At 43.0% G+C, this 125,000-nt stretch overlaps 8 protein-coding genes across 10 annotated transcripts in view; 7 read left to right on the top strand and 1 right to left on the bottom strand.

The window, feature by feature from the left end:
- Positions 1-8,304, top strand: part of capn9 (calpain 9) — a 20,151-nt gene extending 11,847 nt beyond the window's left edge. Inside the window, exons 16-20 of the mRNA XM_069168000.1 lie at positions 964-1,032; positions 1,123-1,201; positions 2,861-2,977; positions 3,080-3,138; positions 7,992-8,304. Coding sequence (XP_069024101.1) covers positions 964-1,032; positions 1,123-1,201; positions 2,861-2,977; positions 3,080-3,138; positions 7,992-8,018 — 351 coding nt within the window. The 3' untranslated portion in view covers positions 8,019-8,304. The remainder of the gene's footprint in view (positions 1-963; positions 1,033-1,122; positions 1,202-2,860; positions 2,978-3,079; positions 3,139-7,991) is intronic.
- A 1,262-nt stretch (positions 8,305-9,566) lies between these two features.
- Positions 9,567-20,411, top strand: ltv1 (LTV1 ribosome biogenesis factor). Its single transcript, XM_069167750.1, has 11 exons — positions 9,567-9,735; positions 11,748-11,879; positions 12,291-12,509; positions 12,704-12,791; positions 13,235-13,367; positions 14,061-14,292; positions 15,175-15,302; positions 15,417-15,556; positions 16,520-16,572; positions 17,783-17,983; positions 20,007-20,411. Exons 1-11 carry the CDS (start codon positions 9,733-9,735, stop codon positions 20,115-20,117), a joined length of 1,440 nt encoding a protein of 479 aa, XP_069023851.1. The 5' UTR covers positions 9,567-9,732; the 3' UTR covers positions 20,118-20,411.
- A 1,919-nt stretch (positions 20,412-22,330) lies between these two features.
- ifngr1 (interferon gamma receptor 1) lies at positions 22,331-36,926 on the bottom strand. The gene is made up of 7 exons (XM_069167752.1): positions 36,701-36,926; positions 26,991-27,108; positions 26,627-26,805; positions 25,888-26,063; positions 25,003-25,171; positions 23,448-23,575; positions 22,331-23,361 (listed from the first exon to the last, which is right to left on the bottom strand). The coding sequence occupies exons 1-7, from the start codon at positions 36,744-36,746 to the stop codon at positions 23,050-23,052; spliced, it is 1,128 nt and encodes a 375-aa protein (XP_069023853.1). The 5' UTR covers positions 36,747-36,926; the 3' UTR covers positions 22,331-23,049.
- Positions 36,927-51,128: 14,202 nt separating this feature from the next.
- akt3b (v-akt murine thymoma viral oncogene homolog 3b) lies at positions 51,129-74,593 on the top strand. Its single transcript, XM_069166660.1, has 14 exons — positions 51,129-51,529; positions 55,782-56,276; positions 60,578-60,703; positions 60,798-60,909; positions 61,794-61,938; positions 62,160-62,291; positions 62,479-62,544; positions 62,754-62,822; positions 65,579-65,701; positions 65,852-65,980; positions 67,797-68,011; positions 68,808-68,895; positions 72,279-72,381; positions 73,477-74,593. The coding sequence occupies exons 2-14, from the start codon at positions 56,231-56,233 to the stop codon at positions 73,560-73,562; spliced, it is 1,440 nt and encodes a 479-aa protein (XP_069022761.1). The 5' UTR covers positions 51,129-51,529; positions 55,782-56,230; the 3' UTR covers positions 73,563-74,593.
- A 5,252-nt stretch (positions 74,594-79,845) lies between these two features.
- pus10 (pseudouridine synthase 10) lies at positions 79,846-90,614 on the top strand. Of its 3 annotated transcripts, none has more exons than XM_069167434.1 (18): positions 79,846-79,959; positions 81,811-81,944; positions 82,119-82,358; positions 82,499-82,585; positions 83,171-83,205; positions 83,296-83,410; positions 83,592-83,653; positions 84,245-84,290; positions 84,895-84,959; positions 85,039-85,124; positions 85,211-85,336; positions 86,201-86,257; positions 86,338-86,414; positions 86,633-86,688; positions 86,809-86,926; positions 88,743-88,885; positions 90,066-90,165; positions 90,236-90,614. In XM_069167434.1, the coding sequence occupies exons 2-18, from the start codon at positions 81,819-81,821 to the stop codon at positions 90,284-90,286; spliced, it is 1,590 nt and encodes a 529-aa protein (XP_069023535.1). In that variant the 5' UTR covers positions 79,846-79,959; positions 81,811-81,818; the 3' UTR covers positions 90,287-90,614. The 3 variants fall into 3 exon arrangements, with proteins under 3 accessions (XP_069023535.1, XP_069023532.1, XP_069023536.1); XM_069167431.1 differs by having other exon boundaries at positions 88,743-88,881; XM_069167435.1 differs by lacking the exon at positions 82,499-82,585 and having other exon boundaries at positions 88,743-88,881.
- Positions 90,615-92,357: 1,743 nt separating this feature from the next.
- On the top strand, positions 92,358-100,401 carry cct4 (chaperonin containing TCP1, subunit 4 (delta)). Its single transcript, XM_069167196.1, has 13 exons — positions 92,358-92,654; positions 93,881-93,933; positions 94,020-94,109; positions 94,196-94,304; positions 94,914-95,178; positions 95,358-95,490; positions 96,890-97,029; positions 98,117-98,213; positions 98,380-98,490; positions 98,591-98,721; positions 99,293-99,527; positions 99,701-99,814; positions 100,241-100,401. The coding sequence occupies exons 1-13, from the start codon at positions 92,537-92,539 to the stop codon at positions 100,253-100,255; spliced, it is 1,611 nt and encodes a 536-aa protein (XP_069023297.1). The 5' UTR covers positions 92,358-92,536; the 3' UTR covers positions 100,256-100,401.
- A 4,731-nt stretch (positions 100,402-105,132) lies between these two features.
- Positions 105,133-114,256, top strand: fam161a (FAM161 centrosomal protein A). The gene is made up of 7 exons (XM_069168012.1): positions 105,133-105,384; positions 106,550-106,797; positions 107,453-108,685; positions 108,859-109,026; positions 110,009-110,108; positions 111,981-112,114; positions 112,336-114,256. The coding sequence occupies exons 1-7, from the start codon at positions 105,229-105,231 to the stop codon at positions 112,604-112,606; spliced, it is 2,310 nt and encodes a 769-aa protein (XP_069024113.1). The 5' UTR covers positions 105,133-105,228; the 3' UTR covers positions 112,607-114,256.
- Positions 114,257-117,786: 3,530 nt separating this feature from the next.
- xpo1a (exportin 1 (CRM1 homolog, yeast) a) overlaps positions 117,787-125,000 on the top strand; it is a 26,349-nt gene continuing 19,135 nt past the window's right edge. Inside the window, exons 1-7 of the mRNA XM_069167522.1 lie at positions 117,787-118,383; positions 118,809-118,941; positions 119,162-119,263; positions 120,357-120,429; positions 120,515-120,576; positions 120,677-120,721; positions 120,815-120,996. Coding sequence (XP_069023623.1) covers positions 118,816-118,941; positions 119,162-119,263; positions 120,357-120,429; positions 120,515-120,576; positions 120,677-120,721; positions 120,815-120,996 — 590 coding nt within the window. The 5' untranslated portion in view covers positions 117,787-118,383; positions 118,809-118,815. The remainder of the gene's footprint in view (positions 118,384-118,808; positions 118,942-119,161; positions 119,264-120,356; positions 120,430-120,514; positions 120,577-120,676; positions 120,722-120,814; positions 120,997-125,000) is intronic.

Consider the following 125,000-nt stretch of genomic DNA (forward strand, 5'->3'; position numbering starts at 1 on the left):
GCACTTTTCTAGAAGTTGATCTTTTAACTCTTTTCTAGAAGTTGATCTTTCAACTCTTTTCTAGAAGTTGACCTTTTAACTCTTTTCTAGAAGTTGATCTTTTATCACTTTTCTAGAAGTTGATCTTTCAACTCTTCTAGAAGTTGATCTTTTAACTCTTTTTAGGAGCTGAACTTGAACTCTTTGGGAGTTAAAACTCAACTCCCATGAAGAGTACATTTTACTTTAACCTTGAGTTGTTTGAATGTGAAACTCTTTCATAATGTTAACAGTCAACATTTAAAAGCTTGAATTATTTGACATTCGTGGAGGTAAAATTTCATCACACTAAAAAGGTTTTAGGTCAGACTGACAACAAGATAACAACATATTCATCACAAATTTATACTTAATAATACGGTCTGTAACTGCAGACCATTTGAACTGAATGTTTTTGCTACATCACAGGTTTTTCTAACCTTTTCTAACCATTGACTCCCCTTGTAGAGGAGAGACGTCGTTCCTCTTGTACCGAGCATGTCAGCATTATACATGAAAAAGGGCTTAACCATCGGGGTGAGTTTCAGACCCCCACAGCTGTCATGTTCCCATCCAGCATGCTCTTCAACTTTAAATATGAAGTGTACTCGGGGCGTGTTGGTCATTAGATGACTGCATTATTTTACTGTTACATTTTACTGTTACATTATTAAAATAGTGTTAGGCGTCTTGGCAGGTGCACAACTTGCACATCCTCTGAATCTCACACACAAACATGCACAAGCTTAACAGTAAAGGGATCATAATCTGAAAGACGGTTATTGTGGACATCGATCTTCTCAATGTGTGCAGGAGCTAAACAACCGTCATCAGCCGAGGACCTCGTGCAAATAACAGACGACACTCATGTTGTTTTTGTGTTTCCATTTCACTGAGTATTGGTTTATTGTGAAAGAGAGTTTTTTCTTTGACGTAGTGAACCAGGTGGACAACACGGGAAAGCTGGAGTTCCAAGAGTTTAAGGTCTTCTGGGAAAAGATGAAGAAATGGATTGTGAGTGTGTGTTTATGTGGTGAAATGTGAATGGAGTCTGGTGGTGGACGTTCGGGCTTCCTTGTTAAAGACCAGTTTCTGTTGCTACAGATGCTCTTCCTCTCCTTCGACACCGACCGCTCGGGGAAGATGTCGTCCTACGAGCTTCGTATTGCTCTCAAAGCTGCAGGTGAGACTCGACTGAAAGCTGCTCAACCTTCAGCCACAACTACAAACACACTATTTCTATTTTCATACTTTAATTTTGTTTGTAAGTTTCATTGATGACGTCATGGAGGATGTGAGGTGAACCTGAGAGATGGTGTCGAGAGTTGTCCGATCACATTAGATCGAAAAACGTAAAACAATACTGATTCGCTGCCAGTAAAAGAGGGAGGGTCTGAAAATCTGAAACAACCAATAGAAGAGCGGTCTCAGGTCACATGGTCAACAATAGTTGAAGGACTTCATTCACCCCGTAACAGGAAGTAGATTATTTACACAGAAATGAATAAATACAAGTTGTAAACAGTTTTTATTGAATGCTCACAGACTGACAGACTAACAGCTGCATTTTACCAGCAAACTATTATTATAGCATGAATTTATGTTTAACATGTTAAAGTAGTTGTTTTCTCTCATTGTTGGAGGGGGCGGAGCCCCAACGCCTCGTATTACAAACCACCACCGGCCTAAAATATAAGACAATTTTTTTGCCATGTGTGTGTGTGTGTGTGTGTGTGTGTGTGTGTGTGTGTGTGTGTGTGTGTGTGTGTGTAAATGAATTGCATCAGGAGCTTTGAGTTAGCATAATTTACTTTCCGATAATTAATTTTAATGGCCTATAAGCTTGTGAATAAATGACTCCGTGTCACATAGTATTGACCAGGTGAGGAGTTAAATCAACCAGCTGAGTAGTTAAATCAACCAGCTGAGTAGTTAAATCAGATGAGTAGTTAAATCAACCAGCTGAGGAGTTAAATCAACCAGATGAGGAGTTAGATCAACCAGATGAGTCGGTGAGAAAGGTTTTTGTATTTTTCCCCTTTTTGTGAAATTGAATTGCAGTTGATGTGTAGTTAACCTGAATGTCTGAGATTGACCGCTGCAGCATGAAGTGTGCCGACGGCCTGATTCACATCCAATTCAACACACCAGCTTCATATTTTGTTTTTAACTACTGTACATCAGAAGATCTTATTTCAGTTATTTACGTATGTGGGATGAAATACGTAGATCAGCCATGTCCAAAGTCTGGTCCGGGGGCCAATCACGGCCCGAGATCAGGTTTTATACGGCCCGCAGCTTCCGTCTTCAAACGTATAATTTATGACCCGCCAGCACTGTCAATCAAAAGATGACTTCCTGAATGAATTGGTGTTAAAGACCAGAGCAGGTTTCACAGACACATAATGAGTCCTGTTTAAAATGAACCTGAGGGGAAGATATATTTTGTAGGTTTTACAGACAGCTTGTTCTTCATGTGATCCGACTCTCGAGATGTCAAAGAATGGCAGAATTGTTTTTCTGAGATTTGTTCATTTGAAGAAATGACAATTGACAAATGTTTATAGAGCAGAGCATTTGTCTGTAACGTTTATGGTTCATAAAGAATCAGGACCATCGGCCCTCTTTGAAAACAGTTTGGACACCTCTGACGTCAAACATCCACCGAACTCGTCGGTCAGCTGTGATGCTCTTCGACCTGATTCAAGCAAACGGGACTTCACCACAAAATGGACCTCAAACATGCAGGAAGCCCAACGCGCTGCACCGGATGGCCTGAACACGTGGATCTGTGCGCTGTGCCGGTGATTCTGAGAGCTAACGGCCTCTTTGCTCCGTGCAGGTATGCAGCTCAACAACAGGCTTCTGCAGCTGATGGGCTTGAGGTTTGCTGACGACAACTACGACATCGACTTTGACGATTACCTCACCTGCATCGTCCGTCTGGAGAACATGTTCAGTACGTAACAAATCCTGCAACTATATTCATGCCTCTGCAGTTAAAGCTAACTTCAGCAAAGTTTTCTGCCACTTTGACCTGACTGAAGTGTCTCTTATGCAGGAGCCTTCCAGGCAATGGACAAGTCCAAGAGAGGACAAGTAAACATGAACATCATGCAGGTAAAACCACATCAATCTGAGTCCGTTAATCTAAAGGAGATAACTCAACCGTTAGTTTTACCCACCTGCTGCACAGGATGGAGGATTATTGTCTGTCAGACAGTTTTTTGCTCGTACACAGCAGATTTCTGGAGTGGAATATCCTGGAGTTAAACAAAGAGTTGGATGTTGGGAGTTTATTTTCTAAATTAGACTCCAGCTTGTGTTCAGAGACACATTGGTAATATTTTGTTCATTCGCTGAGTGTTGAGGATGATTCAACACAACTCTGTGTTTACTGCACAGCTTTGGTACTGTATTAGCATTTCCCAACATGCCTTACTTATTTCTTCATATTTTATTTAGAATAAAGCAACCAAATTAAATGTAAGTGATGGGCAGAAATTATATTTAGTTTTGTTAAAACATTCTGTTTATTAATATTTCAATGAAGACATAATGATAAATAACATGGGGCTATCATTCAAAACCATAAGTGTACAAAGGAGGAACGTAACATGTAGACCAATCAGTCACTTTAATACATCAGTTAGTTTGCAACTTGTTAGATAAAGTTTTCATGCAGCATTAATTGTTGCATAATTATTAAGTATAAATTTGTGTTGAATATGTTGTTATCTTGTTGTCAGTCTGACCTAAAACCTTTTTAGTGTGATGAAATTGTACCTCTATGAATGTCAAATAATTCAAGCTTTTAAGTGTTGACTGTTAACATTATGAAAGAGTTTCACATTCAAACAACTCAAGGTTAAAGTAAATTTACTCTTCGTGGGAGTCGAGTTTTAACTCCCAAAGAGTTAAAAGATCAACTTCTAGAAAAGAGTTGAAAGATCAACTTCAAGAAAAGCGTTAAAAGATCAACTTCAAGAAAAGCGTTAAAAGATCAACTTCTAGAAAAGAGTTAAAAGATCAACTTCTAGAAAAGAGTTGAAAGATCAACTTCTAGAAGAGTTAAAAGATCAACTTCAAGAAAAGAGTTAAAATATCAACTTCTAGAAAAGAGTTAAAAGATCAGCTTCTAGAAAAGAGTTAAAAGATCAACTTCTAGAAAAGAGTTGAAAGATCAACTTCTAGAAAATAGTTAAAAGATCAACTTCAAGAAAAGCGTTAAAAGATCAACTTCTAGAAAAGAGTTACAAGATCAACTTCTAGAAAAGCGTTAAAAGATCAACTTCAAGAAAAGTGTTAAAAGATCAACTTCAAGAAAAGCGTTAAAAGATCAACTTCAAGAAAAGCGTTAAAAGATCAACTTCTAGAAAAGAGTTAAAAGATCAACTTCAAGAAAAGAGTTGAAAGATCAACTTCAAGAAAAGAGTTGAAAGATCAACTTCAAGAAAAGAGCCAAAAGATCAACTTCTAGAAAAGAGCTAAAAGATCAACTTCTAGAAAAGAGTTGAAAGATCAACTTCTAGAAGAGTTAAAAGAGCAACTTCAAGAAAAGAGTTAAAAGATCAGCTTCTAGAAAAGAGTTAAAAGATCAACTTCTAGAAAAGAGTTAAAAGATCTACTTCTAGAAAAGAGTTAAAAGATCAACTTCTAGAAAAGAGTTGAAAGATCAACTTGTAGAAAAGAGTTGAAAGATCAACTTCAAGAAAAGAGTTAAAAGATCAACTTCAAGAAAAGCGTTAAAAGATCAGCTTCTAGAAAAGAGTTGAAAGATCAACTTCTAGAAGAGTTAAAAGATCAACTTCAAGAAAAGAGTTAAAAGATCAACTTCTAGAAAAGAGTTAAAAGACCAGCTTCTAGAACAGAGTTGAAAGATCAACTTCTAGAAAAGAGTTGATAGATCAACTTCTAGAAAATAGTTAAAAGATCAACTTCAAGAAAAGCGTTAAAAGATCAACTTCTAGAAAAGAGTTACAAGATCAACTTCTAGAAAAGCGTTAAAAGATCAACTTCTAGAAAAGCGTTAGAAGATCAGCTTCTAGAAAAGAGTTAAAAGATCAGCTTCTAGAAAAGAGTTAAAAGATCAGCTTCTAGAATAGTTAAAAGATCAACTTCTAGAAAAGAGTTAAAAGATCAACTTCAAGAAAAGCGTTAAAAGATCAACTTCAAGAAAAGCTTTAAAAGATCAACTTCTAGAAAAGAGTTAAAAGATCAACTTCAAGAAAAGAGTTGAAAGATCAACTTCAAGAAAAGAGCTAAAAGATCATCTTCTAGAAAAGAGCTAAAAGATCAACTTCTAGAAAAGAGTTGAAAGATCAACTTCTAGAAGAGTTAAAAGATCAACTTCAAGAAAAGAGTTGAAAGATCAACTTCTAGAAAAGAGTTGAAAGATCAACTTCTAGAAAAGAGTTGAAAGATCAACTTCTAGAAAAGAGTTGAAAGATCAACTTCTAGAAAAGAGTTGAAAGATCAACTTCTAGAAAAGCGTTGAAAGATCAACTTCTAGAAAAGCGTTAAAAGATCAACTTCTAGAAAAGAGTTAAAAGATCAACTTCAAGAAAAGAGTTAAAAGATCAACTTCTAGAAAAGAGTTGAAAGATCAACTTCTAGAAAAGCGTTACAAGATCAACTTCTAGAAAAGCGTTACAAGATCAACTTCAAGAAAAGCGTTAAAAGATCAACTTCAAGAAAAGCGTTAAAAGATCAGCTTCTAGAAAAGAGTTAAAAGATCAACTTCTAGAAAAGAGTTGAAAGATCAACTTCTAGAAGAGTTAAAAGATCAACTTCAAAAAAAGAGTTAAAAGATCAACTTCTAGAAAAGAGTTACAAGATCAACTTCTAGAAAAGAGTTAAAAGATCAACTTCTAGAAAAGAGTTAAAAGATCAACTTCTAGAAAAGAGTTAAAAGATCAACTTCTAGAAAAGAGTTGAAAGATCAACTTCAAGAAAAGCGTTAAAAGATCAACTTCAAGAAAAGCGTTAAAAGATCAGCTTCTAGAAAAGAGTTGAAAGATCAACTTCTAGAAAAGAGTTGAAAGATCAACTTCTAGAAGAGTTAAAAGATCAACTTCAAGAAAAGAGTTGAAAGATCAACTTCTAGAAAAGAGTTGAAAGATCAACTTCTAGAAAAGCGTTAAAAGATCAACTTCAAGAAAAGCGTTAAAAGATCAACTTCTAGAAAAGAGTTAAAAGATCAACTTCTAGGAAAGAGTTAAAAGATCAACTTCAAGAAAAGAGTTGAAAGATCAACTTCAAGAAAAGCGTTAAAAGATCAACTTCAAGAAAAGAGTTGAAAGATCAACTTCAAGAAAAGCGTTAAAAGATCAACTTCAAGAAAAGAGTTAAAAGATCAACTTCTAGAAAAGAGTTAAAAGATCAACTTCTAGAAAAGAGTTAAAAGATCAACTTCTAGAAAAGAGTTAAAAGATCGACTTCTAGGAAAGTGTTAAAAGATCAACTTCAAGAAAGAGTTAAAAGATCAACTTCTAGAAAAGAGTTAAAAGATCAACTTCTAGAAAAGAGTTACAAGATCAACTTCTAGAAAAGAGCTAAAAGATCAACTTCTAGAAAAGAGCTAAAAGATCAACTTCTAGAAAAGAGTTAAAAGATCAACTTCTAAAAAAGCGTTAAAAGATCAACTTCTAGAAAAGCGTTAAAAGATCAACTTCTAGAAAAGAGTTAACAGATCTACTTCTAGAAAAGAGTTAAAAGATCAACTTCTAGAAAAGAGTTAAAAGATCGACTTCTAGAAAAGCGTTAAAAGATCAACTTCTAGAAAAGAGTTGAAAGATCAACTTCAAGAAAAGCGTTAAAAGATCAACTTCAAGAAAAGCGTTAAAAGATCAGCTTCTAGAAAAGAGTTAAAAGATCAACTTCTAGAAAAGAGTTGAAAGATCAACTTCTAGAAGAGTTAAAAGATCAACTTCAAAAAAAGAGTTAAAAGATCACCTTCTAGAAAAGAGTTGAAAGATCAACTTCAAGAAAAGCGTTAAAAGATCAACTTCAAGAAAAGCGTTAAAAGATCAGCTTCTAGAAAAGAGTTAAAAGATCAACTTCTAGAAAAGAGTTGAAAGATCAACTTCTAGAAGAGTTAAAAGATCAACTTCAAGAAAAGAGTTGAAAGATCAACTTCTAGAAAAGAGTTGAAAGATCAACTTCTAGAAAAGCGTTAAACGATCAACTTCTAGAAAAGAGTTAAAAGATCAACTTCTAGGAAAGAGTTAAAAGATCAACTTCAAGAAAAGAGTTGAAAGATCAACTTCAAGAAAAGCGTTAAAAGATCAACTTCAAGAAAAGAGTTAAAAGATCAACTTCTAGAAAAGAGTTACAAGATCAACTTCTAGAAAAGAGTTAAAAGATCTACTTCTAGAAAAGAGTAAAAAGATCAACTTCTAGAAAAGAGTTAAAAGATCAACTTCTAGAAAAGAGTTAAAAGATCGACTTCTAGGAAAGTGTTAAAAGATCAACTTCAAGAAAGAGTTAAAAGATCAACTTCTAGAAAAGAGTTAAAAGATCAACTTCTAGAAAAGAGTTACAAGATCAACTTCTAGAAAAGAGCTAAAAGATCAACTTCTAGAAAAGAGCTAAAAGATCAACTTCTAGAAAAGAGTTAAAAGATCAACTTCTAAAAAAGCGTTAAAAGATCAACTTCTAGAAAAGCGTTAAAAGATCAACTTCTAGAAAAGAGTTAACAGATCTACTTCTAGAAAAGAGTTAAAAGATCAACTTCTAGAAAAGAGTTAAAAGATCGACTTCTAGAAAAGAGTTAAAAGATCAACTTCAAGAAAAGAGTTCCTTCCACTCTGCTTCAGAGTGAATTTGATGGTCTCACATGTACCAAAGCAAACGGAGTTGATTTGAACTGAGTTTATTACTAAGATGTGAACTTGCTGTGTGATGTTCTGAGATTTAATTCACTTGCAGATCATTTTAAACTGACGGCACTTTGTTTCCTCTTTACCGGTCAGTTCCTGATGTTGTCAATGAACGTCTGAGGAGGAGCGGAAAGCAGCAGAAGAACAAAACACAACAGGAAGTGCTGCAGTGCAGCGTGTTAAATGATGCGTTCCCTTTTCCATGTTTCAGATTCTCAACATCTGTCCACTTTTTATGCAATTATTCAAACAAGTAATGTGAAACGCTGTCTGACCCTTTGAATGTTGGAGGATGGGGGAGGGGATAAATTTAAAATTTTGCTGATTTAGGCCTTTGAACAAACTACTGGTTCTTTGTCTCTGTTTATTATTTCATGACTGGAAATAAACTTTGAATAAAACGTTTCTCTTGGTTCATCCATCCTGCACAAAGGAAGCTGCCTGACTAAACTAGCGACGTGTATAAATGGCTTCAGCTTCAGCAGCTACAACAGTAAAATGCTGCTCGCACATTGTTGCAACAGCATTTTTCTAATTATGTCATAATATACCACTCGTGGCAAAACCAGTACTTTTAACACACAATACAACCAGTATGCACTTCTTTCTTACTCAAGGATGATTTTGAATGGAAGACTGTCATTTTTTTTATGGAGCATTTTTACACTGTTGTAATTATTGCTCATTTTGAAATTGAGGAATAAAACTTTTTTTAAATTGAAATATAGTATGTAGTTAAATAGCGAAAACCATAAAAATGTAGCAGTTAGGGTTTCTTTCTTTTTTTATTACTGCCAATATTGCTTTTAACCAACAAGGAACCTTTCCAAAAGTGTTAAAATTCAAACAAATAGCGGGTTATTTCGGAAGACAAAAACAATGTTAATTCAGGAAGTGTAGGATACACAGTCAATAGTAAAAAAAAAGTGCTCAGATATAATACATGAGTAAAAGTACAACAATGTAAAAATAGTCAAGTTGTCACAACAGTTGTCACTTAAAGACTATTTACAAACACTGAAAATATTGCCAGGTTTTATCCGTGTTTTTAAATTACTACTTTTCCAAACAATTGTAAACTATTGTATTTTGGTTAATATTTAGTTGCTCGAACAAATCTATTTAATTTGTCATAATACTTTTGTTTTAATCTGTTAATTCTGATAACAATACCATTGATAATTGTATACAAATCTATTTATCTGCTGAAAATATATATCAAATTCATAAATGAAAATAAACTTTGCCCAATTTCAGATGTTTCCTTTTTTCTGTTGAAGGAAAACCTTTATGCACAACATAACTATATCGAAAACTGAAAAGAACAAAAACTGTAAAACGATGCGCAGCAAATTTGATAGATTTTGTTTTTGTCCGATTTTTTTGTTGTCTTATTTTTTTGTTTTGTGATCTATTGTTTTTGTGCACTCTCGATTGTAAATGAAGTTGCAGAAAAAAGGCTCTTTTCTTGGACTGTACTAAATCCAGAATGCAGAAGGAAAGTAAAAACAAGTTTCGGATTACATATTGATTCAACACACGTATCTGCGTTAGAAAGTCAAACAACATGTTTTCCACAAATACAAAAGTGTCTTCGGTTTTAAAGCGTATTCTCATAATTTGTAACCCCCCCGTAGTTTTTCTTACATGGTTCCTCCCAGTGACGTCAGCAGCAGCGTCGTAAGCAGCATGGTGGAAGAGAAACCAGCGTGGCTAAACAACGGCGACGCGCTGATTTTCTGCGGTTATACGTGTAACAGCGACCAATACATTCACTTTTAAAGATCTTTAAACTTCATCTGTCGAAGAAAACCGTCTGAGATTCAGTTCCAAAATGGTAGGAGGATATTACTGCACTCAGCTAACCTTGTTAGCCACCAGCGGCTAACGTCGAACAACACTGAACTGGGAGACATTGGTGGAAGTTAATGAACCAAATGTCCATTTTACGATCATTGTTTAATTTAAGTAGCATCGCGTTGTTGTCTTGACTAAAAGTCCACTTCTTTTCTTGTCTGTTGTTGGTGTAGCCTGCTAGCTGAGCTGGTTCTGAAACACTTTGTAGAAAACAAACTTATTCGGTTTGAGTTGAGACTGAGATCTTTCCTCTGGAAGTTGTTTTGTGTTCATCCTGCTCATGCAAAGATAAACTGGAAGTTGTTTTATGTTCATCCTGCTCATGCAAAGATAAACTGGAAGTTGTTTTGTGTTCATCCTGCTCATGCAAAGATAAACTGGAAGTTGTTTTGTGTTCATCCTGCTCATGCAAAGATAAACTGGAAGTTGTTTTGTGTTCATCCTGCTCACGCAAAGATAAACTGGAAGTTGTTTTATGTTCATCCTGCTCATGCAAAGATAAACTGGAAGTTGTTTTATGTTCATCCTGCTCATGCAAAGATAAACTGGAAGTTGTTTTATGTTCATCCTGCTCATGCAAAGATAAACTGGAAGTTGTTTTATGTTCATCCTGCTCATGCAAAGATAAACTGGAAGTTGTTTTGTGTTCATCCTGCTCATGCAAAGATAAACTGGAAGTTGTTTTGTGTTCATCCTGCTCATGCAAAGATAAACTGGAAGTTGTTTTGTGTTCATCCTGCTCACGCAAAGATAAACTGGAAGTTGTTTTATGTTCATCCTGCTCATGCAAAGATAAACTGGAAGTTGTTTTATGTTCATCCTGCTCATGCAAAGATAAACTGGAAGTTGTTTTATGTTCATCCTGCTCATGCAAAGATAAACTGGAAGTTGTTTTATGTTCATCCTGCTCATGCAAAGATAAACTGGAAGTTGTTTTATGTTCATCCTGCTCATGCAAAGATAAACTGGAAGTTGTTTTATGTTCATCCTGCTCATGCAAAGATAAACTGGAAGTTCCGCCTCAGCAGCGCTTTGGTTGGTCGTTGTGCAAAAATGGTATTTCACAGATCAGCATATTCAAACGTCTTCAGCTGATGGTTTTTTGTTTTGTTCATGATTTTTTTTTTTTCCACACCAAAAAAAGTTGGATAAAATGTAAATAAACACAGAATGTGATGATTTGCAAATCAGTTAAAACCATATTTAATAAAAAAAAAATAGACCGACGACAACATATGAAATGTTGAAACTGAGAAATATGGGTGTATTATGAAAATCCATGATGCCGTTTTTATAGGCGACGTGTTCCTGCTGGCTACTAACAAGTTGAGATGCTCCACCAGGTGTTCGTGACTTTAGTCGACCTTGTCACAACTTTTTTTGTTTGAAACATGTTGCTGGCATCAAAGTCTAAATGAGCATTCATTTGTCATGTGTTCATCGATGTCCCTTAAAAAAACAAACAACACGTTATTACTACTCAACGTCCCAAAAAACTTCAACCACCGTTTGGTTTGTGCGACAAAATGAAACTAAGATTTGTTCACATAGCTGAGCTCCACCACACCCGCTTAATAACCTTCTTTTGCGTAAACAAGAACAAACTGATACTCAACACACAAAAAGACAACCAGTAGCTCGGAGACTATTTTTCCTCCGGTTCCGTCTCCGACACGGCGACCTGAACCGAGTGGATCGGCCCGACAGGAAGTCTGTCAGGAAAACATAATAGAATGTGGGGGGTCGTGACCTTTGACCCGGGTTTGCTGACATGGGTCTTTTTACATAATGTTTTAGTGTCCACCAGGAGAAGTGGGAAGAACATTGGTTATGTACGTAACCTTGGATTCTCTGAGTGTCGGTGATGAGCTCATCCTCGCAAATGTTAAATACTGTTGCTTTAACAGACTGATTTTGGGGCGCTTGTTGGTCTTGCAGCTGAATGGGGTCAATATGGAGGTGAAAAATAAAGATCTTCTTTTTCTCTTCCAGCCTCATCGGAAAAAGAAATCGTTCATTGAGAAGAAGAAGGCCGTGACCTTTCACCTGGTCCACAGGAGTCAGAGGGATCCACTGGCTGCAGATGAAAAGGCCCCGCAGCACGTCCTGGTGCCGACCACCAAGGTACACCACGTCTTCTCAGGTTTACCTTCCTGTCTGTTGATGTCTGTTGACCACGGCACTGGTTCACCATCTTGTTTTGCTTTGCAACCAAGAAAAGTTTGAAGAAGTAGTCGAACTTTTCAGCATCCATTAAATAAAAAGAAAAATACAAGTTGGCAAAACAAATCTTTTTTTTTCTCTTTTTTTTAATCTTATCTTATCTTAGCTTTGATTTTGTAGCTACCAAATTTAAAATAGAAATCCTGATGGCACTTAACATCGTGAGTTCCTCACAGAAGAACCGTGTCGCATTATAAAAAGGAACCCAACAATTAGAAATCATCCGTTTACAAACACATTACTGTCGGTTTGTTTGAGCGCTGACGGCGACGCTGACCCGTTGTCGTGACGACGTGATGTCGTGTTTCTCAGGTGGAAGCAGACCAGAGGCTCGAGGAACAGAGGAAATTTGGCGTCTTCTTCGATGACAACTACGACTACCTGCAGCATCTGAAGGAGGCGATCGGCTCAGCTGAGCTGGTGGCAACAGGACACGCCCACCCTGACAGAGGAGCTGCTCACCTGCAGGAGGAGCGGGGAGAGGAGGAGGAGGAGGAGGAGGATGAGGGAGACGTGGGCAGCGACCGTCCTGTGAGTTCCTTACAAAAATTCTGGCATTTCAGATTAAGATGAACGTTTTATAAACTTCAGTTACTGAAAACTTTTTCAGAACTAAAAGAAATGAGTTTATTTCTGTAACCTCCTCCAGGAAGAATAAAACCTCCTCTCCTCTCCTCTCCTCTCCTCTCCTCTCCTCTCCTCTCCTCGCTTCTCCTCTTCCTCAGACAACTACCATCAACTTGCCTTCTTCTGTGTTCGCCTCAGAGTTTGAGGAGGAGGTTGGACTTCTGAACAAAGCTGCTCCTATTTCAGGTAAACAGCTCCTCAGCTAAAATGTCAGAAAGTGGTCAGATGGTCGTATATATACATATAAATGAAGCCCATATGTAAATATACATATTTATATAAATGTATATATATATGTATATATATATATATATATATATATATATATTTCTTTATATATATATATATTTCTTTATATATATATATATATATATATATGTCCTGTGATATAAAGGTTCCTTTTTGTGGAGCAGAGAATGAAGTTCAGCTCTTTTCTTTGATTTGCGGTGTGTTGTGAAGCCAACGATAATAATCTGTCTCATCTAAAAGTGGAGCTGGATGTCCTGATGGTCGTTTTAGTGTTTAGTGACCCTCTGGTCCAGATGTGATCCTCAGGTGACCCTCTGGTCCAGATGTGATCCTCAGGTGACCCTCTGGTCCAGATGTGACCCTCTGGTTGTGTCCTGCAGGACCCCGGCTGGACATGGACCCCGACATCGTGGCTGCTCTCGATGAGGACTTTGACTACGAGGACCCCGACAACGTCCTGGACGACGACTTCATGTCCAAAGCGAACGGCGCCGGAGGTCCCGCGGACGCAGAGTAAGAAGTGAACTCTGTTGGTCTCAGAACTGTTTTTTATGCTCGCATTTAAAAAATAAAAAAAAGACACAAAACTACTTTCGTATTTTGTGAACAGAAAGCAGGTGTTTGCAGCTCAGCCTGATATCATAAATTAATAAGTGCATGATCTCGTTTTCTTAAAATGACACAGTGAAGCCCAAAATTGCTCATTCCCGTGTTAAATGTTCATGTATCGTGGATTCTTATGTGACCAGCAGGTTTCATCGTCTGTAAATCACTTAAACAAGCGACAAAACCCAGACGTTAATAATACATACCAACTATTTCCACGTTGTTTTTTAATACACTTTTTATTAAAATTGAAATGTTTGAAATTCTAAATTCTCAGAACAGCTGATGCGGTAGTTTTCTAGTTTTCATTTATATCTCCAGCTCAATGTCTTCCCGTTTCCCTCAGCGACGCCGTCTCCAGCCGGAAGTCCAGCGTTGGTTAAATTCACGAGACATGAAAGTTTGACATGAAGGATTTTGAAACTTCCCTGTAAAGTGTCACAATGAGTCGTATTTAAACAGCATCTTGATTCCTCCGTGTGACGTTGGTCTGGCAGGTTCAGCCGTCCGGTGAAACACAGCGGAGGGAAATATTCCACTGTTTCCAATCTGCTGTTGTCTCCTTTGTGATTCTAATGTTCTGTTTGTAACCTGCGACAGATGCGACAAAGATGATGATGATGATGATGATGATGAGTGGGAAGACACCGATGAGGAAGGTGACTCAGAGGGTGATTTTCCGGGCAGCGAGGACCTGGAAGCGGACGGCTGCGCTCGACAGTTTCTGTTCATGGACGAGGAGACGAAGAGTCGCTTCACCGAGTACTCGCTGACGTCGTCCGTGATGAGGAGGAACCAGCAGCTCACTCTGCTGGACGACCGCTTCGAGAAGGTGAGCTCACCGGCCGAGTCGTCGGTTTATCGGCTGCACTCCCAGTCTCACCTCCGAGCTTCATCTCTGAAAGTCACGACTGTACAACACAGCAATAAACCACAGACCAGCATTTCCTACCATCACTGGTCCCGTGTACATCAGCCCCTCCAGGAAATATTATCATAATAATTAACAAACTTCACAATATTTGCGGGAGCTCGCAATTTCTTTAAATTCTTTAAATTTGAATTCCCGCAAAAAACTTTCATCAGAATCTGAGCTGAAAGTATTAAAACATAAAGTAAATCTTTTCAAACTAAACTCTCTTTATTACCAACAATAACTCCTCATTTCAACCAGAAAGTCTCTGCTCCTGTTTTCATCTCCAAATAAAACTCTGTTCACGGAGAAACAGGAACAAGAGGAGAAACAGGAAGTGACTGAGTTCGTGGAAACTGTGGCCTTCACAATAAAATGATCTAATGAAATGTTTATTATACACGAAGGATGTGATTAGAGTTTTGATAAATCACGTTTTGATACTACTAATAATGGCGTTAAAACACCCTCCAATTAAATATTGCTGAAGTAACAAATCCAGCAGATTAATAAACCAACTGCAACAACATGATGATGATGGTTGTTTTTTTCCACCAGTCTGATTTCAAGCTGACAAACCTGCTTTAAAACGGGCCGAACATTTCGAGCCCGTTTAGTACATGATGAGGATTTAGTTCATCCAGATCCTCAGTGATGTCACGGCTCTGCTCCGTGATGTCATCCAGAGATCATCACCAACACTCACCGTTTGACTTTTGGCCTTTTAATCTGTCAACGTGTCACTCCTTCATCTTTTGTCCTGAAATGTGATCCGAGTCAGAACCGTGTGTTTGGGTCCAGTTCTATGAACAGTTCGATGACGACGAGATCGGCGCTCTGGACAACGCTGAGCTGGAGGGCTTCATCGAGCCGGACAGCGCTCGGCTGGAGGAAGTCATCAAGGACTACTTCAAACAGAAAGAGAAAGAGTGAGAGGAGCTTCTTCGTTTTATTACAGTTTTATTGTGACATCACACGATGAACGCTTCATTGGATGATTGAAATTTAAATGTTGACCCGGACGTGTGTTGTTTGCGGCTCAGGTACCTGCGGCCGGATGACCTGGGTCCCAGAGAACTTCCTGTGGTGAAGGAGGAGGAGGAGGATGCAGACGAGGAGGAAGAGATGGACACCGTTGTTATTGCGGCTCCAGAAGAGAAGTGGGATTGTGAAACCATCATCAGTGAGTTTCAGAGCCGTCATGCGACTGGACGACTTTTATTTTGAAACTTTTGACTTCTCCTCCACTTCAGTCATCATGAGCAGAAATGTGCTGCAGAAAATCTCTCTTCGATAGCATTTCTTTAAACTATGACACAGATTCACACACACAAAAAAAAAAACGCCCATCAAAAACATCAGCGTTAAACATTTGTGCCGAACAGGTTGCTGTCTTTACACAATGGTTATTTAAACACAACAATGTTTAAATAAACCTTAAAACTAGAAGTTAGTTTTGTTCCCATGCTAAGCTAAGCTATCCTGCAGGTTTCTTTGGTGGAAAAAATGTTTATATATATATATATATATATATATATATATATATATATATATATATATATATTTGAAATATGAAAACAATTCTCCTTTATATAAATAAATCAAAGTAAAAACAGGATTTCATTGCTATAGTCGGTTGAGCTCTTTTTAACTATTTTGTATCCAATTTCAATTAATTATTATTTTCATTATGGATTTAACTGCTGATTATTTGTGTAGGTAGGTAGGTAGGTATACACTAATTGATTAATTGTTCTGTTTGAAAAATTTCAAAATAAACAATTATGAAAATAGCTGCCGACTCACCGTTTCAAAGAAAGCAGTTTTAGTGTAAGTTGTGACTTCAGGTGAGAATAAAATAACATTTATTAACAGCAACAACCAGAATCATTCTTCTGTAAAGTGTTCAAACTGAACATGAGATCAAATCTCAGTATCGACAGATTCAGACAGTAAGAATCAACACGACTGTTAAAAACACACCAAAGAAGCATTTCAGGCCTGAAAACACCCTGCTTTCTGTCTCACTTTGATCATTTGACAATGCAATGCATGAACCACTTCTTTCTGTTTATTTTAATTTGTTGAACAGTATGTTAGAGAGAAACGAGATCTACATTTTGACTGTTTGTTTTTCCTCCTCCAGGTACTTACTCCAACATATATAACAGACCCACAGTCATTGCGGAACCATCAAAGGTATGAACAATTTTGTAGGAAATAATGACAGAAATTAAACACATTTTGAATACGATACAGACAGAAAGCAGGACCGTCCCAGTGCTGGACACACCTGGACACGCCTGGACACGCCTGGACACACCTCCGTTTGGGGGTGAATTACTCTCTTTTTTTAGGAGGGAGGATTTCTTCTCTTCTCGTTACGTTATTGTCACGTTTCCCCTCCAAACCTCAAAGCCTTCGCTCTCAACAACCTCACGCAGCTCCGGCTCAAAACTCCTCGTCTACACTCAGACACACTGTTGGATAAATATTCTTGAGCAGTTTTCCAACCGGACCTCTCCTCGGCACTCGGACCGCCTCCGAGTGCTCGCTAAACTTCTGCTTTTCTCTGTCTGCAATTCTGTTAAACAGAAAAGGAACACCAGAATACAGAAAGGAAAATGTTGAGTGTGCAGAAATGCAGCTTTCAACATTACAGAGGAACCCAACAATTTAACAATTCAACAATTTACACGTAAGCTAGGAGGGAAAAACTCCCTTTTAACAGGAAGAAACCTCAGACAACCAGGCTCAGAGGTGGAGAACATCTGTTAACAGAACCAGGCTCAGAGGTGGAGAACATCTGTTATCAGAACCAGGATCAGAGGTGGAGAACATCTGTTATCAGAACCAGGCTCAGAGGTGGAGAACATCTGTTATCAGAACCAGGATCAGAGGTGGAGAACATCTGTTAACAGAACCAGGATCAGAGGTGGAGAACATCTGTTATCAGAACCAGGATCAGAGGTGGGCGGAGCATCTGCCTCTACCGGTTGGGGTGAGAGGAGAGCAGAGAGAGAAAAGGACAGCATAGAGATAGAAGACATGAACAATTACAGAACTGTACACAACTGTTTTTGGGGGCGTGTCTGTTTGATTGACAGGCCTGTGGTGCAGTCAGGTTACAGCTATCGGTGGGCGGGACGTAGTATCGTCAGGTTTCCAATCAGATCGGTCAGATCCACCGCTGGCTCCTCCCCCAGCTCGTCCAAATATGGTCACTTCCTGCTCCAAACCGCCATAGTTGTGTAAAGGGAAACGTTCAGGCTTATAATCAAGACCGAGTTGATGAGTTTACGAGACCTGCTTTTATACTTTTATGATTTTGTTACCAGCACGTAAAAATCCGTCGCCACAGTAACTGATTAGAAGCTGCAGCTCTTTAATTCCTCTTTAATGTCCTCAGCTGAAGCCGATCCGTGTGTCCAGTAAGACGGGTGTCCCGCTGGACGTCCTGCCGTCCAGGAGTCTGACGGCCAAGCAGGTGGAGCGCATGACGAGGATCAACGACGGCGACCTGCCGCGCGTCTCCACCCAACCACGACCCCGCGAGGAGAGCAAGGAGGAGAGGGCGGCCAGGAAACAGGCCGTCAGGGAGGAGCGCAAGGTGACGAAGCATCACTCACCTCCACTCAACACTTCACCATGAAACATGGAGAACACCTTCATGAGGGAAACATTGGTTTTTCATTTATATTAAGATTATTATTAAAACAAAATTGCAAGTTTTATAATATTAAAATATCAGAGAAAAAGGAAGACGACAAATTCGGGCAAATATGAAACGCTTCGGTTCTGAAACACTCCTGGAGGGAAAGAACAACGGGACAAATATAACGTTGATAGCATCCTCAGAGTTAGCATGTTGCTAACAATATAATCCACAAACAATATCAACGTTATTGACTTTTACTAACAATAATCATCATACATCATACATCCCATCATTAGTTGTTGTTAGCCTTGTTGTTAGCTTTGATGTTAGCCTTGATGTTAGCCTTGATGTTAGCCTTGTTGTTAGCCTTGATGTTAGCCTTGATGTTAGCCTTAATGTTAGCCTTGTTGTTAGCCTTGTTGTTAGCCTTGTTGTTAGCCTTGATGTTAGCCTTGTTGTTAGCCTTGTTGTTAGCCTTGATGTTAGCCTTGATGTTAGCCTTGATGTTAGCCTTGTTGTTAGCCTTGTTGTTAGCTTTGATGTTAGCCTTGATGTTAGCCTTGATGTTAGCCTTGTTGTTAGCCTTGTTGTTAGCCTTGATGTTAGCCTTGTTGTTAGCCTTAATGTTAGCCTTGTTGTTAGCCTTGTTGTTAGCCTTGATGTTAGCCTTGTTGTTAGCCTTGATGTTAGCCTTGTTGTTAGCCTTGTTGTTAGCCTTGATGTTAGCCTTGTTGTTAGCCTTGTTGTTAGCCTTGATGTTAGCCTTGATGTTAGCCTTGATGTTAGCCTTGTTGTTAGCCTTGATGTTAGCCTTGTTGTTAGCCTTGATGTTAGCCTTGTTGTTAGCCTTGTTGTTAGCCTTGATGTTAGCCTTGTTGTTAGCCTTGTTGTTAGCCTTGATGTTAGCCTTGTTGTTAGCCTTGTTGTTAGCCTGGATGTTAGCCTTGTTGTTAGCCTTGATGTTAGCCTTGTTGTTAGCCTTGTTGTTAGCCTTGATGTTAGCCTTGTTGTTAGCCTTGATGTTAGCCTTGTTGTTAGCCTTGTTGTTAGCCTTGATGTTAGCCTTGATGTTAGCCTTGTTGTTAGCCTTGTTGTTAGCCTTGTTGTTAGCCTTGTTGTTAGCCTTGATGTTAGCCTTGTTGTTAGCCTTGATGTTAGCCTTGTTGTTAGCCTTGATGTTAGCCTTGTTGTTAGCCTTGTTGTTAGCCTTGATGTTAGCCTTGTTGTTAGCCTTAATGTTAGCCTTGTTGTTAGCCTTGTTGTTAGCCTTGATGTTAGCCTTGTTGTTAGCCTTGATGTTAGCCTTGTTGTTAGCCTTGTTGTTAGCCTTGATGTTAGCCTTGTTGTTAGCCTTGTTGTTAGCCTTGATGTTAGCCTTGATGTTAGCCTTGATGTTAGCCTTGTTGTTAGCCTTGATGTTAGCCTTGTTGTTAGCCTTGATGTTAGCCTTGTTGTTAGCCTTGTTGTTAGCCTTGATGTTAGCCTTGTTGTTAGCCTTGTTGTTAGCCTTGATGTTAGCCTTGTTGTTAGCCTTGTTGTTAGCCTGGATGTTAGCCTTGTTGTTAGCCTTGATGTTAGCCTTGTTGTTAGCCTTGTTGTTAGCCTTGATGTTAGCCTTGTTGTTAGCCTTGATGTTAGCCTTGTTGTTAGCCTTGTTGTTAGCCTTGATGTTAGCCTTGATGTTAGCCTTGTTGTTAGCCTTGTTGTTAGCCTTGTTGTTAGCCTTGTTGTTAGCCTTGATGTTAGCCTTGTTGTTAGCCTTGTTGTTAGCCTTGATGTTAGCCTTGATGTTAGCGTAGTGAACACAGCCAGGCTAACAGTAACTGTTAGCTCAGGACAGCTGTGATGAAGGATGTGAAGGATTATTGTTAGTGAAAGTCATTAACGATGATATTGAGAGTTTGTGGATTATTCAAAAACTTTAAAAAAGTCTTTATAATACAGCGTTAAATTGTTCTTCTGTGTTTTTGTTCAGGAGAGGAGAGTCGAGAAGAAAGCCAACAAGGTGGCGTTCAAGGAAGAAAAAGTCCGACAGGAGAAGCAAATGTTGAACCTGAGAAGGAACGTTCAAGGCCTGAAGCTTTAGCAGCCGCCTGGCGGGACTCCGCCCACTCAGCTTTTACCTGACGGTGTCATCGGGCTTCAGTGGAGCTGACGAGACCGGGACGGCCCGAGAACCGGACTGAAAGGGGTGCAGAAGAGTTTCCTTTATTTATCAATAAAACAATAAAAATCTGAAAATAAAGTTCACTTAACTGCTTAGATAAAAACATAAATGAATTTTATTTCCAGTAAATCAGTTCAGAACATCATGCTAAAGGAATCTGTTTTACTCAATCTGATCAGATTCTGATTAAAAATCCAGTCTGGCAGTTTTAAACCATTTTTTTTATTTAAAGGACAATTTGTGAAATCCACTTGTTTCCTTGTAGAGAGTCGGATCAGAACATGTTATCAAGTTATACTGAGCATCAAAGTGGTGAAATGTGGACGTGTAGTACCACCAGGGGGCGCTGTGGGTCGGAACCCACGACTCACATTTAACTTACGAAATACGAAGTCAGAACGTCTTTCAATATGATGTCACTCGCTAAATTCACTTCTTCTGATCATACTTCCATAAATATTCATATATTAGGACTCCAACAGAGGAAGGTTTGGAGATGAAGTGCAGTCAAGCTACAGGCGCTGACAAATCCTCAGAACCAGTCAGGTCCAGTCAGATCTAGTCAGGTCCAGTCAGAACCAGTCAGGTCCAGTCAGATCTAGTCAGGTCCAGTCAGAACCAGTCAGATCTACCGTTTCTTCTTCTCTCCTCTTCGCTCATTTAAATTTGGTCGCTTTTGTCTTCGGAAAACAAGATGGTGACGGAATGCCGAATTCAAGGCTTCCAAACGGCAGTTCACAAAAACGAAGAGTCACGGTTGGTTGCAACCAATCAGAACCATCAGTGATGTCATCATCCATCAGTGATGTCATCGTTGATTTGTGAACGTTATGAATCCTCCAGTTCAGATTCTGTCCGTCACCATCTTGCTAGTTCGGAGTGGTTTGGAGCAGGAAGTGACCATATTTGGACGAGCTGGGGGAGGAGCCAGCGGTGGATCTGACCGATCTGATTGGAAACCTGACGATACTACGTCCCGCCCACCGATAGCTGTAACCTGACTGCACCACAGGCCTGTCAATCAAACAGACACGCCCCCAAAAACAGGTCTTCTTGAATCTTCTTTTCTAATGAATGAGGGATTATTTTCAGATGGACCTCCAGAAAACTAATAAGAAGGAGTGACTTTAGCTAACAACACCGAGATAACTGATGGACACATTTTATTCACTTTGGATTTGATGAGAGAAGTTGAATGGGAGTCTATGGAGCCGGAGGCTTTTTGGAGCCGACCTCTAGTGGCACTCGCTGGTATTGCAGCTGAAGACACTTCTGGATCAGAACCATTTTACAGACTCGGAAGCTACGAACTCTTTTATATCCAACCTGCGGTTTCCACTTGGCTTTGACTCCGAATGAGGAAGTAACTCCCTGCCAGTTCCTCTAAAGCTGAATAGTTAACATGGTATATTTTTTTATTAATCAATACAAGAGAAAAGCAGATAAACCACGTTAATCCTTTTCTGTCCTCTTTATGCAAAGCGAGCAGCTCCTGATTTGGTGAAATTTTCTGGCAAATTTCAGACTGTTGTTCAACTGACAGATGTACTTGTTTGGATGTAGAGAAGTTATTCCAGATGTTTTATCACCATCCTTTGGACACTCTCGGGGCAAACTGCACCGTCGCTCTTGTACTTTTATAATCTGTAATCACTAATTAATATCTCACAACAGACACCAGTGTGGGTGAATTCTGTCCCCTTTAGAGGAGCTCGTATGTAGATGTTTTTAATGTTCTCATCTATTTTTAAGAACTTTGTTATCTTTTACTAAAGAAAAGGGGTTTTATAATTGGAAAAAAAAGATTGCTTAAAGTATGCTTTGACGTCCCAGTCAGCCCTCCCGCCACCGTCCTCATGGAGAAGCATCACCAACAGGAAACAGGTGGGTCGTTTGTCTCCTTATTGAACGGTTGGATGCAGTTGGAGGTTTCGTGCTGATCTTATCGAGCTATTCTTGTCTCTGGTGGAGCGACGTGTTGACGTTTCTTTCTCTCAAAACGAAAATCTGGTTGAGCGAAGCAGGAACTCTTTATTTCCAGCGACAAACTGCTGAAGTGGAGTTTGTTAGATTCACGTTATGTTGATGAGACAGATGTTCTCGGTCGGTGTGTGCAGCAAAGTTAAAATTGCCAACGTATAAGAATTTATTTCAGTTATATCAGCAACTATACAAAAGCCCATTTTATATTACAAGATATTAAACTTCCTTCAACAGTATAAAAGGCTGATTTAACATGTCATGATGCGGTCGGGAGAGAAAGCGTCCCACAGACGGAGCGCTGAGCCGGTTCGGCAGGTTTTCAAACGGCAGCAGCAGAATAACCAGGCGGCGGCGGCGGCGGCGGCGTGGTCCACTGGTTCCTGAGGCTTTTGATGCATCATCATCATCATCCTCCTTCTGTCCTTGTGTTTAAAAATCTTGCTGTTTTTTTTCCCATTCTTTTGAGATGCACTGCAGCTGATAAAACGCCATGTCATCTTTAAAAAAAACAACATGATACGCCCACTCACACTTTTTATCTGTTGACGACGTCATCAGTGGAGCCGAGACCGGAAACAGCCTCCAAGACCCGGACTGAAAGGGGTGCAGAAGAGTTTCCTTTATTTATCAATAAAAAAACTAAGAAAAGAAAGTTCATTTGACTGTTTGGATGATTTTAGTTCCAGTAAATCAGCTCAGATCATCATGCTAAAGGAATCTTTTTTACTCAATCTGGAAAAGGAAAAAAAAAAAGAGTCCATGGAGTCAGACGACAGCGTTCAACCAACATGTTTTTAAAATGTCTCCGTGTCGGTGAGCAGTTCTCCTTCGACTGGTTCCTCATCACGTCCAGTTTAAAAGAGCCAAGCTACCTCTCGGAGTAAACTGTGACCAAGTCTCCATCCCCCATGTCCTGAAGCACAACGGCTCGGGGTTCGTAGGCTGGATCTTCTCTCCCCTCCCCCTCCAGCTCCCCGTCCTCCCCCTCACACTCCTCCTCCCCTCCCTCCGACTCCATCCAAACGCACTCCGTCTTCTCTGAGTCCACTCCGTCTCCCCCGGACATCGACTCCTGGTCGCTGCTCCCTGAGGACGATCTGTCGTTCCGGTTCTCGGGGACGAAGACGCGGCTGATGTCGACGGGGTGATACTTGGGGGGCGGGTCCTTGTGCTTAACCACCTGTGATGAGACAGAAATGCATTTTACAAAGGTTTAAAAACATCATCACCAAATGTTGTTTTTCTTCTGTTAGTTTGACAGCTCACCTTCAGGTTGTTGGGTTGCTCCGTCCAGTCCCAGGCTTTCGTCCAACAGATGGCGATGACGGACAGGACCACGACCAGGACCAGGACGGACAGCAGGATGATGGCCAACACGACCTCCTGGACCCCTCCTACAAACACATGGAGGGTTGATGATTACATCATCGTATGTACAGGTTTGACCTCTGACCCTTTAAGGAAGCTACTTTCCCCTTTAACACCTGTAAGAGATATTTTTGTTCGTCATCTCCAGAGACATTTTTACTGGATCAGAACCAACTGGATCTAAAGTTCTACTCGTGTTCCAGGTGTTGTTCTTGTGTTCTACTTGTGTCCCAGATGTTCCGGGTGTTCCAGGTGTTCTACCCGTGTTCCAGGTGTTGTTCTTGTGTTCCAGATGTTGTACTCGTGTTCCAGATGTTGTACTCGTGTTCCAGGCGTTCTACTTGTGTTCCAGATGTTCTACTCGTGTTCCAGGCATTGTACTCGTGTTCCAGGCATTGTACTCGTGTTCCAGGCGTTCTACTCGTGTTCCAGGCGTTGTACTCGTGTTCCAGGCGTTCTACTCGTGTTCCAGGCGTTGTACTCGTGTTCCAGGCGTTCTACTCGTGTTCCAGGCGTTCTACTCGTGTTCCAGATGTTGTACTCGTGTTCCAGGCGTTCTACTCGTGTTCCAGATGTTCTACTCGTGTTCCAGATGTTGTACTTGTGTTCCAGGCGTTCTACTCGTGTTCCAGATGTTCTACTCGTGTTCCAGATGTTCTACTCGTGTTCCAGGCGTTGTACTCGTGTTCCAGATGTTGTACATGTGTTCCAGATGTTGTACATGTGTTCCAGATGTTGTTCTTGTGTTCCAGATATTGTTCTTGTGTTCCAGATGTGGTACTTGTGTTCCAGATGTTCTACTTGTGTTTCAGTTGTTCTACTTGTGTTCCAGTTGTTCTACTTGTGTTCCAGATGTTCTACTTGTGTTCCAGATGTTGTACTTGTGTTCCAGATGTTGTACTTGTGTTCCAGTTGTTCTACTTGTGTTCCAGATGTTCTACTTGTGTTCCAGATGTTGTACTTGTGTTCCAGATGTTCTACTAGTGTTCCAGATGTTGTACTTGTGTACTAACTCTCTACTCTGAGTACATCAGTGTGTTCTCTCTGTCAGTACAGAACCATCAGAACACTACAAGTTCCAGGATGAATCACTCAACGCTCCAAACAAGAAGTGTGAAACTCTGAACACTTTCCACCGTCCAACAGTCACTGTCTTGGCTCTGTAGAGGAAGGGGCGGGGCCACAGACGTAAAGGATTTTCAAATTAAAAGCGTCTGAGTGTTTCTTTTCCACTGCTGCTGCTGGACAGAAGAATCAGTGTGTTTATTGAGTGTTAAACAGAGGACAGAGAAACACACTGATTTCTGGGTAAAATAATTAAAGCTGCAGATATTTTGGAGGCTGATGTGTTCACATGATGAGGTCACTTCCTGTCAGTGTGATGTAACATGTTGGAGGACTGTCTATTCATGTCCTACAGGAAGTCTGTGAAAAGCTCCCGCTGAAGACTCACCGACTGAACCCGAATAAAAGATCCGGTCCGTCTCTCTGAACTCCAACTGCTTCCTTCCTTCCTCGGTGAACAACCATCCTTTCAGCGTGACGCAGACCGTCCGTCCCTTCGGGAACACGTCAAGTTTGCAGGTGCTTTCTTTAAATGTGCAAGATCCTTCAAAGTGTTCCTGAAAAATCACAGAAAAATACTAAATTATTACAACACTGAACACTGCGTTTGATCCCGACAGCTGGGAATCAGTCAATTAATAGTTCATAAACAGCATTTATTTTCAACCATTTTGATAATTATGTTATTAAGTTATTCATCAGGCACAACCACTGGATGGCTTCATACTGCTGTGAACTGAACCTCTTTGTACAGTTAGTCTGACAGGAAATATGATTTAAAGATGACACGTTATATTTTTAGTCACACGGATCAACAGAAAAAATTTGATTAAAAAAAAAAAAAACTCGAGCACAATCAAAATATAATAAATATAGCAGTTAATATAGTTTTCTAGAAGCTCCTTCACCATAAACAGGTCATAATACATCCGATCAACACATCTGTGCACTGAACGAGGACTGTTGTCATTCCCAACCTGCACCGCTGACATGCAAACACACAAACACAAATAGTCACGTGTGTATTGATTCTTCGGTCTTATTATTTTTTTTAATACTTTTTCCAACAAAAATGTCTTTTTTATCTGTATTGTATGCATAGTTTGGAATTTTTTCTTATTGTGTACATTTTTTTTTTTGCTAACTGTTTCTATGCTGCTGTGGCGACAACATTTTATTAGATTTGATTATTATCTTATCTCCTATCTTCAGTCAGTGCTGTCCTTCATGCTTTGATTAGAATCGATTCGGTTCCTTTTCATCGCTCACTTACAGGACGGCTCGTGTCATCTCCAACCAGAGAGACGGTGAATTTGAATCTGTTGTTATCATGAGGTGTTTTGATCAGGAGACCGTTCAGTTCTTTGTAGAATCGGACCGGGTTCCGGAAAGTCACGGCAGTCCTGTTCTTCTCCACGCTGACATCCACACGGGGGAAATCTAAATAACCTGAGAGGAGAAAGATCACTTGAACCTCCAACCGTCTCTGTCTGGGATTTTCACATGAAGGCTTGGAGGGAAGACACATCAGAAAAAAAGGGTCTGCATGGAACTAAAAGTTTCAGCCTGCGTCTCCGGGGTGCCACTGACTGGGTGCACAGCTGAGGAGTGGAGTGGGAGCACCTGCAGCTGGTCGGCATGTTCAAAACTGACTGCTTTCATTTAAAGTTCAATTATTTATCATACGTTTTTGATTTAGTTGATTGATGAACTTTGTAGCCGTTTAATTTGATTCACCTTGAAAAAGTTGTTTGAAAGACCGACTGATAGAAAGCAGTTCATCAGTACTGTAAATACGCAAATGTTTGTTTCAGAAGTTTATCAACCTGATAATCTCTGATAAATTCTGACAATCTCTGATATCTGATAATCTCTGATATATTCTGATAATCTCTGATATCTGATAATCTCTGATAAATTCTGACAATCTCTGATAAATTCTGATAATCTCTGATAAATTCTGATAAACTCTGATACTACTAGAAACATGCAAATATCCACATACTACTTACATGTGGTGTGAACCGTCTTTAAATAGTTGAAGGAGAGGGAGTTGGATGTCACCGCTGCAGACTCATTGCCTCCCTGTACGGCTGTTACAGTGACATACAGGTAGTCCATGTAGTGTTCAGATTTCCAGACAAAGTGGCTGAGGTCATAGTGGTGGTCGGTGGTTTCAGCCTCATCAAGACTTCAAAAGAGAGAAAACAACAGGTTCATGACTCAAAGTAACAATATGCTGAAAATAAAACAACAACAGTTTTCTGCGGCTGACTCGCTGGAGCTCAAATAAATACCTTTCACGACAAAAACTACAGGATAAGATAAACAACCAAACGCATGAATTTATGCTTTAATATCATGCAGCATCCTCACCTAGAAAATGCTATGATGTTTACCCTGAAACGGGTTTCTGGGTGCTGTTTGCTGTAATCCCATCTGACCGTGGTTTGGAGGTTTTGGCAGCTCAGAGTTAGGTTTGTTGGAGGTGGAACTGCAGGTAAGAAAAGGAAGAGAAAGCCCAAAATAAACATGTCAATAAAGATGAATTCACCTCAAAAACAAAGGAGAGAAACGCCTCCAGCCAGACTTCAGCTGGCCAAGTCGCCATATCGAGCTGCACTCGAAAGTGTACTTAATAAACCGACACATCACAAATAACTAATGCAGTCTTAGGCCACAATCTTGCAATAAATCCGACCTTCATGAAGATTATGATGCTCAGTTTCAGACACAATGGAAACTGTATTTTGGCTTCACCTCATTGATACACAACCCTTTTTCCAAAAAAGTCCAGACGCCGTGTAAAATGCAAATAAAAGCAGAGTGCAATGATTTACAAATCACAGAAACGCACATTTCTTACAAAACAGACCAAAGACAACATATCATGTTGAAACGGAGAAATTTTGTTGTTTTATAAAAATATCTGCTTATTTTAAATTTGATGGCAGCAACAAGTCTCAATAAAGTTGGGACAGGATCAACAACAGAAAGCTGTGTGACGCTTAAAAAAAACACCTGGTGGAACATCTGACAACTAATGAGGTTACCATGGCAACAGATCAGTAACATGATTGGGTATAAAAGATGATTTCAGAGAGGCAGAGTCTCAGCAGTGAAGATGGGCAGAGGTTCACCACTCTGTGAAACACTGGGTGGTTCAGAGAATAAAACGTCTCCGTTTCAACATTTAATATGTCGTCTTTGGTCCATTTTCAATTAAACATGGGTTTAAATAATCTGCAAATCATCGCATTCTGTTTTTATTTAAATTTTCACAGCGTCCCAAATTTTTTGAAACGGGGTTGTAAACTGGAAGGATGAAATAACAGATATCCACCAGTATAATTGGAAATCACAGAACAGTTCAAGTCAACACTGTAACAGTCAACACTGTAACATTCAGTCAACACTGTAACATTCAGTCAACACCGTAACATTCAGTCAACACTAACATTCAGTCAACTGTAACATTCAGTCAACACTAACATTCAGTCAACACTAACGTTCAGTCAACAGTAACGTTCAGTCAACACTAACATTCAGTCAACAGTAACGTTCAGTCAACACTAACGTTCAGTCAACACTAACATTCAGTCAACACTAACATTCAGTCAACAGTAACGTTCAGTCAACACTAACGTTCAGTCAACACTAACATTCAGTCAACACTGTAACATTCAGTCAACACTGTAACATTCAGTCAACACTAACATTCAGTCAACACTGTAACATTCAGTCAACACTGTAACATTCAGTCAACACTGTAACATTCAGTCAACACTAACATTCAGTCAACACTAACGTTCAGTCAACACCGTAACATTCAGTCAACACCGTAACATTCAGTCAACACTGTAACATTCAGTCAACACTGTAACATTCAGTCAACACTGTAACATTCAGTCAACTGTAACATTCAGTCAACTGTAACATTCAGTCAACACTAACGTTCAGTCAACACTAACGTTCAGACAACACTGTAACATTCAGTCAACACTAACGTTCAGTCAACACTGTAACATTCAGTCAACACTAACGTTCAGTCAACACTGTAACATTCAGTCAACACTAACGTTCAGTCAACACTGTAACATTCAGTCAACACTGTAACATTCAGTCAACACTAACATTCAGTCAACACTAACGTTCAGTTAACACTGTAACATTCAGTCAACACCGTAACATTCAGTCAACACTGTAACATTCAGTCAACTGTAACATTCAGTCAACACTGTAACATTCAGTCAACACTGTAACATTCAGTCAACACTAACATTCAGTCAACACTGTAACATTCAGTCAACACTGTAACATTCAGTCAACACTAACATTCAGTCAACACTGTAACATTCAGTCAACACTAACGTTCAGTCAACACTGTAACATTCAGTCAACACTAACATTCAGTCAACACTAACATTCAGTCAACACTGTAACATTCAGTCAACACTAACGTTCAGTCAACACTGTAACATTCAGTCAACACTGTAACATTCAGTCAACACTAACATTCAGTCAACACTGTAACATTCAGTCAACACTGTAACATTCAGTCAACACTAACGTTCAGTCAACACTGTAACATTCAGTCAACACTAACGTTCAGTCAACACTGTAACATTCAGTCAACACTGTAACATTCAGTCAACACTAACATTCAGTCAACACTGTAACATTCAGTCAACACTAACATTCAGTCAACACTGTAACATTCAGTCAACACTGTTGTAACATTCAGTCAACACTAACGTTCAGTCAACACTAACGTTCAGTCAACACTGTAACATTCAGTCAACACTAACGTTCAGTCAACACTGTAACATTCAGTCAACACTAACGTTCAGTCAACACTAACGTTCAGTCAACACTGTAACATTCAGTCAACACTAACATTCAGTCAACACTAACGTTCAGTCAACACTGTAACATTCAGTCAACACCGTAACATTCAGTCAACACCGTAACATTCAGTCAACTGTAACATTCAGTCAACTGTAACATTCAGTCAACTGTAACATTCAGTCAACACTGTAACATTCAGTCAACACCGTAACATTCAGTCAACACCGTAACATTCAGTCAACTGTAACATTCAGTCAACACTAACATTCAGTCAACACTAACGTTCAGTCAACACTGTAACATTCAGTCAACACCGTAACATTCAGTCAACACCGTAACATTCAGTCAACTGTAACATTCAGTCAACACTAACATTCAGTCAACACTGTAACATTCAGTCAACACTAACATTCAGTCAACACTGTAACATTCAGTCAACACTGTAACATTCAGTCAACACTGTAACATTCAGTCAACACTAACATTCAGTCAACACTGTAACATTCAGTCAACACTGTAACATTCAGTCAACACTGTAACATTCAGTCAACACTAACGTTCAGTCAACACTGTAACATTCAGTCAACACTGTAACATTCAGTCAACACTAACATTCAGTCAACACTGTAACATTCAGTCAACACTAACATTCAGTCAACACTGTAACATTCAGTCAACACTGTAACATTCAGTCAACACTAACATTCAGTCAACACTAACGTTCAGTCAACACTAACATTCAGTCAACACTGTAACATTCAGTCAACACTGTAACATTCAGTCAACACTAACATTCAGTCAACACTGTAACATTCAGTCAACACTGTAACATTCAGTCAACACTAACATTCAGTCAACACTAATGTTCAGTCAACACTAACATTCAGTCAACACTGTAACATTCAGTCAACACTGTAACATTCAGTCAACACCGTAACGTTCAGTCAACACTAACGTTCAGTCAACACCGTAACATTCAGTCAACACCGTAACGTTCAGTCAACACTAACGTTCAGTCAACACCGTAACATTCAGTCAACACTGTAACATTCAGTCAACACTAACGTTCAGTCAACACTAACGTTCAGTCAACACCGTAACATTCAGTCAACACCGTAACGTTCAGTCAACACTAACGTTCAGTCAACACTGTAACATTCAGTCAACACTGTAACATTCAGTCAACACTAACATTCAGTCAACACTAACGTTCAGTCAACACTGTAACATTCAGTCAACACCGTAACATTCAGTCAACACTGTAACATTCAGTCAACTGTAACATTCAGTCAACTGTAACATTCAGTCAACACTGTAACATTCAGTCAACACTAACATTCAGTCAACACTGTAACATTCAGTCAACACTAACATTCAGTCAACACTGTAACATTCAGTCAACACTGTAACATTCAGTCAACACTGTAACATTCAGTCAACACTGTAACATTCAGTCAACACTGTAACATTCAGTCAACACTAACGTTCAGTCAACACTGTAACATTCAGTCAACACTGTAACATTCAGTCAACACTAACATTCAGTCAACACTGTAACATTCAGTCAACACTAACATTCAGTCAACACTGTAACATTCAGTCAACACTGTAACATTCAGTCAACACTAACATTCAGTCAACACTAATGTTCAGTCAACACTAACATTCAGTCAACACTGTAACATTCAGTCAACACTAACATTCAGTCAACACTGTAACATTCAGTCAACACTGTAACATTCAGTCAACACTAACATTCAGTCAACACTAATGTTCAGTCAACACTAACATTCAGTCAACACTGTAACATTCAGTCAACACTGTAACATTCAGTCAACACCGTAACGTTCAGTCAACACTAACGTTCAGTCAACACCGTAACATTCAGTCAACACCGTAACGTTCAGTCAACACTAACGTTCAGTCAACACCGTAACATTCAGTCAACACCGTAACGTTCAGTCAACACCGTAACATTCAGTCAACACTGTAACATTCAGTCAACACTAACATTCAGTCAACACTAACATTCAGTCAACACTAATGTTCAGTCAACACTAACATTCAGTCAACACTGTAACATTCAGTCAACACTAACGTTCAGTCAACACTAACATTCAGTCAACACTAACGTTCAGTCAACACTAACATTCAGTCAACACCGTAACGTTCAGTCAACACTAACGTTCAGTCAACACCGTAACATTCAGTCAACACCGTAACGTTCAGTCAACACTAACGTTCAGTCAACACCGTAACATTCAGTCAACACTGTAACATTCACTCAACACTAACATTCAATCAACACCGTGACAAATCTCAGAGAAAAGATGCATAAATTCAAAAAGCATCACCTTTGTGAGGATTTATTGTAGAAACTTTTTATTAGGACCTAATAAACGTCCACCTCGTGTGTCCACTGCAGCTTTGAGTCCAAGCTCATGGCCTTTGTCGATGTGCTGCATGAGCGTGTGAAGGGTTTCATTTCAAAGACCACCTTAAATGGACGTCACTCATCCTGTCGGGGAACGAGCTGGCAGGCGAGAGGAGTCTCAGACAAATAGGTTTTATTTACCCCACAAAATACCAACAGAAACAGGACTGATCCCGGAGCAGCAGACTTATTTAAATATAGTGCAAATCAAATTATAATACTTCCTAAATAAACCAACAAAAAGTCTAAACTAGGAAATACATGTGCGCACTACAAATAAAAAGTAATGTACTGTAAGAACTGCTAAATAAATCATAAGCAGGATGAAACAAACCCACACATCATGTAATTTATGTAAATGTGAGTTCATCGTGACCGAGCATAAATTAACTAGATTATCATTATCATTGTGTGGCTCAGTGACACCATCTGCAGGACTATTTCTATATATTTCCCTTTGTTAGGATCAACTGAGCCAATAAGTGTAAATTTTTTTTAAAAATCCCCCCAAAAAATCATCAATAAATCTTGAAAGTTTCAAGTTCTCAGTTAAGTAGATGTACTGATTTTAAATTATGGAAAGAAATCTGCAGGAAACATGTTTCATTTAATCTCTGATGAATTAAAATCCTCGAGTCTCCTGCAGCTGTTCTGTGTCCTGACTAACATACCTTCATACCTGAGGAAGGCATTAATCCTTCATGCCTTTTCCGCCACACCCTGTGTCCTACGTCACCGTGGTGATAAGGAAGCAGACATCAACAGGTGAATAAAGCACCGTCATGGTTGCTCGTCTGCATTCCAGTAGTCATTGTTCTAACACCTTGCTTTTAAATCTTGGAGGCAGAAATCACTGAAACTCAAAGAGCATCTTGGCGTGACGGAAAACAAGAACCCGACGGAAAACAAGAACTCGATGGAAAACAAGAACCCGACGGAAAACAAGAACCCGACGGAAAACCAGAACCCGACGGAAAACAAGAACCCGACGGAAAACCAGAACCCGACGGAAAACCAGAACCCGACGGAAAACAAGAACCCGACGGAAAACCAGAACCCGACGGAAAACCAGAACCCGACGGAAAACAAGAACCCGACGGAAAACCAGAACCCGACGGAAAACAAGAACCCGACGGAAAATAAGAACCCGACGGAAAACCAGAACCCGACGGAAAACAAGAACCCGACGGAAAACCAGAACCCGACGGAAAACAAGAACCCGACGGAAAACCAGAACCCGACGGAAAACAAGAACCCGACGGAAAATAAGAACCCGACGGAAAACCAGTACCCGACGGAAAACAAGAACCCGACGGAAAACAAGAACCCGACGGAAAACCAGAACCCGACGGAAAACCAGAACCCGATGGAAAACAAGAACCCGATGGAAAACCAGAACCCGACGGAAAACAAGAACCCGACGGAAAACCAGTACCCGACGGAAAACAAGAACCCGATGGCGTTCTCTAGCATGAAAACACTTGTTTTTCAAGCATTTTAAACCGCGATTTCGTTTTTAAAAAGCCAACCAGGGTCTCCATGACGGTAGAAACACAGAGAGCATGTTAATCTCACCTGATACTACATACAGACCAAACATAATGCAGCAAATTAAAAACCAGCTGTTTTGTCTGTCTGCTGCAGCCTGACAGAGACCAAGAAAGACCGTGTTGTTGAAAGTACCAACATTTCTAAAACACTTGAGAAATACAAATATTATACAGCAAATGTTTCTGCATTGGGCTCTTCACCAACATGCAGAATCTACTAGATGTTGAGATGTCAAGGAAGCGGCACAGCAACCCTACAAATCAATCAGCTGATTTTGTTTTTGCTTAAGTTACATTAATGAACCCGGAACCTTAAAGAGGAGAGGGACCATCCAGCTTGTTATCAGCTCAGTTCTAAAGCCAGCATCTGTGATGGTACAGGGATGCATTAGTGCACATGGCATGGGTAGCTTGAACATCTGGAAGGAAGCATTAATGCTGAATGATATATTCAGGTTTTGGAGCAACATATGCTGCCATCCAGACAACGTCTCTTTCAGGGAAGGTCTTGTTTATTTCAGGGAAGGTCTGTTTATTGGTTGTGGCCGTATTAACACGGTCTCATACTGCAGCTGTTGTCGGCCCATTTCCACCTGATTTTATATTCCTCTGTTTCATGCTGAACAACTGCTCATGTGACCGTCACATTGGTAAATGGTTTAAATTGAAGGAGACACTTGTACCATTAAATTACTGAATTTATTTATCTCCTTGACAACATGGGCCACTGAATACACAGTTTTCTTGTGCGTGACAGATTTCAGGTTGACGTGGAAATCCTCAGGTTTGGATGTATGGTGAGTTGGAAGATACTTCAATGAATAACAAAACGAGCTGAGCAGCACTTATAAACATACATATCAAGACCTGCTTTTATATGATAGAGACCTTCGTTTTGACAGCTTCATGTAAATCATTTCTAATATTATTTTACAACAGCAGGCAATGCAGAGGGTTAACTTACGTTGACTAACTTGTGTGTTCATTTAATTAAGGAAACTGTAAAGGCTCTAAATTTGATTTCACGCGAGAAATCTAGTGACTTAAATAAAGCAATCAGTTTTCTTTGAAGTTCCCCCTGAGAAAGTAAAATTCAAACTTCACAAGAAAATGACAATTGAAAATAAAATTTGTATTCAAAATAATTTCAGAATTGAATTAAAATTATATTAAAGTTCAAAAAAGTTTTCTCACAAATTCTTTTACTTCAAATACATTGTTATATTTTCAAAAGTTCAAGATCAAATCTTGAACTTTCCATTTTAAATTAGTATTTTTTGTTTACTTTTAATTTTTTTAATTAACAAAACATTTGGCTTCATAACATGTTATCAGATGTTCTTATCTGAGAGGCTGTTTCTGCTGCGACCTTTGATTTATAACGTGGGAGGTTGAAACATTTCAGAATGTGTTCACACTTCACAAAGGAACGAGAATAGAGATCATTCAGGCTAAACAGGGACGGTGACCTGATTAAGTAATAATGTAAACTCACAAACACTCCCTCCAACCAAGAACAAGACAGGACCGTCCAGAAACTCATTATTTTTAAATTCAAACTGGAAATCACCAGCGGTTGTTTTCAAAGGGTTTAGTGTCCACTAGACTTTTGTTCAAATTAACGATTTTCAATATTATCATTTATTCAATCATTTCTTAATGATTAAAGTTTTAATAAGCTAAAAGGTGTTCTCAGTCATCATGTGTTCTTCCTCATGAGCTCGTTCTACATCTGTATTCAGAGAACCAACACATCCAGGAAAGAAAACATCCACCAATCCCAGATAAGTGCGTCAAATGTTTGTCCGCACTGAACAGATAAATGAGGGAGAGTTGGTTTTTTTTGTTCGGGCACATTAACGTTAGAAATGTTTGTCACAGGCTACTAAAGACTGCTTTTTCTTCTGTATCATTTCAAAGACTGCTTGATGATCACGTGAGGTAATGAAGGGTTGTTAAGTCCCTCCAGAAAATTATTTTTTTTTTTAATTCCTGTGATTGCTCCGCAAAAAATGTCATCAGAATCTGAGCTGAAAGTATTAATGACATAAAGTAAATATTTTTAAACAAAACTCTCTTTAATAACAACAATAACTCCTCATTTACAATCAGCACGGTTCTCCTCATCTCACCAAAACTAACTCACCGGAGGAATCCGGAATAAGATGAAAAAGTTTATGTGGCGGAGTTTACTCCTGAAAATGTGTTCTTCACATTAAAATGATGATTAAATGTTTGTGATCAGAGGAAGTGATTCCATATTACTGGATGTTAAATGAGTTTTCTCCACACGTCCAGTTGTCAGAGACGTCTCTTTGTTTGTTTCATCCAGCAGGTCTATGTGTTGAATGAACATGAATTAAACAGCATCTAAAGCTCTTATTGTGACAGCTGATGTAGTCCTTGTTTCTATATTCCAGTCACAGACGGTCTGTTCTGGAAACATACGCAGCTTTTAGGACCTTTTAGGAGCTTTTAGGAGCTTTTAGGAGCTTTTAGGAGCTTTTATCTCCATGGTTCTCTAAGTTCAATAAATACAAAAAAAGATCAAAACTAAAATATCTCTGATGTGCAGCATGATTATTATCACAGGAAGTGATTACACATTTATTACTTTATCAGGTAGGGCTTAAAAAAATTGCATTTTTCTTTTTCAACTTGTAATTTTTAGTAATTCCCGCAATTTCACGCAAAAAAACTCCACAAATTACATCGACATTTTTGAGAAAATCCGCTGCAAAAATCAAACATTTTTGATCACAACAATCACAAAAAAAACCCATATTAAAGGACTTATTCAAAACCCAGGTTTAAATGCCATTAAAAATTTATGAGGAGATTTTGAAACAGACAGTACAACAAGAAAACCCCAAATTACTCTTTTAAATTTGGCTATTGAAAATATTATCATTTTATTATTGCCAGTTTATTATGTTTTGCCCTACAGTTGAACTGTCTTATCAGCTCGTGAGTCAACCTTAAGTCATTTTGAATCACATGTACCAAAGGTGCTTTCCAATAAAGTTTATCTGGCTGAAAGTTCATTGAAACACTGAAAACAGGCAGATAGCCAATCAATGAGTTTTACCTCCCATTCTTCACTCATGTCAGTATTCTAGTTCTTTTTTTTCCGATCCAATCATTTTAATTTATGCTGGATCCCAGACTTGAACAAAATATTTCCTTTTAGGTGATTAAGGTGCCACAAATACTGTAATGAGCAGCAAACGTTCGTCTGAGAGAAATCAACTCACCAAACACAGCAGAAACTCCCCCGATCAGAAGCAGAGTCCTGAGCATTTTGTTCACGTCAAACGGAACCACCGAGTCTTCAGACCCAGCTTCCTTCTTGAAGGAGCCAAAAGCAGCTAAAGGACCAGAACCCGACTCGAACTCAGTCGGAAAGCCGACTTGTGGCCGCAACTCGGCCTCCTCCCGTCAGCGGATGGTCCGGATGGTTCCTTCGGAATCCGAAAGCTGACTCACATCAGTGTGTGTTCGTGTGTGTTTACTTAGAGCCGAGGCAGCGCAATGAATTACCTGGAACACCTTGAAAACGTGCCCGGATGTAGTGACGTCTTCAAGGTGCAGGTGTGGTTTTTTTCTTTTCAAAATAAAAGGATTTAAATATTTTGTTAAATAATGATAGGCTACTTAATATTAGCATTCATAATAATGATATGTAAAAGCGAAATTAGTGGGGTCTTGTGGGTATATATATATGTAAATATATTCAATCTGTTAACAGAACCAGGATCAGAGGTGGGCGGAGCATCTGTTAACAGAACCAGACTCAGAGGAGGGCGGAGCATCTGTTAACAGAACCAGACTCAGAGGAGGGCGGAGCATCTGTTAACAGAACCAGGATCAGAGGTGGGCGGAGAGCATCTGTTAACAGAACCAGGATCAGAGGTGGGCGGAGCATCTGTTAACAGAACCAGGATCAGAGGTGGGCGGCCATCTGCCTGACCGGTTGGGGTGAGAGGAGAGCAGAGAGAGAAAAGGACAGCATAGAGATAGAAGAGAAGAACTGTTGGTGGAGATGACAATCACAGAGCAGAGACATGCAGCTCCATGACGGGACATCTGGAAAAGAAAGAACAGAAACTACACGAGTGAAGGAACTGAATGGAGACAACAGATAATAAGAAGAAACTATGGGAGAGAAGAAGATGGTGAGGTATGAGTCAGTTAAAGAGTAGGAGGAAAGAAAAGAAGATCAGCATGTAACGAGGTCTCCCAGCAGTCTCGGCCTATAACAGCATAACTAAGGGTTGGTTCAGGTCTACCTGAGCCAGCCCTAACTATAGGCTTTATCAAGAAGGAACGTTTTGAGTCTAATCTTAAAGCTAGAGAGGGTTTCTGCCCCTCCAACACAAACTGGGAGCTGGTTCCACAGGGGAGGAGCCTGAAAACTGAAGCTCCGCCTCCCATTCTACTTCTGGAAACTCTAGGAACCACAAGTAGACCAGTGTACTGAGAGAGAAGTGCTCTGCTAGGATTATATGGTTCTATAAGATCTCTAAGATATGATGGAGCCTGGTCATGTAGAGCTTTGTAAGTCATCAAGAGAATTTTAAATTCTATTCTTGATTTCACAGGAAGCCAGTGAAGAGAAGATAAAACTGGAGAAATATGATCTCTCTTGATAAATCCCGTCAGTACTCTTGCTGCAGCATTTTGGATCAGCTGCAAGGTTTTTAATTAGTAATTTGGACATCCTAACAACAAGGAATTACAATAATCTAGTCTAGAAGTAACAAATGCATGAATGAGTTTTTCTGCGTCACGCTGAGGAAGGATTTTCCTGATTTTATTAATATTACGTAGATGAAAGAAGGCAATTCTGGAGATTTGCTTTATATGGTGTCTAAAGGACAAATCCTCATCAAAGATGACTCCAAGGTTCCTCACAGTTTTGCTGGAGGCCAAGACAACATCATCTAGAGTAACTAAGTGATTACAGAAAGAGTTTCTGAGGTGTTTAGGACCAAGTACAAGAACTTCTGTTTTGTCTGAATCTAGAAGCAGGACGTTTTTGGTCATCCAGACCTTTATGTCTTTTAGACAGGCTTCAAGTTTTACTAACTGATTAGTTTCATCTGGTTTTATAGAACGATATAGCTGAGTGTCATCTTCATAACAATGGAAGTTGATGCAGTGCTTCCTGATGACATCTCCTAATGGGAGCATGTACAAAGCAAAAAGTATTGGGCCTAACACTGAGCCTTGTGGAACTCCATAACTAACTCTTGTTTGTCTGGAAGATTCATTGTTGACATGGACAAACTGGAATCTATCTGATAAGTAGGATTTGAACCAGTCTAATGCAGTTCCTTTAATCCTCGTAACGTCTTATAATCTCTGTAATAAGATCGTATGATCAATCGTATCAAAAGCAGCACTGAGGTCCAGAAGAACAAGTCCAGAGACGAGGCCATTATCTGAGGCGAATAAAAGGTCGTTAGTAACTTTCACCAGAGCTGTTTCTGTGCTATGATGAACTCTAAAGACTGAACATCTTCAAACAGATCATTCCTTTGTAAATGATCACAAAGTTGATTTGAAACAACTTTTTCAAGGATTTTAGAAATAAACGTCAGGTTGTAAATTGGTCTGTAGTTTCCTAAAACAGCTGATCAAGAGTCGTCTTTTTAAGTAAAGGTTTAATTACAGCCACTTTAAAAGCCTGCGGTACATAGCCGGTTACAATAGATAGGTTGATCTGATCTAATATGGAAGTATTAATTAAAGGGAAGACGTCCTTAAAAAGTTTAGTTGGGATGAGATCTAACAGACAGCTAGAGGATCCAGATGAAGAAATAATTCTAGTTAACTCAGAGAGCTCAACAGGAGAGAAATGTTCCAAGTTTACATCTGGTCCTACAGTTGCTTTCAGGGCTGCTGTTGCTTAGCAACACATCAGTCAGGAAGGGTCGGCCCGATTCTCTCCCTGATAGTAAGAATTTTATTAGTAAAGAAGTTAATGAAGTCATTACTGCTGAGAGCTGAAGGAATAGAGGACTCAACAGAACTGGGACTCTTTGTCAGCCTGCTGCAGTGATGAAAAGAAACCTGGGGTTGTTCTTGTTGTCCTCTATTAATGATGAATAATATAAAGTTCTGGCCTTACAAAGAGCTTTCTTATATAATATTAGACTATCCTTCCAGGCCAGGTGAAATTCTTCTAAATTAGTGGAACTCCATTTCCTTTCCATCTTTCTAGTCGCTGCCTAGCAGAGCGTAGTTCTGAGTTGTACCATGGAGACAACTTCCTCTGGTTCATGACTCTCTTCTTCAGAGGGGCGACATCATCTAGAGTTGTAGCAGAGATACTGCAGTGTTTTCTACCAGATGATCCACTTGTGTGGGACTAAGATCAACGTAGATGTCTTCCACTGCTTTAACACACGGCATCGAAGAGGATAAACATGTAACTGCTTCCTTAAACTTGGCCACGACATCATCTGACAGACATCTACTGTAGTGGGATTTATTCCCACATGCTGTGTAGTCCATTAATGTAACTTCAGATGTTAATAAGAAGTGGTCCGACAAAACAGGGTTTGGAGGAAATACTATTACATTTTCGGTTTCCATCCCATATGACAGAACCAGATGGAGGGTGTGGTTACCACGGTGACGGGGTTTATTTACATCCTGATAAAAGCCTATAGAATCTAATAATGATCTGAAAGTAGAACTGAGGCTGTCGTTGTCCACGTCAACATGAATGTTAAAGTCTCCCACTATCATCACTTTATCTGAACTCAGCACTAAATCTGATCAAAAGTCAGAGTTCAGTTAGAAACTCTGAATAAGGACCAGGTGGGAGATAAACAACAACAATACAATCCGTTTCTCTGCTTTCCAGTTTGGGTGAGAGACTAAGAGTCAGACTCTCAAATGATTTATAACTAAATTTAGGCTTTGGATTAATTGATCAACTTGAGTGGAAGATTGCTGCCACTCCTCCTGCTCCTCCTCCTTCTCCTCCTCCTCCTCTTCTTCTTCCTCCTCCTCCTCCTCCTCCTCCTGCTGAATCTCTAGGAATATGATAATGAATATGACTGGGAGGAGTTGCTTCATTAATACTAACATATTCTTCCTGTTGCAGCCAGGTCTCTGTGAGACAGAGTAAATCAATCTGATGATCAGTTATCAAGTCATTTACTAACAGAGATTTAGACCAGAGAGATCTCATATTTAATAGTCCGCTTTTAATTGTCAGATTTTTTTTGATCCATTAATTTAATAAATGCTAAATGCTTATGTATTATTATGTGTACACACACATATACATATATATACACATATATATATACAAATATATATATACAGTGAAGGAAATCATTATTTGATCTTTTGCCGATTTTGTAAGTTTGTCCACTGACAAAGAAATGAATGGTCTATAATTGTAATGGAGGTTTATTTTAACAGTGAGACAGAATATCAAAAAAAATATCCAGAAAATTACATCATATAAAAGTTATGAATTGATTTGCATTTGATTGTGTGAAATAAATATTTGATCTCCAAACAAACAGCAAGAATTCTGTCTCCTACAGACGGTTAGATTCGTCCTCTTGCTGTATAAAAGACACCGGTCTCGACTCGTTCATTTATGGAATGAGTCGTTGCAGTGTCGAAGATGAATTCACCTGGAACACTTTGTGAAGTGAAAGACGAGTGAAATCCTTCACATTTATCAAACCTCCTGCTTCTCTGACTTCTGTTTCTACAAAACATGAAACAAAAGAAGTTTTCAAAATGGTTGTTTGGTCCATTTTTCTGTTTGCAGACATTATTTTCCATCTGGATCACCTTCAGCACAATTGTCATGTTTCTTTTTTGTGCCTGAAGAGACAGAAATCCAGTCACAGACACCGTCCTGTGCACAAAGCAGCGCATTCAACAGCCTCAGAGAACAGACCTGGTTTAAAACATACATGTGGAGCCATCAGTATCTTCTAAAGGGAAATATGCTGAGCAAACTGAATTTTTTAAAATATATTTTATATTAAAAAAATATATATATATATATTATATATATATTAAATATTTGTGTATATATATATATATAAATAATATTTTTGATATATATATATATATATATTTATTTATTTATTTTTTTATAAGGAAATGAACGAATCAAACAGCAACATGAGCAGCTGCAGCCTCCACAACACCTGCCGGGTCTCAGCCAGTGATTGTGCCTGTAATGCGGTGCTGTTGGCCAGCAGGCGGCGCTGTTGGTCAAGGACAGCGTGTGGAGCTCCTCTTCCTTCTCTCGTGTTTCACGCTGCGTTCACAACCGGATCCTGTTTCTTTGTTTACTTTTAGTTCGTACTTCAGATGCAGTTTTTGAAACGGAGTGAGCTCCTCGTTAAACTAGGGAACGTTGGGTTTTTTTACTAAATATTGCATTGTTACAGTTTATGCATGGGAAGTCAACATATTCGATATTTAGCTTTTGTAATTTAGGTGTTGGTGTGTTATCTATATTGTTTTTAATTAATCGTATGAGTGCCGTTGGAATGTTTTAATCACCTTAATATAGTTTTCCACGGAGCAATCCAGTTCATATTTGCCATTAAACTCCACTTTAAGTGCTTCACCATTTCCATCCAGGAGGTGAATGATTGACCAGATCTGTACTTTCTGTCAAACCTGGCAACGCTGTGGAGGAGAGCGCTGCCTGTCAACCAAACCAAACCAAACCAAACCAGGAGATGTGGAGCCTCTGAGAGACACAATGAAACCAGGCTGGTGTTTGTAGCTCTGGTAGAGGACGACACAGGTGACACCTCATCACCATAACGACTCCCTGACTGACAGCTCAAGCAGGAAGAGGGGTCATAACAGGTTCTTCACTGTACACAAGGGATTTAATCATTTACAGTTAAACAGCTGATCAGTCAGTATTAGAGCATTAAAATGATTGTTTTAGCTGGTTGTGTTTAATGCTAATTTTTACAGTATTAGTTACCAACACGGTAAAACTTACAATACAATACACTTACAGTAAGGGTGCTTTTAACTATACAAGCTCGATATAAACCCTGAAGCAGACAATCAAGAGTCAGGATACAGGTTAAACAGGAGCACAACGCACCAGGTTTCAGGACTGGAGGTCGTTATACCGCTTGAGCAGACCGAACGATCTGATGAAGATGGTGTGGAGAATCGGGGAAGATATACTGCTGAGAGTTGATTAGTGGAATTGATTGCAGCTGTGCCAGCCGTCCAGAGGCGTGAACCAGGGAGGAGTTCTGCAGAGAGTTCACACCCACGACCCATGATGAACACATACACACCCACAGACAGGACGAACACTAAACAAGGACAATAGAAACAGAGGTCGGCTCCAAAAAGCCTCCGGCTCCATAGACTCCCATTCAACTTCTCTCATCAAATCCAAAGTGAATAAAATGTGTCCATCAGTTATCTCGGTGTTGTTAGCTAAAGTCACTCCTTCTTATTAGTTTTCTGGAGGTCCATCTGAAAATAATCCCTCATTCATTAGAAAAGAAGATTCAAGAAGACCTGTTTTTGGGGGCGTGTCTGTTTGATTGACAGGCCTGTGGTGCAGTCAGGTGGGCGAGACGTAGTATCTTTGGGTTTCCAAGTTTGGCATGTCACCTCCTTACATTAATCTCCACTGAAATATTGAATGAAAGCCAAAATAATAATGATCCTTCAGATGGATTAGGATTTATCCCCGTGATTTAAGTGATGGGAAGGTCAGGTCATTGCTGTTCTAGTGGAAATAAAATATGAAGCTGTGAAAGTGCTGCTGTTGTTTTTTTTATGTGCGTGATCACTGTTATCGACCACAAACACCATACATGATGTGGTTGCGCTTCATCAGTTTGAATATTTCCTTTCCCTTGTACTTCTGCAATTTTCTCCTCTGCTAATAACTTTTATCTTGACCAGGATCTACTGAGGGGAAAATTCCCCAAAAACGTCCTGATTCTAATAATTTTGGTCACTAAAGGTAAAAACGGTCAGTACTGGGAATCTGTCTGGGAACACGACCCCATGCAGGTCCAACCTGGTCCAGATGGGGATGTTTCATTTACAGACTTTGGTGAAAGAGTTATAGGTATTAAACGTGATAAAGGAAGGAGTGCCATGCATTGGGATTAAGTTCTGTTCTCTTACTGCCTCCAGGTGGAGATTTGAGGGAACTGCAGTTTAGTGACATCCTGTGGTTTAAGGAAACTACAGACCAATTTACAACCTGACGTTTATTTCTAAAGTCCTTGAAAAAGTTGTTTCAAATCAACTTTGTGATCATTTACAAAGGAATGATCTGTTTGAAGATGTTCAGTCTTTAGAGTTCATCATAGCACAGAAACAGCTCTGGTGAAAGTTACTAACGACCTTTTATTCGCCTCAGATAATGGCCTCGTCTCTGGACTTGTTCTTCTGGACCTCAGTGCTGCTTTTGATACGATTGATCATAAGATCTTATTACAGAGATTAGAAGATGTTATGAGGATTAAAGGAACTGCATTAGACTGGTTCAAATCCTACTTATCAGATAGATTCCAGTTTGTCCATGTCAACAATGAATCTTCCAGACAAACAAGAGTTAGTTATGGAGTTCCACAAGGCTCAGTGTTAGGCCCAATACTTTTTGCTTTGTACATGCTCCCATTAGGAGATGTCATCAGGAAGCACTGCATCAACTTCCATTGTTATGCAGATGACACTCAGCTATATCGTTCTATAAAACCAGATGAAACTAATCAGTTAGTAAAACTTGAAGCCTGTCTAAAAGACATAAAGGCCTGGATGACCAAAAACGTCCTGCTTCTAAATTCAGACAAAACAGAAGTTCTTGTACTTGGTCCTAAACACCTCAGAAACTCTTTCTGTAATCACTTAGTTACTCTGGATGATGTTGTCTTGGCCTCCAGCAAAACTGTGAGGAACCTTGGAGTCATATTTGATGAGGATTTGTCCTTTAGACACCATATAAAGCAAATCTCCAGAACTGCCTTCTTTCATCTACGTAATATTAATAAAATCAGGAAAATCCTTCCTCAGCGTGACGCAGAAAAACTCATTCATGCATTTGTTACTTCTAGACTAGATTATTGTAATTCCTTGTTGTTAGGATGTCCAAATTACTAATTAAAAACCTTGCAGCTGATCCAAAATGCTGCAGCAAGAGTACTGATGGGATTTAACAAGAGAGATCATATTTCTCCAGTTTTATCTTCTCTTCACTGGCTTCCTGTTAAATCAAGAATAGAATTTAAAATTCTCTTGATGACTTACAAAGCTCTACATGACCAGGCTCCATCATATCTTAGAGATCTTATAGAACCATATAATCCTAGCAGAGCACTCCTCTCTCAGTACGCTGGTCTACTTGTGGTTCCTAGAGTTTCCAGAAGTAGAATGGGAGGCGGAGCTTCAGTGTTCAGGCTCCTCCCCTGTGGAACCAGCTCCCAGTTTGTGTTGGAGGGGCAGAAACCCTCTCTAGCTTTAAGATTTGACTCAAAACGTTCCTTCTTGATAAAGCCTATAGTTAGGGCTGGCTCAGGTAGACCTGAACCAACCCTTAGTTATGCTGTTATAGGCCGAGGCTGCTGGAGGACCTCGTTACATGCTGATCTTCTTTTCTTTCCTCCTACTCTTTAACTGACTCATACCTCACCATCTTCTTCTCTCCCATAGTTTCTTCTTATTATCTGTTGTCTCCATTCAGTTCCTTCACTCGTGTAGTTTCTGTTCTTTCTTTTCCAGATGTCCCGTCATGGAGCTGCATGTCTCTGCTCTGTACTTGTCGTCTCCACCAACAGTTCTTCTCTTCTATCTCTATGCTGTCCTTTTCTCTCTCTGCTCTCCTCTCACCCCAACCGGTCGAGGCAGATGGCCGCCCACCTCTGATCCTGGTTCTGTTAACAGATGTTCTCCACCTCTGATCCTGGTTCTGTTAACAGAAGCCCCGCCCACCTCTGATCCTGGTTCTAACAGATGCTCCGCCCACCTCTGATCCTGGTTCTATTAACAGATGCTCCGCCCACCTCTGATCCTGGTTCTGTTAACAGATGCTCTCCGCCCACCTCTGATCCTGGTTCTGGTTCTGTTAACAGATGCTCCGCCCACCTCTGAGCCTGGTTCTGTTAACAGATGCTCTGCCCACCCTTGATCCTGGTTCTGTTAACAGATGTTCTCCACCTCTGATCCTGGTTCTGTTAACAGAAGCTCCGCCCACCTCTGATCCTGGTTCTGTCGGAGGTTTCTTCCTGTTAAAGGGAGTTTTTCTTCCCTCTGTTGGAGGTTTTTCTCCCTTAAAGAGGAGTTTTTTCCTCCTAGCTTATGTGGGAATTGTTGAATTGTTGAATTGATGAATTGTTGAATTGTTGAATTGTTGAATTGTTGAATTGTTGAATTGTTGAATTGTTGGTTTCTCTGTATAATATTGTAAAGTCTTGCTGTAAGGACTTTAATGTGTTAAGTGCCATGAAATAACCGTGTTGTGACTTGGCGCTATATAAATAAAATTGAATTGAATTGTGGTTCACTTCTGTCTCTGCCTGATTTGTTGATTCCCACATCAATATCTTGCAGTAATGATAAACCCTTGTTTTTGAAAATACCAACATGGCCGACAGGCCGACCATTATTTGTTGGTGCACTGCAGAAAACCAATACTCCGACCTGTAGATGAGAGACGACCCCCAAACATCTGTCCTTCAGTTAACTGGGGTCGGATTTATGGAAGAGACTGAAAACTCTGGTGTCTTGTCTCGTCTTGTCTTGTCTTCTTTTGTCTTGCCTTATCTTCTTTTGTCTTTTCTTCTTTTCTTTTCTTTTGTCTTGTCATGTCTTGTCTTGTCTTGTTTTGTCTTGTCTTCTCTTCTCTTGTCTTCTTTTTTCTTGTCTTCTTTTCTTTTCTTTTCTTTTCTTTTCTTTTCTTTTCTTTTCTTTTCTTTTCTTTTCTTTTCTTTTCTTTTGTCTTGTCTTGTCTTGTCTTGTCTTCCTCCTATCTATTTCTCCTCCTGGTGCTCTGATAACGTTTCAGAGTAAGAACTCCTGAGTGAGTTGTCCCTCTGTCTTTTAGTTGCTTCCAGCTGTTGGTCCAGTTTCATCTTCTGTCAGCTCATTGAAACTTGTGGTTTCTCTTTGCGTAACAGGTGGCTGTGCTTCTCCTTTCTGAACTTCAATCCATCCTGTTCATCCTTCAGCCTCTGGATCTCCTCCTGGTACTCTGATATCACTGCAGAGTGACGCCTCCTTTCTGTCAGTTGCTGCTAAAGGGTCTGACTCTTTGTTCTTTCAGCTTCATCTCTCTGGTTGCCACGGTGTGAAACTCGCATTATAATACTCTCATATTCCGTCAATGCACATGTGGAGGTTGCTTAGTGTGGTTATTGTCAAAGGAGAAATATAGTTGTGTATCATCGGTGTTGAAATGGTAATTGATATTGTGTTTTTTTTATTATATGACCGAGAGGCAGCATGTAGATCGAGAATAGTAACGGTCCAAGAACAGAACCCTGTGGTACTCCGTATAGTAGCGGTGCCGGTGCTGATTTCTACACAGAATAAACCCCCTGACAGATAAGATTTAAACCAATCTAAAACCAAGCCTGAAACAGTCACCCAATGTTTAAGACGTTTAATTAAAATGTTATGATCAACAGTATCAAAAGTATACCAAACTATAAAAGTACTGCAGCTTTCATTGTGGGGCTTAATATTTCTGCAGCGTTGGATTTGGCCCGCCGGCATCTAAAATGGTATTTTCCTACCACTTTGTGCCTCATGCTTATGCAAATATGGAAACATAATTATTCATGAAGTAATTCGCATTTTTGTTGTATATGTTTTGAAGCATATAGTGTTTTGCTGGTTTTGTCCTTATTTACCTTATGTTCCTTTGTTTCAGTACATTAAAACCAACAAAGTAATATCAGAGATATAAAACAATTCAAAGATTAAACAATTAATGGATCTTTACCAAATGTGAATCTATAATGATAGAATTATCATTTTTAAAACTTAAAAAAATAAAATCAATAAATAAACATTAGAATTTGCTCTATTTAATAAAGGAAGTAACAGAGAGACACCTCTGAACAATGGCCTCCCACCATCTCATGACCACAGCTGACCCGGACGGACCTGAGACCTTAGCTAGACTGGGACCAGGATCCTCGAACAAAGCATCCATTCATTGGAAAGCTGGGCGGGCGAGGGTGGGTGGGTGGGGGTGGGGGGTGCCATACATTTTAGTAAGCCGAAATAAGTTAATTACAGAATAATGGCGGAAGTACCGGGTTTTTTTTTGTGGTTTTTTTTGCAAAATCCACATTTTCTTAATCCAAGACATCCACAGATAAAAACACCTAATATCTGCTGTTGATCAGGGGAAGTGAATAATTACTGAACTGAATCTGAACACACACACACACACACACACACACACAGAGAGAGAGAGAGAGAGAGAGAGAGAGAGAGAGAGAGAGAGAGAGAGAGAGAGACAACAAAAGCCAAGGACCAACAAAAGCCCTGAATGCCATGAGGAGACAGATGCTGCATTCATGTGCTCTCCGTAAAGTATCATTTCCCACATGTACATACATACTCAGACATATGGCAGCAAGGCAATACAAAGAGGTTCACATAAGAAAAAAAATGATTTTTACAAAAGGCATAAAAGAAACACCATGTATTATAAAAATATAACAAAAAAGGTCATATAAATATAACATCATACTAATATATTTAAAAAGATAGCAAATAATCAACAAATTAAATAAACAAAAACACAAAAAATTATATAGTCGTAAAGTTAATAAATATATAAAACAATTTCCCCAAATTAATTTAAAAATAACTCAGAGAGGAGGGGGATGTTCGTCTGTTCATTTTTGTATTAAATGTAAACGTTGTGCTTGACCAAACATGAGTGGTAGTTTTAAAGTCCGTTTCTGGACACAGGTGAAGCCCGTGTTAATAATGTGATCCACTTTCCCTCTCTTACCGAGGAACCACCGGCAGCTTTCTGATCATTTACTCAGAGAGCTGTGAAACATGCACCCTCACGTTTTTCATGCATTAGTCCTTTAACTTCCTCCGGTAGTCAGTTAGTTAGTCGGTCATCAGGATTACAGAAAAACTGCCATTACATTTTTATGAGACTTGCCGAATTATTTTTCACATTTCACTTCAGTGTCATTAACGTTGAGAGACTCAATAGATATTTTGGTCTACTGAATGCAATACAACTTAAATTCCAGCAGATGGTAGTAAAGTACAATAATAACAAAACAGAGGCAATTCTAAAAATACAACGACTACATTAATGGGAACCAGTTATCCTGTGGAGGGCACCCGTCCGTCCATCCATCCATCATCCATACCCTGTACGTGTGTGTGTGTGTGTGTGTGTGTGTGTGTGTGTGTGTGTGTGTGTGTGTGTGTGTGTGTGTGTGTGTGTGTTCAAACCTGGAGTCCTGATGGAGAGTCCTGAGACGCTTGTTTCATCGGAGAGAACCACTACTGGTACAAATCTAACATCGCCACAATAGTAATACAAAATAAATTCACAGCAGAGATGTGAGGTTTCACCTGATGTGACTGTTATTGAATAAGTCTCCCAAATACTCCATGACAGGAGGCTACTGGTGGCTTCAGCAGGGCGTCATCATCACTTACTGTGTATGACCGTTAGAAAAGTACCAGTGATGGACCGTCAGCAAACCAGTCATGATAACAACAATTAACATTTCTTAACTAAGACCCTGTTCCTGACGACACTACGTCCCGCCCACCGATAGCTGTAACCTGACTGCACCACAGGCCTGTCAATCAAACAGACACGCCCCCAAAAACAGGTCTTCTTGAATCTTCTTTTCTAATGAATGAGGGATTATTTTCAGATGGACCTCCAGAAAACTAATAAGAAGGAGTGACTTTAGCTAACAACACCGAGATAACTGATGGACACATTTTATTCACTTTGGATTTGATGAGAGAAGTTGAATGGGAGTCTATGGAGCCGGAGGCTTTTTGGAGCCGACCTCTAGTGGCACTCGCTGGTATTGCAGCTGAAGACACTTCTGGATCAGAACCATTTTACAGAGCTGGAAGCTATGAACTCTTTTATATCCAGTCTGTGGTTCCCAGTCTGTGGTTCCCAGTCTGTGGTTCCCACCTGACATTAACGTGTCTCTAGTGACCACTTGTGATCGGATCTTACTTCCATGCTCTGTGTCGATAAATGAACATGTACAACATGGAAATATTCAAGTAAATAAGGACAAAAACATGAACAGAAACGGGAGAAGAGAAGTTTCTGCATTTAACAAAATGCTTTGCAGGCTGAGCCTCATTTTAATGTGCTGCGTTTTAGACATTTTGCACGTATTTCACGTTTGTAAATGTCCGAACAAAGTTCAGTGAGTTTGTCAGCTCATTTGTAATTTACAACCTGAACCGTATGGGTTCTGGATCCGATTATTTTACTGTTCCAGGTGTCTTCACTGCTGTGGATCCGTGAAGGGGGCAGCGGCTCTTTTGATGCCTTTTGTCTGAAAAAGTTAAACCCAGAAAAGGCTCCGGTGAAACAAGCCTATCATAGCGGCCTGTTTTAAATCACAAAACAGCTGTTTCATGGCACGAGTTTCCAGGAAATCCGCTTTCTGTAAAGTTCAGCTGTACTCGGCACAGTCCCACAGCAGATTAGTTTCTGGTACCAAAAAAAAATAAAAGCTAAGATATGAACCCAGATATGAACGTGTCACTGAGAGCTGCCTTTATTTTGCATCCTTGTTCAGAGGCCATCAGCTGAGCCGGCGGTCCTGCAGCGTGGCCCAGGACCCAGCCGATCCTGGATGCGTGCACACCTGTACTTTTAACGGGCCACTTGTGATCCGTTGACGCCAGGAGGGCTCAGGATGCATTGTGATAACGCCGGGTGGAAACGTGGTCGAGGCCAGAGTTGAAATATATCCAGGCATGTGTGGTGGTTGCAGGTTTACATATAACAGAAGAGAGGACTATTAACCTTTTAACGGAGGTCTGAGTGCCCTTCCAACTGTACTTTCTTTTTTGTTATTTATAATTTGAAAAATTATTTTCTGACATTTAAATAGTAAGCACCTAAATAATATATTAACTTGACAAATAATTAGATTCATGGTTGACGTAGTAGTTTTTCTTTAAATGTAGTGTCAGAGTCAGTTGAATCCATCTGTTGAAGACTTTAAAATGTACTTCAAAAACACATCAGAACCACATCGCTCAACTATTTAACAAACGTAGATGAAGTTCAAAGTAGCCTATTTGATACTTGACAGGGTTTATTATCATTTTGATGGGAAATCCCAAACATTTTACAGACACTGGCATTTCCGATAAATATACTCTGACAAGCAAAGATAAATGTCCTGGGTCCATTTTCTCAAATATGAATACTTTTTTGGAAAGACCAGTAAAGAGATTTTGTTTGAATTTTGGCATCTTTCTCAATCTTAATGAATTAAAATAATGTAGGAGTGGACAGCTGGGCAGACAAAATCAACGACTTCAATTGATTGAGAGAAAAAGTGACCAGCAGATTTGACAGATTTCCATGCATTGTTTTCTGGTAGGATGTATTTATAGCTGGGTTGTTCGGTGATGGACTCATAGTGACCTCTTCAATATTTCTGAAAGACCAGGACAAAGTTTCCCGAAATTCCCACAATGTTGCCAGGTGGTTGGGTCATTGAAACGAGCCCAGATTTCCGACAGCCCCTGAAGGCGGCACGAGTCCTCCGTCAGATCTGGCCGACCGTAACGTGCCGACTCCGAGCCGAGCGAGGTTTCCTGGCGGGGCTGCGAAGGAACAGGAGCCGAGCGGGTCGGTCTGTCTGTCGGCACAGCCGCTGTCTGTCTGGTCCACACGAAACACAAACCCTCCTCTTTTCGGTTTGGACACGGCTGGAGCGGGTATGGGTCTATCGCTGTCCTCCCGTTTTCGCCGCTGAGGAACGCCGCTCGTCGGATGCTCCAGCGCCCGTAGAGCAGGGACGGAGGAGGAGGGGGCATCCCTGTCGTTCTTCGACTAACAGGTGAAATAACCGGAATATTAAGCTGTAACGTGTCGGGGATGGAGCTGGTAAATGTTTTTAGCGACTGGGAGGGGAGGGAGGAGGGAGGAAGCGGGGGTGGAGGTCGTCGTTTCGGGGGCAGCGGGTTTGTCTCGAGCCCGGAGCGGGTGGGAGCGGAGGTTAGCATGCTAAGCTAGCAGCCGTTAGCGGAGTGCCGCTGCCTCGTCACTCGGCGGGCAGGGAGGGATGCTGCTCCGGCGGCGGGGGGAGGAGGGCCGGGCCGGCGGCGGCAGGGAGGAGGGCCGGGCCGGCGGCGGCAGGGAGGGATGCTGCTCCGGCAGCGGGAGGAGGAGGAGGGAGGAGGGAGGGCTGGTAACGGTCCCACCGTCGGGCCTCGGCCCGTCGATGTGATGAACGACACATCTAACCTCCTCCACCCCCCCCCCCCCCCCACCCTCCTCTACACCCCCCCCCCCCCCCCCCCCCAACAAACACAGCGTCTCGTCTGCGCACGCGACGAATAAACAAACAACCGACCGCCCGCCAGGTCTGTCCGCAGAGATAACGGACGGCTCGTCGGTTGTCCAGCATACTCTCCGTTAACCGGCTAACCCCCCCCCCTCCCCCCAGCTAACATCCCCGGCTAGCCCGCATCCTCCAACCGAGCCATCACGGGCCAGCCGGGCTGACACAACAGTGTCCCCGACCCGCCGGTTCCCACCGGCCGCCCACCGGCAGCTCCTCGTCGGGCCGACGGTCACCGCCGGGCGGCTCTTCGCGGTTCCTCCATGAAGCCAGCAGCTGGCCGAGCGGATGTTATGTAACAGAACGGCACCGCACGCCCTTCAAACCCAAGCTGCTGTTTCGGTGTTTGTTTGTTTGTGTGCGGTGCCGGACCTGATCCCGGACCACAGATCAGGGTGTTGTTGCTCCGAGGCCCGGGCTCCGAGCCGGCTCCTGAAACACGAAGGCTGCTGCTGTCAGCCTTTGTTTTGTTGTCACGGAGGACTCGGTGGTTCCAGCTCTGGATCTTCTCAGATGGGCCACATGGAGCAACTTAGCCTGTCTGTCTTAATCTGGAAAACCTCAGTCCTGACATGGGATTATTAACCATTGATGTATCAGCTTGTACAGGAAAGGAGGTGCTGACATGCTGCTGGACTTTTATTGTTGAATTCAGTGGCAGAAGAAGTATTCAGAAGTATTCAGAAGTATTCAGAAGTATTCAGACACTGTCCATATTTAAAAGTACCAATGCAGCAAGTTTTATCAGAGTGAAAGTCCTGCAGGGCAAGTTTTAAAATTCAGTAAGCAGTAGCAACAAAAGGTACTTTAAAAAATAAAGTAAAAGTACAGGTTTGGTTCCTCTGGCTGATATATTATTATTATTATTATTAGTAGTAGTAGTAGTAGTAGTAGTAGTATTAACGTTTTAAATGCACCTCAAAAGAGAAGAATGTTTACATATAAAACTGATGGCATAGTTTGTAACCATGAAAAGCAGCGCTGTGAATCTGCACTCGACCTCTTCAAACACCCCGAAATTCACATGAAATTCAATTTCAGAAACCTGAATTTGAATTATGAGAGCTGACTGTGAAACGTACACAGAGTTGAATTTTCTGAGGATGAAATTCAGTCTTAGAGCAAATTAATTACATTTCAATATATATAATATTTCACTTTCATATTGATAAATTCAATTTCAGTTTATTTTCTTTGCAATTAGTGAAGTTATATGCCACAAATTTAAATTAAGTGACTCAAATTCAAATATTGAAGTTGAAAAATTCTAATATAAATGATTGACATGTACTTTTTCCCATAAATATAATCCAAGGTTACATATTTGTGAGGGTTAAAACTATGTGAACCTCTAGGATTAGCATTGCATTTGCAGGTGAAATTAGAGTTAGGTGTTACAGTCAATAGGATGATAAAGAGGTGTGAGTCAGTTCAGTCAGCTGTCCACCATCAGGAGGAAACTGAACTACAGCGTGTGCAAGGCACGCTTGAAAGTCTGCAGTTGGCCAAAGATCTGGTAGACGAGCCAAAGTGTTTTTGGAAAGATGTTTTGTGGACAAAATGCAGTCGAGCATTAGAACCATATCAACAGAAACACGGTGGTGGTAGGTTCATGGTTTGGGACGGTTTTGCTGCATCTGGCCGCTGTAATGTTGGCAGATTTTCCTCAATGAATAAATGATCAAGCATAATATTTTTTGTCTCATTTGTTTATTTTGGGTTCTCTTTATCTCCTTTTATGACTTGAAAAAAATCTGGTGATCATATCTATACAGATATATAGAACATGATCATTTTAAGCACCAGTGTATTCAGCTGAAGTATTGTTAAACCCTCAGACTGGATATAAAAGAGTTCGTAGCTTCAGGTCTGTAAAATGGTTCTGATCCAGAAGTGTCTTCAGCTGCAATACCACCGAGTGCCACTAGAGGTCGGCTCCAAAAAGCCTCCGGCTCCATAGACTCCCATTCAACTTCTCTCATCAAATCCAAAGTGAATAAAATGTGTCCATCAGTTATCTCGGTGTTGTTAGCTAAAGTCACTCCTTCTTATTAGTTTTCTGGAGGTCCATCTGAAAATAATCCCTCATTCATTAGAAAAGAAGATTCAAGAAGACCTGTTTTTGGGGGCGTGTCTGTTTGATTGACAGGCCTGTGGTGCAGTCAGGTTACAGCTATCGGTGGGCGGGACGTAGTATCGTCAGGTTTCCAATCAGATCGGTCAGATCCACCGCTGGCTCCTCCCCCAGCTCGTCCAAATATGGTCACTTCCTGCTCCAAATCTGAACTGGAGGCTTCATAACCTTCACAAACCAACGGGGGACGTCGCTGCTCGTTTGCTTCTTAGTTGAAGCATATTTGCAATCCTACATTTAAACATACACACAACAACATCTACACATCATCATCATCATCATATTACTGTCAAACAGCTAAAAACCTGGGAAGAAGATCAGACTATTAGAAAGCAGAATTATTCAAGTTGAGATGTCTGTAGGAAGGGAACCTACATTTGGGCCTCTGTGCTGTGATATACTGGGTAAAAGTGTTGGTTGTGTGGATTTAGTGTGTCTCGGTGTCTTCTGTCACTTCATCTCATCCTGCACTCACTCCATGATGTTGAGATGTGGGCTCTTCGGGGGCCGCTCCATCTGTTGCAGGACTCCTTGTTGTCCTTGCTTTAGAGAGGTCTGGATGCCTCAGGCTGGATGTTCAGTCTCATGCTGCTGCAGAATGAATGTGGAACAAACAAACAATGATGTTGTATGATGGATAAGAATCCAAACATTTTAGGTCCCTATAACTTTAGCACAGTACTGGACACGTTTATTGCTGTGTTACTGTCTGTGTTAGTCCCACGCATACTACCTCGGTGTGTGTGTGTGTGTGTGTGTATACCATATACCCTGTTTCCAAAAAAGTTGGGACGCTGTATAAAATGTACATAAAAACAGAATGCAATGATTTGCAAATCACATAAACCCATATTTAATTGTAAATACGTTTCCAGAGTGTTGTTAAAAGAAGAGTTGATGCAGCTCAGTGGTGAACATGATCCTGGAACAACTTTATAGAGACGTGCTGCTGACATCAGATTCAAAATGAGAAGATATTTTTAATAAAACAGTAAAATTTCTCAGCTTCAACATTTGATATGTTGTCTTTGGTTTATTTGAAATTAAATATGAGTTTACATGATGTGCAAATCATTGCCTTCTGTTTTTATTTACATTTTACACAGCGTCCCAACTTTTTGGGAAACGGGGTTGTATATATATGTATGTTTGTATATAATGGAAGTTTTGGACGGAAGAAATAGTGAAGAAAGGGAGCAAGAGGAAGATGAATGTGGATCGATGGCGGAAAGGAGGGACAACCAGATGAGGTCCAAAAAAAAGTTTGGGTAAAAGTAGTTAATGAAAAAATGATGAAGAGAGAACGACAGAAAGAAAGAAGGCAGGAAGAGAAGGAATTAGTTAGCTAGTTAGGAAGGGAGGATGAAGGACTGATACAAGGAAGCTCAGACCATGGAGAAGGACACAAGAGGAAGAAAAGGGAGAAGGAAGGAAAAGTGGGGTGGAGAAAGGAGGGAGCGTAGGACGCAAGGAAAAGGTAAAGGACAGAAGGTGGCAGGAAGTGTGCTGGAGCTCTGAACAATGACTGGTTGCCTGCTGACTTCACTGTGCGAAGGAAACTATCCACTGAACTGCTATGTTTTCTTCTCCCCTCTCTCCTATGTTTCCTTCCAGGCTGACTCAACGCTGCAGCGCCTGAACACACCAAGAAGAAGAAGAAGTTTAAGGGAACGGGAGAGTGAGGAACGCTGTGTGAAAGGGAGTGAGAAGGAAAGAGGGAGGGAGAAAGAGAGTGGAGCAAATAAAGTGAAGGAGGTGAGGAGCAGTGGGAGTGGAGAGAGGCAGACAGCAGCGAGAGGAGGTCGGGTCGGGGCGAGAGGAGGAAACAGGAAGTGATAGTGGGACAGAGGAGGACGGAGAGACGCTGGAGAGTCGTTGAGCCCAGCAGGGAGCAGGTGGAGAGCTCTGAGGCCAGGCGGGGGAGGGTGCTGGTAGGTTGGAGGTTCAGCAGTCAGACGGACAGCTGACTGAGCTTCAGACAAACCCGCTGTCCTGCTACCCTCCCGATAACCGTCCCCTCACCTTCATCACACTGGGAGAGCTGGTGACGAGGAGAAGCCACCATGAGCGACCAGAACGTCGTCAAGGAGGGCTGGGTACAGAAAAGAGGTGAGAGGGGTGGTCTTGGTTGTACGATGTATTTTTCTTACTACGAGTTAATCGAATGGCGGTTGCAGCTTTTACGCTTGAAATAAAAATATACAAAAGAACCTGATTATTATAGCACGTCAAACAAGAAACACACAAATTAAACCACACAACTGCTTTCTAAATGTAACCGGAGTCGTCGTTGAGGCTGAATCCAACACGGTACTCACAGGAAGCTTTTCCAACGTTTATTTTTCATCAGTGCTGAACAGTTTCTTTAGGAAGGCGCTACCGAAGTAAACACACTTCCAAAAAACTTCCCCCAGGAAACAGGAAGTAGAAGCATGAGAAAATAAAAGCATCGACACTTATAAGCAGCTCAATAAGATAAAATGAACAAATACAAATGAATCTTGGAAATACAAACTGAAAATATGAATTAACATGTATATCTTACTGTGTTACATAAAGCCGGACCTCAGGGCTCTACGGTGGAAGTACTTCACAGTCCATCGCAATAATTAAGACTTCGTCATCAGAATCTGAGCTGACAGTATTTAAACATAAAGTAAATCTTTTCAAACTAAACTCTCTTTATTACCAACAATAACTCCCCATTTCAACCAGAAAGTCTCTGCTCCTGTTTTCATCTCCAAATAAAACTCTGTTCACGGAGAAACAGGAACAAGAGGAGAAACAGGAAGTGACAGAGTTCGCATAAACTGTGGCTTTCACAATAAAGCTTTCTAATTCGTTCTAATTAAATGTTTATTATCACAGGAAGTGATTACATATTTATTCCTTTAAAGGGCTTTTAAAAAAAAAATCACATTTCTCTTTCTTGACTTGCAATTTTTTCTAATTCCTGCAATTTCTATGCAAAAAACTCACTTAAAAATCCACAAATTACATTGTAAATTTTTGAGAAAATCCACCGCAAAATCTAAAATTCTTGATCACAACAATCACAAAGAAACTCAGTTAAATCCTGGAGGGACTGATTTCACTCACATTTGGGACTAGAAATAAATGTGAGGCAGAAAACTAATTTAGGAGCTCAGTGTGTGAGTAAAGATAACAGCTTACTGTAATCTTGCTTTAAATGTAACATACCGGTCCAATACAATTCTGGGATTATTAAATGTGAGTGAAATATCAATGTCAATTTCAACAATGTTATTAACTATTAACAACAAAAGTGTGTTTAATAAACAGATATAACAAAAAAACAACTTCAAAAGATTTAAAAAATACAGCTGTTGATCAGAAAACGTGAACTCAACTGAAAAGTTTGCATAAAAGAAAGGTAGACGTCACAAATTACAGAAATAATGAGAAACCACAACGTAAAAATTATACTTAATATGAAGCTTTCAAAGTGGGCTTTAACGCTCCGTTAAAAAAGCAGTGGTGGAGGTGAGGTGCAAAAAAGACCAAGAGGACTTCCAGGACCAGGAGGGCATCCAGGACCAGGAGGGCATCCAGGACCAGGAGGACATCCAGGACCAGGAGGGCATCCAGGACCAAGAGGACATCCAGGACCAGGAGGACATCCAGGACCAAGAGGACATCCAGGACCAGGAGGGCATCCAGAACCAAGAGGACATCCAGGACCAGGAGGGCATCCAGAACCAGGAGGGCATCCAGGACCAGGAGGACATCCAGAACCAGGAGGGCATCCAGGACCAGGAGGGCATCCAGGACCAGGAGGACATCCAGAACCAGGAGGGCATCCAGGACCAGGAGGGCATCCAGGACCAGGAGGACATCCAGAATCAGGAGGACATCCAGGACCAGGAGGGCATCCAGGACCAGGAGGACATCCAGTCCTGTTCTTTCTGTAAGGATGGATCAAAGAAGGTGAGATGGCTGACTTCAGACCAGTTGAACCAGTGGATGGAGACGCCATCAACACCTGAATGAAAATAATGTTGTTATGGAGAGAAATGTATTAAATTGTAGGCTATAAAGAAACAGTTGAGCTCTACACAGTTATTTAAAAAGACATTACTGCCACGGCTTAGTGTGAAAACCACCACAGTCTGCTGTACTGCTTTACATTGAAGAGCAATAGAAAGACTACAATCTCAAGCAATTATAACGACACCATTATAGAAACCCAACTGCCCACAGGCAGATCCGGCCTGAAAGTACGCCCACCAAGGGAAGCACCACGTTTCCTTTGGCAACTTCACCAACCGTGAAGCCCTGACATTTGTTCCTGTCACACACAAAGGTCAAACTGCTTCAAGTCACTAAGTCCTAGAAAATCCCACCATCATGGTTCTGAGATGGCAAGATTTGACACAATCTCACCTAAACTATAGTGAAAAGATGTTCCTACTGCCAGCATTTTATAATGATACATGTGAAAACAACAAAACAATCCTTGATATAAAGACTAATATGAAGTATTATACTAATATATTAAATGATTGAAGATCTCGGTAGCCCTGGTAAAGACCAAAACAGGAGCTTTAAAGTGAAGGAAGGGAAATTACCCTGAAAATAGTCTTGAGGTCATGAGGTCAATCAATGTACTGGACACAGACTGGATGTAAAAGTGGACGAAGCTTCGGAAAAATGGTTCCGATCCAGAAGTGTCTTCAGCTGCAATACCAGCGAGTGCCACTAGAGGTCGGCTCCAAAAAGCCTCCGGCTCCATAGACTCCCATTCAACTTCTCTCATCAAATCCAAAGTGAATAAAATGTGTCCATCAGTTATCTCGGTGTTGTTAGCTAAAGTCACTCCTTCTTATTAGTTTTCTGGAGGTCCATCTGAAAATAATCCCTCATTCATTAGAAAAGAAGATTCAAGAAGACCTGTTTTTGGGGGCGTGTCTGTTTGATTGACAGGCCTGCGGTGCAGTCAGGTTACAGCTATCGGTGGGCGGGACGTAGTATCGTCAGGTTTCCAATCAGATCGGTCAGATCCACCGCTGGCTCCTCCCCCAGCTCGTCCAAATATGGTCACTTCCTGCTCCAAACCGCTCCGAACTAACAAAGATGGTGACGGACAGAATCTGAACTGGAGGATTCATAACGTTCACAAACCAACGATGACATCACTGATGGTTGATGACGTCACTGATGGTTGATGACATCACTGCTGGTCGCTGCTTAGTTCTCCATAAATGTATAATAATATATGTACAAAATAGAAATAGTTATAGTCATATGCATTTTCAAAAGAATCATTGGATTTGTTTAAAAAGAAATAAAAAATGAATAGATTAACTGCTTCCATCACCTGCTCCAGCTTGAGTGCTGGAATCAAACTCTGTGAGTTATGGAAAAGGATGTTGACTTGGATGCCATTGTTGGCATGATTTATTATATTTCTTTAAGAGTATTTTAAGTTTTGTGGGAACGCAACATTTTTTTAGAATAATAGGCAGCAAGAACTTGAAATCCATCATATGTTGGCAATAGAGCATTAAAACGAGGCATGAGGGAGCAAGAACGTCTCTGTGTTTATTTACTTGTTTATTTACGTGATGATCTTTATTTGCATATAGAGAAGGAAAGTGAGATCCAATCACCAGTTTGCAGAAAGAACAAGAAATTTTGTGATGATAAGCACGCTTCTCAAACACAATTATTTCATCTCCTGTTTTTGATGAATAATTAATGTTTTAAGTCATTTATCCCCCAAAAAAAGCCATTTCAAGCTCTTCCTTTGAGCCGCCAGTTCAGAGATAGAAGAAGAAACTTTCTGATTACAGGCATGTTTCAGTAACAGATGATTAATTTATTACTTATTTTGATAAATGATTATTGGTTTAAGTCATTTATAAGAAGAAAAAAGAAAGCTATTTTAAATTCTTTGTTTGAGCTGTTCAAATTTCAGAATTTGCTGCTCTCGTGTGTTTTATATCAGTGTAAACTGAATGTTTGGGTTTGGGAAACTACGTTGGCCGCTGGCCACGAAAAATGTCCAAAGAAAATGTGGAAAGATGTACAACAGCATACAATATATGTTGAATGAATCGAGCATCTTTGATTGTGACAAAGATCACAAAGCTGGACCTGATAACCTTCTCGATACTCACCTAGCAGCCATTGTTCTATTTCTTTTTATTAAAAATAACATAATCAGACAAACATGTAATTCTGTCCTGATTATTTGGAGGGAAACGACGCCTACAAAATACAATTCCAGACTGGATAAAGAAGTGACAGTAAATGTTAGTTCAGTCTGATTTAAACTAATATCAGTGCAAAACATAACTGAGACACCTTCACGCTCGCATGCTGCATAATTAAATGTCTGAAAACAGCAGGATGTAAACGTGTTTGTGTGGTTTACATCTTCCCTGCAGGAGAGTACATCAAGAACTGGAGGCCGCGGTACTTTCTGCTGAAGACAGACGGCTCGTTCATCGGTTACAAAGACAAACCGCAGGACTCTGACCTCGCCTACCCGCTCAACAACTTCTCTGTAGCAAGTAAGACGCCTGCAGATCGTCACACGTTTCAAACACGGCCATCAGATATCCGTAATGACGTCTCACCGTCCGTACGTCTCCTCGCGCCTTTCAGAGTGTCAGCTGATGAAGACGGAGCGACCCAAGCCGAACACCTTCATCATCCGCTGTCTGCAGTGGACCACTGTCATCGAAAGAACTTTCCATGTCGATACTCCTGATGAGAGGTGAGCCTTCCTCCTCTTCAGCATTTTTCTTACACATGCAAAAATTAGTCTGGATGACATTATTGTATTTATTTGACTGGAGAGTGTTCATTTTGTACAGGAAGAAAAAAAGAATAGCAAAGAGGAGCCAATGTTACGCCTCCGTTTCCAGAGAAAGTTTAGACGCTGTATATATTATATATATTATAATATATATAAAACCAGAATGTGATGATTTGCAAATCATGGAAACCCATATTTAATTCATATTAAATGTAACTAAAGACAGCATATCAAATGTTAAAACTAAGGAATTGTATTATTTATGAAAAATATGTTCATTATGAATTTGATACATAATGTGATCGACAATTCTGGAGTGGAAATCACTGCATGGGCTCAGGAACAAAATCTGTCTGTGTTCTGTATTTCATTAATGTCATGTAGACACTGAACGTGAAACTAGCCATGAAAATGTATTTTACCTTGAATGATTTACAATTTAGCAAATTCAAACTCGTGCTTGACTTGGGTTTTAAAATCTGTGAAGTCTCTAAGTTTGATAGTTTAATCAATGTGAGATGTTCAGATATAATGTTGCTTCCTGTGTTATTTTCAGACTCATAGGATTAAAGGAGTATGAAGCAGGTGGATGCTCAATCCAAGTGTCATTGGACTCCATAACATCAGAATCAGACGATATCTTTCAGAACCGGGTCCTGCAGTTGCAGCTTGTTTTCTTAATCCACACAATGTTCTCACCTGTTCAGCCCGTTTACCTGTGTACGACCCCGAATGTAGAAAAGCTATTCTAACTTCTCTGTAGATTCATGGTTGGTTTAAAACTGAAGCCACAATTTCAAGACAGAGTGAAGAAGAGAAATGACGTGTTGTTGTGTCCGTAGGGACGAGTGGGCCGAGGCCATCCAGATGGTCGCAGAGTCGCTGGCCAAGCAGGAGGAGGAGGGCATCCTCTGCAGCCCCACCTCCCAGATCGAGAATGTCAACGAGGAGGAGATGGACACCTCTATCAGCCACTACAAACGAAAGGTACCCAAATCGGTTTGTTGTTTTAATCCAGGGAAGGTCAGGTTGGGTTCATAAGACAGTTCATCTGGCGATGTTGTAGCTGATGGTCAAAATGTTTCAGCTTTAGAAAACATCAACAACTGCTGTCTTACGTTGCAGATAAAGTTTATTGAATGCTGGAGAACCAGGTATGATTAATAAATGGTCCTCACGGTTCTCTTCTTCTCTTTATCTTCGTGCAGACAATGAATGACTTTGACTATCTGAAGCTTCTCGGCAAAGGCACTTTTGGGAAAGTCATTCTGGTGAGGGAGAAGGCGAGCGGCACCTACTACGCCATGAAGATCCTCAAGAAGGAAGTCATTATAGCCAAGGTCACTTTCCTTATTTTCAAATGTTATTGCTGGTTTTTTTGTTGACTTAGAAGCAGCAACATGAGTAATAAGTAAACTTTTTTTTTAGAAAAGATTTCGATGACTGTGACGATCTAGTTGCAGTTGATGAGGAGATATTTGTCTTATGACTAATCACTTCCATCTAATCTTTTTTTTTTTATCACAGGATGAAGTTGCTCACACACTCACAGAAAGTAGGGTATTAAAAAACACTCGACATCCATTCCTAACTGTAAGTATGACTGTGCAGATTGCATGAAACATTGCACATACATGTTGCTGTGAAGCTCTTAAACTAAGTTTGCTAAAGTTTTGTGCAAAGAAGCTGAGCCCTCCAGCATCAGTCCAGAGACTCTGTTCAGATGGAAAAGCTTCTCTAGTGTTTAAAATAAATGGAAAAACACTGCTGAGGTTTAAGAATCTTTCTACTTTGTGTTGCAGTCTCTAAAGTACTCGTTTCAGACGAAGGATCGACTGTGCTTTGTAATGGAGTACGTCAACGGAGGAGAGGTAAGAGGTCACTCACATGCTTTTACAAGATGATGCTGATGCTGATCGTTGTCCAGTCCTTTCTTAACCTGCAGTTACAGTGGTGTGAAAAAGTGTTTGCCCCCTTCCTGATTTCCAATTTTTTTGCATGTTTGTCACACTTAAATGTTTCAGATCATCAAACAAATTTAAATATTAGTCAAAGATAACACAAGTAAACACAAAATGAAGGTTTTTATTATTAAGGGAGAAAAACAATCCAAACCCACATGGCCCTGTGTGAAAAAGTGTTTGCCCCCTCCTGTTAAAACATAACTTAACTGTGGTTTATCACACCTGAGTTCAATTTCTCGAGCCACACCCAGGCCTGATTACTGACACACCTGTTCTCAATCAAGAAATCACTTCAATAGGACCTGCCTGACAAAGTGAAGTAGACCAGAAGATCCTCAAAAGATAGACATCATGCCGAGATCCAAAGAAATTCAGGAACAAATGAGAAAGAAAGTAACTGAGATCTATCAGTCTGGAAAAGGTTCTAAAGCCATTTCTAAAGCTTTGGGACTCCAGAGAACCACAGTGAGAACCATTATCCACAAATGGAGAAAACATGGAACAGTGGTGAACCTTCCCAGGAGCGGCCGGCCGACCAAAATTACCCCGAGAGAGCAGCGACGACTCATCCGAGAGGTCACAAAAGACCCCACGACAACATCCAAAGAACTGCAGGCCTCACTTGCCTCAGTTCAGGTCGGTGTTCATGACTCCGCCAGAAGAAAGAGACTCGGCAGAAATGGCTGCATGGCAGAGTTCCAAGACCAAAACCACCGCTGAGCAAAAACAACATTAAGGCTCGTCTCATTTTTGCCAGAAAACATCTTGATGATCCCCGAGACTTTTGGGAAAATACTCTGTGGACTGACGAGACCAAAGTTGAACTTTTTGGAAGGTGTGTGTCCCGTTACATCTGGTGTAAAAGTAACACCGCATTTCAGAACAAGAACCTCATACCAACAGTAAAATATGGTGGTGGTAGTGTGATGGTCTGGGGCTGTTTTACTGCTTCAGGACCTGGAAGACTTGCTGTGATAAATGGAACCATGAATTCTACCGTCTACCAAAAGATCCTGAAGGAGAACGTCCGGCCGTCTGTTCGTGACCTCAAGCTGAAGCCAACTTGGGTTCTGCAGCAGGACGATGATCCAAAACACACCAGCAAGTCCACCTCTGAATGGATGAAGAAAAACAAAATGAAGACTTTGGAGTGGCCTAGTCAAAGTCCTGACCTGAATCCTATTGAGATGCTGTGGCATGACCTTAAAAAGGAGGTTGGTGCTGGAAAACCCTCCAATGTGTCTGAATTACAACAACTCTGTAAAGATGAGTCGGCCAACATTCCTCCACAGCTGGAAAAGACTCATTGGAAGTTATCACAAACGCTTGATTGCAGTTGTTGCTGCTGAGGGTGGTCCAACCAGTTATTAGGTTTAGGGGCAAACACTTTTTCACACAGGGCCATGTGGGTTTGGATTTTTTTTTCTCCCTTAATAATAAAAACCTTCATTTAAAAACTGCATTTTGTGTTTACTTGTGTTATCTTTGACTAATATTTAAATTTGTTTGATGATCTGAAACATTTAAGTGACAAACATGCAAAAAAATAAGAAATCAGGAAGGGGCAAACACTTTTTCACACCACTGTATATCAACATTTATTGAAGAATGTTAATTCCCAACATGGTGAGATTGAAGGAGCTTTGTTTTGGGTCTGACTTTGAGAGTCATTGGACTGGTGTGCCGGCACTCTCATGGTTTAAGCTTGATTTAATCTGTTTTTTATTTTTAGGAAATACACTTTTGTAAAAAAATATATCGTTTTTTCATGAACTAATACATTTTTAGATTTTGCTTTGAGAAACTGTCTTCTTTCAGACTCATGGAAAGAAAAGATCCAAAATACACAATTAGGTGTTTATTTTGTGAAACTTTGTCCATTTGTTTCTGTAGATTTTTCCCAAATTCATCCATTGTTAGCTTATATAAATGTGATGAATGATATATAAGATAACCTTCAGAACACAGATGGGATTAAAACTGGTGTGTCCCTAAAACCACAAGGTAGTAGTTCTTGGTGGGAGCCGCTAAATGTATGATAAATGTTTTTTCCTTTTTACAACACTGTATTAAAATATAAATCTGGGTTGAGGAAAACAAACCCTGCTCTCCAACAATTCCACCCTCCCTTTAGTCAAAGAAATGATTGCCTTTTTTTGTGGTTATTACTGTATTTAAGGAATATTTCCAGTGACACGCGAACCTGCTCTCCCTTATTGATTTACTCTAAGCCCCATTAAATGACGAGTCAAAAACTCTTCTTCCACTCTTCTTTTGTCTGTAATCTCAGGCAATACGGACCACAATATCATATCTTGTCTGTTTTAGGCTGAATATACACGATATACGCATTGACCAAATTCTGCACATGTGGGTGAAAGTAGCCGCTGGGGTTGGAGTTTAGGGGGCGCTAGCGAGCCATTTGGCCACGCTCATGCGTGAAACCACTAAAATATGTCATGTTTGGCCAGGACCAATGCGTGTGCCAAGTTTCATGAGTTTCAGAGTATGTTCAAGCTGCCAAAAAGGCAATTTATATTTAGGTAAAAGAATAACAATTCCATGCATTTGTTTGTTGGCCATATCCAGTAGTTGACAGCGTGTCCTTACTGTGGTCTAAATAATGATATGATAAACATTTACTTTGTTTTTATTCTCGACAGCTGTTTTTCCACTTGTCAAGAGAAAGAGTGTTTTCGGAGGACCGCACCCGTTTCTACGGCGCTGAGATCGTCTCTGCTTTAGACTACCTACATTCTGCCAAGATAGTCTACCGTGATCTGAAGGTGAGGTACACTTACTCTGGAGATGGTCTCAGAAACTTCCAACATCAGACGCGTGCTGAGTTTACTGATTTTAGTGTAGAAACATACATCCAGATGTGCATGTAAGATGGAACAACAAAGGTCATTTGTCTGTTTTGCTCTGGTGATCAGCTGGAGAACCTCATGCTGGACAAAGATGGCCACATCAAGATCACCGACTTTGGCCTCTGCAAAGAGGGGATCACCGATACCGCCACCATGAAGACCTTCTGTGGAACACCGGAGTACCTGGCTCCTGAGGTCAGAGGTCACACCACGTACAGACAAAGAGTATAACCTGTGTGATATTAAGGTTAAATAGATTACAATAACAATATAGGTCTATCGGTGGATATTGTTTATATAATAAACACATTTTTTTACAATAATCAATCAAATGTAGCTATCAAAACACTGATGATCGCTATGTAATGGAGGCAGGATATTTTACAGTTTATTGTCCACATTGACGTCAGGGCACTGAAACAGTAAACTTTAAAATGTAATAGTAATACAACCCCATTTACAAAATACGTTGGGACGGTGAGTAAAATCTAAATTAAAAACGGATGCGATGATTTGCAAATCATGGAAACCCATACTTAAATGAAGATAGACCAAAGGCAACATATTAAATGTTGAAACTGAGAAATGTTATTGTTTTATGAAAAACATATGCTCATTTTAAAGTTGCTGCCAACAACACATTTGCAAAAAGTTGGGACAGGGTCAACAAAAAACAAAAAATAAACCCTGGTGGCACATGGTCAGTAACATGAGTGAGTATGAAAAGAGTCAGGGAGCGGTTCATCACTGTGAAAGACTGCACGGGCCAATAGTGCAAAAATCAAAAAAATAATGTTTCTCAGTGTCAAATTGGAAGTTCTTAATATCATCAAAACATACAGAAAATCTGGAGGAATCTGTACCTAAAGCCTGAAACCAATATTAGATGACTGATCTTCGGACCCTCAGACAGCACTTCATTCAAAACAGACTAACTCCAATTCTGTATATGTACTGAGGATAAGTGGAAAACTTCTTTTTAGAAATCATGGACGCTGCATCCTCCAGGTTAAAGAGGAGAGGGACCATCCAGCTTGTTATCAGCTCAGTTCTAAAGCCAGCATCTGTGATGGTACAGGATGCATTAGTGCACATGGCATGGGTAGCTTGAACATCTGGAAGGAAGCATTAATGCTGAATGATATATTCAGGTTTTGGAGCAACATATGCTGCCATCCAGACAACGTCTCTTTCAGGGAAGGTCTTGTTTATTTCAGCAGAACAACGTCCAACCACATTCTGCACGTATTCCAACAGCATGGTTCTCTAGTAGAAGAGTCCGCTGATAAACTGGCCTCCTGCAGTCCAGACCTGTCAATCATTGAAAACATCTGGAGCATCAGGACATGAACAATACAACAAAGGAGACCCTGAACTGTTGAGCAGCTGAAATCCTCTATCAGGCCACATGGGACCACATTTCACTTTCAAAACTCCAGAAACTGGTCTCCTCAGTTCTCCAACGTTTCCAGAGTGTTGTTAAAAGAAGAGTTGATGCAGCTCAGTGGTGAACATGATCCTGGAACAACTTTATAGAGACGTGTTGCTGACATCAGATTAAACAAAAAACATAAATTTTTCAGAAATAATACAATTTCTCAGTTTCAACATTTGATATGTTGTCTTTGGTCTATTCTCAAATAAATATTAGTTGATGTGACTTGCAAATCATCACAATTTGTTTGTAATTTATACAGCGTCCCAACGTTTTAGGAAACATGGTTTTTAAATAACTATTCAAAAAACACGCAAATAAAATGTTCTGTAAAAAACTTTCATATCAGTGATATCGGCCAACATACGCGCCGATACTGATATATCTGCTAGAGGCAAATATCAGCCAATAAAATCTGCTGGGAAATATTTTGGTCACGCTCCATTTTTAATACACACGATGACTAATTGGAAGTCTGATGTTGTGTAGTGAAAAAGCTTATAGATGGGGAAATAAATCACTTTTATCCGCCTCTTAATTAGGAGCAATGTGGTAAGGAGTTTTGTCCATGATCAGGTCTTGGAGGACAACGACTACGGCCGGGCGGTGGACTGGTGGGGTTTGGGCGTGGTGACATACGAGATGATGTGCGGCCGCCTGCCGTTCTACAACCAGGACCACGAAAAGCTGTTCGAGCTCATCCTCATGGAGGAGATCAAGTTTCCACGAACCCTGTCGGCCGACGCCAAGTCGCTGCTGTCAGGGCTGCTCATCAAGGACCCCAACAAACGGTACAAACACCAACAACATGCACACAAACAGGGGAGAAGGAAAACGCCGAGCGTGGCAGGACGGGAGCTGTTGATGTAGGGACAGCTGAATACGTGTTTCGGCTTTGAATATTCATTTTTAAATGATTTGATTTCTCGTTAAATGGATCCGATGTGATTAGAGGGAAGGTGAAGTATGAAACTGCTGCGTTGCCACTCGGCTCTGGACTTCCTGATGCAGCACACCTCCTGTCACCAGCGCTCCACACTGATGGAGAAAGTCAGAACACACATAGTAAAAAAATAAGATACTCAGTTAATTAGCAGTTTATTACATCATATTTATGCTACAGATTTGAACACATTCCTATTAGTTTATAGTTTAGCTGTAAAAAATGCTACAAAAACAAAAAATGCATGTACGTTTATGAATTAGGTTTCCTAATAAAAGGAAAAAGAAATCAAACTTATTCCATCCCTACATTTAGCAGTTTATTTTACTATTTAAAAGCCGCCATCTTGATGTCAAGAACAAAACCTCTTAATGGTAATTAGTATTCAGGAAACTTGATTTTAAGCACAATCGTCTGTTGGCTGCTCTGAATGTCTCGCTCTCATTATCCCGAAGGCATTTTCTGTCTCTGAAGAAGAAGCTGGTGAAAAGAGGCTACTGCAGCTTCACAGAGCAAACTCATTCACCCTAAAGAGTTATTTTGGGATCAGTAGCAGGTGGATATTCTAGTTCCACTGATGGAGACTTTGATGCACCATTTGATGTCTGACTTTGACGTCTTCTTTTCTCTGTGTTTGTTGATAGGCTGGGCGGCGGACCGGATGATGCTAAGGAGATCATGCGGCATAGTTTCTTTGGCACAGTCGACTGGCAGGATGTTTACGACAAGAAGGTGAGAGCAGAATTTAGCAGCTCGACGTCATCTCAACTTGAATGGTAATTTATTCAAACAGCACATATTTGAGATATTCTGGTATCAGGGTTACCTCATTTTTCAAAAGAAGTCTGGCTGAGGTGTAAACTCCAAAATAGAACAGAAAAGAAAGAATTACCTCATCTTTATCTGATGTTTGAACATAAAGCAGTCCAAACATCATGTTTCATTACTCCAGTTCAATTAAACATAATTATATATAGTAGCAGCTACGTAGCGGTATCAGGACACAGTTATCTTGCAAGCATTATGATTTATGAGCAGGTTTGATTCTGATAGTGATCATCCAAATACTCCGAACCGTGACTTTTCCAGCAGATCTGGCCTCCATCCCCAGAAAGGTCCACCAAACAACAACAGCTGAGTCTACGTGAAGATATTCATTAAATAACATCCACACACAGGATGAACGTTATGAACGTATAGTAAAATGAAAAGAACAACTTGGTAGTGGAATTAAAACACAACCCATGTAAATAATGCTTTTTCAAGAATTTAGTAAGCTGTTGAAGCCCTGACCTGCAGATCGGGGCGGAGCTCAATGTGGGCGGAGCTCAATGTGGGCGGAGCTCAATGTTTGCAGGAGCTTGCAATTTTTTTTGTAATTCTTGCAATTTATCCACAAAAAACGTCATCATCAGAATCTGAGCTGAAAGTATTAAAACATAAAGTAAATCTTTTCAAACTAAACTCTCTTTATTAACAACAATAACTCCTCATTTCAACCAGCACGGTTCTCCTCATCTCACCAAAACTAACTTCATTCAAACGCTGCAATATTTGGGGGAGCTGGCAATTTTTTTTAAATTCTCGCAATTTTTCCACAAAAAACGTCGTCATCAGAATCTGAGCTGAAAGTATATTACTGGATGTTAAATGAGTTTTCTCCACACGTCCAGTTGTCAGAGACGTCTCTTTGTTTGTTTCATCCAGCAGGTCTATGTGTTGAATGAACATGAATTAAACAGCAAGTGTTTAAGTGTTTCTACGTTGCAACATGTCCTGCTATCGAAGCTTTGCTAACTCCGTGACAGGACGTAGCGTGTGGCATTCTTTCAAAATAAAAGCATCCTGCCTGTCATTGAGCTGCACACTTCCCTGGAGTTCAAAATGCAGCTGGAAAATACAAAATTTAACTGTTATGTTTTCAAGGTTAGAATAATGCTTGAATTCAAATACTCCTTGAAATGGAGATAGGCGGATTCATCTCCACAAATACTTGTAAAAAAACTAAAATATTATTATATTTATAAATCAGTTATCCTGTCATCATATCGTCTTCTGGTGCGAGTGGACTTGAGCCAGACTGACTAACATGGGCGCCAAATTAAAACGGGACAAAGGGAGCAAAACATGACAAAATACAACTAAGTGAAACATATGCAGTACTTTACAAAGCACTATACTTGGTTACCAAACCAACGTGAACATACGGGACTACATGGCTCTTAAACCGCAATAATCCAATTTATCCTCTGACTGACGAACCGGCAGGATGCTTTTATTTTGAAAGCTACAGGAACACCACATGCTACGTCCTGTCACGAATCTTCAATAGCAGTAGATGTTGAAACGTAGAATCACTTGACATGAACCACTCTGAAGTTTTATCTTGTGATCATCAGCCCTCTTAACAGAAACAATAAAAGGTACATTAGGTGTGAACTAAGTTAAGAGTTACATAATATAACGGCTAAAATTAAGTATTTCCGTCTGCATTTATCTATTTGCATCTCCCCTCAATCCTCACTGCACGTCGTTAGTAGATCGGCTTGGACTCTTTCTGCAGGTGATGTGAAGTTTGTACGTGATTTTAAACACGCAGACCTTCAGTAAAAATAAAGAATCAAAACTTGACCAACTGAAAAAACTGCACTTTTGAGCAGATGTTTGTAAGTTGTAGTGAGATGGGCGAGACGAGTGCAAAAGGTGTCAGCTTCACTCCTCCTTCCTGTTCTGGTCGGGAAGGAAGGACTTTAAAACACAAGAGTCATGGAGTCCTTCATTTCAATCCACCACAACTCTGCATGAATTGAACTCTAACGTTATAACGTGGCAGTTAACATTCACTCAGGAACCTGTAGTTCTATCACAGGCCTGGTGTCAGCATCAGAGAGGAGGACGGGAAGGGGTCCCGATTAGCACCATCAATACTCTAATTCATGTTTAAGGTGTTGAGGTCATTTAGCTCCATGATGCTGTGCTCTGTTTCTACCCTCATAGCAACACTTATATTATCAAATAAGTTCATGAAGTTATTCTGGTTGATGATTGGTTCTGGCGTTACGGAGGGCTTTCTTACATATTGTTACGATATCCGAGGTGAAATGTTTCAAATTTCACAGTTCAACTTTCACAATGTCTGCTTCGATCAAACCACTGCCTTAAATTTGGTTTGTGATATGTTTCCCACTGTGCTGCATCACCTCTTCTTTTTACAACCCTCTGTAAACACTGGCCAGTTTCTGGAGTTTTGAAAGTGAAATGTGGTCCCATTCTTGCCTGATGGTGCTCAACAGTTCAGGGTTGTCTTTTTGTCGTATTTGTTGTTTCGTATTGTACCAAATGTTTTCAATGGGGCACAAATCTAGATTCCAGGAGGCCAGTTTCAGACGACAGTGACTGTGATTTCTCAAAATGTGACTTTAAGACTTAATGTAAAACACAAGTTACCTCATTGAGTACAAACGTTTCCTGGGCGTTCCTTGTTTTTTCTGTGTATAAATATGATGCGCGACATCGTTTCCCAAATATCTTCATGGTGAGAAGTTTGTCTCAATCCTCTTCTTGAGGTTATAAATCTGTCCTGAAAAGAAAAAAGTAGAAGCCTCGTGTCACTAAATGTCTGTTGTTCAAGATAAACAATGTATTTTATTGTTAATACTACTGAACCATCATTTGTCGTACCACCCTGTTTCCAATGTTTAGACGCTGTATAAAATATAAATAAAAACAATGCGATGATTTGAAAATCACAGAAACTCATTAAATTTAAAATAGACCAAAGACAACGTATCAAATGTTGAAACTGGGAAATGTTATTGTTTTAGGGGAAATTAGTGAAATTTGAATTCGATGGCAGCAACAAGTTTGAAAAATTAGCTACGTTTATTCCTGCTGATGCTGATTTTTCGACTATTGATCACGTGCAGGATTTTCCATCCCTCATAAAACCCCCTCAGAGATGTGCTGCTGAAGCTGCCTAACCAACCCGTTTCCTGTCTGCTTCCTGTCCGCTTCCTGTCCGTTTCCTGTCCACTTCCTGTCCGCTTCCTGTCCGCTTCCTGTGTGCTTCCTGTCTGCTTCCTGTCTGCTTCCTGTCTGTTTCCTGTCTGTTCCAGCTGGTCCCGCCCTTCCAGCCACAGGTCTCCTCAGAAACAGACACGCGCTACTTTGATGAAGAGTTCACAGCACAGACCATCACCATCACTCCGCCGGAGAAATGTAAGGACGCCTAAAATAACCCAGTTTGTTTCATCTCTGTTGATTTGCTGTCGGTATGATAGACGTTGTTTTCCTTTTAAAGTCGTTCCTGCCTCCGTCCACATTAAAGGATAACCCAGCTGATTTAAAGATGAGTTCACCACTCAGTCTGTTGATATGTGGAGTGAAGCCCATCGTACTGGGATGTCTGGGACTGGTTATCTCCGGTGAAAACACCCTGTGAGGACAACAGATTGCCCTCAAAGAACAGAGTCACAGGCAGTGAAAACACACCTGAGTTCCTCACCTGCATCTACAAGCAGAATCAAGAACTGAAACGTGGATCTTCAAAGTAATTCATCTCCAAAGAAAACCATGAACAGATCAGTGAGGTTGTCTGTAGGGCAGAGGGCCTCCACATCACTCCTCACTCTGTCTATTGAAGACGGGTCCCTGTCAATCATCATCCATCAGTGATGTCATCGTTGGTTTGTGAACGTTATGAATCCTCCAGTTCAGATTCTGTCCGTCACCATCTTGTTAGTTCGGAGCGGTTTGGAGCAGGAAGTGACCATATTTGGACGAGCTGGGGGAGGAGCCAGCGGTGGATCTGACCGATCTGATCGGAAACCTGACGATACTACGTCCCGCCCACCGATAGCTGTAACCTGACTGCACCACAGGCCTGTCAATCAAACAGACACGCCCCCAAAAACAGGTCTTCTTGAATCTTCTTTTCTAATGAATGAGGGATTATTTTCAGATGGACCTCCAGAAAACTAATAAGAAGGAGTGACTTTAGCTAACAACACCGAGATAACTGATGGACACATTTTATTCACTTTGGATTTGATGAGAGAAGTTGAATGGGAGTCTATGGAGCCGGAGGCTTTTTGGAGCCGACCTCTAGTGGCACTCGCTGGTATTGCAGCTGAAGACACTTCTGGATCAGAACCATTTTACAGACCTGAAGCTACGAACTCTTTTAGAAACAGACTGAGGTTTCTGTATGCAGGTAAACTCTCTCCTGGTGGGAAACACTGAATGGAAACTGGACGACTGGCGGACGGACTTGTATGTTCTGTGTTTAATGCGTCTGTGTTTCTGTCTGCACAGATGACGAGGACGGGATGGACGCAGCAGACAACGAGCGGAGGCCTCATTTCCCACAGTTCTCCTACTCAGCCAGCGGTCGGGAGTGAGCGCTGTGGCCCAGCCAGCCACTATCGTCCCATTCTTGGCCATTTTGAGGAAAACACGTAGCCATTTTAGAAAAAGAAAAAAAAAATATCAGTCTCCCCTCTTTTTCCTCCTTCTCTGCCTCCTCAGCCCTGAGGAGAAGTCTTTTTAGGGACTTTAAAAGAGGTTTTTGCACAGTGGGATAGACTCCAGCTGGTCTCCCCACACTAAAAAATAAGTCTCCTTCATTTTCAGCGCTATTTACTGCAGAAGGCAATGTTTTTGTTATTTATTTTTTTCTCTCCGGCAGTATTAATTTGTTGACCCAGGATGCATTCATCTTTTTTTTTGTTTGTTTGTTGTTTCAGCCCTTCTTCTTCTTCTTCTTCTTCTTCTTTTGACTTTTTGCACTTGGTTTGGAAGAGCCGTTTTAGGGAACAAAAAACCAAAACTGTTGCCTTACGTGTGCAGATGTTTCGTATCATACCTACAGGGTGTTTTTGTTTTTGCTTGTCTTTTCTGTTGGGGGAGGGAGGGGTGGGGTGGGGGGGATTGTGAAGGGTCGTTCATAGTTGAGAATAAGTGCATGGCTCGTGGTTCACTCATGAAAAAAACTAAAAATCCATTCGCCATGGAAGCGCACACTCCCCCATCCAATGGCAATGAAACAGTCGACAAGTTAAAAAAACAAAGAGGGAAATGAGAATGGACGAGTCGGTATCGTTCCTTCCACCGTTGCAGTGTGACTTCTTAGCTCTCCTTTGTTTTGTTTACCTTTTCCTTTTCCTCTTGCGCTTTACTTCTGAGTTGTTCTTTTATTTTGAAACAGGAAACACTAAACTGCCAGAAACTGCACAGTTCACTCAGGCGCCACAGAGCACAACTGCGTTCAAACTCAGCTCGCCACTTCAAGCTTTCCACGGCCGGCGGGGGGGCGGGGAAGGGGCGGGGCCTTCCTCCGCCCCCCCGCCGCTTCTCTTCGGTCTCCTCGTTGTCGCTGTAGGTCTGGTGGGATGGATGTTTACACGGGGCAACACCGCTTCATGTATGTATGTGGGACGTGGGGGGGTCAACCTTATGCTGTTGTAGCGTGTGCACACACACACACACACACACACACACACACACACGCACACACACACACACACACAGACGCACACACACACACACACACACACACACACACACACGCACGCACACACACACACACACACACAGACACACACACACACACACACACACGCACACACACACACACACACACACACACACACACACAGACACACACACACACACACACACTCAGAAGGAGAAACAGCAGAATGCTCCGACTGAAATCATCAGTTTACTCCAAAATAAATCAAATCTGGTGTTTTTTTTACAAATATAAGCGAACTGTGTTCGTTAGCTTTCAGGTACGAGTCGGACATCGTCCACGAGTTCAAAACAAACCCTTCGTTCTAAATCAAATCCCTCACAACTCTCAGACTTGAGCAGGACGTTTACATGAAGCTTTCATATTGAATCTTTTACATATTTATTCCCCTAAAATGCGTGAAACTGAAATAAGCCCTCTGAACTAGCAGGTGTGACGGCTGCAAACTGCCACCAACCTGAAGACAGATCTCAGACCAGGACAGGACAGCAGGAGTTTCCTCCTGGATGTTTTGGAGATGTTTGTGATGAAGCCGGTCGGTTCGTCTTCATGTCTCCGATCAGCTGCTGCTGACGCAAATCAGAAAAACTACCAAAACTCGTTCACGCTAAATTCATCTGTCCCGTAGTTTCTACTTTTCCACCTGGAGGAATGTTTGTTTTATAGAACTGGACGTTGGTGTCTCCGTCGTCGTTGAACGAGGACGCTGAATGTTGGATGTTTTTTGTGAGCGTCCCCGGTGGGAGCTGGTATTTTACCCAAATGACAACATAGCGCGGTTGCTGCGGTTACTGATTATCGATCGGTTCCGTCGATGAGCGGCGATCGGTGCCCCCAGGGGGTCCGACGGAGGACCGCCAACATTCACAACGTCCCTTTAGGTCACGTTCACTTCTGCTTCACGGACATCAGACGTCTTCAGCATCTTTACACAAGTTCAGTAAACGAACTAAAGTAAGTCGGCACACCTCCGGTGACCTCCGACTGACCCCGACCGACCTCGACCGACCCCGGGCCTCCGACTGACCCCGACCGACCTCGACCGACCCCGGGCCTCCGACTGACCCCGACCGACCCCGACCGACCCCGGGCCTCCGACCGACCCCGACCGACCCCGGGCCTCTGATTGGTGTCAGAACTATTTGGACTTGTGTGAAACGGGGTTAGCCGTGAATGGACGACGTCATGTTCAGTTCAAACGCCCAAATCTGGAAACACTGATTGACAAGTAGCCTGTCAATCCAGTCCGAACCGGGGGGATAGCCACGTTTTTAACTCTGAAACATATGGAACGTTTAGTGAGATGTTTGCGGAGGCCGACAGCAGACACGTCGATGTTCTCCGTCTGAAACATCCAAACACACCGACACGCGACATCACAGCTCATCACGCCGACGTTAGGAGGACGAGGCTTCCAGCTGCAGACCTTCATCCTGTCACTCACACACACGTTTTTAAATACGAAGCGAGAGTAACGATGAATCCCGAATCATGTCAGCGATCACAATAAAAATCTGAGCCGTGAGACACTCATGTATGAAGACGGAGGACTGCCAGAAACCCCAAAACTTCTTCATGTAGATATGCAATGCCTTTTTCTTTCTTTCTTTTTTGGTCTTTACAGACAAAAAAATGTAAAGATGAGTTTTTGTTGTTTTTGTTCTGAGTAACTGAACCTTAAAGCTCGTTGAGAATAGAGACCGAACATCTACATAAACACAAACTCAACAACTGCGTTTAAGAACGACATTAAAATGAGAAAGCGAAACGATAACCCTTCGTCAGAGACTGGACCCCTCCACCTCCTGGTTGTTCCCATGAGCCCCCCACCCCCGCCCCCCTTACATCACCGTGGTCCCTGAAAACGGTCACCTCCTGCCGTCTCTGAGGACATGAGTGTAACTGTAGTTTCCGTCCCCCCCTCTGAGAGGAGCTCTAGACGTGGGACCGTGGCTGCTGTTCCACTCGTTCCTCCCGGTTCCATCAGGTTGTTCCCCCTCATCAGCCGCTCCTCCTCTTTTTCTACCTTCGTGTTTTATTTATGTTTCTCATTCGAGGCAGTTCTACCTTCTATGTCGTTAAAAAAAGGCACCTCTTGAAAGTCGCTGAAGCATGATGATGATGATGATGATGATGATGATGGATGCATTAACTGAAGTTTATTTTGTTTTTTTCTTTTGTTTTTTTGGGATCATTTGCTTGTTTGTTTTCTTACCAAAACGTTAGGGCAAGAACCCAATAGTGGACTTGCATTGCCGTGGTAGTATTTATTTTGAATTAAATTAAAAGAAATACATTTCAGGGTTTCCGCTGTTTTGACTCTTTATTTCAGAAAACGACCTCGTGATGATCTCCAGTGAAGTTGCTGCTGTTTTGTCTTTTGAAGGCAGATTTAAGAACAAAAAGTGAAATCACCAGCTGGTTGTCACGACGCCCGTCTGCTCCGACTGTATCCGGTAACACGGCCGACCAATCAGAGACCAGCGTCGGGAGTTAACCGCGTTGGTCCCGCCCCTGCTTCTCTGTGATTGGACGGCTGGTGAAGGTGACGATCGCAGCGTTAACATATTTTTCCAACTGTCATTGACTGGGAAAAAAATTGTTAAGCGTTCGGCGCAGAATAAACGCTCGTCAAGCTGCTGGTGTTCAACACAAACAATGATCAAAATATTCTGTTCTCAGGGAAAAACACCTGTTTGGACCCGGTCGGTATGCAGCGGTGAAAGAGAGTCGCAGGTTCTGCTCATGCTGATTGGTTCAAATGAACCGGAGGTCGACGCCCAGTCGGGAACAACTGCACGCGGTTCTCTACGGAGGACGACCAGACCAACATGGTCACGCAGTGAAACCGGCTTTCACAAACGGTCCTCGGACTAAAAGTTCCTCCTACTCGTGAAATGTGTGATGTTTTCTCAGAATTTCCCCTCAAAGTTAAAAGTAGATCCTCATAAAGATAAAAACATCTCCAGCCTTCAGAGAGCTGCAGGAGGTGAACTGTCCGGATCAGAGAGGAAGACTTCAAGAGGATGAAGAGTTTCTTATAGAGAGAAAATGATACGAAGTCAGAGAAATGTTGTTCAAACTCTGAATGACTTGATGAAAGTGTCCAGATGGTCTGCAGGATGTTTGTGGTCTCATCAGAGACGTCTCTTCTCCCACCAACACAACAACACATGAAAGTGATGAAGATGTTGGAGTGTAGAAATGACTGGAGTCTGTTCAACCTTCATCAGCACTCATCACACACACGCTTTAACACGCAGTTCACTTGATCTCCACCGGAGGTCGCTGTCCGTTCTGTCCCTTTATCACCAAGAGGGAATATTTTGGATCAACCAATCACATCTGTTAAAAGGACGTGTCACCTAGCAACGGGGTGGACCACACCCCCTCCCTGAGATCAGGTTTCTGTCCTTTCCTCCATCACAGCTGATCAGAGAAGTTTCCTGAGAGGTTTTTATTTCTTTATTTTAGTTAGTAGCTCTGAGAGGATTCTTCAGTATCTGTCCTGAATGTGAGATGTGGTCTCGCTCCCCTTCAGTTCCTCAGGTATGTTGTCTCATCGAATTTGATCCTGTTAGATAATGATGGGAAATATTGTGACGTGACTGATGAATATGACAAATTAATAAAAAATAAAAAAAAACCTCTGCAGGCGTTCCCCGAATTTAATCAGTTCACTGAATTTAATCAGTTCACTGAATTTAACTCACGAGTTTGAAGAAATTCCCTCAAGACATTTATGAGATCTCGCGGACAAACAAAAACATGTTTTATTAGTTATTACTGATATACATTTCATCTTTTTACCAATATAACAACTGATATGTGCTTCACATGAGAGTGGAACATTTTCCGAAGCGTCAGCGTGACACCTGAGATTTGACACCTGAAACACACTTTATTGATATTTATGGACAAAACCATTATTTTAATTGAACAGAAGACACTGAAGTTTAATCCGTCTCATCGGCCTTCTCTGTTCCCAGATAAAAATGTGGAAATTCATGAGAGTAATCTAAAGTTTAGTAATGAAATGTTTGAAGAATAAGAATATAGGACTCTTGAGTTTTTTTCCACCATGTATTAATCAGCTGACGGTGAGAGAAACTACCAGCGTGGCGTTTCTCTCCAGGAGGTCTTTGCATCACTTCATTCACCTCCGCCTGGAGAGTTGTTTTAAAAATGTCAGATCTCGAGGTTGCACCTCCTCCAGCTTCTTGCTGCTGATCCGTTTACAGAACAACCATAATCCAAAGATATATACATATGGTTTTAATAACAGATCTGTTGGCCGCTCACTGTTAATTTATCACAACTCGTCTCACCTAAGAATCGAAACACTTTCACTTGTTCCATCCTTTTCCCTGAAAACGTCTTCGTCTGAGCACCAGCTCCTCTTTCTCCTAAACATCACTGCTCGGGTTTCTCTACGGAAAACTTGAATCCCCATGAATACGACATATTCACACTGATTCAGATCTTCTTTTATTTTACTTTAAAAAAAACGTTATTGCATGTCTCGGTGCAAATATAACAATACATGTGGAAATATACATACAGAGTATAAATGTATTAACGGTAATATCTGCTCGGGGTAAATACAATGAAGAAATGACAAAAAATAACAGTGACTTTTTTTTTTAAACACAAAAAATAAGTGATAAACAAGTTCAGCAGTTCAGACAAAAGTTCACGTATATTACGAGTATTTAGGGCTTTTGGGTCGAGCGTTGGATGGTTTGTATAAATTCTGACATTTCATATATAATATTTTAAATGTGGTTTTCTGCTGGATAAATTTACTTTTGTGAATATGGAATTTGGTCAATATTATCAAAAGATGTATGATGTTGTACTGCTTCTGCTCTGGCTCGCTGACATCATTAAAAAAAGTAGTTACATGCTTGTACAGTAAAAAACAACAACAACCTGTTACAATAAATAATAATGGGTTCAGTATTTCCAAAATATGACAGTATAGGGGCAGTTCCAGAATAAATGTGTTTCAATATGAATTCCACAGAGAGCAAATATTATCAATGTGCTTTCTTCAACTGTGAAGGTCGTGTCGTGATTCAGATGAGCGTGATGGATCCCCCTCCGCCCCAGCAGGGGGCGCTGCGCACCCGCACAGCTGGTTCCGATCCCCCTTTAAACCAGAAGAAGAACCAACAGCCCGCATGGATGAAAACGCCAACTGAAAGCTGAACACGGTCTGCTTTATGTCCATGTCCTTCTCGAGTGAGCCTGCTGTGGATCAGGTAGCTCCGTGTCCGCGTGTCCTCGTGTTCACTGCGCGGCTTCAAACAAGGAAGTGTGAAGCTCGGTTCGCTCATAGTCTCGTGCGTTAGCTTACAGCGGTCGGTGCGACAAACATCAACAAACCGGGAATCAACAGGAAATACGTCCGGAAGTAAAAGAAGAGCAAACACGGTCCTTTGACTGGTTTAAAGTGTTTCTTTGTGTTTTTAAGAATAGCACAGACTGGTGAAAGACACGTGATGTCTGTGACTGACATCTGAACATCACAACAAACAAACATCATGTTGTCTCCGTGGAGCAGATCAGCTGTTATTTACACTAATTATCATATTAATGAGGGATCATAAACCCAGATGCTCCATAATACCACCCACTTCTACAAAACTGTCCGATGTAAATACAAGCTGAATGCAATGATTTCAACATCACATGAACTCGTGTTTTATTGCAGATTGACCGAAGACAAAATATCAAATGTTGAAACTCTTCTTTTATTTAAATATCTGCTCATTGTGAATCTGATGCAGCAACACGTCTCTATAAAGTTGTTCCAGGATCATGTTCACCACTGAGCTGCATCAACTCTTCTTTTAACAACACTCTGGAAACGTTGGGGAACTGAGGAGAACAGTTTCTGGAGTTTAGAAAGTGAAATGTGGTCCCATTGTTGCCTGATAGAGGATTTCAGCTGCTCAACAGTTCAGGGTCTCCTTTGTTGTATTGTTCATGTCCTGATGCTCCAGATGTTTCCAATGATTGACAGGTCTGGACAGCAGGAGGCCAGTTTATCAGCGGACTCTTCTACTAGAGAACCATGCTGTTGGAATACGTGCAGAATGTGGTTGGACGTTGTTCTGCTGAAATAAACAAGACCTTCCCTGAAAGAGACGTTGTCTGGATGGCAGCATATGTTGCTCCAAAACCTGAATATATCATTCAGCATTAATGCTTCCTTCCAGATGTTCAAGCTACCCATGCCATGTGCACTAATGCATCCCTGTACCATCACAGATGCTGGCTTTAGAACTGAGCTGGATGGTCCCTCTCCCTAACCTCTTTAAAGATCACCCCCATCCAATATAGGTTTTCACAAGTGTTCCTGAGCCCATGCAGTGATTTCCACTCCAGAATAGTGTGTTTTTAATGCAGTGCTGCCTGAGGGCCCGAAGATCACCACCATCCAATATTGGTTTCCAGCCTTGTCCCTTGTGTTCAGAGATTTCTCCAGATTCTCTGAATCTTTTAATTATATTATGAACCGTAGACGATGAAATCCACTAATTCTTTGTAGTTTTACGTTGAGGAACATTATTCTTAGATTGTTGAACTATTTTCCAACACAGTCTTTCAGAGTGGTGAACCTCTCCCCATCTTCACTGCTGAGAGACTCATGGGACCACATTTCACTTTCAAAACTCCAGAAACTGGTCTCCTCAGTTCCCCAACGTTTCCAGAGTGTTGTTAAAAGAAGAGGTGATGCAGCTCAGTGGTGAACATGATCCTGGAACAACTTTATAGAGACGTGTTGCTGACATCAGATTCACAATGAGAAGATATTTTTAAAAAACAATAAAATGTCTCAGTTTCAACATTAATACGTTGTCTTTGGTTTATTTGAAATTAAATATGGGTTTATGTGATTTGCAAATCATTGCCTTCTGTTTTTATGTACATTTCATATGGAGTTGAAGCAGACACATTTTACAATTTAGAAAAAAAGCGTATTTACAGCATTGTTGACTAATAAACAATTTAAAGGAGACAAACTGTTTTCAATGCTCGTATACGAGAAGCTAGAAGCTGAGGTGGTGTGTCCCGGTGTCCCGGTGTCCCGGTGTGTCCTGCTGCAGCTGCCGTCATGCTGCTGCTGAAGGACAAAGATAAACCCATCATCAGGAAGCTGCTGTCGGCCGGCTGCTGCGCCCGCTGTGTGCTCCGATTCTGCTGCGTCAGCGTTCAAGCTGCTTACCGACAACCACAACAGGTAGGATTCACAGACACTCACAACCTCTGGCATGAGGAATGCTTATCTTTCTGTTTCTTTTATTTTTGTTTATTGTTTTTTTTTGTGAGCTTCTCCGGAAAACATACAAATAAATAGTTCATAATAAATAGAAGGAGAATTAATGTTTGATTCATCGTCTTACTTCTTACACAGAAAACACTGAAGGAACTTCAGGCTTTCATTGTGGACACAGAAGACAACAAATGTCCAGACTCAGCAGCTGTAGACCCCAAAGACGAAAACAACAAGTCCCATGATGCATCAGTATCAGAAGCATCTGAAGAGCCACCCAGCAAAAGAGTCAAACTGGAGCCGGAGGACGAGGACCGGCCGGTGTGCGTGGTGTGTTTGGGAGTCCTGGAGGAACTGTGTGGCCCGGTCCAGGCCGTGAAGGTGTGTCTTTGTGTGTGTCTTTGTGTGTGTGTGTGTGTGTGTGTGTGTGTGTGTGTGTGTCTTTGTGTGTGTGTGTGTGTGTGTGTGTGTGTGTGTGTGTGTCAGCTCGATGTTGAGATGTGTTGTTTGTGTGTTCTCAGATCTCCGAGGATGTGAAAGCAGAAATGTTTGAGTTTGACTCGGTGGTTCTGTCCGTGTCTCTTCCTGCTCAGCTGTGCGTCCGGGAGGTTCGTCTGTCATCAACTGTGATTTAAATATTCATCAGAATAAACAGAAAAGCAGCAGTCTTCACATTTTAGAAGATTTACCTGAACAGCTGATTATATCATCACTATAAACACTATAAAAATCATTTTATGGTTTTCATGATGAAAATCTGTTTAACTTTTAACCTGTTGTGGATATTTTTGAGGTGTGGGCTGTTGATTGGTTCTGGTTCTGGTTCTGGTTCTGGTTAATTGTGACGGATTTCTCATTTTTTACATTCAACTGATCACCTGATTGAGGAAATTAATCCGCAGATGACTCCATAATGACAATAATCATTCGTTCAAGTTTTATATAAATAACTATCTCCGTCTCTGAACTATGTTACTAAAATGTAGCTTAAACTTTTATACGAGTAATAATCATAGAATAATATTTGTGCTTTTTGCATTAATTTATTTTACTGTCGATACTTAAGTCCATTTTAAAGACAAATTTACCTGACAAACCTTTTCGTTGCAGTTTTTTATCAAAGTGTTGTTCGTATTTTTTCCTCTTTACTTCCTCCCGACTGTTTGTGAATGCTTCTTGTTGACGTCCTGCAGCACTCCTGTTGGCTCCACGTGAAGAAGGAAGTGAGGTACAAGAATCGTCTTCGTCCTTCCTGTTGAACGCCGCTGCAGACGCAACGCCTCGTTTTTATCTCTCTGTTTTTATTTTCCTGTCTCAGAGAGAAGGGCTTGGTGCTGGATAAGGACGACGTCGTCCAGGTGAAGGAGGCCTTTAAGTGGGTCATGCAGGGCCTGCTGGCCAAGGAGCTGGGGGGCGTTGCCGTGGTAACCAAGGTAGGAAGCATCCAACCGGAAATCTGACAAATCCAGTTCATTTAGAGAAGAATTTACTATTTTATTGAAACTTTTTGTTAATAGATGGAAAATTGATGAAGAGCCCATTTATTTCTTTTTGAGACAATTAAAACAAGTAAGATTACATCGACTTTGTGGCGTTTTTATTAATTTTTTTCAGAGTGTGTTCGAGGTCGGCGTGGAGTTCACCCACTCAGAGACGGACACCGACTGCCACTTCCTGTGAGTCCTGTTCAAGGCCGGAAAAATCACACATTTCACACTAAAGAAGAACATCAAGTCACTTTAATTTAAATGAGCCAAAGTCACGACTCTGCTTCAGAGGCCTTTAATTATATAAATTAATATTAATATTACAGCCGAGGATGTTTTAACATCATTACTGGCACTGAACATCCTCCAGTGTAAAATTATACAACATCATACAACAAGTTACAACTAAATAAAACATGTAATCTAAATGTGTTCATGTTGTGGAGCAACTCACTCAAAATATAAAACGTTTTGTTAGTGCAATCGCCGTTTCCATGGCAACACATGGGTTACGACTAACAACTGGAAAACAATCAGCCGCGTCAGTAGACTCTTATGTAACGTATGTAATGTTTACTATACTTTACTGTTTACGGTACGGGTGCTCAGAGCGACCAAAAAGGACCAAAAGAGACCCGACTTCATCAAATGGGTCATTTAATAGAACTAGAACACGAAGAAACTACATATTATGTACCGAATGACTTAATCAAAGTCCCTGCTGTTTAAATGCTGCTCTGCTTCCTGTTTCCTGCTTCCTGTTTCCTGTCCGTCCTCCAGAGCAGCCACATGTCCCGACTGCTTCAAACCCACCAAGAACAAACAGGTGAGGACGTTCAGACTTTTACTTTTCAAAGTAAACACAAGGATCAGGATGAGTTCACCGCAGAGAAATTTATGTTTTGTGGCATTTGTTCTAAAGAAAAGTGTCTGAACCGGTTTGTGTTGAAGTCGTCAGTCGACTCAGAGACGTTGGTGATTCATCCGTTAAAAATCTCACATTAAAAACAACATTTTATGTGATCATGTTAATTTAACAGGTAAACATTGTTCTACAAAGAAAATCTATGCAACAGAAAATATAAACAGCTTCTTGTTTTTCAGCCTGAAACAAATAAATATAAATAAAGTGATGTGTTTGTTTTTATCTTGTATATTGATTTGAGGGCTGCTGTCATAATCAGTGGGATGTGTGTCATAAAATCATGTTGAGTTACAGAAAACAGTCTGATTAAATGAAAAGTTTAAATTGATTTGGAAATTTCCTTATTGGCTTTAATACTGATATTTAAATTCACTCACAATTTATTAGTGAATAAAAGACACAATGCAGGTTTTCCAAAGATGTTGTTTTTTTTTTGGGGGGGGGGGGGGGGGGCTGAGGGATGGAGGTGAGGTCATGGCGTACTGAACCTGTCTCCTCCCTGCAGTCCGTCTTCACCCGCATGGCCGTCGTCAAAGCTCTGGAGAAGATCTCTGATGCTACGTTTTTGAAGTGAGCAACTTTAAATGGAACTTCTTGATATTTTCTGCTTTCTGAAATTATATATTTATATATTTTTTTCTTCTCTAAGACACTACGCGTGTCCTCCAGCGCAGACGACCAGCGGCTGCAGCCGTCAGGACGTCCAGTGTCTCCACGTGTCCGTCTTCGTAGCAGGTGATGTGGGACACGGAGAACGTCGTTCAACACTTTGTTGTCTAAAAACAAAACGAGCCGACAACGTTTTCCTTCCTGGTGTTTAGGGAGATACAACAAGTTCTGCCGCAGCCTGCCGCAGACGCCCTGGGTCATCGATGGGGAGAGACGGATGGAGTCCTCGGTGGAGGAGCTGATCGCAGCTCCCATCCTGACGACCTTCAGAGCCGACGGTGAGTCCACAGCTGAAGTCACGTCCTCAGCAGGTGTAATGTCAGAACCACAGAACCTCAGTCTGTTTCTAAAAGAGTTCGTAGCTTCAGGTCTGTAAAATGGTTCTGATCCAGAAGTGTCTTCAGCTGCAATACCAGCGAGTGCCACTAGAGGTCGGCTCCAAAAAGCCTCCGGCTCCATAGACTCCCATTCAACTTCTCTCATCAAATCCAAAGTGAATAAAATGTGTCCATCAGTTATCTCGGTGTTGTTAGCTAAAGTCACTCCTTCTTATTAGTTTTCTGGAGGTCCATCTGAAAATAATCCCTCATTCATTAGAAAAGAAGATTCAAGAAGACCTGTTTTTGGGGGCGTGTCTGTTTGATTGACAGGCCTGTGGTGCAGTCAGGTTACAGCTATCGGTGGGCGGGACGTAGTATCCTCAGGTTTCCGATCAGATCGGTCAGATCCACCGCTGGCTCCTCCCCCAGCTCGTCCAAATATGGTCACTTCCTGCTCCGAATCGGGTTGTCCGTCCGTCCGTCCCGTTCTCATGAACACGATATCTGAAGAACACCTGAAGTGAATTTGGTCAAACTTTGCCAAAACATTCACTTTATACCAAGGATGAACTAATTTTATTTTAGGGGGCGAAGGTCATAGGTCAACGTCACTGTTACCCCAATATCTATTTGGGTTTGGACAGATCGATAGAAACCGCGAGGCTGTGATTGTAATTTCAGATTTAAATGAGCACCTTTGCTGTCGCTCCAGTTATTTTTAGGTTTTGAAATGACGACGTGAGTAGTTTAGTTTTTGAGCTGAAAAACTGTGACATGAAAAACACAACAGTCAAATGATAATCGCTTTGTTTGGCGTTGCAGGATTTAATTTCTCCTCGTCCGGCAGAGAGGACGTCGACGTCCGAACTCTCGGGACCGGTGAGAGTTTTTAAAGCGGATGTTGTCCCCTCGGGTGTGAAAGCGAAGTCTTGACTCGTGCTTTTGGTTTCATCCGGCAGGACGTCCGTTCGCGATGGAGCTGCTGAATCCTCACAGATCCAGATTCAGCAAAGAGGAGATGAAGCAGCTCCAAGAGGTGTCTGGTCCTCCGGGACACGTCATTCACATGTTCTTTAGGACGGTGACATTATCGTAGTTATTAGAGCTGCAGCTCATCTGCAGATGAAGAAAAGCTTTTCCCATTTAGTTTGTGGTGCTTTTCATTTCAGTATGTTTGTGCTTCAGTCTTTATTTCCTCATTAAGTGTGTTCTCGTGTTCTCCAGCTACTCACCGTGCTTTGGTTTTGTTCGTAGACCATCAACACGTCTTCGGACAAAATCAGAGTGCGAGACCTGCAGATTGTCACCAGGTCAGACCAGAAATTACACGAAACCAAAACTGCACCTTCACAATTCAATCTTCAGCAGCGAATTAATATCGAAGCTGATGAAGCGGTGAACGTCTTCTGTTGGTCGGTTCTGAACTGCAGAGAAGCGATGAGTCGGATGAAGGAGGGCGAAGAGGACAAGACCAAGTCGTACACGGCGCTCGTCTGGACCCACAAATCTATCCAGAGAGAAGACATCGCTTTCATTGATGACGTCAAGGTCACTGCAACACCAGCACCAGCACCAGCACCAACACCAGCACCAACACCAGCACCAGCACCAACACCATCACCAGCACCAACACCAACACCAGCACCAACACCAACACCAGCACCAGCACCAGCACCAACACCAGCACCAGCACCAGCACCAACACCAGCACCAACACCAGCACCAGCACCAACACCATCACCAGCACCAACACCAACACCAGCACCAACACCAACACCAGCACCAGCACCAACACCAGCACCAGCACCAGCACCACTACCAGCACCACTACCAGCACCATCACCAGCACCATCACCAACACCAGCACCACTACCAGCACCATCACCAGCACCATCACCAACACCAGCACCAACACCATCACCATCACCATCATCAACACCCTCACCATCACCATCATCAACACCCTCACCAACACCATCATCAACACCCTCACCAGCACCATCATCAACACCCTCACCAGCACCATCACCAGCACCAACACCAACACCAGCACCATCACCAGCACCAACACCAGCACCAGCACCAACACCAGCACCAACACCATCACCAGCACCAGCACCAACACCAGCACCAGCACCACTACCAGCACCACCACCAGCACCATCACCAGCACCAGCACCAACACCAGCACCAACACCAGCACCAGCACCAACACCAGCACCAACACCAACACCATCACCAGCACCAACACCAGCACCAACACCAGCACCAGCACCACTACCAGCACCACTACCAGCACCATCACCAGCACCATCACCAACACCAGCACCAACACCATCACCATCACCATCATCAACACCCTCACCATCACCATCATCAACACCCTCACCATCACCATTATCAACACCCTCACCATCACCATCATCAACACCCTCACCAGCACCATCATCAACACCCTCACCAGCACCATCATCAACACCCTCACCAGCACCATCACCAGCACCAACACCAACACCAGCACCATCACCAGCACCAGCACCAACACCAGCACCAGCACCAACACCAGCACCAACACCATCACCAGCACCAGCACCAACACCAGCACCAGCACCACTACCAGCACCACCACCAGCACCAGCACCAGCACCAACACCAGCACCAACACCATCACCATCATCAACACCCTCACCAGCACCATCATCAACACCCTCACCAGCACCATCACCAGCACCAACACCAACACCAGCACCATCACCAGCACCAACACCAACACCAGCACCATCACCATCACCAACACCAGCACCAACACCACTACCAACACCAACACCATCACAACACAACACCAGCACCAACACCACTACCGTCACCAACACCATCACCAGCACCAACACCATCACCAGCACCAACACCGAGATTTTTTTGTGCCTCCAATTTGCACACTGAATTTTATTTTAATTTTCATAATTAATTTAATCAACAGAGGAATGTTCATTTTCATCTCTTCTATTTGGACATTTGTCAAAAAGGAGACCTAAAATTAGAATTAAATGGCAATAAATTTTATACGCACAGACTAATGAAGTAGACATTCACCAATCAAACATTTTCACTACATGATTATTAGTAATAGTGACTTTTAAACGGGCAGAAAGAAAGGCAGCTCGTTTTCTAATGTGTTTGCTTTCTGAATGTAAAATCTTCGTTACGTGTTTAACTGATTTTTCCTCTGAAAACAATCCTGTGAACGGTGATTGAGTTTAGAGAGTGGCGGTCTGACGTCTGTCTGACCCGTCTGTCTGACCCGTCTGTCTGACCCCTGTCTGTCTGACCCGTCTGTCTGTCTGACGCCTCTCTGTCTGATCAGGACCTGACCCTGGACCAGAAGACCCCTCTGAGGGTGCTGCACCGCCGGGCTCTGGCCGTGCGACAGCGAGTCATCCACAGCATGAACGCCCGCTTCCTGGACCCGCATCACTTCTACCTGAGTCTGAAGACGCAGGCTGGCACGTATCCGCTCTGTAGATCTACAACCCATGAAACCTAACCTACCTACCTAACCTAACCTAACCTAACCTACCTACCTAACCTACCTATCTACCTACGTACCTAACCTAACCTACATACCTACCTACATACCTACATACCTAACCACCTACCTACCTAACCTAACCTACCTACCTACATATCTACCTAACCTACCTACCTATCTTACCTACCTACCTACCTAACCTACCTACCTAACCTAACCTACCTACCTACCTACCTAACCTACCTACCTACCCAACCTAACCTTACCTACCTGACCTAACCTACCTACCTAACCTACCTACCTACCTAACCTACCTACCTACCTAACCTAACCTAACCTACCTACCTACCTACCAAACCTAACCTACCTACCTAACCTAACCTTACCTACCTACCTAACCTAACCTACCTAACCTACCTACGTACCTAACCTACCTAACCTAACCTACCTACCTACCTAACCTAACCTACCTACCTACCTAACCTACCTACCTACGTACCTAACCTACATACCTACCTACCTAACCTAACCTACATACCTAACCTACCTACCTACCTACATACCTAACCTACCTACCTACCTAACCTACCTAACCACCTACCTACCTACCTAACCTACCTACCTACCTACCTAACCTAACCTACCTACCTACCTAACCTACCTACCTAACCTACCTACCTAACCTACCTACCTACCTAACCTAACCTACCTACCTAACCTACCTACCTAACCTAACCTACCTAACCTAACCTACCTACCTACCTAACCTACCTACCTAACCTACCTACCTAACCTAACCTACCTACCTAACCTACCTACCTACCTAACCTAACCTACCTACCTAACCTACCTACCTAACCTAACCTACCTAACCTAACCTAACCTACCTACCTAACCTAACTATGTACCTAACCTACCTACCTACCTAACCTACCTACCTACCTAACCTACCTACCTACCTTACCTACCTACCTAACCTACCTAACCTAACCTAACCTAACCACCTCGTTAACGCAGGATTATCAGACAACAGGCTGGTTTTGCTGCATGTTTTTACAACACTCTGAAAATGGAGTGAAAACAGGTTAAAGTCATTTTAAGTGAAATGCTGTTGAAGTCTGAGATGATGAAATAAGTTCCTTATTGCTGAGCCAACAGTTACATCAAAGAGTTCGTCCACGGAGACTTTGGCCGCACGAAACCGAACCTGTGTCAGCTGCTGCAGACGGACACGGACATCCTGGAGCTGGACGTGGAGGTGGGAGACGGCGGGTGAGCGAAGGTCCTTCACCTCCTCGGGGTGATCTTAACTCTCGCCTCTGTTTCAGTCGGTGGAGCTGGACTGGCCTCCCTCCATCCCGGAGGGCCCGTCGCCCTGAGGAGCCTCAGCTTCAACCGACCGGACGGAAAGACTCCTGGAGGAGGTGAAGGTGAACTGCTGGAAGGATCCCCGACTGAAGACCAGACAAACACATCCAGATCATGTTACAGATCGACCATGGCACCTCCTTCTGTTGTGACAGTTTAACAATGAAAGTAGCACCTTTCTTTTTTATGTTTGGTCAGATGGGTGAAAAATATCTATTCTTAGATCTTTATCTCCGGCTGGGATGAAACATAAAAGTCCACCCTCTTATTGTTCTGTACACATATGTACAGATGTGTTGTGTTTGTCCACAATAAAAATAAAAACAAGTATAAAGTTTGTCTTTCCAGTGTTTCATACATTCAGTTCAGCCTTCGCTTTACAGAAAACCTTCAACCAGGTTGTATTCATTCACAACTGGAGAAATATGAGGCTGGAGAAATTCTAAATCAACACATCTGACAGTTCTTTTATTTAACAGGGGGAGGAGGGGAGGAGGAGAAGGAGAGGAGGAGAGGAGGAGAGGAGGGGAGGAGGGGAGGAGGAGAGAAGGGGAGGAGGAGAGAAGGGAAGAAGGAGAGGAGGGGAGAAGGGAAGGAGAGAAGGAGAGAAGGGGAGAAGGGGAGAAGGGGAGGAGGAGAGAAGGAGAGAAGGAGAGGAGGGGAGGAGGGGAGGAGGGGAGGAGGAGAAGGAGAGAAGGGGAGAAGGGGAGGAGGGGAGAAGGAGAGAAGGGGAGGAGGGGAGGAGGAGAGAAGGAGAGAAGGAGAGAAGGAGAGAAGGGGAGAAGGGGAGGAGGAGAGAAGGGGAGGAGGGGAGGAGGGAAGAAGGAGAGAAGGAGAGAAGGGAAGAAGGGGAGAAGGGAAGAAGGGGAGGAGAGAAGGGGAGAAGAGAAGGAGAGAAGGAGAGAAGGGGAGAAGGAGAGAAGGGGAGGAGGGGAGGAGGGGAGAAGGGAAGGAGGGGAGAAGGGGAGAAGGGGAGAAGGAGAGGAGGGGAGAAGGAGAGAAGGGGAGGAGGGGAGGAGGAGAGAAGGAGAGAAGGAGAGAAGGAGAGGAGGGGAGGAGGGGAGAAGGGGAGGAGGAGAGAAGGAGAGAAGGAGAGGAGGGGAGGAGGGGAGGAGGGGAGGAGGAGAAGGAGAGAAGGAGAGAAGGGGAGAAGGGGAGAAGGGGAGGAGGAGAGAAGGAGAGAAGGAGAGGAGGGGAGGAGGGGAGGAGGAGAAGGAGAGAAGGGGAGAAGGGGAGGAGGGGAGGAGGAGAGAAGGGGAGGAGGGGAGGAGGAGAGAAGGAGAGAAGGAGAGAAGGGGAGAAGGGGAGGAGGAGAGAAGGGGAGGAGGGGAGGAGGGAAGAAGGAGAGAAGGGAAGAAGGAGAGAAGGAGAGAAGGGGAGGAGGGGAGGAGGAGAGAAGGGGAGAAGGAGAGAAGGAGAGAAGGGGAGAAGGAGAGAAGGGGAGAAGGGGAGGAGGGGAGGAGGGGAGAAGGGAAGGAGAGAAGGAGAGAAGGGGAGAAGGGGAGAAGGAGAGAAGGGGAGGAGGGGAGAAGGGGAGAAGGGGAGAAGGGGAGAAGGAGAGAAGGAGAGAAGGGGAGAAGGAGAGAAGGGAAGAAGGAGAGAAGGGAAGAAGGAGAGAAGGAGAGAAGGGGAGGAGGAGAGAAGGGAAGAAGGAGAGAAGGGGAGAAGGGGAGAAGGAGAGAAGGGGAGGAGGGGAGAAGGAGAGAAGGGGAGAAGGAGAAGGAGAGAAGGGGAGAAGGAGAGAAGGAGAGAAGGGGAGAAGGAGAGAAGGGAAGAAGGAGAGAAGGGAAGAAGGAGAGAAGGAGAGAAGGGGAGGAGGGGAGGAGGAGAGAAGGGGAGAAGGAGAGAAGGAGAGAAGGGGAGAAGGAGAGAAGGGGAGAAGGGGAGGAGGGGAGGAGGAGAGAAGGGGAGAAGGAGAGAAGGAGAGAAGGAGAGAAGGGGAGAAGGGGAGAAGGGAGAAGGGGAGAAGGAGAGAAGGAAGGTTCTGCCGTTGAAGAGATCAAACCGGTACATCCGGGAACTTTGGCTTTCGAGAAACGTAACCGCCCCCTCCGATCGTCTTGGCTACGTCATCTCTCAGCGCCGGGCGGGTCTTTCCTCCCCTTCTCCACCCTGTGCTCCAGAAGGTTCTGATCGACGGCTTGCGGCGACACCTCAATCTGAGTCCATCCAGGTCCGAACCGCTGCGTTTCGGCTCCAGGACTGAGTCGGTTCTGCTCTGAAGACCCTGCGTCACATTTTCCACCGATTATTAGGTCGTGATGCCCGAAATGATGGCGGCACCGAGAGCCTTCAGCGGCGGCAAAAACAAAGGAGGGGCGTATGTGGACCGCGACAAGCCGGCCCAGATCCGCTACAGCAACATCTCCGCTGCCAAAGGTACGGTCCAATACGGACGAGCTGTTCGGAACACGAACCCCCCAAATCTCCCGGTCTGCGGTCGGTTGTCGCGCCGGACCGGACTCCGTCATTGTAGCCTTCCGCGTAGCAGCATCCTCCGGTCCGGTCCGAACCCTGCTCCGGTCCGGTCCGGTCCGAACCCTGCTCCGGTCCGGTCCGGTCCGAACCCTGCTCCGGTCCGAACCCTGCTCCGGTCCGGTCCGGTCCGAACCCTGCTCCGGTCCGAACCCTGCTCCGGTAAAGTGTCCGGTGAGCATCCTCTCCTCGGGGGGGACGGAACCGACACGTGAGGCCGGTTCAGGACCAGGCCGGTTCTATTCGGCACACATCCCCGCACCGTGAGCACGACCGACCGGAGGGTACTCCACATCTGGACAAGGTGTTCTCAGGAGATGGATATTAATTTAATATTAAACAACTAAATTCATTAAAAACACTAAAAACTGTTCTCTGTTGGCAAGATGCTCATGACTCAACATAATATCAGAGGGGTGCCACACACTGATGCACTATATATATATTATTATATATATATTATAATAATATATATAATAATAATATATATAATAATATATTATTATTATATATATTATTATTATATATATAATATATATATATATATAATTATATATATTATTATATATATATATTATTATATATAATAATAATATATATATTATTATATATAATAATAATATATAATAATATATATATTATTATATATATTATTATAATATATATTATATATATATAATATATATATTATTATATATATATAATATATATTATTATTATATATATATAATAATATATATATAATTAGATATATATATATGTCTATATATATTTATATATATTATTATTATATATATATATATATACATATATATGTATGTGTATATATAATAACTAGATTTCCCTGCTTGTGAATTTTGCTTTGTTCACTGTATTTGACTGGTTGTAACTTGTTCTCTGTGCAAAAACAGACAAATAGATATAAAACAGAAACAGATATAAAACAGATATAAAACATATTAAACAGAAACAGACGTAAAACATTTGCTGTACATACCAAGAGAAAGAAAAACTAGAATAAATATTTGTGAGCTTCGACCCCAAAACTGAGAAATGTTTAATGCTGGTGAAGTTGAGTGTTGTCACCTGACCCATAATTTGCCTTATTTAAAACCCTGTTTTTTGGACAGCCGTGGCCGATGCCATCAGAACAAGTCTGGGACCGAAGGGCATGGACAAGATGGTGAGTAGACAGATTTAGTTTCGGGCCACGTTCTCGCAGCTCGGTTGTAAACGTGCGTCCGAGCATCGCCTGCTCTCTGTTGTCAGATCCAGGATGAGAAAGGCGACGTCACCATCACCAACGACGGGGCCACCATCCTGAAGCAGATGCAGGTTCTCCACCCTGCTGCCAAAATGGTACGACCCTCGTGACTCCTGTCGGGATGTGCCTTATTACTGCAAACGCGGCGTGGAGTGATCCGGGTGGGTTTGGTGTGTTTCAGCTGGTGGAGCTGTCCAAGGCCCAGGACATCGAGGCCGGGGACGGGACCACCTCCGTGGTGGTGATCGCCGGCGCTCTGCTCGATGCCTGCTCCAAACTGCTGCAGAAAGGTAACGAGCTGCAGGGACACAAACACCAAAACACATTCAATGGATGCAAGTAGAAGGAAATAAGGATTCTGGTGATTGGTGGGAACCTCCGTGTTTAGAAGTAGCTGCAGGTTGTGATGTGCAGTCGCACACTAGAAAAGTAGAAAAGTGGAGAGGAAGGTGGGCGTGTTGAAAATGAGAAGATGCAAATGTTGGCTGAGAGGTGCTGACAGGTCAGAGCGGCACGTCGCTGAGTGGACGTATAAACTCAGAGAAACAGTCGGATCAATCATTGGGTCTCTGAACATGACGCAATCTCACAAAGCACCATTTAATATGTTTGTATGATCAGCAGGCCGTGGTTGGTGTTACAGGGGAGCTCTCCTCCACCTGAGACCCTAAATAATAATAATAATAATAATAATAGTAGTAGTAGTAGGGAGGGAGGAGGGGGGGACAAGGGGGGGGGGTAATGTTTTCCACAGCAGACAGAAACTTTCAATGTAAATGATACAAAAGTGAAAAAGGTTTCCTCCAGATCATGTTCAGTATCTTTCTGCAGATGGCTGGTTTGTTGTGGGTTGTTTGGGTGAAATGTTTGCGTGTCGTCCCCCCGGTAACCGGTATCAGGTATCCACCCCACCACCATCTCCGAGTCCTTCCAGAAGGCCGTGGAGAAGGGAGTGGAGGTGCTGACGGCCATGAGCCGGCCGGTGCAGCTGAGCGACCGCGAGACGCTGCTCAACAGCGCCACCACGTCTCTGTGCTCCAAGGTGGTGTCGCAGTACTCCAGCCTGCTGGCGCCCATGAGCGTGGACGCCGTCATGAGAGTCATCGATCCGGCCACGGCGACCAGCGTCGACCTGCAGGACATCAAGATCATCAAGAAGCACGGGTGAGTTTTCCTCCGTGTTCAGTGATGTCGTTTAGGGTTTCTCCCAGTCGTAGTTACACGTCTGTCTGTCTGTCTGTCTGTCTGTCTGTCTGTCTGTCTGTCTGTCTGTGTGTGTGTGTGTGTGTGTGTCTGTCTGTGTGTGTGTGTGTGTGTGTGTGTGTGTGTGTGTGTGTGTTCAGGGGGACCATTGATGACTGTGAGCTGGTGGAAGGCCTGGTGCTGAACCAGAGGGTGGCCAGTACCGGTGTGACCCGTGTGGAGAAGGCCAAAATTGGCCTCATCCAGTTCTGCCTGTCTCCTCCCAAAACTGACGTGAGTCACCTGATGAATAACAAACATCTTTTCCTGCTTTAGAGTTTTAACAGTGAGCTCATGCAGCTTTTCTACACGCTCTTCTTATCGGATTGATCCTCCTCTCTGTTCCCAAAAACACATTCACTGCCCGTCTGAAAGGTCTATTTAAATAGTGACTTCAGGTAAACAGCAGAACCACAAACTAAAGGGAACCAAAGCTCTAATCTACCCGACAACAACCTGACCTCGGATCAGTCTACTGACGTGTTGTCTGGCTGAAGAGGGAATAAAGAAAGGAGAGCTCAGGAGTTTAGTTTTAGTTTAGGGATCGGGCACGAATTTCAAATATTCGTTTTACTCTCCAAAATCGATTAGTACATGCGACTTTCCTTCTTTGTTTCCTCTGTTTTTACTGGTGCCTGGTTGTAATGCATTACTCCTGTCAGAAGGTGGCGGTAAAGTGCCTAAAAGCTGCCTGACAGCCACATTCAATAACATCAGGAGAAGAAACGCTGCTTTCAGGTGAAACTGTCAGATGTGGATATTCAAAGAAAAATCAAATAGTTCAGAGTGAATTTCGAAAGGTAGTTTTGTTTGACATCAGTAGTACCGTTACACACATGTACAGGTTGACGTTCATACAACCATCACGTATGTTGAACCTGTTGAGGGAACGCAGAAGATAATTATTATGTTTTGGTGATTTTCAATATCAGTTTATGATGCAACATCACATCAAACTGATATCTGGTGGGACGGCAGCGACCTCATCAGTCTGGTGGAAACGTGACTTCAGCTTCAAACTTCATCCTTTAAGTCGCTGCGAGCTCTCCTGGAAAGATGTTGACTATTGGTTTGAATTTCATCATACCGAGAAGTTGCTCTGCGTCTCCGTCCTGTCGTGAGACTGAGGACACGCGGTCCTCTGCTGTGACTTCTGGTACTGAGTGGTATTACAGGAGGGGCCAGGGCTAGCAGGTTAGCCTGCTAACTTGACTACATGTCTTCTCAACAGCATTATTTCTACTCATTATGTGAATAATTTAATATTTTAAACTAAACCTTAGAAATATACTTGAATGTATTCTTATTTTCTTAATTTATGATCAAAATTCCATTTAAATCATTCCCTTAGACGATAAGACAAACAACCAACAATGAAATAATGGTAGTTAGGGTCCACTTTTGAAAAGACCAGCACATTATCATCTATCATCTTTACTGCACCAAAATAGGTGCCACCAGAAAGGCTTCGACTTCTTCTTTTTACATTTAAGTAGTCATTTACCCAAGTTGTCATGTTTCCAGTTCCCCAAGTAAGAAATGCCGAAGGTTCTTTTTAAAGAGCCTCTTTTAAGATCTGTGGAGCTCCGGTGTTTTCCTGCCTCTCCTGACCGCCTGTGTTTTCTGCCGTTAGATGGACAACCAGATCGTGGTGTCGGACTACGCTCAGATGGACCGCGTGCTGCGGGAGGAGCGCGCCTACATCCTCAACTTGGTGAAGCAGATCAAGAAAGCCGGCTGCAACGTGCTGCTCATCCAGAAGTCCATCCTCAGGTAGGCAGACGCAGCTGAGCAGCGCTGGAGAACACAGAACCAACGGGCCTCACGCACATCTGGGATTTCTCCATAGTTTCTTTCCTGAATTTTTATCGTCGTCTCAGTAACGGTAACGCCGGCCTCGGTAACAGCAGCCATGCTAACAGTAACACCGGCCTCGGTAACAGCGGCCATGGTAACAGTAACACCGGCCTCGGTAACAGTGGCCATGGTAACAGTAACACCGGCCTCGGTAACAGCGGCCATGGTAACAGTAACACCGGCCTCGGTAACAGCAGCCATGGTAACAGTAACACCGGCCTCGGTAACAGCAGCCATGGTAACAGTAACACCGGCCTCGGTAACAGCGGCCATGGTAACAGTAACACCGGCCTCGGTAACAGCGGCCATGGTAACAGTAACACCGGCCTCGGTAACAGCAGCCATGGTAACAGTAACACCGGCCTCGGTAACAGCGGCCATGGTAACAGTAACACCGGCCTCGGTAACAGCAGCCATGGTAACAGTAACACCGGCCTCGGTAACAGCGGCCATGGTAACAGTAACACCGGCCTCGGTAACAGCAGCCATGGTAACAGTAACACCGGCCTCGGTAACAGCGGCCATGGTAACAGTAACACCGGCCTCGGTAACAGCAGCCATGGTAACAGTAACACCGGCCTCGGTAACAGCGGCCATGGTAACAGTAACACCGGCCTCGGTAACAGCGGCCATGGTAACAGTAACACCGGCCTCGGTAACAGCAGCCATGGTAACAGTAACACCGGCCTCGGTAACAGCGGCCATGGTAACAGTAACACCGGCCTCGGTAACAGCAGCCATGGTAACAGTAACACCGGCCTCGGTAACAGCAGCCATGGTAACAGTAACACCAGCCTCGGTAACAGCAGCCATGGTAACAGTAACACCGGCCTCGGTAACAGCGGCCATGGTAACAGTAACACCAGCCTCGGTAACAGCAGCCATGGTAACATGATTGCTAAACTAGCCGGGGTGCACGTGTCATGAATCCCTCGGTGAGTTTGCGTGCACACAGTCAGAACATTTCTCCGTGATACGAACGGTAACCGTGTGTTTGTCTCAGAGATGCTCTGAGCGACCTGGCCCTGCACTTCCTGAACAAGATGAAGATCATGGTGGTGAAGGAAATCGAGAGGGAGGACATCGAGTTCATCTGCAAGGTGAGCTTCATCACATCATCCGGAGATAACGTGTTGTAGACGAAACACCACCTGACTACGCCAGCTCCTCTGATCAGGACAGAACAGTGAACCAATGAATGAATCGTTGTGATACCTGTAGATATCTGCCGTGTATCTGTAACATGCATCCTGTGCTGTCCTCCAGACCATCGGCACCAAGCCCATCGCCCACATCGACCACTTCACCCCAGAAATGCTCGGCTCGGCGGAGCTGGCCGAGGAGGTCAGCCTGGACGGCTCCGGCAGACTCATCAAGGTACGTCCCGGACCATTTAGAGGCGATGCCGAGGCGCCCGAAGGTCACGTGATGAAACGACTTCCTGCTTGTGGTAAACTTGTGTTGTCGCTGGTCGCAGATCACCGGCTGCAGCAGCCCGGGGAAGACGGTGAGCATCGTGGTCCGAGGCTCCAACAAGCTGGTGATCGAGGAGGCGGAGCGCTCCATCCACGACGCGCTCTGTGTGATCCGCTGCCTGGTGAAGAAGAGGTGAGTCGTCCGCCCGGCGCGGCACAAAGGAACTCACCGGTTCTGACCGTTCTCGTCATGACACGCAGGACAATTTTCCACCGCTTCTGCCTCTCCGTCGATGCTTCGGAGATCTGAACGGAGCAGATCGGCCGGACAGGATGTGTCGAGAAAACAAAATACAATTCTGGGAAACTTTTCAAAATAAAACACCCATGTGTAACCTCGTAAAACACTTCACGACATCACCGTCGACCACCGCCGTCTTTCAGTTTGTCACAGAAACACTTCCTCCTCCTGCTGCACACACAGTATGTGAAACAGTTCCACAATAAACAGGATTCATGGTTTTAATGTGTCTGCAGCACAAAGTAGGAAACAACAACAATAAACACACAACGGACAAAACAAGAATCTGTTTATAACGACGTTTACCTGATAGAAGAACAGAAATGAAGGAAACACGACCAGATGAGGAAGGAAGATGGAACAGACGAACCGTCTTCAGAGGAATACGAGTTATGATTCCTGCATTTTGGTATCTGATGACTGATTTGTCTTGATTTTCATATGAATGTCCACCGTCTCTCAGAGCTCTGATAGCCGGCGGCGGCGCTCCAGAAATCGAGCTGGCCGTGCGCCTGGCCGAGTACTCGCGCACCCTCGGCGGCATGGAGGCCTACTGCGTCCGGGCGTACGCCGACGCCCTGGAGGTCATCCCCTCCACGCTCGCCGAGAACGCCGGGCTGAACCCCATCTCCACGGTGACGGAGCTACGCAACAGACACGCACAGGGAGACAAGATGGCCGGCATTAACGTCCGCAAGGTCAGCCCACTCTTCAAAAGAAAAGAAGATAAAGCCAACGATAAATATCATTACTACACACTCATGAAGCAATACCCTTGTGTTGCTGTTGACACTGTGTGTGTGTGTGTGTGTGTGTGTGTGTGTGTGTGTGTGTGTGTGTGTGTGTGTGTGTGTGTGTGTGTGTGTGTCAGGGAGGAATATCCAACATCCTGGAGGAGCTGGTGGTGCAGCCGTTGCTGGTGTCCATCAGCGCCGTGACTCTGGCCACGGAGACGGTCCGCAGCATCCTGAAGATCGACGACGTGGTGAGACTCAACGTCCCGAACCGTTTTTAACACAAGTTATTCTCAACAGCAGAGAGTCTGTGGTACGAACCGGTTTCCAGAAAGGTTGGGACGTTGTGTAAAATGTAAATACGAAGGGAATGCAATGATCATATATAAACACACCAAAGACAACATACAAGACGTTGAAATGGAGAAATTTCATTGTTTCAAATTCAAAATCAGCATATATTTTTTATAAAACAATACATTTCAACATTTGATATGTTGTCTTTGGTCTGTTTGAAATTAAATGAGTTTATGGGATTTGTAACTCATTGCATTCTGTTTTTATTTACATTTTACACGCCGTCCTTTGTCCGGTGTCTTTTTTGGAAACGGGGTTGTACATTTTGTTTTTTGCCAAATCTAACTGCACCATCTAAAAACTGTTTTGTCTTGTTCCAGGTGAACACGCGATAAGTTTGTCCAGTGAGTTCTGTCACAACGCCGGCTCGAGGCATCGGAGGACTCTGTTGACTTTGTCTGTTCAGATTTCCACTGTAGTTGTTACATTGCATAATTTAATAAAAAGAGCAGAAGGCTTGTTTTTTTTGTTGACACTCCAACTGTTGCCTGTGATTTCTTTTTAATCGCCCTTCAATAAATTAAACTGCTGCGTAGTGGCCCTTTAAAAGGTGATTAATAGTCTGGCTCATCATGTTTCAGGTTTTTTTTTTACATTAGTATTTTTTTGTTTAAATAAAAAATATTTTTTGTATAAATTTTCCTTTAATTGAAAAGTGATTCCTCACATTTTCATAGCTTCCAGGCCATTGACTTAGTTTATAGTTCTTTTATTTATGCTTTGTTGAACAATGAATTTGTAAACAAGGCAGTAATCATTATAGCATTACACATCCATTTGTCTGAACTTCAACATTCAAAAGTATAATTAATAATTGTAACTAAAGTGAAACTCATTTTTGTACCATTCAATCAAAAAAGCATCTAAAGTCTAGTTGGGGACAGACATGAAAGGATAAGATATGACTCAACATGTAATAATACGGCTGATCATAATGTTTTGTCAGACCACTTCTTAACATCTGAAGTTACAATAATGGACTACACAGCATGTGGAATAAATCCCACTACAGTAGATGTCTGTCAGATGATGTCGTGGTCAAGTTTAAGGAAGCAGTTACATATTTATCCTCTTCGATGCCGTGTGTTAAAGCAGTGGAAGACATCTACGTTGATCTTAGTCCCACACAAGTGGATCATCTGGTAGAAAACACTGCAGTATCTCTGCTACAACTCTAGATGATGTCGCCCCTCTGAAGAAGAGTCATGAACCAGAGGAAGTTGTCTCCATGGTACAACTCAGAACTACGCTCTGCTAGGCAGCGACTAGAAAGATGGAAAGGAAATGGAGTTCCACTAATTTAGAAGAGTTTCACCTGCCTGGAAGGATAGTCTAATATTATATAAGAAAGCTCTTGGTAAGGCCAGAACTTTATATTATTCATCATTAATAGAGGACAACAAGAACAACCCCAGGTTTCTTTTCATCACTGTAGCAGGCTGACAAAGAGTCCCAGTTCTGTTGAGTCCTCTATTCCTTCAGCTCTCAGCAGTAATGACTTCATTAACTTCTTTACTAATAAAATTCTTACTATCAGGGAGAGAATCGGGCCGACCCTTCCTGACACCATCACTGATGTGATGTTAAGCACAGCAGCCCTGAAAGCAACTGTAGGACCAGATGTAAACTTGGAACATTTCTCTCCTGTTGAGCTCTCTGAGTTAACTAGAATTATTTCTTCATCTGGATCCTCTAGCTGTCTGTTAGATCTCATCCCAACTAAACTTTTTAAGGAAGTCTTCCCTTTAATTAATACTTCCATATTAGATCAGATCAACCTATCTATTGTAACCGGCTATGTACCGCAGGCTTTTAAAGTGGCTGTAATTAAACCTTTACTTAAAAAGCCGACTCTTGATCAGCTGTTTTAGGAAACTACAGACCAATTTACAACCTGATGTTTATTTCTAAAATCCTTGAAAAAGTTGTTTCAAATCAACTTTGTGATCATTTACAAAGGAATGATCTGTTTGAAGATGTTCAGTCTTTAGAGTTCATCATAGCACAGAAACAGCTCTGGTGAAAGTTACTAACGACCTTTTATTAGCCTCAGATAATGGACTCGTCTCTGTACTTGTTCTTCTGGACCTCAGTGCTGCTTTTGATACGATTGATCATTCGATCTTATTACAGAGATTAGAAGACGTTACGAGGATTAAAGGAACTGCATAAGACTGGTTCAAATCCTACTTATCAGATAGATTCCAGTTTGTTCATGTCAACAATGAGTCTTCCAGACAAACAAGAGTTAGTTATGGAGTTCCACAAGGCTCAGTGTTAGGCCCAATACTTTTTTTTCAGGCTCCTCCCCTGTGGAACCAGCTCCCAGTTTGTGTTGGAGGGGCAGAAACCCTCTCTAGCTTTAAGATTAGACTCAAAACGTTCCTTCTTGATAAAGCCTATAGTTAGGGCTGGCTCAGGTAGACCTGAACCAACCCTTAGTTATGCTGTTATAGGCCGAGGCTGCTGGAGGACCTCGTTACATGCTGAGCTTCTTTTCTTTCCTCCTACTCTTTAACTGACTCATACCTCACCATCTTCTTCTCTCCCATAGTTTCTTCTTATTATCTGTTGTCTCCATTCAGTTCCTTCACTCGTGTAGTTTCTCTTCTTTCTTTTCCAGATGTCCCGTCATGGAGCTGCATGTCTCTGCTCTGTGATTGTCATCTCCACCAACAGTTCTTCTCTTCTATCTCTATGCTGTCCTTTTCTCTCTCTGCTCTCCTCTCACCCCAACCGGTCGAGGCAGATGCTCCACCCACCTCTGATCCTGGTTCTGTTAACAGATGCTCCACCCACCTCTGATCCTGGTTCTATTAACAGATGCTCCGCCCACCTCTGATCCTGGTTCTGTTAACAGATGTTCTCCACCTCTGATCCTGGTTCTGTTAACAGATGCTCCGCCCACCTCTGATCCTGGTTCTGTTAACAGATGTTCTCCACCTCTGATCCTGGTTCTGTTAACAGATGCTCCGCCCACCTCCGAGCCTGGTCCTGTTAACAGTTGCTCCGCCCACCTCTGATCCTGGTTCTGTTAACAGATGCTCCGCCCACCTCTGAGCCTGGTTCTATTAACAGATGCTCCGCCCACCTCTGATCCTGGTTCTGTTAACAGATGTTCTCCACCTCTGAGCCTGGTTCTGTTAACAGATGCTCCGCCCACCTCTGAGCCTGGTTCTGTTAACAGATGCTCCGCCCACCTCTGAGCCCAGTTCTGTTAACAGATGCTCCGCCCACCTCTGATCCTGGTTCTGTTAACAGATGCTCCACCCACCTCTGATCCTGGTTCTGTTAACAGAAGCTCCGCCCACCTCTGATCCTGGTTCTGTTAACAGATGCTCCGCCCACCTCTGATCCTGGTTCTGTTAACAGATGCTCCGCCCACCTCTGATCCTGGTTCTGTTAACAGATGCTCCGCCCACATCTGATCCTGGTTCTGTTAACAGATGTTCTCCACCTCTGATCCTGGTTCTGTTAACAGATGTTCTCCACCTCTGATCCTGGTTCTGTTAACAGATGTTCTCCACCTCTGATCCTGGTTCTGTTGGAGGTTTCTTCCTGTTAAAGGGAGTTTTTCTTCCCTCTGTTGGAGGTTTTTCTCCCTTAAAGAGGAGTTTTTCCCTCCTAGATTATGTGGGAATTGTTGAATTGTTGAATTGTTGGTTTCTCTGTATAATATTGTAAAGTCTTGCTGTAAAGACTTTAATGTGTTAAGTGCCATGAAATAACCGTGTTGTGATTTGGCGTTATATAAATAAAATTGAATTGAATTGAATTAAATACGGCTTTAAGTGGTTGAGATGTTTTGGGCCAAAGTTTCATTGCAGTCTCGTAGAATTAAATTGTAAAGATCTGAAGACCTGAACAGATACAGATTTTAAATGTTTGTATTTTGGGCTGATTTTGTAAAAGAGCAGAAAAATGAGGTGTTTTTTCTAATAATGAAAACTGCTGACAAAGTTCCTGTTACTTCCTAATTACAGCAAATATATTTTATCCACACATGATTGGAGCACAACAGACAGTCTTCTGTTTGCTACAAAATATTGTTGGTAGAAACGAGTTGTGCTCTGCGGTGTTATAATATTTACAGTCAAAACTTTACATGATTGTTATGCCGTATCGTTAAGTCATCTCTCAAATAGGATAAGTAAAATTTTTTTTGTATTTATGTTATAATTATTATTATTAATAATTATATTATTTGCAAGAAGAACAAAAACAGCAAAAAGGAAAATAAACAACAATACTTTGTAATGCAAGAGGAGATCTATACATACAAAAATATATAAAGTTCCTTTATAAAAGAATCTTCAAACTAGTGCCAGCTGATAATGTAATTTAACGTAATGCTTCAGAGAGTTGAGTTGAAGATGATAAAGCTTTCTGTTGATTCAGGAGATCAAACAGTACATTCTTCAAAAATATTGTTTGTAGTTTATTTAAATCAAATTTGGCATAAACAAGAAATTATATAGTAGGAACAATTAAAGGGCAGCACGGTGGTGCAGTGGTTAGCATTGTCACCTCACAGCAAAAAGGTTCCGGGTTCGAATCCGGTCCTGGGCCTTTCTGTGCAGAGTTTGCATGTTCTCCCTGTGCTTGCGTGGGTTCTCTCCGGGTTCTCCGGCTTCCTCCCATCATCCAAAAACATGCACCTCAGGTCAGGTTACCTGGCGCCGCGCTAGTGGCAGCCTGCTGCAGCAGCTCCCCCCTGAGAGCCCCCCCTGAGAGCCCCCCTGCTGTAGTGAAGACATTTCCCCTCGGGGATTAATAAAGTGTATAAAATCAAAATATATTATAAACTGAGCTATAATATATTTTTTTAAAGTACAAATCAGTTGCAAAAGTATATAAATAAAAAGAACAACAACAATAATTAAATTAAAGAAAAGGAAAGGTCAGAGAAGTAATTTCTGTATATGACTCCAGACTGTCAAGGTTTGTTTCGTTTTTACTAATTTGAAAGCTTTCTTAAAATTGATGAGCTTGTTCCTGAAGACGAAGAAGACATGTATTAAATATTAATTTGGGTCATTCAGAGTCATCTATCCAAATCTGAAAAGATCCCAATCTTCCAAAATAAAGTAAATCTTTCAGCGATATTTTAACTCGGAGGCTTTTTATTTGTACGGAGGCCAACGTCGTGTCATTTCCGGCCACCCTTCGTCACTTCCGTCCCAGCCAACCTTCTCCGTTGCCGTGGTAACCATCCGGCCGCCGACAGGACGACAGGTGTCTGAACTCTCTCAGGACCTGGTTTTTGTCTCGTTTACCGGTTAAAAAGCGGAACCGGCTCCACGAACCGATGGCGAACGCGCACCGGACGAACGTGCTGGTGACGTCATGTTTGAAGACGCCGGTCGACCCGAACACCAAGGCGCCGTTAGCGTCGTACGAGCGGGAGAGAGTGCTGCCGTACACGGCGACAGGTCACATGGACAACCGGGACTACGAGAAGGAGGTAAACACCGCAAACACCACCACACCACCACCACCACACCACCACCACAACAACAACAACAACAACAACAACAACAACAACAACAACAACAACTCATACTTCCTCTGAGTTAACCTGATATCCGGGTTGAGCGTTTTGTTGACAACAGTTTGAACGCGCTGTGATGATGAAACGGTTCTTCCGTGACTGGATCAGACACCGACACCGACACCGGAGGGACTCACAACATCAGACACCGACACCGGAGGGACTCACAACATCAGACACCGACACCGGAGGGACTCACAACATCAGACACCGACACCGGAGGGACTCACAACATCAGACACCGACACCGGAGGGACTCACAACATCAGACACCGACACCGGAAGGACTCACAACATCAGACACCGACACCGGAGGGACTCACAACATCAGACACCGACACCGGAGGGACTCACAACATCAGCTTCATTTCCTTCATACAGCTTCTGAAGCTTCAGACTATTCGGTGCTGCCCGGCTGCATTTAACAGAATCACAAGACCGCTTTGGCTTGAAGGCTTCTTTCCTGTTTTGTAATCCAGACCTAGAAGAGCAGTAGTGCAGGATGTATCACGGTGACACCGTCCAGCCCACCAGAACCAGGTCCGGTCCGGTCCGGTCCGGGTCACCGCTTCAGGTCAGGGTTCTGATCCGGGTCGTCGGTTGACCTCGCTGTCCTCGGTCTTCCGTCCTGACTTGACTGCCAGACGTCCGTTTGTAATCCGAACACGTCTTTGTTGTCTGAACAACGACCTGCGGTCCGTCTGCTCGGGTTCTGCTGCCAGCTGTCCTACTTCAGAGGCCTCATGGTAATGGACCGGGAACGGAGCCAGACACCTGGTGTGTGTGTGTGTGTGTGTGTGTGTGTGTGTGTGTGTGTGTCATTAAGCTCTCCCACTGTAAGATGCCCTGTGTGCTCCACCATATGGCCCGCGGCCCGGCGGCGGCCCGGTAACAGGCTTAGTGTCGGAGGAGGGCTGCTCTGCTCCAGCTGACTTGGGGTTAAAGCAGGATCAAATATAAACAAACATTCATTTCATAATAACACATCAATATTATGTAAAAGTGAGTCGATGTACTCAAGTTAGATTCAGAAAGAAGATCATCGTCACCAGTGTTTTGTGACCTTTGACCCTTTCAGCTGGAGTCCGAGGACTCGGGCTCGGACTTCTGTGACGAGGACCGTCTGCCGAAGGCGGGTCACACGGCGAACGACCATCTGGACCTGAGCGAGATCTTCTTCTCCAACGAGGAGTACTACAGCAAGCTGGAGGAGCTGAAGAGGGCCCACCAGCGCACCATGGCCGACCTGGAGAACATGTACCGGCGCCAGCTGCAGCTCGGGTCCGACGAGCCTCCGGACACCACGGCGCTGGATGGAGGGCACAGGTGGGTCACGGTCATGTGACGGGCTGGAAGCTTCACTTCCTGTTTTCATTGTTGCTCTATTATAATGGTTTTAATCATCATCATCGATAAATGAAACGGTCTGTACTTGTATAGTTTTATCACCCGACGGTCTCAAAGAGCTTTTACATGGTTTCTACATTCACACAGTACTGAAACTGATCACCGTGCAAAGTGCTGCCATCAGTCACTCAGGGTTCAGGGTCTTGCTCAAGGACACGTAGGCATGTGGACAGGAGGAGCTGGGATCGAACCACCAACCTTCTGATTAGTGTGCAACCCACTCTACTGACTGAGCCACAGCCTCCCACAGTGATGTCATCATCCATCAGTGACGTCATCATCCATCAGTGACGTCATCGCCCATCAGTGATGTCATCGTTGGTTTGTGAACGTTATGAATCCTCCAGTTCAGATTCTGTCCGTCACCGTCTTGATAGAATGATGTGAAGAAGAAAGTGATTGTCCCCCAGGTGCAGCAGGTGTACGTTGCCTAGGAGATGATTAATAACAAACTTGTATTAGGAGTTATAAGAGTACCAGATCAAAGTTGTGATTTTTCAAGGAATGACCAGTTTACCACATGCGGTGAGTTTTTGAAGTATCGGGTCATCATCGTTGATATCTTGTTTTTTAGGTTACTGTGGTCAAGCACCAGCCCAGCGGCCGCTCACCGTCTGAGGAGGTCCGTCTCTGCTGTGGAGCTCCGGTGGGACGCCGGACAGTCCGACGGCTCGGACAAGGACGGAGCTGCCGGTAACGAGGTGGAGAAAGGCCTGCTGCTGTCGCCCAAGGAGCACATCAAGAACATGTGGAGGGACTTCCTGCTGTCCCCTCAGCGCCGCTACCTGTCCTCCTCCTCGCTGCACAGCCTGCCGGGACACCAGAGGACGCCGGGACACCAGAGGACGCCACGACACAGAGCAGGACAGAAGCGGCGGGGCGAGAAGGACGGAGAGCTGGAGCTGTGGAAGCACCGGATGACCGTCCCGCAACCGTTCCAGATGACGCTGCGCGAGGCGGAGCGGCGGAGGCGGGGCTTCAAGACGCGTTCAGAGGTGGAGCAGGAGAACACCGAGCTGCGCCGGCAGGTGGAGGAGCTGTCCGAGTGTCAGAGGAAGTTCCACGCCAGCCCAGTTCCCGCACATGTTCACCTGCCGCTGTACGAGGAGCTGCAGGAGCGCAAGGAGGCGCGACGGCGAACGATGCTGGAGGAGCAGCACCTCCGGGGCGAGCGGAAGTCTTTCAGCTTCCTGGAGAGAGAGCGGCTGAAGAAGGAGCAGAAACAACTTCGTGACACGCAACTTTCCAACAAGGACCCGGTGAAACCCTTCAAGGCCAAGCCGGTGCCCAGGTCCGTGTACGCCGCCGCGTCGGGGGAGCAGATGAAGGAGGAGCAGCTGTACCGGTCCATCAAGATCCAGATGCGAGCTCAGGAGATGCTGCAGAGCGCCGCGCTGCCGGCCAGCATGCTCACGCAGCGGCTCAGCGAGCGCAACAAGACCAGAAGCGGTGCGGCCGGACGTGGCGACGGCTTCTCACACCGGCCGCACATCAACACCGAGGTCCCGGATTTCAACGCCAGTCACAGACTTTTCCAGAAGAACCTGGAGAAACGGAAAGCGGTGAAGCCCACGACCGCATGCAAACCCTTCGAGCTGAGGACGTCACAGATCCCCTCGAACCGGGAGCGCATCCTGCCCGACCTGGAGAAGCAGCAGGACGGTCCTCGGCTGCTGCGCTGGCCCTTCATCAGCGCCGGCCCGACCCGCACGCCCAACTCCAGCCTGTGTTCGTCCCTCTCCGGCAGCCTGGAGGTCCTCCCCTCCAAAGTCACAGACGCCACCAAAAAGCGCCACGAGGCCGTGAGGTACCAGCGTAGCACCCCGAAGGCTCCACCGCCTCAGTAGAGATAGAGACGCTGAACTCCTTTTCCCAGCATCCCCTGCAGCGGGTGCTTAGCACCCTGCCGCCGCTCCAACACATCCGTCCCTCCCCTCCAAAACCGTCCTCCGTCCGTGACCACGTTATCTCCCCGAGTAGAAAGGCGCTGGAGCAGAGGAGGAAGGCCGAGGAGGAGGAGGAGCGGTGGAAGGAGAGGCAGAAGCAGAGGGAGAAGAAGCTGCAGCGGGTGGTTCTGAAACGGGCCGAGGCCCACGACCCGCACCGGGCTCTGTCCCAGACCCACCACAGCAAGCTCACAGAGTTCAGGTACATACTTCAAGATTCATATCATATCCAAAGATGGCCGCAAGGCGCCGCACTCCACACACTCACTCTAAAGAATCATAGAGTTTCATATTGGCCTTTAATGAAGGAAATAAGGAACTTATTTCTTCTTTGATGAGATGTATTCTGTTGAGGATGATAAACTGAGGATATTTTACAGTTTGTAAACACTAACATTCATTCACTGAAATTGTAAACTTCACTGGGAATTTAATAATTATAAATTACAATGATCACCCTCGGCCCTGTGATGGACTGGGACCTGTCCAGGTGAACCCCGCCTTCACCCAAGGTGAGCTGGGATAGGCTCCGCCCCCCTGTGACCCTGTTCAGGGTAAAGCTGGTGTAGATAATGGATGGATGGATAATAACAAATACAAAAAACACACAAATTAGAACAACTTTTAAATCACCCGAAACAACTTTTTCTGCTTTATGTTCTTAAAAAAAAAATAAAAAGGTTTTATATTGGAACATATCATCCAACATATCCATCGATAACGACGTATCTGTGATGGGACAATATCGGCTGACAAAAGACGGGTTCTAATTATTATTATTATTATTATTATTATTGTTATTATTATTATTATTATTATTATTATTATTATTATTATTATTATTATTATTATAATAAAGTTGACCCCACACAAGTGTATACACAATATTACAAACATTACATTTTTGTAGAAAGTCACACAACAGAATCCTGCTTCCTCTTTCATCGGAGAAGAAACATGCAGGTTGTCGTCCTGAAGGTGAAGTCAGTCGTTCAAATCAAAGACAAAACCAGCAAACCAGCAGACGGACGGAGAAGCATGAATATCAGGAGTACCGAGCAGAGAAACAGCCGACCTGCTGCCTGAGCACCGATTCAGGCCGTCGGGTAGTAAGAGAAAAGTCTGTCCTCAGGAGGACGTTCGATTCTCTGAAAGGTTTTCTGTGATTTCTGTTCTCTCCACAGGAAACAAGATCTTCTGCGCCGGAAGGAATACCAGCAGGAGATCAGGGAGATGCAGGAGAGAGTGGAAGGAAGGCCGCTGCTGCTGGAGCAGGTAGCACAGGTGAGTACACACCTGGGAACTGCTGTCTGTCTGTCTGTCTCCTGTCTGTCTGTCTGTCTGTCTGTCTCCTGTCTGTATGTGATCTGTCTCCTGTCTGTCTGTGTCTCCTGTCTGTCTGTGGTCTGTCTCCTGTCTGTCTGTGTCTCCTGTCTGTCTGTGTCTCCTGTCTGTCTGTGGTCTGTCTCCTGTCTGTCTGTGTCTCCTGTCTGTCTGTCTGTGGTCTGTCTCCTGTCTGTATGTGATCTGTCTCCTGTCTGTCTGTCTGTCTGTCTGTCTGCTAACAGGGTTTGTTTGTGAGAACATACCTTCATCCACAGCTGCAGCACCAAATCTATATAAACCCCATTTTATAAAAGATGAGACGCTGCGTAAAGTTTAAATAAAAACAAAATGCAACAACTTTAATTGTTAATTTAATTGTAAATAGAGCAAAGACAACATATTGTGGCGTTGTAGCTGTTTGTGGGAAGCTAGGCTGCTTCGTCTGGATGCGCGTGGGTGGAAATGACTTTCTGAACTTGCAGCAGGTGAGTAGAGAACATACAGCTGTTCACATCTGGCCCAGCGGTGCTGCTGGGTGGTGGACTCCAGCTCCAGCTCACAGCAGCAGTGAACAGGATCCAGATGAGAGCTCCATTCAACCTGCTGGAAACCTCCATCTCCTGTCAAGTCCTTGTTTTTCCTGCTTGATCGTGTCAGCTTCATGAACCAATCAAAACGCTGTATTTAACAACAAGCAACCCGTCATGCACCTGGAGGGAGGAGCAACAAACATGAAGACAGCCACACATCCTCTTCACCACCGGAGCTTTCAGCGCGGCGGTGAAACTCTGTTAATGCCGAGTGAACAGGTGTTCTCTGAGCAGATTGGACTTTCAACAGGCTTCCTAATTAAAGAGATTTACGAGCAGTAACACAGTTAATAGACAAGCAGAACCTTACGTGTGTGTGTGTGTGTGTGCGTGTGCGTGTGTGTGTGTGTGTGTGTGTGTGTGCTCTTCAACATTGTGTGCATTTATGATGAGAACTGGTGGAGGACCTCCGTATATCCGAGGGGCATTGGTTTTAAAATACTATCGAAGTTTTTAGAAACATTGAAACATTTTTTTTAATATAAATTTGACACATTGGAAACATTAACAAAGCTTTTTAAAACACATTAAACATAGTTTTCTGAATAAAAAAGGTTACAGGAGCTGATTTAAACGTTTAAACGTTTTTTTTTAAACATAAAATAACTGAAGTAACATTTTGAAATGTTAAAACTTTGTAGGATAAAGTATTTATAGGTTGGTTCCTGCTGTTTTGGTCCAACCAAGAACCTCTCCATTGTTAAACCTGGGGGAGGCTTTTATTGTGAAGGAGGGACAGGAAATGCTGTGTGTTTGCACACAAGTAAAAACGGGTAGTTTTAAACAACCGGATGTTTTATGCTGACCTGCTGCTCAGTGGGGCGTTTCTACCAAAACTAATTCACTCACAACTATTCAATTTTTAATAGAATATTCAGAAACCTGCCAATAGTCTGTCCCGCCCACCGATAGCTGATATCTGACTGCACCACAGACCTGTCAATCAAACAGACACGCCCCCAAAACAGGTCTTTTGAAGAAAAAAAATCAATTATTGGTGCTATGTCATTCAATACATCATCACACACACACACACACACACATACACACACACACACACACACACACACACACACACACACACACACACACACACACACAGAGCAGCAAATACATGTTTGGTTTGCAGACAAGAAATGTATTTGAAGTGAAGAAGGTTTGTACGTATGGATATGACAGACAGGCGAAGCTTTGATATCATGGATGACTCTATCTTCGTGAAAATGTGGTTTGGTGACAGAGAAACGCCAAACAGGCCGCGGAGAAGCGCTACACGGAAACTCTGCAGGGATGTGATGTAACGGAGGAGTTCATCAGCAGCAAAGCAGCCCAATCAGGATCTGGAGGAGTCTCCTCCTCCACCAGCAGACACAGGTGAACACACACACACACACACACACACACACACACACACACACTCGCGCACACACTCGCGCACACACACACACACACACACACTCGCGCACACACGCACACACACACACACACACACACACACACTCACGCACACACACACACACTCACACACACAGACACACACACTCACACACACACACACACACACGGTGAAACGGTTGTGTTCTTGTGTCTGTTAGTGACCTGGAGGAGGAAGACGCCGGGTTTGAAGCTGTTCACTACAGGAAGGTTTTCCTGGACGATGAAGACGTGGATGAGAGAGGAGGAGGGAGGACGGGGGGGGAGGAGAGTGATGAGGCCTCGTTAGACCACGGCGGCGGCGAGGACGCCGACGGGCGCCCGGCAGACGACGCTCACCGCTACTCTGACGAAAGTTACCAGTACTCAGAGAGTTACTCCGACGACAGCGAGCACGACGCCGACACCGGGAAACAGGAAGCAGCGGAGTGATGTCATCAGACGTCTTCCTACGAGAGGCGTCCGCCTTCTTCACATTTAAACGCTCTGACAGAGAAAACAGAACACGTCGGGTAGAAACAAAGCTTCTACGATGTTTTGGTTCTCCTGACAACTAAATGAACTTCAGGTGATGATGACGGAGCGCCGGAGGGTCCGTGGAGGGAAATTAAACCCTGCGCACAAATTACTACATCGAGGCCACAAGATACCAAATCAAAATTATATCTCCTTCCCTCATTTTCATTCGTTCGTTCCCTCGTTTTCATTCGTTCGTTCCCTCGTTTTCATTCGTTCGTTACCTCGTTTTCATCCGTTCGTTCCCTCGTTTTCATTCGTTCGTTCCCTCGTTTTCATTCGTTCGTTCCCATGTTTTCATTCCTTCGTTCCCTCGTTTTCATTCGTTCGTTACCTCGTTTTCATTCGTTCGTTACCTCGTTTTCATTCGTTCGTTCCCTCGTTTTCATTCGTTCGTTCCCTCGTTTTCATTCGTTCGTTCCCATGTTTTCATTCATTTGTTCCCTCGTTTTCATTCGTTCGTTATCTCGTTTTCATTCGTTCGTTCCCTCGTTTTCATTCGTTCGTTCCCGTGTTTTCATTCATTCGTTCCCTCGTTTTCATTCATTCGTTACCTCGTTTTCATTCGTTCGTTCCCTCGTTTTCATTCGTTCGTTCCCATGTTTTCATTCATTCGTTCCCTCGTTTTCATTCGTTCGTTCCCTCGTTTTCATTCGTTCGTTACCTCGTTTTCATTCGTTCGTTCCCTCGTTTTCATTCGTTCGTTCCCTCGTTTTCATTCGTTCGTTCCCATGTTTTCATTCATTCGTTCCCTCGTTTTCATTCGTTTGTTACCTCGTTTTCATTTGTTTGTTATCTCATTTTCATTCGTTCGTTCCCCCGTTTTCATTCGTTCGTTCCCTCGTTTTCATTCGTTTGTTCCCTCGTTTTCATTCGTTCGTTCCCATGTTTTCATTCATTCGTTCCCTCGTTTTCATTTGTTCGTTATCTCGTTTTCATTCGTTCGTTCCCTCGTTTTCATTCATTCGTTCCCATGTTTTCATTCATTCGTTCCCTCGTTTTCATTCATTCATTCCCTCATTTTCATTCGTTCGTTCCCTCGTTTTCATTCATTCGTTCCCATGTTTTCATTCATTCGTTCCCTCATTTTCATTCGTTCGTTCCCTCGTTTTCATTCGTTCGTTCCCTCGTTTTCATTCATTCGTTCCCTCATTTTCATTCATTCGTGCTCACCAGATGAGTTTCTATAGAGACATCACAGCACAATAGTGTTTCTCCTCTCAGCATGAAGTTCACTGCACCTGCCACAAGGCTAACAACAAGGCTAACAGTAACTGTGTTAGCTCAGGACAGCTGTGATGAAGGATGTAAAGGATTATTGTTAGTAAAAGTCAATAACGATGATATTGAGCATGCTGTATGCTGTATGTTAAATTAGCTTTATACACACTTCAAGTTGTAGAAGACTGTATTGTTGCTGTGGATACTATATGTTGAATTAATATTAGCATCCCTTATTTTGACAGCAGATCTAACCTGTATTCTATATTACAGCCTGTTACAGTCTGTTTTGTTCTTCTACTTCACTTTTACTAGTTTGAGCTCCATGCTTCTCTAAGTTTAATAAAGAAATACAAAAAAGAGTATAATTGAAATATTTATGTAATGTGCAGCATGCTTATTATCAACGGAAGTGCTTACATATTAATCTTTATCAGGTAGTAGTACATACATGTGCTTTCACAGGCCTCCAAACACAATAGATTATATTATATTATACTTCATAGGTACATTTCTGTTAATGAGTTACAACATGGATATTGAGCTTTGAAAGGGTGTGTAGGTTTTTGTAGGCGTATGCTGAAGAATATGTGATAGATTAGTGTTATAGGTGAGAGAGCGTTGTGTCTCCAGGTTCTCAACAACCATCAACCATCAGTGATGTCATTGTTGGTTTGTGAACGTTATGAAGCCTCCAGTTCAGATTCTGTCCGTCACCATCTTGTTAGTTCGGAGCGGTTTGGAGCAGGAAGTGACCATATTTGGACGAGCTGGGGGAGGAGCCAGCGGTGGATCTAACCGATCTGATTGGAAACCTGACGATACTACGTCCCGCCCACCGATAGCTGTAACCTGACTGCACCACAGGCCTGTCAATCAAACAGACACGCCCCCAAAAACAGGTCTTCTTGAATCTTCTTTTCTAATGAATGAGGGATTATTTTCAGATGGACCTCCAGAAAACTAATAAGAAGGAGTGACTTTAGCTAACAACACCGAGATAACTGATGGACACATTTTATTCACTTTGGATTTGATGAGAGAAGTTGAATGGGAGTCTATGGAGCCGGAGGCTTTTTGGAGCCGACCTCTAGTGGCACTCGCTGGTATTGCAGCTGAAGACACTTCTGGATCAGAACCATTTTACAGACCTTATGCTACGAACTCTTTTATATCCAATCTGATTTTTTTTGCCTGCTGCTGTGCTGATACGGTTTGTCCTGTTTTCTGTTCCTTATTTTTGTTTGATGATTTTTGTTTTAGTTTCAAAGTTACTTTCCTGTTGTCTTGTAGTTCCCTGTGTGTCTCTTTGTGCCTTTCTTTGTCTCCTTGTCATCCTCCCTGTGCCCACCAGAGGTCCTCAGTTCTGTGTATGTGTGTCCTACCTCATCCTACCTCATCCTACCTCATCCTTCCTCATCCTACCACATACTTCCTCATCCTTCCTCATCCTACCACATACTTCCTCATCCTTCCTCATCCTACCTCATCCTTCCTCATCCTACCACATACTTCCTCATCCTTCCTCATCCTACCTCATCCTTCCTCATCCTACCACATACTTCCTCATCCTACCTCATCCTTCCTCATCCTACCACATACTTCCTCATCCTACCACATACTTCCTCATCCTACCTCATCCTTCCTCATCCTACCACATACTTCCTCATCCTACCACGTACTTCCTCATCCTACCTCATCCTTCCTCATCCTACCTCATCCTTCCTCATCCTACCACATACTTCCTCATCCTACCTCATCCTTCCTCATCCTACCACATACTTCCTCATCCTACCACGTACTTCCTCATCCTACCTCATCCTTCCTCATCCTACCTCATCCTTCCTCATCCTACCACATACTTCCTCATCCTACCACATACTTCCTCATCCTGCCACGTACTTCCTCATCCTACCTCATCCTTCCTCATCCTACCACATACTTCCTCATCCTACCACATACTTCCTCATCCTACCTCATCCTTCCTCATCCTACCACATACTTCCTCATCCTACCACGTACTTCCTCATCCTACCTCATCCTTCCTCATCCTACCTCATCCTTCCTCATCCTACCACATACTTCCTCATCCTACCACATACTTCCTCATCCTACCTCATCCTTCCTCATCCTACCTCATCCTACCTCATCCTTCCTCATCCTACCACATACTTCCTCATCCTACCTCATCCTTCCTCATCCTACCTCATCCTTCCTCATCCTACCTCATCCTTCTTCATCCTACCTCATCCTTCCTCATCCTACCTCATCCTTCTTCATCCTACCACATACTTCCTCATCCTACCTCATCCTTCCTCATCCTACCTCATCCTTCCTCATCCTTCCTCATCCTTCTTCATCCTACCACATACTTCCTCATCCTACCACATACTTCCTCATCCTACCTCATCCTTCCTCATCCTACCTCATCCTTCCTCATCCTTCTTCATCCTACCACATACTTCCTCATCCTACCTCATCCTTCCTCATCCTACCTCATCCTTCCTCATCCTTCCTCATCCTTCTTCATCCTACCACATACTTCCTCATCCTACCACATACTTCCTCATCCTACCTCATCCTTCCTCATCCTACCTCATCCTTCCTCATCCTTCCTCATCCTTCTTCATCCTACCACATACTTCCTCATCCTACCTCATTCTTCCTCATCTACCATACCCTACCTCATCCTGTCTCTACCTGTGCTGGTTCCCTTTGTCCTGGATTGTGTTTTGCTTCAGTTTAAGGCAGCTGGAACAGGGATCCCTGGGTTTGACTTATCAGGTTGTGACCTGGCTTTGTGTGACTGCTCAGCGCACTCGTTTGTTTGGTTGAATTAAGCCGGGAAACAGAAAGATCTCCTGGGTATACTGAACCTGCTGCAGGCCTCGAGGCCACACCTCCAAAACGGAGGATAACAACATGGCAGATGAGGTTGAATTTGCTGTGGAGTCTGATTCCTGCCAGACGGTGTCCTGGAGGGAAATGTTGGGATGTTGGGGCCCACCTGTCTGGTCTCCATCTTACGCTGAGCTGCAGACACCACCAGAGCTCATCCTGCTTCTCCTGGACATGATCAGCCGACAGGCCAAATATTCCACCACAGATCACAGAAACTCAGTGGAAAATAATATTCTGATGTAGCATTTTCATAGCAGTTTTAAGACGGACATTTTTTTCTTGTATATAACTTTCTGAAGGGATTCACAGGATTGAAGTAGTGAGAGAAGATCATCTGCACAGCTTCTTATTGAGAAACAAATGGTTCTACTTACAGTTACGAACGCTTTCATCAAGCCTCCCTGTGCACCATGGTCACCATGGTGATCACCAAATTCATAAGGCCCACTTTATTCTTATTATAATGAGCTTTTAGTAGACAAATAAATGACCATATTATGTGCAATGTCTGATCTAAATCAAACTCTAATTTTTAATTGTCATTGAAAACTTAACTCCACGAAGAGAGAAGAAAGTTTTTACACGTTTTATCAACTTCATGGTATTGGCATGTCTGCTCACAAAAAACGGGAAGTATATGTCGTATGATTTGTGACATTGAGATCGTTCATTTTAATATTTACACCCGGAACATTTCAAAATGTCAAATTGATCAAAGTGTTTCCAGAAAAACACCAACAACCAGTCTGATGTCGAACCGGCACAAAGGCCTCTGGATTAAAGACACGTGGCCTCGGTCACCGCGGTATGAAACACCTGTTGTATTGTTTCATCTGCTGAGTCCTGGTCAGAGGTCACCGCAGACTAACTGACAGCTCCACCCAGCCTATGACAGCGCGTGACGTCAGGTCCCCCAGAGCCAATCACGTGCTGAATGGGCGGGTACATAGTCCAAATTTTACGCGGCGCGCGACGGGCCGGAGCACCGAGAATGAACATCCCGGTCTCAACCGGTTCCAACCGGTCCGCGGCTGGAAGCGCGAGCTCAGAGGAAGAGCCCGCTCGCACGCATTAAGACGTGTCCGCCGTCCACCGGTGAGCGGAGAGAGCAGAAAGAAAACGGACTCTTTTCACGTCGTGATTTAACGAGACTCCGTGAACCTGCGCTAGCTTAACGCTCCATTAGCCCGCAGACCGAGAACACGTTGACTCTCCATTAGCATGCTAAGTGGCTGCTAGCCTGTCGGGACTCTGGAGAGCGACGGGAGGGGGTCACTGCACCGACAACAACCGGCCACTGCACCGACAACAACCGGCCACTGCACCGACAACAACCGGCCACTGCACCGACAACAACCGATAAGTATCCTGCGGGAGAAGCGCTTTTGAACAGCGCCGAGTGTCGGTGTCCTCCCGGGACAGCTAACTAGCTCCCGGCTGCCGGTGGGGAGCCGCGTGTCGTCCACCGGACAATGAGATGAGCTCACGTGCTGCTTCCTTCACGACGCACCTCCGACACCCCGGTCTGTAGCTCCGAGCAGCAGCCACGAGGAGCGGACGGCCGGTACCAGGTGAGTCGAACCCCGTCACCGCGAACCGAACTCACCCGGCGCGGGCCGCCGTTAGCATCGCGTCCGAGTCAGGTGAACCAACCTGCGGGTACACGAAGCAAACGGGGCCGTGGGGTCGGTGGACCGGGACCTCCGCGGTCCGGTTCCCCACCGGCGCAGCTGGCGTGTTTTTAAATTGAGCTCAAATAGTTGCGAACAAGAACTATCGGTGAGGCTTTCTGATAAATGCAGTTGCACGCGCCCAGTTTGTCCGGCAGGGGGCGTCCCCGTCCCCCCCACCGGTACACCACCGGTACACCACCGGTACACCACCGGTACACCACCGGTACACCACCGGTACACCACCGGTACACCACCGGTACTTTCTGCAGGTCCGTGCATGTTGCAGGTGAACTGGGTTGAAGGTCTCCGTCTGTCCTCTGCAGAATATCTATGCCAGCAGAAATGACGATGTTGTCAGATCACCCAGCCAGACAGCTGCTGGACTTCAGCCAGAAGCTGGACATCAACCTTCTGGACAATGTTGTCAACTCCATGTACCACGACATCGGGTCCCAGGTGAGGACTGTCCACCCGGGTCCTCCTGGGCTCAGTGTCCTTGTGCTGTAACAACAACAAAAGACAAACGAACCTGATAAATTTGCACTACTTTGCTGCTGTTCTGTAAATTGTGTTCAGATTATGATGTCGTGATGTCATGATGTCGTGATGTCATGATGTCATGATGTCGTGATGTCGTGATGTCAGAACAGCAGTTTGACGTGTTGTTCTCTCACAGCAACGAGTGGCTCAGGAAGTTCTCACCAACCTGAAGGACCATCCAGACGCCTGGACGAGGGTGGACACCATCCTGGAGTTCTCTCAGAACATGAAAACTAAAGTATGACACACACACACACACACACACACACTCACACACACACACTCTCTCTCTCTCACACACACACACACACACACACACTCACTGTTAACGGAGGAAGGAGGTTCATCAGTTTATGGTCTCTCCTTTCAGGGAGCTTTGAGACTTCGGTGGCGTGTCGCTCCAACATTCAGCGACCTGAAGCGCCGTGTCGGATAGTTTCGTCTTTTGTTTACAGAGGTGCTGACTCGTCACTTTTGGGTGAATTTGAGCTCAAACGAGAGATTTGTGGAGGCGTTTCGTTGTAGTCTTGAATTTTCTTTCCCCGCCCGCTGTGATTGGTCCTGGCCATCATTGTTACAGATCGGACCGCCCCCTTTTGGGGGGAAACCAATGACCCTCGGCGTAGACTTTAATGTAAAATAGCTATACGAGTTTATAAATGACCCAAAAACATCTTTCCACGCTGCCTGTGATGAAACATGCTGGACAGATAAACAGTTTAATTTGATCCCTCCATGGTTCCTTCAGTCGTCCTTTCTACAGACTGGTTCCATAGAGACCTTCTATCAGGATCTTTATTAGGACACGACAGGGAAACAAATCGGAGATACGAGTTTTTCACATTGTTGGCGAAACTAACTCCACATCAACTCTTCAGTTATTATTTAAACTGGTTAGTTTACAGCAGCGGTTTGGAGAAAAGTCTCAACTTCCTCCGATTCTCCGTTGTTGTCAATGCAACGCAATGTCAATGTTTTCCCCCTGAAAGGGGCGTGGCCATCTATCCAAGCCAACGCAGGCAGCAATGACCAGCCAATCAGAGGCAGATGAGGGTGCGTCGTCACTGAACGTGGCTGGTTGCAACAAAAACTGAATCCATGGCGTCTTAAAAGCCTTAAATCGTTTCTGTCTCACGTTATGAGCAAATATATGCTGCATAGAGTTATTAGTTGACATTGTCAAAAAAAAAACCTGGACCACTTTACATGTCAGATATATTTCTCTCTAATAAAAGTACGCGGTGGTAATTCTAGTAGTTTATTGTGATTAGGGCAATATTTGTAATTCTATATCTGTTTTTCGAGATCTAAACTCTCCGTCCCTCTCTCAGTATTATGCGCTGCAGATTCTGGAGGTGGTGATCAAAACACGTTGGAAGATTCTCCCGAGAAATCAGTGTGAAGGTAAAATCAATCTGATGACATCAACCACATTATCAGGATGTTTTCTTTGTCAGGTGTGTCACTTACTAAAAAAACCTGTTTTTAGGAATCAAAAAGTATGTTGTCGGGTTGATTATCAAGACATCCTCTGATCCTGCCAACATGGAGGTGAGTGACATGTATGTAAGCTGCTGAGCTTCTACGTTCACACGTTAACGGCTTTTGTCCTGTGTGATGACGAAGCCACTGCTTTTATGTTTGGTTGCAGAAAGATGGAGTGTACATTTCAAAACTGAACATGATCCTCGTACAGGTAAATAAACATTTGAATTTCTGATGTACGGTACAAGAACAAAGCCTGATTGAGGTGATGACACGGAGCTCTTCTTCTGTGGTTCTGGCTCAGATCCTGAAGCAGGAGTGGCCGAAGCACTGGCCCACCTTCATCAGCGATATCGTGGGTGCAAGTCGGACCAGTGAGAGCCTCTGTCAGAACAACATGATCATCCTCAAACTGCTCAGCGAGGAGGTCTTCGACTTCTCCAGTGGCCAGATGACCCAAGTGAAGGCCAAGCACCTCAAAGACAGGTAACTCAGAAAAATATGACGCATTGTAACTTCGATAAAGTGAAGAGGAATTGGTATATTTTGACGAAGGCTGTTTAGTTGTCGGTTCTGTCCTTTACTTTTTCAGAAAAATCACATTCAACGAACACATCTGAGCACTGAAATATGTAAAATGGCTAAATGCAAAAATTACGATTATTGTCAGTCTAAAACAGAGGCACCCAAATTCTTTCCTATGAAGTGACAAAAATACATGTTTATGTGAAATGAAGGAAGACGTTGTGTTCAGGAACAGCTGCAGCTTCCTCAGACGCCTTTAATTTGAAAATCCTTTACGTCGGTGGCCCCGCCCCTTCCTCTACGGAGCCAAGATGGCGACCGTTTAGGGTGGAAAGTGTTTCACACTTCTTGTTTGGAGCGTTCTGAGTGATTCATCCTGGAACTTGTAGTGTTCTGATGGTTCTGTACTGACAGAGAGAACACACTGATGTACTCAGAGTAGAGAGTTAGTACACAAGTACAACATCTGGAACACTAGTAGAACATCTGGAACACAAGAACAACATCTGGAACACGAGTGGAACTTCTGGAACACGAGTAGAACGCCTGGAACACGAGTAGAACGCCTGGAACACGAGTAGAACTTCTGGAACACGAGTAGAACACGAGTAGAACACCTGGAACACGAGTAGAACGCTTGGAACACGAGTAGAACACAGTAGAACGCCTGGAACACGAGTAGAACGCCTGGAACATGAGTAGAACACAGTAGAACGCCTGGAACACGAGTAGAACGCCTGGAACACGAGTAGAACACAGTAGAACGCCTGGAACACGAGTAGAACGCCTGGAACACGAGTAGAACTCTTGGAACACAAGTAGAACGCCTGGAACATGAGTAGAACTCTTGGAACACAAGTAGAACTCTTGGAACACAAGTAGAACGCCTGGAACACAAGTACAACGCCTGGAACACGAGTAGAACACAGTAGAACGCCTGGAACACGAGTAGAACGCCTGGAACACGAGTAGAACGCTTGGAACACGAGTAGAACGCCTGGAACACGAGTAGAACACAGTAGAACGCCTGGAACACGAGTAGAACGCCTGGAGCACGAGTAGAACACAGAACGCCTGGAACACGAGTAGAACGCCTGGAACACGAGTAGAACACGAGTAGAACGCCTGGAACACGAGTAGAACACGAGTAGAACGCCTGGAACACGAGTAGAACGCCTGGAACACGAGTAGAACACAAGTAGAACGCCTGGAACACGAGTAGAACGCCTGGAACACGAGTAGAACGCCTGGAACACGAGTAGAACAGTAGAACGCCTGGAACACGAGTAGAACACCTGGAACACGAGTAGAACACGAGTAGAACGCCTGGAACACGAGAAGAACACAAGTAGAACGCCTGGAACACGAGTAGAACACAAGTAGAACGCCTGGAACACGAGTAGAACACCTGGAACACGAGTAGAACACAGTAGAACGCCTGGAACACGAGTAGAACGCCTGGAACACGAGTAGAACGCTTGGAACACGAGTAGAACGCCTGGAACACGAGTAGAACGCTTGGAACACGAGTAGAACGCCTGGAACACGAGTAGAACACGAGTAGAACGCCTGGAGCACGAGTAGAACACAGTAGAACGCCTGGAACACGAGTAGAACGCCTGGAACATGAGTAGAACACAGTAGAACGCCTGGAACACGAGTAGAACACAGTAGAACGCCTGGAACACGAGTAGAACGCCTGGAACACGAGTAGAACACAGTAGAACGCCTGGAACACAAGTAGAACGCCTGGAACACGAGTAGAACACAAGTAGAACGCCTGGAACACGAGTAGAACGCCTGGAACACGAGTAGAACACAAGTAGAACGCCTGGAACACGAGTAGAACGCCTGGAACACGAGTAGAACGCCTGGAACACGAGTAGAACACAAGTAGAACGCCTGGAACACGAGTAGAACGCCTGTGGAACACGAGTAGAACGCTTGGAACACAAGTAGAACACAGTAGAACGCCTGGAACACGAGTAGAACGCCTGGAACACGAGTAGAACACAGTAGAACGCCTGGAACACGAGTAGAACGCTTGGAACACGAGTAGAACACAGTAGAACGCCTGGAACACGAGTAGAACACAAGTAGAACGCCTGGAACACGAGTAGAACACAAGTAGAACGCCTGGAACACAAGTAGAACGCCTGGAACACGAGTAGAACACAAGTAGAACGCCTGGAACACGAGTAGAACGCCTGGAACACGAGTAGAACACAAGTAGAACGCCTGGAACACGAGTAGAACGCCTGGAACACGAGTAGAACGCCTGTGGAACACGAGTAGAACGCTTGGAACACGAGTAGAACACAGTAGAACGCCTGGAACACGAGTAGAACGCCTGGAACACGAGTAGAACACAGTAGAACGTCTGGAACACGAGTAGAACGCTTGGAACACGAGTAGAACACAGTAGAACGCCTGGAACACGAGTAGAACACAGTAGAACGCCTGGAACACGAGTAGAACGCCTGGAACATGAGTAGAACACAGTAGAACGCCTGGAACACGAGTAGAACGCCTGGAACACGAGTAGAACACAGTAGAACGCCTGGAACACGAGTAGAACGCCTGGAACACGAGTAGAACTCTTGGAACACAAGTAGAACGCCTGGAACATGAGTAGAACTCTTGGAACACAAGTAGAACTCTTTGAACACAAGTAGAACGCCTGGAACACAAGTACAACGCCTGGAACACGAGTAGAACACAGTAGAACGCCTGGAACACGAGTAGAACGGCTGGAACACGAGTAGAACGCCTGGAACACGAGTAGAACGCTTGGAACACGAGTAGAACACAGTAGAACGCTTGGAACACGAGTAGAACACAGTAGAACGCCTGGAACACGAGTAGAACGCCTGGAACACGAGTAGAACACAGTAGAACGCCTGGAACACGAGTAGAACGCCTGGAACACGAGTAGAACTCTTGGAACACGAGTAGAACGCCTGTGGAACACGAGTAGAACGCTTGGAACACGAGTAGAACACAGTAGAACGCCTGGAACACGAGTAGAACGCCTGGAACACGAGTAGAACACAGTAGAACGTCTGGAACACGAGTAGAACGCTTGGAACACGAGTAGAACACAGTAGAACGCCTGGAACACGAGTAGAACACAGTAGAACGCCTGGAACACGAGTAGAACGCCTGGAACACGAGTAGAACACAGTAGAACGCCTGGAACACGAGTAGAACGCCTGGAACACGAGTAGAACACAAGTAGAACGCCTGGAACACGAGTAGAACGCCTGGAACACGAGTAGAACGCCTGTGGAACACGAGTAGAACGCCTGTGGAACACGAGTAGAACACAGTAGAACGCCTGGAACACGAGTAGAACGCCTGGAACACGAGTAGAACACAGTAGAACGTCTGGAACACGAGTAGAACGCTTGGAACACGAGTAGAACACAGTAGAACGCCTGGAACACGAGTAGAACACAGTAGAACGCCTGGAACACGAGTAGAACACAGTAGAACGCCTGGAACACGAGTAGAACGCCTGGAACACGAGTAGAACTCTTGGAACACAAGTAGAACGCCTGGAACATGAGTAGAACTCTTGGAACACGAGTAGAACACAAGTAGAACGCCTGGAACACGAGTAGAACGCCTGTGGAACACGAGTAGAACGCTTGGAACACAAGTAGAACACAGTAGAACGCCTGGAACACGAGTAGAACGCCTGGAACACGAGTAGAACTCTTGGAACACAGTAGAACGCCTGGAACACGAGTAGAACGCCTGGAACACGAGTAGAACACAAGTAGAACGCCTGGAACACGAGTAGAACGCCTGTGGAACACGAGTAGAACGCTTGGAACACAAGTAGAACACAGTAGAACGCCTGGAACACGAGTAGAACGCCTGGAACACGAGTAGAACGCCTGGAACACGAGTAGAACACAGTAGAACGCCTGGAACACGAGTAGAACGCTTGGAACACGAGT

The sequence above is a fragment of the Embiotoca jacksoni genome, unplaced genomic scaffold, assembly GCF_022577435.1.
Source record: "Embiotoca jacksoni isolate LCO1_2020_lvr unplaced genomic scaffold, fEmbJac1.0.p SCAF_4, whole genome shotgun sequence".
Lineage (NCBI taxonomy): Eukaryota > Metazoa > Chordata > Actinopteri > Embiotocidae > Embiotoca > Embiotoca jacksoni.

Excerpts from the sequence above, each read along its gene's own strand:
- ltv1 (XM_069167750.1), top strand. Across the intron at positions 13,368-14,060 it reads GGAGGTCCCGCGGACGCAGA|ATGCGACAAAGATGATGATG; the intron begins GTAAGAAGTGAA and ends AACCTGCGACAG. Across the intron at positions 16,573-17,782 it reads TCATTGCGGAACCATCAAAG|CTGAAGCCGATCCGTGTGTC; the intron begins GTATGAACAATT and ends TAATGTCCTCAG.
- ifngr1 (XM_069167752.1), bottom strand. The coding sequence starts at position 36,746 with ATGCTCAGGACTCTGCTTCTGATCGGGGGAGTTTCTGCTGTGTTTG. Across the intron at positions 26,806-26,990 it reads AACATCATAGCATTTTCTAG|TCTTGATGAGGCTGAAACCA; the intron begins GTGAGGATGCTG and ends TCTCTTTTGAAG. Across the intron at positions 23,576-25,002 it reads CTTTTATTCGGGTTCAGTCG|GAGGGGTCCAGGAGGTCGTG; the intron begins GTGAGTCTTCAG and ends ATGTGTTTGTAG.
- akt3b (XM_069166660.1), top strand. The coding sequence starts at position 56,231 with ATGAGCGACCAGAACGTCGTCAAGGAGGGCTGGGTACAGAAAAGAG. Across the intron at positions 62,292-62,478 it reads AGGAAGTCATTATAGCCAAG|GATGAAGTTGCTCACACACT; the intron begins GTCACTTTCCTT and ends TTTTTATCACAG. Across the intron at positions 68,896-72,278 it reads AGGATGTTTACGACAAGAAG|CTGGTCCCGCCCTTCCAGCC; the intron begins GTGAGAGCAGAA and ends TGTCTGTTCCAG.
- pus10 (XM_069167431.1), top strand. The coding sequence starts at position 81,819 with ATGCTGCTGCTGAAGGACAAAGATAAACCCATCATCAGGAAGCTGCTG. Across the intron at positions 83,654-84,244 it reads GACACCGACTGCCACTTCCT|AGCAGCCACATGTCCCGACT; the intron begins GTGAGTCCTGTT and ends TCCGTCCTCCAG. Across the intron at positions 85,337-86,200 it reads GACGACCTTCAGAGCCGACG|GATTTAATTTCTCCTCGTCC; the intron begins GTGAGTCCACAG and ends TTGGCGTTGCAG.
- cct4 (XM_069167196.1), top strand. The coding sequence starts at position 92,537 with ATGCCCGAAATGATGGCGGCACCGAGAGCCTTCAGCGGCGGCAAAAAC. Across the intron at positions 98,214-98,379 it reads ACATCGAGTTCATCTGCAAG|ACCATCGGCACCAAGCCCAT; the intron begins GTGAGCTTCATC and ends GCTGTCCTCCAG. Across the intron at positions 98,722-99,292 it reads CGCTGCCTGGTGAAGAAGAG|AGCTCTGATAGCCGGCGGCG; the intron begins GTGAGTCGTCCG and ends ACCGTCTCTCAG.
- fam161a (XM_069168012.1), top strand. The coding sequence starts at position 105,229 with ATGGCGAACGCGCACCGGACGAACGTGCTGGTGACGTCATGTTTGAAG. Across the intron at positions 105,385-106,549 it reads ACCGGGACTACGAGAAGGAG|CTGGAGTCCGAGGACTCGGG; the intron begins GTAAACACCGCA and ends TGACCCTTTCAG. Across the intron at positions 106,798-107,452 it reads GCGCTGGATGGAGGGCACAG|GTTACTGTGGTCAAGCACCA; the intron begins GTGGGTCACGGT and ends CTTGTTTTTTAG.